At 41.7% G+C, this 144,179-nt stretch overlaps 1 protein-coding gene across 8 annotated transcripts; it reads right to left on the reverse strand.

The window, feature by feature from the left end:
• Positions 1–30,919: 30,919 nt before the first annotated feature.
• ELAVL2 (ELAV like RNA binding protein 2) lies at positions 30,920–111,384 on the reverse strand. 8 transcript variants are annotated; one of them, XM_054986747.1, is made up of 7 exons: positions 111,301–111,384; positions 108,425–108,668; positions 83,653–83,756; positions 54,796–54,949; positions 52,956–53,181; positions 33,322–33,360; positions 30,920–31,247 (listed from the first exon to the last, which is right to left on the reverse strand). In XM_054986747.1, exons 1-7 carry the CDS (start codon positions 111,370–111,372, stop codon positions 30,920–30,922), a joined length of 1,167 nt encoding a protein of 388 aa, XP_054842722.1. In that variant the 5' UTR covers positions 111,373–111,384. The 8 variants fall into 8 exon arrangements, with proteins under 8 accessions (XP_054842722.1, XP_054842718.1, XP_054842717.1 ...); XM_054986743.1 differs by having other exon boundaries at positions 108,425–108,665; positions 111,301–111,372; XM_054986742.1 differs by having other exon boundaries at positions 30,920–31,250; positions 108,425–108,665; positions 111,301–111,372.
• Positions 111,385–144,179: the final 32,795 nt, after the last annotated feature.

Genomic DNA, 144,179 nt, shown 5'->3' on the forward strand with positions numbered 1-144,179 from the left:
GGGTGCATGGTCTGTCAGCAGTACAAAGGGGTTGTTGGCCAGGTAGTACTGCAGGGCCCCAACCGCCCACTTGACCGCTAGGGCCTCCCGCTCCACCGTGGCGTAGCGCTTCTCGGCGGGCTGGAGCTTCCGGCTTAGGAATAGAATTGGGACATCCACGCCATCCCGCTCCTGGGTCAGCACGGCCCCGAGGCCGGTGTCCGAGGCGTCCGTGGCCAGTGTGAAGGGCCGGTCAAAGTCTGGGTTCCATAGGGCAGTGGCATTGGAGAGGGCTGACCGCAGGTCCTTAAAAGCTGCCTCTAGTTCTGGGGTCCACCGGACTTGGTTGGGCAGCCCCTTCCTCAAGCTGTCTGTCAGGGGCGCCGCTCGGGAGGCAAAGTGGGGGATGAACCGCCCGTAATACCCCAGCAGTCCTAGGAATCGCCGAACCTGCTTCTTGGTCTTGGGCTGTGGGGCGTCGGCTATTGAGGCCACCTTGTCCGGTGGTGGCCTGACTCGTCCTCCCCCGACCACAAAGCCCAGGTATTGGAGTTCCCGGAACCCCAGGTGGCTTTTCTTTGAGTTGGCCCGCAGTCCGGCCTGTTGAAGGGCTCTCAAGACTGACTCCAGGTGCTGGAGATGGGTGGGCCAGTCCGGGCTAAAGACAATGATGTCGTCAATGTAGGCCATAGCGTATGCCCGGCACTTGCCCAGCACCTGGTCCACTAGTCGCTGGAACGTGGCTGCTGCACCATGGAGCCCGAAAGGCATTTTCTTAAATTGAAAAAGACCTTGGGGAGTGGCGAAGGCTGTTTTCTCCCGATCTTCACATCGCACGGGCACCTGCCAGTACCCCTTGGTTAAATCGAGAGCTGACAGGTAGCGAGCGGACCCCAGGTGATCCACCAGCACATCTGCTCGGGGCATGGGATAGGCGTCGAACTTGGCCACCTTATTCAGCTCTCGGTAATCGACGCAGAAGCGGGTGGTCCCGTCCGGCTTGGGCACCAAGACTATTGGACTCCTCCAGGCACTCTGTGAGGGCTCAATCACCCCCAGCTGGAGCATCTCGTCCATCTCCTTTTCCACCGCCTCCCACCGCTTTCTAGGGATGGGTCGCCACGTAGCCCGAGCCGCCTGCCCTGGCTCGGTTGGGATGGCATGCTGTATCAGGCTGGTGCTACCTGGTCTGCGGGAGAAGACGCCTGGTACCCGGGCCCATAGAGCCTGTAGCTGGGCCCGCTGAGTTGGGTCGAGCTGGGGGTCCACCTTGGGCTCCTCGAATTCTGGGCCTTCTGTGGTCCACGGCAGCTCACTGGACGGGAGTTCCAGGGGGTCCTCTGCCAGCTGGCACTCCTCGCTGTCCCGCTCGTACCACCTCTTCAGTAGGTTCACGTGGAGTGTCTTCCTCTGGCGTCGACGAGGCCCACACTGGACCTCATAGGTGGTAGGTCCTACTACCTTTGTCACCACATAGGGGCCTCGCCAGGGGTCCCCCTCCTCCCTGGGAAAAACTGTGCGGTGGACGAGAACCTTCTCCCCCAGCTGGAAGGTTCTCTGTCGCGTACCCCGGTCGTACGCGGCCTTCTGGTGTGTCTGGGCGTGGGCCAGCCGTCGGCCTGCTTCTGCTTGGAACTGCTGCACCCGCTCGCGGAGTTGGCTCACGTACTCCTGGACTGGGGGGGCTGGGGGGCTGGCTTGGGGGCCCCATTGCTCCACCAGGCGGGAGAGCATTCCTCGTGGCTTTCGCCCATACAGCAGTTCAAATGGGCTAAAGCCAGTGGAGGCCTGGGGGGTCTCTCGGAGGGCAAACATCAGGGGGTCGATATACAGGTCCCACTGGTGAGGTTTGTCATGCGTCATCTTTTTCAGGGCCTCCTTAACAGTCTGATTCAGGCGCTCTGCCAATCCATCTGTTTGGGGGTGGTAGGCAGAGGTGAACACCTGCCGGATCCCCAAGTTCTGACAGAGCTGACGCATGGCCTTTGCTCGGAAGGGCCCTCCCCGGTCTGTCAAGATTTCGCTGGGCAGCCCCACCATTGCGAACAGCTTGGACAACGCCCGGACCACCCCCGGGGTCTGCATAGTTTTCAAAGGAATGACCTCCGGGAAACGTGTGGCGTAGTCCACGATCACCAGGGCAAAACGGTAACCCCGGGGTGTGCGTGGCAGTGGGCCGATAAAGTCCATCGCTATCCGCTGGAAGGGCACCCCCATCACTGGCAGCGGGGAAAGAGGGGCCTTTGGCGGGCGTCTCGCTGCCACCCTCTGGCAGGTGGGGCATGAGCGGCAGTATGCCTTCACGTCCGCATTCACCGAAGGCCAGAAGAAACGCTCGAGGATCTTCCTCAGGGTCTTGTGGTGCCCCAGGTGCCCGGCCCAAGCGTGCTCATGGGCGGTGCGGAGGACCTCCGGCCGATAGCCTGCTGGCACAAGTAGTTGGCGGACCTCTCCCTGGCCATTCGGGGCACGAGCTATGCGAACCCAAACCCCTCCTTGCTTCTCAATGCGAGGGAGCCGTTGGGACCTCCGTTCATCCCGCACCTGCTCCTCCTCACGAGCGGCTGTCTCTCGCAAGCGCTGCAAGGACTCATCTGCCCCTTGGGCATCACAGAATGGGCGATCTGCTGGGGGTCCAGCTGGGTCTTCAGTCCGTGGTTCTGCCCCTGGTCTGGTGGAGGGACCCTCTCCCGGGTCGTCGGCCTCCTCCACTTGCAGAGTGGTGGCAACTTGTGGGTCTGTCAATTCCCGTGCCGCCTCCCGCTGAGGCCTGGCGATCCCTGGGGCGTCTCTTCCCGATTTCTTCGCTGCCTGCTGGAGGAGCCTGAAGAACCCCGGGGCATCTCTTCCCAGCAGCATTGGCATGGGTAGGTGAGCTACCTGGGCAACTTCCATTTGGTGGCAGGCCCCTAGGTACTCTACCGTGATTAGGGCCGTAGGGTACGGCTGGGTGCGGCCCATCACATCCGTCACCGGGATCCAGCGGTGCACTGGGGTGGCAGCTGGGAGGAGTTGGGGCCGAATTGCTGAGACTGCACTCCCGGAGTCCAACAGGGCTTGTAGGATCAGCTGGCCTATCCTCACGGTGGCGCATAGACTCAGCACCTGCTTGCCAGGTGGTGGGTTACTTTCCCAAGCCAACGCACATACCACTGGCGAGGAGGCTGTGGGTGTGCAGGCTTGCATCCGCTGCTCCACGGCCTGCATTAGCTCTGCCTGAGCTGTTTGGAAGGCCGCCTCCAACTTCCTCCACATCCTGTCCAAGCATTCCTCCAGCCACAGTCTGAGGTCTGCTGGGGCTACGGCATTGGGATACATCCCTTCGACTGGCGCCTGCGTCGGAACGGCTTTCCCCGTACGGGCCACCAACTTGTCAGGGCTTGCCGCTGCTGCCGCTGGGCGTGGCATTGGGCGGTCTGCTCCTGACATCATAGGGGGGCCAGGGATGCTGCAGGACCCTGCTCTGTGAAAGGAGGGGTGGTATACCTCACCCAGACTCCCTCTCAGTCCACTCGCTGGCCTGCTCAACCTGGCCTGCTTGCCCCCTGTGTCCTTCTTCATCCCCTCCTTCCAGAACTCTCCTCCAAACCTCCACTCTTGCATTGCACCGCTCTCACTCCACATTATCACTCCTTACTCACATCCACCACCACAGGGCTCTTCCCAGCCAGCTTTTATAGGGCTTCCTTCTACTGCCCCACCCCTCTTCCAGCCCAGTCTTGGGCTGCACCAAGCAGTTGCAGCTAGGGTAGCTGATCTGGCCCCACTGACCAGCACCAGCTGTGCCTTGTTCCCTGGCCGCCCAGCCTCCCTGCCTTGGCTGATTGCTGAAGGCCTGTCCAGCTGCAGTCCCCTGGCTAGCAGCTCGGCCTCCCTGGCTGAGCTGATGGCTGAAGGTGGGTCCAGCTGCGGCTCCTTGGCTGGTTGCCCAGGGCTTCCTGCAGAGTGCCTCCAATAGCCCCACCTGGAGTGGCTTGGCTTCTGGCAACTCCTGGGCCAGGCTACTATTTTCTAGCTGGGGCGTGGCTTTGGGCTGTTGGGGCTGCTGCTGCTTCTCCTCCTTAGGTAAGGTCTTTGGGTGGGTGACTGCTGGGCCCCCAATCCCTCTGCCCTTGCCCCCTTCTGCCTTGCTTAGTCCCCTTTCCTTCCCCAGGGGAGTGGGACTCGCTGGCTTCTCTCTGTCTCCCCCTGACTCCTGAGGCCCTGGGCCTTTGCCTCTTGCCCCTGGCGCCGGCAGGTTCTGGCTCCATTTGCCCGTGGGAGGGGATGACCTGCTGTCCCCAGGCTGCCCCCTCTGCTTGCCAGTCAGACCGGTTGACCTACTGCTTGCTGGCTGACCGGTTGACCTGCTGGCTGCTGGCTGCCCCCTCTGTTTGCCCGTCAGCCCGGTTGACCTGCTGTTCCCTCTTGTCAAGTCTGGGGGCTGGGGCTCAGACCCCGGACACACCTCATAAAGAAAGCTATAAGCACTCATAGACCCATTCAAAGACTTTCTGAACAGAATCTCAAACCATGTAAATCTGTAGTTGAGAATTTGCTCCCCTGGACAGGTATTGACTGTGAGCTCAGTTCTATGAAGCCTCCTCAGGGTAGTAGCAACATAAGAGAGCCTGTTATAAGGTCCCAATGGTGAATTCCATTCTGCACATTAAAACCAACACAGAGTTTCTGTACTAGCTCTCTCTCTGATGGGATGGTTTACTATCTATGAGGAATCTGGGGTGGCATCGAAGAGACAAGGCTTCTCCACCCTGAAGTAGTACAGCCATGGCAGATTTGTCCTCTCAGTACTACCTGTTATTTTAAATACGTGCTCCTATGAGCTACCTGTGCTTCATGTTGTCTAATGTTAGCTCTAGAATTGCTTATGTTCTGTTTCAGCATTTCGTCAACTCTGTATTGGATTCTTACTAATGCTATGTCTTTGTAAAATCGTATTCACTCACCCTTTGGCATTGTTTAAAGAAAATGTCCTTGAAATGGATTGTGCTAATTTCACACTCTGTAATCCGCCTCGAGTCTCAGTGAGAAAGGCGGACTATAAATGACATAAATAAAATAAACTAGGCTGTAGTGCAGGGGGAGAACAGGGTATAGGAGAAAGTTAATAACAGCCACATACTGAAATCCAAGCAGAGTAGAAAGCTGAACCAGTTATCTTATCTCACATCACACGATCTGGATTGCTTTGCTACTCCACCAGGTTAAATTGTAGCACATCCCAGATCAGCCACCAGCGATGGTGCTTTGGACATCCATCTTGCCATTTCACTGAACATAGCAAAAGGTGACAGTTAGCAGGGGGGAAAAGGGGGTGGGTGGGAGGAAGACTTACTTAAAAAGCTGAGTCTAAACAGCGAGTTGCCAGGGACAGATGAAAAAATGTTCTCTGAACAAAGCCATACAGAATGATTTCTGCACAGCTGTGACACATGCACTCTGTTTTAGCAAATATAAAAGCAGTTTTCAAATGGACTACAACAGCACTACTACTGAGCCAATGGACCAAGCTGGCATCTACCAGTTGCCAAGTGCTTTCTACTTAATAACTTGAAGACTGCCTGTTTCAGAAAACTCCCTTTTCTTCGGGTATTACAGACATACATACTCAACAAGCTTGCATACCTGTTATGCTTACTGATGGCAAGCATGCCATCTACTAGCAGTGACGACAACTGCTCTAAGGGAACTGCTCTCAATAATTGCTAGATGCTTGAGAAGCAAAACCGACATGTGTCTTTCCACCACAGAAAACTTATTGTTTCATTCACCAACATTAAAGAAAATATGAGGTAAAAGGGCAGCCCTGCCTCTTCTAATGCTAATAATTATGAGGCTTAACTGATGACAGACGGAATGCCTACAGTAAAGGCAAGCACTCTCTTGGCTTGGATCTGTTGAAAATACAATGTCTTGTGTACAGAGAAGGCAGAAGACACAGAATACCTGCAGGGGGCAGCAAATCTCACAGTCAGACAGATAGCAAGGTAGGATCCTTCTTTCCTCCTCTCTTCTGTCCTTCTTGCATGTCTCCAGATTGGTATTCTTAGGCTACTTCCTGCTTCTTCCCAGAAGTCCCCTCTCTCCTAGTTTAGTAAGGTAGTTAATATCTATTCTATTTCTCTGCTTTCTATCAAAGTTGTAGTTCCTGAATAAACTCTCTTCATCCACTCCTTAATCAGACTCAAGATCATTCCTAAGATATACCAGAGCCTACAGGATCTTGGTTTTGGATCACCATTAACTAGGGTCAACTCCCCTGGTGGGAGCCTGGCACTTACCCTGTGGAGGCTTGGAGTCTTCATTCGCGTTCGCTCCCAGTGTGCGTGATGATGTCACTTCCGGGAGTGACGTCATCATGTGGGTCAAAGGCTGGCTCTGCAGGTGGAAAGGTGCTCCCTGCACAACACTTTGGCCTGAAACAAGCCCGCTGTGGGGTGCTGCATGGCACAATTCAGGCTGCTGAGGCTGCGGGAGCATGCTGCGCTGCTTGGGGGTGCCCTGGGAAGCGTGCCTCCCCGCTAGCCAAATAAGTGGGCATGGGGGAGGGAAGGGTGGGAACAGGGGATCCCCCGCCCCAGGCAGGGGAATGGCACCCCTAACATTAACAAGGACTTTTACTCATGAAAAATGCTCCCTGAAATCTTGTTCCTGGAGCTCCTTTCTTTTCCAGGAGCAGGAGTTTGGGGGCCTTTCAGGCTGCTGTGTGTGTATGTGTGTACGAACATAATTTTCTACAGGTGGAAGTCCACATGCTCATTAGAAGATTAGTCTGGAACCAACCTATTATTTCCAATTTCAGTGGAGCCGCAGTACTTAATCACAGATCTGCTGTAGTATAGTGATTAAGTGGTTGGGTTACAAATCAGCACTCAGATGGTTCAAATCCCATTACTGCCATGAGCTCAGTAGGTGCCCTGAGGTAAGGCATTCTCTCTTAGCCCCAGCTTCTAAGCTGTATTGAGGGGATAATAATACTGACTTTGTTCATCATTCTGATTGTGGTGCTAATCTGTCCAGAAGGGAGTATATAAGCACCTTGTTACACATTATTATTATTGTTGTTGTTGTTGTTGTTAACAACATAAGAGAACCCATGTTGGATCAGGCCAATGGCCCATCCATCCATTCATCCACTGTGTCACACAGTGGCCAAAAAACCAGGTGTTATCAGGAGGTCTGCCAGTGGGGGATGCTAGAAGCCCTCCCACTGATTGCCCCCCCCCCCCGCAAACACCAAGAATACAGAGCACCACTGCCCTAGACAGAGAGTTCCATCTATACCTTGTGGCTAATCACCACTGATGGACCTTTGCTCCATATGTTTATCCAATCCCCTCTTGAAGCTGCCACTACATCCTGTGGCAGTGAATTCCATGTGTTAACAACAACAATTTATGTAGTGGTAATGCTCAAAGCACTTCATATTCATTACCAGTAGACCTTAGAACTCAGTATTGTTCAGATTCATGTCAATGTTGTTCAGATTCAAAATATTTATTGCATGTGGCCAAAAGCCATCACAATCAAGACCATAAAACTAAATAAAACACATAAGCAAAACACCAGCCAATAAAATTATGATGTTAAAAATACATAAAAATTACTTAAAACACATAAGTACCTTTGTAATACATAGGTGAAGGAGTCTCAACCATTAAGCAAGCTTGAGCCCTGATTTTCTTAGCTTCCAGGGCAAACTGTGCTGCTCTATAAGAGATGTGTAGATCCAGGTTGGAAAGAAGGAGAGTTAATTTTTCCACCACAGGGCAAGAATTAATGTTTTTTAAGATTTCCCCGAGAAATTCATTTCTGGGCTCTGTATACAAAGGGCGGACCAAAAGATAAAGGGGAAGGTCTTTGAGGACTTAAAGCTCTACAAATACAGAAACAGGCATCAACTGGTAAATTGTGTGTAACAACAGTCTAGAATGGCTCAGGCCATGGTTTGAAAACTCAGAAGTTAAAGCCATTCTAAGACTAAGAAAAGATATTTTGGGTCAAATAGGTTCTGCCATGCTCCCTCTTGAACACCTGGAAGCAGGGAGAAAATTTAGACGAGAGAGTTGTACTTCTGTCCAATGCAGCGTCCGTCTTAAAATATCTTGTCTCGTATACTGAGATCGGGCAAGGAGACACCCTGAAAGTCACCCAACAGGAAATAATGATGGAGGATCTTGTTAAAGCCAGTGGAGCAAACAGCGTCTGAATGTAGCAGGTTAGTATTGTTGCCATATAACAGCTAAGGATAAGATATAACAGTGTGAATAGACTACATATTGAATTCACGTATGATTTGATTAATTTCAGTCAACCATGAACAGAAGGCAGACTGTGATCCATTGAGCAACCTCCAGTGGATCAACTTAATAGTTGTTAAGATTCTAACAAAAAACACTGGTCTTGGTCTGATCCAGAAAGCAAAATATGCTATTCAATAAAAATGTATGCTGAGGATCTGTTGACGTACATTAGGTATGACATAACTGTTAAATTTAATTTAATTCAATTTATTGTATTTATATTCCGCCCTCCCTGCTTCCGCAGGCTCAGGGCGGATAACAGAATACAATTATACACATCATTAAAACACATTAAAAAACATAATCATATCATCTACAGAGTTATCTATTACATATAAATAATTAAAAAGATTTTTAAAAGCAGCACATAGCAAAAGTTTAGTATATCACACAGCAATGTTACCAGAGCAAATCCATACCATAATAATAATAAGTGTGGTAGCAGCATCTGCGTTCACATGGGGGAATAGTTTAACCCCCCCCTCCGCGGGGGGGGGCACCACCCGGCATCAGCCATATGCCTGCCTGGCGGAATAGCTCTGTCTTACAGGCCCGGCGAAATGCAAGCAAATCTTGCCGGGCCCTAGTCTCGCAAGACAGAGCATTCCACCAGGCTGGGGCCAGGACCGAAAAGGCCCTGGCCCTGGTCGATGCCAGGTGGGCCTCCCTAGGGCCAGCAACATTTAGAAGATACTTTCCACTAGATCGAAGAGATCCTGAGAATGCATTCTGGCTTTGCAAATTTAATACACACCATTAGATCACAAAAATAGTAGTAAAAAATGGAGCACAGGTAAAGTTAGTCCACCCCATTGTAGCCATTATGACTAACACTCTTCAAAAACCTTAAGTTGTTATAAAAAAGGAATGTGGACATTCTAATGGTACAGTAAGTGCAGAGCTTCAACGAACTCTGTTGAACTCTTGTTATTTTACTAAAAACGGGGCACTTCGTAACATACTCTGTAATTAGTGTTCAAAAAAGAGATTCTTCAGAACAGTACGCAGAAGAAAGCAGAACAGAGAAAAAGTACCTATGCAATCATTTCTTTGTATGCTAGGTGCTCCATGAGCTGTTCATAGCTACAAAGCTTTTGTTCTCATCCAATCACCAAGGTAGCATTATCTTCTGAAAACCCTTGCTTCAAAGAAACTGTAAGCAGGCAGAGCTTTTCAGAGTGCCAATGTCTCAATACCCTATCAGTAAAGCCAAGTGTAATACCTCTAGTGCCCACTCTCACTTTGCCCATGTAAGCAGACAGGATTGCCGCTGGTCTCACAATGGAGCAATGCTCATGGAGAGGTGCTGCTTGTGTGAAGCTGTTGCGATTTACACAACAGTGGCACTTGGCGGGGGGGGGGGGGGAGTTACAGTTACGGAGAGTATTTTTGAGACCCGCTTGATTTCAAAAGGTCAGAAGTGATGGGAGACAGCAACACTGAACTGGCAATACCAGTTTGAAAAACGAACTGGAGGTGGCTCAAGCCAAAACTTTTCATGCTTAAAATACAAACAGTCTAAGAGTACAGATTGCTTAAATTAAAGGATGCAACACATACTGTTCCAGATCTATCAAGGTTAATCAGAGATTAACAAGCAGTAACCAACCTGCCTTCTTAAAAGCACATATTTTAGTTCAAACGGATTGAGCACCTGAAACTGCCTTATACTGAACGAGACCCACTGATTCATCAAGGTCCATTTGGTTTTAATTATTTGAGTTATTAAGCCTTTTTTCCATTCCATTCTATAATCTCCAATAAAAAACAGCAAAAGCAGTGATTAGAATTTTGGCAAGTCCTTCATTTCCAAAGAGGAAATGGAAAGGATAGCTCTCTATATTTCCCACTTATACGTTCTCTTATGTCTAATTCAGGTGCTAGGGAATCTCAAGATTTCCTATACCTCCTGTAGAAGAGAAGAGAACGCACCTGAGCACGGCACTATCCAACACCCAATTTTTCGTAACAGTTTTTGTGATCAGAAAACAGATCAGTGGCTATTCTACTATCTTTGCACTACGACAGTAATTCACAACCAAATTTTTCTGTGTGGACACGATGATTGTTTTAATGCAATAATAGCGCAATACCCATGGAGAGTGAATGCGCCTCAAACTGCAGTCCAGCAAAACGGAGCTTAAATTCATATGGATTTGGGGCGGCCCTCTTATTTGACAGACCTAGGCACTTGCTTAGGGCACCAGGGCCACTAAAGGTTGCTTGCCAGGGCAGGCAAAGCCCCAAGCAGTGACCTCAGCCCAGCACTGCAGTCTAGGCTGTCCCACTCACTCTGCCCACCTCCCACCCCAAAATGAGAGAGGAAGGAACTGCAGGTAGCTGCAAGCTCTGCTAAACTCCCTCCTAGCTTTGTAGTGGGTGCAGTGGCTCAGTTTGCCTGCGCTCCTTCTCCTCACCTGCAGAAGGGAGAGTTGAAGAGCAGGCAGCCTCCAACACCACTGATGCTAAGCTGTCCCCACTCAACCAGCCCTCAAGGCAGTGATAATGGCTCCTTGTTGCCCGTCCAGTTTGGGCCAGAGGCTCAGAGCTTGTCGTTTATTAAACATATTTCAAATATTTTAAGTTTGGTCTCTGGGAACACACATCTATTAAATGTCAACAAACCCTCTTGTACAAAAAGGCTGCTTTCACACACTGCACTCTCAATGCAGCATACTAATTGTTTGCAACTGGATCTTTCTGTGTAAAAACAGGGAAAGTTGCAAACAATTGCTTATATTGTACTGAGAGTGCATTATTCAACAAAGTGTGAAAGCAGCAGATGAATCGAATGCAACTACCGAAATACATACATAATTTGGCAATTTTGCTATTCCCTCCCCCCCTCCCCACTTCTTCTCTATGCTGACAAAAAAGGTTGCCATGCCAGCTGTCTCCTCCTCTTTGGCAAAACGTACATATACTTCTGTTTGCACGGACCAAGGACCATAGACCCAGTGTGCATAGGCATGAATTTTACATACCAATTTTAAAATGGGCACAGTGCAGTAATTTTAACCTAAGTACGTAAGTAACCTTACAAATGCCAGCATCAAATACATGATTCACCAACAGCATGAGGGAGATCACTCCCCCCACACACAACGTAAGCATAGATGAGAATGTGTACACAGCACTGTTTCAGAACATTACTCACTGCTACTCTAAATGAAACATTTTTTAAACTCCATAGAAAATAAAGCAGGCTTCTCAGCAAGAAATGTGCACATTGGAGTTTTTAGCTGTTTGCTTTTAAAAACACATGCAAGCAGGAGCTTGACCTTCTCAGGACTGCTGCTCACACAGCAAAGAGAGCAGAAGCTAAAGAAACATTTGTGTATAGTATAAACTAAAGACCGGAAAACACAAACACACACCCCTGGGAACACTTGCCATTTGAGATTATTCCACACCTTTAAAAAATCCTGAAAGCCAAAATCTAGCACATCAAGGAGTGAAGTTGCAACCCGCCTTACCATTTTTTAAATAAAAAACAGTGGCACATTCCACTAACTCATTCTATTGTACGTGCAAATACAGCCAGTTGGGTGTAGTGGTTAAGAGAGCAGGATGCTAATCTGGAGAGCCAGGTTTGATTCCCCACTCCTCTGCTTGAAGCCAGCTGGGTGACCTTGGGTCAGTCACAACTTCTTCTTGGAGTTCTCTCAGCCCCACCCACCTCACAGGCCAATTGTTGTGGAGATAATAATAACACAATGTATTGTCGAAGGCTTTCACGGCCGGAGAACGATGGTTGTTGGGGGTTTTCCGGGCTGTATTGCCGTGGTCTTGGCATTGTAGTTCCTGACGTTTCGCCAGCAGCTGTGGCTGGCATCTTCAGAGGTGTAGCACCTCTGAAGATGCCAGCCACAGCTGCTGGCGAAACGTCAGGAACTACAATGCCAAGACCACGGCAATACAGCCCGGAAAACCCCCAACAACCATCAATAATAACACACTTTGTAAACCGCTCTGAGTGGGCATTAAGTCGTCCCGAAGGGCAGTATGTAAATCAAATGTTGTTGTTGTTATTATTTTATATGGTCCAAGGCATGATATTTTGTACACAGGGATCTCTCCAGACTGAGATACAATTTGGAGTAGCTCGAACTGTGGTTAATAACTCACCTTTTCATATCAAGTTCTTACCTGGGCCCTCTTTCACTCTTCAAATAAGAAACAAGTTTTTTTCAAAAGTACTATTTTTAGCTAATAATTCAGCAGTTCCACCTAAAAAATTCTTTACAAACTTAGGCCCTTTTCACACTGCTTACCTGCTGCCGCAATGTCGCGAAATATCGTGCAAAACCCGCGGAAGATAGCGTCTTCTCGTGAGAGTTTTGAGTGACAGCGCTCAAAACTCTTGTGAGAAGACGCTATCTTCTGCGGTTTTTGCACGATATTCCGCGACGTTGCAGCAGCAGGTAAGCAGTGTGAAAAGGGCCTTAGTGCGGCAGTTAGGCTCAGTGTCTTGTTATTGTATTTGTTTGTTGTTACACTTGATCAAGTTCAATCCTGGCAAGTTCAATCCTGGCTTCAAATGAGTAACCACCTCATGACCCACACATTTTGAAATCAAGGGAAATTAAATATTCAAAGAACAGCCGTCAAAACTGAATTCAGAATTGAATTACAGGTAAAAATATCAAGGGAGGACTAATACAGGCATGCGTGTAAGATGCTTTGGCTTTAAGCATAAGAATTTTGGGAGGGCTGTGGCTGCCCTTCTAAGATCCAGAAAGCTGGAGGGGAACTAAACAGGTTCCAGGCCATGTCCGTGCTAGAAACAGGAAGTCTATCTGAAAGTTTTAAAGGAATATGCACCTCAGCTCTGCTGAGTCATATCTGCCAAGATATTGCACAGAGCTGGAAATTTTCTATTCTGTACTTCAAGAACATCATACACTCAAACACTTGTCTAGCTACTCTTAAATACCTCCAAATCAGGGACAGTACATCGCTAGACTACACACCCCTAACTAACATGGAAATCTTTTCAAGTAGCTGTCTGAGCCTATAATTTGTTGTCAACTTCATGCAGTATTATGAGTATTACAATTTATCCAAATGTTACAACTCAGACAGCTTGATTTTCACTTTCCCTTCATTTTATGATGAACTAGCAAACCTAGAGCCAAACTACAAGTGACGCCCGACACAGGTTGGACACTTGTCAGCTTCCCTCAAGTTTTGATGGGAAATGTAGGCATCCTGGTCTTGCAGCTGTAATGGAAAGCCAAGCTGGAGTAAACAAGCCACGGTCCAAAGAGTTTCATTTAAGTAAAAGTACAACGTTGTCAAAGTTCTCTCTGAAATTGACTACATCCCTTTTTTTAAAACAAGCTTTTTGTTGTTCTATGGAGCAGTTTGCCTCTTCAGACATCTGGGCTGCTGTGGGAGAGGAAAAGGGTAACTGCAATAAGGCAAATGGCTACACCACTCATGTACAGACGATGCTTGATGGGGCAACAGAGAGGGACAGAGCTACTTGTGATGTGTATGTATGTGTATGTATGTATGTATATCAAGTGGTCTTCAAGTGGCACAAAGGAGACTGCACATGCATAAGGCCAGCTGCAGTGATGTCTAGAGAACCTTCTAGCTTTGCTAGGAGCACTCCACCTCCCCCAGGCAAAAGTTGGCATTTTCCTGCCTAAACCGGCCCATGAGAGAAAGTGTGTTTCCCTCAGTCCTCCCTTTGCTGCTGTGGAGGACAATCTACAGCTGGCAGCCCACAGCAGAGAAAAAAGGGAAGGATGGGTGCTTGCACAGAATATTGCTTGATGAACAGTTACAGGTGCAACCCTGTTTTCATCTTCATGGTCTCTGTGCAGTCCCACATGAGAGCATAGCAAGCTCACTTACCATAAGGGTGTGGGTGTGGGCTGTTCTGCAGAAGATAGAGTGTAACTCTGCTTTTCCCACAGCCACATCTCTCCTGGAATCCCCATCAATGGAATAATGCTTCATGAACATGGATGATGTTGACTAGATTGCTGCTTTTCAAATATCCTGAAGCAGAATGTTGGAGAAGAGTTGCAGAAGAGGCTTGAGCCCTTGTGGAGTGAGCTCTGATAGGAAGTGGACAAGACAGCTTGGCAGGGGAGTATGCGATTCTAATAGCAGACACTGCTCACCTTGAGAGTGATTGAGAGGAGACAGGCTTACCCTTATTTGGTACGGAGAAGCAAATAGAGACATATCTTGAATGTCCTTCAGTTTATCCAAGTAAATTAAAAGCACCCTTCTAACATCTAGCGTGTTAAGCGTCTGTTCTTGGAGGAAGATTGAAAACTGGAGGGACAATGTCCTATGAAAGGTGGGATGCTGAAAACACCTTGGGTATGAACTGAAGCTTGGTCTGAGGGCTACCATGTATTGTGGAATCTTGTAATAGAGGGGGTCATGCCCGTAACTCCCCCACCTGCCTGGCCGAGGTGACTGTTACCAAGAAGGCTGCCTTGTATGAAAGAACATCCAAGTCAACCATTGCTACAGGTTCAAGGGTTTATACATCAGCGAAGGCAACATCAATTATAAATTCCATTGCAGGATGGGGTGAGAAACAGGTGGGTACAAGTTAACCAAACCTTTCAAGAACTTTTGGAAGGAAAATACCATGGACCTTTCGACTAGGTTGTGAAATGCAGAAATGGCTGCTAAGTGAACTTTGATAGATGTGACCAACATCTTTCAGGGACAACAGATACTGGAAAACAAACCCTAATCCACACAGGTTTTACACTACCTGTGGAGGCCCAATTAGAAAACCTCATCCATTTGGCAGCATAAGATTTCTTGGTGGCTGGCTTTCTGCAGGACAGGAGAACTTGGACAACTCTTCTTGATCAGGATTCTCTAGGGCAATCAACCATACAATCAAGGGAGGCATCCTGATATTATGGTGTAGAACTGGGTGTATATAAATAAGGTCACCTACAGCTGTTAGGGACATGAAATTCCCTTTGGAAAGCTGCCATAGGAGCAGGAACCATGGCTGCTTGGTGCAGAAAAGGGCTACTAAGAGACAATTTATCTGATCTGAATGAAGTTTGACACTGATCTTTGTCAGGAGGGGAAGTGGGGGGAAAGCAAAGGAAAAAAAACTCCCTACCATTTCAAAAGGAAAGCATCTCCTTCTATAGAGCAAAATCAGAAACATTTGTTGGAAGCAAAAGGTCCAAAGGGTGTCCCTCTATAGCTTGAAAACTGGCTGGAGGCATCAGTGCTAGAGGGACCATTCATAGTTCATGGAGAGTTGCTTGCTGACAGCGTCTGCACCTGTATTGGATTTGTCTGCAATGCGGACACAGTGAATGGGGACACTCTGTGTGCCATGGCCCAATACCATATACGGTAGGTCTTTATACAGAAGAATAGCGAACCTGTGCCTCCTGTTTATGTAGAACTTGGCTGTACTGTTGTCCATGGCTTTCAGTACTCTCTTTTCTTGAAGCAGAGCTGTAAAAGAAATTAAAGTCTATTTTATGACTCTTAATTTCTGCTAATTTAGGTTAAAGCTCTTGCATTTTGGGACCAAAAATCACTGGCATGAGTCCCTTGACAGTGAGCTCCCTAGACTTACAGGAAGGCATCTGAAACTATATCTATATCCTGGAGTGAGGAGCTGCACTCCACACATACAAGGAGGTTAGCACTCTTAGGCCCCCAGGCTAAGGAACGTAGGATGGATCTGGGAATAAATAAATTTAAGGCACTGATGGTCCTTCTGCGCATTGAACTTGCAAAGGAACCAGCCTCATATGAAGCCTGATCAGTGGTACCACAGACTTGGCTGACTGAGATCTGTGGCTGGAAAACTTATTAATCAAGGCACTGAACACCATAAACCTCTGATACTGTAGATGTCCAAGAGGAATCTAGCTCTGTTTCTATAAAGGAGATTGACTGAACAGGAATTAGCCAAGTCTTTTTCCAGCTGATGACTAAACCTAATTATATCAGGGTGGAGACTATCATCTATATCCGATTATGTAATTGGCATGCTGATGGGACAATGACGAGCCAATCATCAAGACAGGAAAAACAGAACATCTCCTCATCCTCAGGTAGGCAACCATGGCTGAAATACACTTAGTAAAACCTCTGGGTGCTGTGTAGACATGGGCATGAAATGGAAAAAAACTGAAATAAGAGGTTCGCGTTTCATCATGTTTCACAAATCGCGAACCACAAATTTTCACAAATCTGACTCGTTTCACAAAACAATTCATTAGTTTCATGATTCGTCAGAACCAGGGGCATTTCAGCGCTGACATAGAGCAGAACAGGAAGTCTGTGGTTGGCTGACAGACCTTCCTAACAGGATTTGGAAGGGTGAAATTGGTGTACCCATGGCTACAGAAGGCCCACCTCCTTGGTTGCCTAGGGGATTAACCCCCTGCTCCTCACTGTATAGGGCAGAATAGAAGCTCTCCAGATGGCTAGGAGAGTGGCCTATCAAGGGAAAGTGGCCTACGATTGGGGTTTCCAATGGCATCAAAAGGTCTGGGCCCTGGGCCCTAGGGAATCAATGAATCAGTATCAGCCTGAAATTACGAATCATTCATGAATCTAATGAAATGGGCCAAGTCGTGGATTTCGTGAAAACCACGGCCCCACAAAATGTGGTTTTGCAACACACGAAATGGCCCAATTCATCACGAAAATTGCTTCGTATTTCGATTTGTGCCCATGTCTAGTGCTGTGGCTAGCCCAAATGGTAATATTGTATACTGGAAGTGAAAGTCACCATACTGGGTCCTTGTGAATGGAATGGAAGTCATCATCATCTCTTACTTTATACACGTTCTCGAACTTTCTGGCTGAAGGTGCTGCAGAGGCTGGCTTTAACTAGATATTAATGGTGATCTCAATCAGTCCTTTGAGAATGGGAAAAGCTACTGGACTTGCATCAGGGTTGTAAAGCACTTTGAGTATCGGATCTGAGGGTGCCGAATCCAATGATACAATGTCGAGTCTGAGCCCCTTTGCCTTTCATATTTAATTGCTCTGTGTATAATTCAAGATCTTCCAAAGGAGATACAGGAAGCTGGTTGCCAACCATCTTGTCCGGGGATGGTTCATAAGTGACATCAGAGCTGTATTCTGAGAAAAGCAGTCACATTCTTTAAAGTGCAAGGAATTGGTGTGTCACAGAACCAAACTTCAGAGGCACTGGAACCCATGGTTAGGCCATCATTGAATGCTGACACCAGGTCCCACTGTGGGTAAAAACTGGGTAAGGAGCTGATGGGTATTGGTACAAGTGCTGCTGAAGCCCTCTACTGAACTGGAGTGGAGGGGCTGTGTTCACTGATGGAGCAGAGATGTGTTGCTCAGATCTCTTGGATTTCTGATTAGCAGGGGAGGGTTGGGCCAGCAATGCTGAATCATCATCAGAAGAAGGTGCACTGATTACAGTTCCAACAGCAGGGGAGGGATGCAAGGAGGTGAAACCCTGTGTGAACTTGGAGATGGCTCAGCTCCGTATCTCAGTATAGAGTGATGTTTGGAAGATTGCCTTTCTATGTGCTTGGTTTTCTTTTTTGCCTTTTTCAGAGGTGGTTTGGAGACACTCCTTGAAACCAAGAGTGCTCACTTGGAGGCATGTGTCATCAGATTTGAAGGAGAAATTGGAGACGCCTGTAGGTGGGAAATGCACCTGCTTACTGAGAGTCACAGGAGCTTTTGACACTGAGAGATTGGAGCCCCCAGAGCTTTTTCCCAGAGGGGAGCCTTTAATCTGAGTACTCTCTCATTGAGGGCCTTAGGCATGAATTGGTGGTATGTGTTACAGGCCCCACCACTGCTGCCCTCGCAGAGTCAGGTAAGACACTGGTTGTGTTCATTCAACTGGGTCATCTTCATGCAGCAGTTAGCTTATTTCTTGAACAGCACCATAACACTATATTAAAATGTAAAGAACCACCTCACCCTCTCAAAGAGAATAAAGTCTGAGGAGGCTAATGTTTTCCTGAGGGCGAAGTAAACAGCGGAAAGTTAGAAAATATGTCCTACCCCCATAGCAGTGAAGGAAGGACTAAGGGAGGAGTGCTCTCCTCCACTACCCTGGTCACATGCTCGTTTGGGCGGGAAAATGCAGGCTCATTCCTGGGGGAGAGGGAGTGCTCTAATTGACTAGGAATGCTAAAAAATTCTTTTGCAATCTCCTTTGCAGTTGGCCCAGACCATGCACAGTCCCATCTGGGACTGCACAGAGACCACAAAGATGAACTTTTAGTTCTCAACTGGATGTTCTTTGCCTGTTTTCCATTCTTGTCTGCCCAGAGTTTGAGTGTGGGCAGGAGATAGATTTAAAAATACTACCGAGTGTTCATATGTCTGGCACGATGAACCAACAGATGTGCATGCAGGCACTTCTAGTGTCTACTGAAATCAGAAAAAGCCTCCTTGCAAAGTGTTACCACTCACAGGCAGAGTATATCTTTTGGACATTAATGATCCCTGGTTCAGTCACTGGCAATTGTAGCTAAAAGAGCTGGGAAAACTGCCACTGGAGACTTTGAAAAGTTACAGGAGCACAACCTCTAGTCCAACTGTAAGCTATATTATTATTCCAATTGGTACAAAAATTTATTTACAACTACCTGCATCCTATCACTCTGAAGTCTTCCTCCAGCCTAAGAACCTATCCCTTAACTTAAAGCAGCTCTTTTAACTTATGCAACTCCTTGCTAGCAGAAAAGCTACTTAAGTTGGGGGGTGAGCTTCAGTTTTTGCTGAAAAGAGTGGTAGGATACACATCAGGTGTTTTAAAGCTTGCATTAAAAAAACCGAGAACAACATAAAAATTAAGAACAGCAATTACAAAAAAATGAAAAGTTCCAAATAAAACCCAGGTGAACTATCACTGACTGAGTCTACTGCTTATGTTCCATGCCTTGTTCAGTCTCCCTCCCCGAAAAAAACCCCTTGTTTAACCAGACCCAAATCCCTTCCTTAAAAAACTTGGTTTTGCAGACCATCCAAACGCCAGCAAAGCAGAAGCACCCTTCACCTTAGCGGCAACTGAAAATGCTCAACTAGACGGTGATGAGTCACACACTAAATATCTTGGTCCCAGATCATGAAGGGCTATTAAAACAGCACCTTGAATTGAACACCGAAAAAGATAGGCAGCCAGGGAAGAGATCTTAACATGGGCCAAAGAACAAAGAGGCTGTCACATATTTCACCCATTAAAATTTCCAGTCATCTCCAAGGGCATTGTACTGTATCGTAACACAGAGACTGTATATTACAATAGGCAAGTCTTGAGTGTACTTCGGCATGGATCAATGTGGCCATATCAGCTACCTTCAGAAAATTAAGAAATTCCTGAGCTTTTGTGTTTTTTGCCACCATATTCACCTGCTTCTTCAGGGTGCCTTAATATGCAAAAATACATTTCAAACCTGGATAGAAGAGGGAATTCTAAATACACAGGAATGTGAATGGGCTACTTTCTTCATTTCCCATGTGGATCGTTGTCAGCTGAGACTCAAAGCTGGTAGACAGTTTCAGGAAAAAAAGTCAGTTATCAACATCATCTCCCTTTCTGGGATAACTTGAGAAAGAAAAGTAAATATTTCATTTCGGATACGTCTATCAGTAACCGGCTTTGGAGTCTGTGTTCCTTCCTTCCCTCCCCCATGCAAATTTCCCTTTCCTGACCTTTGTTAGCCTTAGCCTTGATTATAACTGCAGTGATAGAAACTTATCACTAAACAAATAACCGAACTCCCATCTGAAAAAGGTGTTGAAGTCAAGGTTTGGTAAATAGAGGGGAAAAAACCCCTGGTTAACGTTATTCATGGCCTGCATGATCCAAGGGGATGGGCTGACAAGTAAAATATTGGGGAAGGCAGCACACCCCTCATTTGCATAGAGCCATCAACAAATACAGACGTAGACTACATGCTCAACAAATTCCATCTAAAATACATTCAGTGGAAAACATACTTGTTTTCTCTGGCAGAACCTGTTAATGAAAAACTAGTGGGGAATTACAAAAGTATATCATGGTAACCATGGCTTTTTTTCTGGGAAAAGAGGTGGTGGAACTCAGTGGGTTGCCCTTGGAGAAAATGGTCACATGGCCACCAAGCGGCGCAGAGGGCAATCTAAACTCCCCTCTGTCTGGAGATCAGGGGGCGGGGCCACCAGCCATGTGACCACTTTCAAGAGGTTCCGGAACTCCGTTCCACCGCGTTCCAGCTGAAAAAAAGCCCTGATGGTAACAGAATGTGGCCTGGAAGAGCCAGCATGGTGCATTGGTCAGAATGCTAGAACAGAACTGGGGACACCCAAGATCAAACAACTGATGTTAAGCAAAAATCAGTGGACATTTAAATTTTCACTTGCAGCCATACAAAATGGATAAACATGAGCACAAGAGACACGGTCTTTACAATTGTAGTACCTCTAAATACCAAACAAATTGTGATAATTTTACAGACATAGCTCAGTTATGTGTGATATAAAAAGGCCAGAATTTCACTTCACTCTGGTACGTTATTCACATGCAAATACAATAATGCCCCTGGTGTAATACTACCATGAAATGCTACTGGTACTGGCAAAAGTGTGTGATCTCATTTCTGTATCAATGTATTCGGTAAGACAAGGATCAGAATGTCTCCCATGTGTTGACTGCTGATAATTCTATTCAGCAATCTAGTGATTTATTTAAAATGTCTGTATACTAGCCTTCCTCCTGTGCATCCCAGGATTCAAAGCAGGCCATTAGGACTGCTGAGAATGGAAGATTTATATTAACTTACCGTGAAGCTTCCTTTCTCAGTGGTCCAGGAGTGGGGCAGTCCACTACTAGTGGGAAGTAGCTCCTCCTCTTGTGTAGCATCGGATGAAAATCAATCCCGAAGGGGAGGGGCTCTTCCCTGGTGTGCCAGTTCGTTTCTAAGCCCGTATCTCTCCAAAAGTTGTCTTATTTCTTTCCTGATGTGTTGTTGTCGTTCTGTCCTTTGTAACTGGAACCTTAACAGATTAACTATATACCTCAATAATAACAACCTACATACATATATGAATCAATATACCCACTTTAAGACAGAAAAAAACAACCGAGAATTTGCGTGAGTTTGGATTACCCCACTTCTGGACCACTGAGAAGGGAAGCTTCACGGTAAGTTAATATAAATCTTCCATTCTCCCACGGTCAGGAGTGGTGCAGTCCAGAACTAGTGGGATATATATATAGCAGCGCATCCCTGGGTGGGTTTTCTGTTTTCTATCTTTACAATACGTGATATAGCACTCTCCTCCCAAAGGCTGCTTCAGCTGATGCTATCTGATCTATCTTGTAGTGTTTCATGAATGTGTGTACAGATTTCCAAGTTGCTGCCTTACATACCTTATCTAGGGAAGGAAATACCCTGTATACTGCCAATATGACTGCTCCTCTAAGGGAGTGTGCTGTAATTCCCTTAGGGGGATCAATATGACTTGTTCTGTATGCCAAAACGATGCATTCCTTAATCCATCTGCTTATGGTAGAGGTTGATACATTTTCCCCTAGTGAGCAGTTTCTAAAAGAAATAAACTTGCTCTCTACCTTGCGTATTTGTTTTGTCCTTTCTATATAATAACTTAGAGCTCTCCTGACGTTTAATTTCTGCCATTCCTTCTCCTTTTTGTGTTTTGTGTTAGTACAAAAAGAGGGGAGAATGATGTCTTCCCCTCTATCCAAGTCTGACTGAGTCAACACTTCAACCTACCAGGACATCCCATCAAGGACTTAAAGGTCACCATAGTTCAACAGAAACCTTTCAAAAACAAAATCCAACAGGAAGCTGCTGAATTGGAATTCATATGTAAATTTGACTCCATCAGACTTGGATTGAATAGAGATTATGAATGGTTATCTCATCAGAAGTAACTGATTTCATTATCAGAAGCAAACTGATTTGCATCTACTTCCCCCTCCCATCACCACCTATATATATATCTGGCCAGTTTCTTCATACCCTCCATGCATCTGATGAAGAGAACTGCGTTTCTCGGAAGCTTATGCTACAGTAAAGTTGGTTAGTCTTAAAAGTGCTACTGGACTCTTTACTATATTGTTGAAATTACCTTCTGTGTATCCTAAGTCTTTCAATTGATTGTACTCAATTTCCAGGCTGCTAGATTTAGTGTTGTCGGGTCTGGATGTTGTACTTTCCCTGTCCTGTCTGTGTGGCAATTTCCATGGTTCCTCTATTGATATTCTCATCCATTCCTGGAACCACGGTCTCCTCAGCCAGAAAGGTTCAACCACTATCACCTCTACTTTCTGCTCCCATATCTTCTGTATCATTCTGTTCATTATTTTTATTGGAGGAAAAACATATAGAAGAGTCCGGGGCCATTGCTGGTTTAGTACATCTATGCCTAGAGCTGATTGTTCCCTCCTTTTGTAAAAGAACTTTCTCACTTGGTTGTTCTGTGCCATCGCAAACAGATCTACTTCCAGCTTCCCAAATTTCAGACATATCTGCTTCAATACTTGCTTGTTCAGTTTCCACTCTGTCTGGTCTACAGAGCTTCTGCTTAGCCAGTCTGACACCGTATTCCGCAAACCTGCAACATGTATTGCTTTTATTGATGTTATGTTTTCTTCCACCCAGGAAAAAATCTCTTCCACTTCTTTGTTCAGTATCTTGTAACCCCTTGTCTGTTTATATAAGCTTTTGCTGTCATGTTGTTGGTCTGTACCAAGACATGTTTTCCTGATAGACTGTCCTGGAATTTCCATAAACCGTTCTTGATGGCTCTTAACTCCAGAAGGTTTATGCTGGTTTTCTTTTCCTTGTTGAGCCACATCCCCTGGGCCATTCTGCCCTGTGTGTGAGCTCTCCATCCCAACATGCTCGCATCTGTTGTCATTACTACTCTTTTCAGTTCTCTGAGAGGGTTTCGTTCGATGAACCTGTTCGGTTCTATCCACCAGTTCATCTCTGTCTTTAGAGAATCTGGTATCTGAACTCTTTTTCGCCATTTGTTTGTTATGAACCTCTGAAATGGTCTGAGGAACCTTTGTAGCGGACGTGTGTGGAATCTCAACCACTGAATGATGTCCTGGCAGGATACCATCATCCCTAGAAGTTTGGCTGGTTGCGTCACCTCCGCTGTATCCTTTTTTTTGTACTGATGGTATCATAGAAATGATTTTCTACTGTCTGTCCTCTGACAAAAAGGCTTTGTCCTTGATCGTATCTATTACCACTCCTAGGTGTACAATCCTCTGTGTTGGAAAGAGGCTGATCTTTTCTCTGTTTACCACAAAGCCGTGTCTTTCCAGACAGTTTGTAGTTTGATTCACTGCTTCCATGTCCAAGTTCAGTGAGGAAGCCTTGATAAGTACGTTGTCTAAGTATGGAGACAGGGCTATTTCTTCCTTGGAGTCTTAGAAAAGCTATCAGGGTCACCATTACCTTCGTGAACACTCTCGTGGATGATTTTAAGCCGAATGGTAGTGCTTTGTACTGGTAGTGTTCCCTGTTGTACGCGAAGCATAGATATTTCCTTTGTCTCTCTCTTATGAGGAAGAGTAGATAGGCCTCTGGTAGATCTATGGAGACTAGGAATTCCCCTTTTTGTATGGCATCTATGGTGGATTTCATGGTTTCCATTTTGAATTTGTGAGATTTTATGTAATCGTTTATGTAATGGTTTAGCCATTTTAGGTCTCAGATGGCTCTGACATGCCCATTTTTCTTTGGTACGATGAAGAACACTGAGTAAACTCCCCGGTTCTTGTACTGCAGTAGTACTGGTTCTATCACTCTTATCCTTAACAGGTGATGTATTGCCTCCTTTATCCTTGTGTGTTTTGTCCGATTTCTTGGGATCTGAATGAAGCTATTTGGTGGTATTGTTTTGAATTCCAGTGAGTAGCCCTTGGATACTGTATCCAGTACCCATTTGTCCATTATCGTTTGTTGCCACTGAAATACAAACTCTTGTAGTTGTCCCCCTATTTGGGTGATCATGTGTTGCAGTTGACAGTCATGCCTGATTGCCTTTCTTTTGCCCTTTTGCTTGTTGTCCTGGTCTTCGAAAGGTGAAAGGTCTTGGTTGCCAGTGATGCTTGAATGGCCTGTCGCTTTCTGGTTTGGCGGTGCGCTTGGGAGTCTCAAAAGGAGTGTCTGCCCTGACTTCTCACATCTCTTCTTTGATGGAAGGACTTTCTTCTTTTCAGCGTCCTCCACTAAATATTTATCCAAGGCTTCTCCAAATAGTTTAGATCCTGAGAAAGATTGCTGCCACCTTATTACATGAAGGTGGGTCTACGTCCCAGTTTCTCAGCGATGTGTTACGTCTGGCTGTGATGTTCAATCCCATGGCTCTGGATGTCATTCGGAAGGAATCAAACGTGGCATCTGCAGCGCTTGCTCTATTTTCTTGTCCGATGTGTCTTTTGGCATTCCCTCTGCATCCATGGGTAAGACTAAGGTGGTAGCCAAGCTCGTGATTGGATCGTCCACTAAGGGTAATTTGATCTTCTTTGCCGCATCTGGTACCAGAGAGTAAAATTTGTTGAATACAGATTAGTAAAGTTTTGGTCTAGCTGGGTTCTCCCATTTTGTCTTAAGTGTGTTATGGAACATTGCTGGTAAAGGCACTCCTATTTGTGTAGATCCTATTTTTGGCAGAGCCTTTTCTAAGCCTTGTGGGTAGTTTGAGTCTGTATCTTCTTTGCCTGCATTTGTTTGGGCTATCTCTAGGGTTTGGTAACAGCTTGGAGTACAGCTCCTAGGAGAACAATCTGGTTTGTATTGGGCCAATCATTTCCTCTTCTTCCTCCGAAAGTTCCCCCTCCTCACTCTCTGACAAGGCATCTGACAGGCCTGATCCTGAATTGAGTTCCTCTGAGAGGCTAGATTTCCCTTCTAACTAGTTTTCCTCTCTTCTTCTTTTGAACTTTATATGAGAGTGGGGTTTCGCTGGTCTTTTTCCCTTACTAGAATCTGGCTTTTGTGGCTCTTGCCCCTTTATTTCCTTCACTGCCTCTCTGAGTTCTTTCCTCATTTCATTACACAGCCATGCCAATATATTTGCCTTGGCATCCTGGCCTAAGAGGCCTAAGTCATTGTCTCCACTAGGGCCTGCTAGAGACTGTGTGGACAGCAGGTGGCTCTAAATTGCTAAGAGCTCCCTCTGTCGCCTTGGCCATTACCAAGCCCTCCTTGTTCGCCATTCCCACCCTGGTAGATCTTTTCCTACCTGAAAGACAAGATGAGGAAGGGGGGGAGCGATGGTGGACTGTGTTTCGTCAATAGGTCTCTAACAAGGCTGTCCAAGGCTTCTAGGGTACTCCCGGGGAAGATTCCACACAGGTTCTCCCCTTACTCATATGTAAGCCTCCCTGGGAATGCAGCTCTGTCGGGGCTACTTACCGTGATTCAGCGAGCTGCGCGTTTCCCTGCTGAGGCCCTCGTCGCCTCCCGAAGCAAAGCTCCCAGGTCTGCTTGGCTCAGCTTTCCTCCTGTGTGCGCGACTTTGGAGGCTGCGCCCGTTTCTGCTTCTATCCCTCCTTCGTACGCTCTTCTTCGTGGCCTCGTCTGAGCTGGGTCCTAGACAGGCTAGGAGGAGTCGGCTTGGTTGCTCGTCCTGTCCCTCGTGCTTGCTGCTAGAAAGTGGGGAGAGTGGGAGGGAGGGGGGGTGGAGGGAGAGGCCTTTCCTTTTCCCCGACAAGCCTCACGTATTGTTGCTTTTTAAAATATATGCTGTCCAGGATCGCTTGCTCACTGGAGCAAGAAAGCGTCCGTGCCTGAGCAGGGCCAGAAAAAACTGACATGCCAGGGAAGAGCCCCTCCCCTCCAGGATTGATTTTCGTCCGACCCTGCCCAAGAGGAGGAGCTACTTCCCACTAGTACTGGACTGCCCCATACCTGACCACGGGAGAATTTACCAGATACTAGCCATATATGTTCAAGCGTGAGAGTCAGGAGAGCATTTGTGCTTTTAAAAAACAAGTTAGGTATTAGAAAGAAAAATTCAGCATCCCATTCTACTTTTTGCACTTTCCGGTCCTCTTTCTGAACTACTACTACTACTACTACTACTACTACTACTACTACAACAACACACACACATGCACACACGCACCGTAGCTTCTACTCACCAGAAGAAACACTTAGAATGAAAGGGTAGGATGGAATTACTCCCCATATGTGCGCGCGTATGCGGGGACGCGCCTTTTCCAAGGTCTATTTGACTGGGTTCAGTGACGCCAGTAGGGCTTTCACAAACACTTTTAGTAACAAGGTATTCCAGATCTAGTTTAGACGATTTCCCACCAGAAATACTAGTGGCTTAGGGCAAACAAGCATTTGCTACTTGATTTGTCTAACAAAATAATTTATTTCAACACTTTTGTGTGCAGATTCTGCTTGCAATGCTATCTAAGAACTTGTGACTCACTTGATGACTTTTGATTCTGAGATGGTGCTGCAAATCTGCACAATAATTATACACCTCACATCAACATTATCGTGATATTCCAGGTGGATCTTTAACAAAAAAAAATGTCTCTCTTTTCTACCCTTTAGGATTAACAAGGCAACCACTGCCACACAGACTAGTTAATCAAAGCATTAGCTTTGGCAGGATTTAGTTACTAATAACACGCATTATGGAATCTTCAGACCCAGGAAGGAAGGAATTTCGTATCTATGTTCCAAAACAGAGGTTGAGTCCAGGGTTCTACCTGTGGGAGTGATACATGAAGAGGACTTTTGAATGTTAAAAAGTCAAAATTTAGAGCTTACTGGGGAAAACCTAACAAAAAATTTTTTAGTTGGCACAAGGAGCTCCCAAGATATGGAGGCTGTGGTTTAACAGCCTCACTGACCCACACGCACTCCGTCTTGCCCTCCCTGAGGCATCTGGGTGCCAGCCACAGTCCAAGTCTCCACCTGGCAACTGTCCCCCCTCAGCTCCCCCAGCCTGCAGAAAGGGGCCTCTCTCTCCTGTCCCTGCCATCACTTGGCCTTCGTAGGAAATGCCTATGGGGAGGGCCAAGGCTCTTCACTTCCCACTGTCGGCTTACCACTCTAAGGCCCTGCCTCATGCATAAGCTTACTGCTACCCAGCTCCTAATTATCACTTGCTTCCCTTAGGCACCACTGCGGGGTCAGCAATTTGCCAACAGACCACCCCAGTTCCATGATGCCTGTAGTAAGATAGCATGTTTGACCAGTGCAAGTCTATGTGGTACAGAAAATATCTACCAGCATTCAAGCATTAAGAAAAAAAATGTTCACACTCACACTTCCCAGCACAGCAAGGGATCCAAAAAGTAATGTGTTAAAACAATTTCCTTATCCTACACATGCCCTAAATAGATCTTCTCCTAAGGCAGCCTCTTTAACTTAGAAGGTTACAGCTTATTAAGACGTTTCTATATCATGCAGACTTGATTTAGGCCTCCAGCCTCCACATGACCAATGGCCACCTACAACAGCCCAGTGTTCAAGCTCCTTTAACCTCCAGATGAAACCTGCAAGTGAGAGACCTTCCCCTTTGAGCCAGGGGATTTTATCATCTCTTTGCCCATCCCCTGGGCAAGAAAGAGTAGCTTCTTCTGAAGGCTACAGGAAGAATCCTTTACGGCACTTTAGACCACCATTTCTCTGCCCCCCCCCCCAACCTGGAAGGCTCAACTTTTCACAGAAAGTCTTAACTGACACTCCTTTGTCTGAAGCCCGGCAAGGGCATCTACATGTCTAAAGCTGTGAACGGGGTGAGGCTTGGAAAGCATTTCGTTCCCTTCCCTTCCTGTCAACTAAGAGAGGGGAGACATGTTTTAATGCTACAGTTTTGAAGACTTTGGAGCAGTCCCAACCACCAGGATAAAACTCGATTCTCCACAGAGGCATTAAACTGATGTCTGTATGCATGCATGCTTGCTATCTACTCAACATATACATTTGCAAACCATTTGCCCCCACAGACACAACTGCCTTCAGTTGTTTCTTCAAGCGGTAGGGAGATGTCTGCATTACAACCTCTGGAGCACTGGGGTGGTGGGACTCCAACCATTGTATTAATTGAGTGGTAGCTCCAACCATTGTACTAATTTCAGAGATTGAAATGGCACTAAAACCTGTAGAAGAAACCTCCCCTCTCCCCCCCCCCCCGGGAAAGCACATTTAAAACCAACAAAAAGGCTAAAGACCCGTGCAAGCACACTCTTTGTTCCCTTCAACTTTGTTTATTGATGTACTGAACATGAAAAAGTACAAAGGATCCAAACACAAAAGAAAACATGTACAGCCTCTTTTTAAATACTCAACAGAATATATTTTTTCTACTCCAACAGATGTGAATTAAGTCATACTGTACAACTTCAAATAAATACCAGCCTTACATTTTATTAAGTGCTCTGATAAACAGTGCAAAGTGAAGCCCGATACACATGCCTTCTCATCAATGCCCCCCATGGTTTGTTTGTTTGTTCTGCTACAGTAATATATAGTAGCAAATAATGTAGGTACTGTTCTCCCCCACCCCCAAAATGGAATTCGTTTTCAGAAAAAAATTGTTTAAATGCACAACAGTTTTTCACTGCACCTAAAACAAGCATGTCAGGAAGCCAATTGATTTTTAAGTAGCATTGAGTGGGTCCAGCATGAAACGTCGCTTGTCACTTTAGCACACTTTATTCTCCCACAGTATATGTACTGTACTATACTGAAATTTTATAACTACAATTTTTTTAAAAAATAAGAATCAAAAAAGCAACTGCAAAGATCATGTACAAGTATGTTAATGCATAGCACACTGCTTGTTCTAAGGGGAAGCGTATGAGCATCTCAAGTTTATACAAAAAGCAGGACGTAACTATATAGTTGTTTCAATGCATCCTGGGGAAGGCATAGCAGCCTTCAGCTTTTTAAAAATTTATTATAAGCTAGATGCTAATCAGAAAATATTTGTACTTTTTTGACCTTAAATTTCTTCCATACATGGTAAAGACTTTTATTATTTCCCCAAATAAGTGATTTAAGCGTCATACAAAGTTAAATTTCAATAGCATACAGGTATTTATGATTCTGGTATGAAAAATGTAAGGAATTTGTTCAAAACCTATGGTTATACTCATTTTTTTACCACAAACATATTTATAAACAAAAATGTAGCATCACCATAAACAGCTGAAGCTAGACTATCTACAGACAAAATTTGCAACGTATCTGATACACTGTAAATTCAAGTCCCCAGGACAACAAAAATGAATAAGCAGACCTCAAGTAACAATGTTAATGCCATTTACAAAGGAAAAAAAATACAAAAACATTCAAAATCTGAACATCACTTGGCATGTTAAGTAAAGGAAACAAAAACCAGAAGAAAAACCTAAAATATTAGCTGAAAAGAGGTTCATAAACGCAAGATCTTATTTACATTACACAAAGCTCAGGTGTTAGCCTTGAACGTAACTTTCAAAATACCTTCAAATATATCCAACGCAAGACTGCTTCTTCCTGGTTTGCCATTATGCAAACCATGTGCAAACGTCTTTTTTTCTTTAAGACAAAACAATTCTTCAAACAATACTGCAAGTACATCACTAAACACCATGAGCTCTATCTGAAGGGAATTCTATAGGAAGAACAGATTTTTTTCCCCCATCTCAGTTAATTTAAATTTCTTGCCTGCTCTTATATACTTTTAAATGTTTTTTTCTTTTGTTTCAAAATCACAAGTTAACGTGAGCCACTTATCACATAGTAACCAGGATGTTCAGAGACTGCACCAACGATTACAAAAGCAAAACCAGAGTGCTTTCCCAGTGATTCCACTTCTTGAATAACAAAGGTCTCTAAAGAATTTCTACATCATAAATCTCTCTAAAGTTTTTTCCCCCAACCACTGCAAATTTCCTGGTAAGTTTTAAAAGCTCACTAGGTGTCATATGAAGAGATTTCTCAAAGTATTCAAGTCAAAATATTTGTTCCAGGACCTGTAAAAAGTTTCTCCAAATTTTCTCTTTTTTATAAAAATAGATGCTTTGTTTTTTTTAAACCCACATCAAAGAGGCTCTTATCTCTTTGGCAAGGTACTGCTTTACGAAAAGTTCTCCAGTAATCTTACAATAAGCTTTTATAATGTACCACCCCCCTTCCCCAAACCCAAATTATAACTATAAAATAAATATTTTTAAACTTTATAAATAAAAATGTAAACTTCAAAAACACTTTTCTTGAACAGACTAAACAGCAAGGCAGTAAAGTAGAAACCAAAATAAACTCAAGACAACCAACTTAAAGATTGTAACACAAAGCCTCAATATCTACTCACAGGTTCAAGGCAGTCATGTAAAAGAAATTTCTTCCCTTAGCGCAAACATTTTAAAAGGTCCGCCTTCTTCAAAGAAGGCAATAGAATGCATTGTGACAGGTAAAAACCCTGTACCTCTTGTTCATATTCAAACATAAGATATTTAAGAAGTTTTAATTCAAATACTAGCAATAAAAAATCTCGCATATTTCTTAGGATGCTAGTCTTTTTTATCCCCTCCCCATCTCAACACTGACTTACAAAGACATTTACTAATGTATAAAGTTTCTTTTTAACTTGCCTTTGTTGAATAGTTTTCAAATATAAATTGGGCTGAGGGCAACTCATTAGGCTTTGTGCGTTTTGTTTGTTTTAAACGAGACCTGCAAAACTCTGTCTCCAAGGCGGTATCCATTCAGGCTGGCTATTGCCATGGCTGCCTCATCATAGTTTGTCATAGTCACAAATCCAAAACCTTTGCACTTGTTTGTGTTGAAGTCACGGATGACCTTGACGTTGGTAACAGCTCCGAAGGGTCCAAACATTTGCCACAGGATGCTTTCGTCCGCATCAGGTGCTAAATTGTATACAAAAATGCACCATCCTGTTCCTGCGTGTCCTGGGATATTGATCCCAGCCAAACTGGTCATTCCATCAATGGTCATTGGAGAAAACCTACTAACCAACGGGGGGCGGGGAGGGGGGGAGGGGAGAACACAAAAAAAAACCACAAAGCTGTTTTAGTTGCAAGAAGAGTTTAAGGATGCTGTCTAGTATCATGCAATAACAACATGCTGATTGTTAAACCAAGACCCTTTCTGCACAATCTTATTTTGCATGGTAAATGAGCACAGAGCTATGTCTTGCACTACCCCACCCCCAGGTATATCATTAAAAAGTTATATACACCTAAATTTTTTTGGAGACAGTATGCACCTACAAACCTAGCCAAATTTGTTTTGGAAAGCAGTTGCAATGATAAATCTAGCCAGTAAAAGCATCTGGTTAACAGCGTGCGCAAGTCAAATGATGAATAGGTGGCCTTAAAGAATTTACTGTTCTCCTAGCCTCAGGTTCCCATTTGCAATATGGAATTCATACATATTACCTACATGTAAGTGCATACCTGTTTGTAAGAAACAGCCAAGTCAAACAACAAGAAGGGCTCCTCTGAACTGAAGCAAAAGACAAAAAGGCAAAGCCCCTCGGCGGGAAAAAAGCAGAAGTATAGAGACTAAATTATTACTATTTCCTATTAAGTTTACTATGAAGTGCAAGAAGTGCAAAAGTGCTCAGTAGTACAAAAGTCACAGTACCAATGAATATACTAATTCAGCAGTGATTATAAATATTATACGCAATGCACAGAAGAGGTCATAGAATCAATCATATAGAACATACACCATAGGCACGGAACAATTACATGTACAATCCTAAATCTTCTAACCAAAAATATTTTCTCTTTTCGTCTTGTTCCTTTAGGTTTAGAAGGTTCCTCTATTGTCGGGTGTTCACAGGAAGACCAGCAGTTTCTTCCTTCTTGCCAAGACGTGCAAAAAGTCAACAAAGATTTAATTCACAAGCCGCTGTTGTTATTTCTTATCCATAAACTGGGTGGAGCTGACAGGCGTGTGCCAGCAACATATTCCCGTTTCGTGTGTGACACTTTTTCAGAGGCTCATAATGACCACGACAATTTAACAAGCAGAATCTCGGTTAATTAACCAAATGGTGTAGCCTTTGACCGTGGTATTGCCATCGACGGTGGTATAGCTGCTGAATTAGTATATTCATTGGTACTGTGACTGCTGAATTAGTATATTCATTGGTACTGTGACTTTTGTACTACTGAGCACTTTTGCACTTTATAGTAAACTTAATAGGAAATAGTAATAATTTAGTCTCTATACTTTTGTTTTTTTCCCTCCGAGGGGCTTTGCCTTTTTGTCTTTTGTAAGGAACAGCCACCAAGTGCTCACTTCACAACTGTGCCGACTGGGTTCTATCAAATGATACACAGAACCTTCTCGTTTGGTTGGAATGGCCACAACTTTCCTGATTACAGGCTTTTGGAGCACTGGCAAGGCATATGGGCAGCGGATCTCTTGACATCGAAAGGCCCCTCGTGGTTCACTGCATTGTTCCCCAGACTTGATGCTGGCTACTGCGGGATGGCAAGCGGTGTTCCGCCACCAACAGATGCTGGACAGCCCCTGCCTCCCTTTTTGACCGTAGGGGTGAGCCACCCGTTGTGCCCTGCTCACTCCCTAAGGATCTGACCCAATGCATCAGCACCACCACAGGAGATTGTATAGGATTCACATGTGTATGTGACTATTCTAAAGCACTAAGCAAATGTTACCATTTTCTCAGCAGGATCCCATTCCCCATCACCATCTCCTGCATATAGATGAGATACTGGAGAGGAAAGGAGCTTGTGGCATTATTTCAAACCCACTAAAATGCAGCAGCTGAACACTCTATTTCAATTGTGCAAAAAGGCTCCTAGTCTTCCAAAATGCTGGACTGAGAGAGAGGGCAAGAGGTCATTAAATTTTTAGCATAAAGAATGGTCAACAAACCAGCAGTGATCTGCTCACTGAAATGAAATGGCTTTGTTTAACATTCAAACATGCAAACAGAACTCAATGTAAAAAAATAATCTTTAAAAAAAATTCAAAGAGATTTTCAACTCAAGCACTCATTAAGGAAGATTAGGTGTTATGGACCTAACAGAAATCCTCATTACCTCTTTACTCCATAAGCCATATTGAGCAGATTGTCCAACCTGCAAAACACATTTAGTAAAGGGTTCAGATTTACCCTTCAGTGTCATATTGCCAGTAAGTCTCAGGTAAGTTTCACAGAACAAGTTTATAAGGCTATGGTTGCACAAATATACATTACCTGCGTTCTCTATCCTTTGCCACGAGGATCTGACATTCTGCCACAGAGCCAATCATAATTACTCTTCCATTAGTTATTTATGTGTAAGATCTCAGTTTTGATGGGACATAAAACAGTGTTGGACTTACCTGTAACTGTTGTTCGTATACTGTCTTCTGTGCAGGCACACATTGGGATTGTGCACACGCAGGTGTGCTGACTGGAAAAGATGATCTAACTCTAAAAGTTCACAAGGGGGCACTCTGCCCCTACTGCTCATGCACAGGGATTTCCTGCTGAAAGCAGGTAGAGGGCGGAGCACCCCTATTCCCCTCAGTTCTCCTGAGCCGCCAGATGTAGAATACAATAAAAACAAACACACTCACAGCAGGGCAGGAGGGAGAGAATGTGTGTCTGCACAGAAGACACTAGATGAACAAGTTACAGGTAAGTGCAACACTGTTTTCATTGTCGGTCTTCTGTGCAGTCCTGTGCAGTCCTGTGAGAATTTAGCAAACTACTCACCAATGGAGGAGGGTGTGAGCTGGTCAGCCAACCTAGGAATGCAGCACAGGTGTTCCCACTGCTGACACTTTTTTGGTATTTGTGTTGATAGCATTGTGCTTTACTAAACTTTATCAGCTGCAGACCCCATGGCAGCCTGACAGGTGTGTTGAAGAGGGGCCCTTTGTGAGAAAGCTGCCAACGAGGCTTGTATCATAGTTGTGTATATTCTGATTACCATGGTTCAAGTGATCTTAGCCTCATCAGAGCAGAGTTTAATAACTGACACTATCTGTCCACATAAGGTTTGGAAGGACTTGGGAGATCCTTAATGTGTCCAGAATAACGCACAAGAGGGTGTTCAGGTTTGTGAACCCTTTGGTTCTTTTAACTGATACAAAAATTCCTTCTTCATATTCAATTTGTGTAAGTTATGTTCTGCTACAGAAGCAGTATTAGGGAAAAAATAGGTAGCATGACCCTTTTTTTTGTAGGTGAAATTTGGCTCCACCTCTGGGTGGAATTTGAGGCTGATATGCCAAACTTCATTTGGAAGAACTGAGTAAATGGAGAATTGGCTGGAAGGGTTGTGAATTCCTGCCAACATTACAGCAACCATAAATGCCATCTTCTGAGATAAGAGGGGAAGGGGCAGGAAAGCATGGGTTCAAAAGGTGTTAATCTTAATTGAGAGAGAACCAGCAGGAGACTCCATAAAGGAACTAGAGGGTTTCTTGGAGGAAGGATATCAAAGATATTCCTGAGAAACACAAGAAATATGGCAGGAGAAGAAAATATGTTGTTGTCAACCCTGCCATGAAAGGCTGATATGGCAACTAATTGTACTTGAATAGAAGACACAAATTGGTCCTGGTTATGAAATCATAGCAAGTATTAAAATTAATTGCTAATGGTCATGGGAAGGGTGATAGTTCTTTAGGTTCTAACTCTATTAGGAATCATAAGTTACCAAAAATACCGTTTTGCAGGTATACAAAATGCCCTGGTTCACCTCTCTGGAAAAAGAGTCTTGTGGGTTCAGGAGCCACACGGTGGCTACTGACCTCTACACACGGGGTCTGGTAGTACCAGGGGAAGCAAAGGCATCAATATTAGGACAGAGTCCTGGTAGTGGGAAAACATTCCTGGCATGGCCAAAAAAAGGAAGACTGTAAATCTGTCACCGGGGCATTGACAAGTGGCACCTGTAAAAACTGGGTTGTGAAAGAGGGTAAGGAATACAACTTTCTGACCAGCCCTGGAGGAGATTTGTTAGACATGGGCATGGCTGATTCTGCCTTTAGCTGCTTCTCAAAAAATTCAGGGAAAGGGAAGACTTTCTGAGGTGTGAGATCAAGGGGGGAAATTCCTTATTCCCTTTGGGCCTGGACTTGGGCTTAGAGGGGGAAGCAGAGGGCTCATCCTTGGCCAAGGCCTCCTGTAGGTCAAGGGCGGCCATGGTTTTACACAGTAAGTAATGGTAATCTTCCATCTTGAAAAATCTCACAGATTGATCATTGGCCCGTTTCCTCCTGTTCCTCATCAGAGAGAAAATCCTCATCTTCTCTGTCTACAGAGTCACCATCATCGTAAGGGGGTGAGCCCCAAGCAGAATTGTCACCCTCATAATAAACAGGCTCTCCCATGACAGTGGCCTCCTGTTGGGGGAAGACTCAGCGAATAACTTTGTTACTGACCCTTCATCCTTGCTTACCTTACGCTGGAAGCCAGCAATCTCCTCCCTGACCACCTGCTTGAGGACTTCTATGATGTCATTGGGCAAGGCCAGGGAAGACGAGTTAGATACATTACTCACAGTTTGTTGGTCAGGAGATGCCTGTTGTGCCTCTGAGTGGTCATCCTTATACTTGGAGGTTCTGGGCCTGTTGGAGCGGGTAGTGGATCTGGCCTCACTTTCCCCTGTTTTCTGGCTGGATCCTGGAGGAGCGCTAGCTAGGCCCTGAGTGGCTGTTGCATAGATCTTAGAGGCTTTGGCACTGATGAGGCCTTTGGTGGCTGTTGTGCCACTCCTGCCCGTATGGTGCGCTTTGGGACGTGATTTAGGGCTTTTTGAGCTTCCGGGTAGCAAGGAGAGCATGAGGTGGAGGCTCTGGACTACTCCTCGTGAATAGGGCTGGAAGGCACCTCAATCAGGCCAGATAAAGTGCCGGATTCAGAGGGAACAGCAGTGAGAGGAGCTGCTAATTCCCCCTCTGAAAGAAAGCTATCCGCTGCTGTAGCTTCTATGCCCCTGCAATCTGCCAGTCAGGCTAAAGGGATTCCAAAAAGGCTGCTGCTGGCGCAACAAGAAAAACAGCAGGGAGGAACAAAGGCCAGCTGCAAAACGGGGGAAAAGTGCTGCCCTTAGTAGGCAGGAGAAAGAGGGTAAGGCAGAGAAAAGGAAGGGGAAAAGGGGGTTTTTAATGGAAAAGAAGGGGGGGAAATGGGGGGGAGAGCAAGAAGACTCAGAGAAGCTTTAGAGGTATAGAGAAACAGAAAAAGGAATAATAAGAAAAGTGAAAGTGAGGTGCCTGTGTAGCTTCTCTCCCTATCGAGGCAGGAACAAAACTGAGCAGCTGGGTGACCCCTACTGGAAGACAGGAAGTTCAGTTTTTAAGTTCCTGTCTCCCCGAACAGAGGTTGGGAATCATCCATCTCAAGATCTCCTCCGTCTCAGAGGGAGAACAGTCTTCTGTTCTAGAGAAGCATAAACAAGAGTGGTCACTCAGAAAACATACCAATAGCCCTGCTGTCTCTATAGGCAGGATCAAACAAAAAATAGTAGTAGAATCCAAAGAGAAAAATAAAGGGGTGTAATCTGTCTAAAAGAACAGAAGGGTGCTAGACCCAGCATTGGTTAGTCATTCTTATCTCATTATCCCCTGGTTGTGTGACACTGAGCTGTGATGAGATGTTTGACCCTAAGGTGGAAGGTAGGAATACCTTCCAAGTGCACTGCATACAGGCTTGGGCAGTACCAATGGGCCAGTAGCAATGACAGCAAGAGACTTTATGGTCTGATAATTTTCCTGTATCTGGCTTCAGGAATCATATATATATATATATGTATTGTTTTAAATTATTTATTTAGAAAAAGAGCTAAGTAACGATTGAAAGTACATAGAACCTTATACAAAATACATTAAGCTACATTGGAAAGAGTATATGGAGTATATAGTAATTGATTTAAGCTGCATAAAAGATGTAACCAGAATATATAACATAACCTAAACATTATACTTTTATTCCTCTCCCTCACTACTATTACATAAAAGGGAAAAAAAGAAAAGCTATAATACTTCAAAATGTATCTGAAAACCTGTTTTTAGATGTTTCTTGAGGGAAGATTCAGCACAGGTGGAACTTAGACATTTTGTATTCAACATTATATTCTATCTCCCAATATTTGTTATAGTAATTTATAAGATTCACTATTTAGCTTAGCTGTTAGTCTATTTCGATATTAACTGTACATTATAATTGTATATATAAACATTGATCCAAACAAGCAAAGTGAATACAGCAATAATAAAAACATTCTAAGAACATAAGAAGAGTAGTATTAAAAAAGAGAAAAAGAGCAGTTTCTGTGGCCTAGTTATATAAATCACATTAACTATAAGTAACAGAGTATATAAGCTTCAAAATAAATTTTCCCCTCCATCACTACTGTAATACATCTGAATAAGATATTTGGAAACATATCTCTAAAGTTTGTCACAAGGTGAAACCCCAAACATTTTGCTTTCAACATTAATAAGAGTGATATTAAAAGAGAGAGAAAGAGTTTCACAACATAGTTAAACATAGTTATATAGATCAAAATTAACTAAGAGCAAAGCTACAAGTGACTTTCTTCACGTGGAGAGCACTAGATTTTTCTCGCAAGTTTACCTGGGAAGTGAAGTCTGAGTGGTCCTTCCCCTCTCTGTTAGAATCGCTGTCTGAAGAGCCACAAGAGGGCTTCGTTTGGGGGCAGGCAACTGTTAATTTCTTCAAGGGTGTCATGCGGGCTGCCTGCTCCCAGGGAGCTACTCTGGAAGCGGCCGCATCGGTGAAGCTTAAGCCGCAGTGACAGCGGAAGAATCTGCAGCAGATCCTTCTGCTGTAGCTGCGGCTGAAGCTTCACCGACGCGGCTGCTTTCTCCAGAGCAGAGTACTCGGAGTTCACTTCCCAGGTAAACTTGCGAGAAAAATCTAGTGTTCTCCACGTGAAGAAAGTCACTTGTAGTCACACTCCACGTGAAGAAAGTCACTTGTAGTAACAGAATGTATAAGCTTAAAGTATATCTTTGCCTCAGTCTCCATTTGTGTTCGTTTTCATGCCTTCTTCTAACTTTGGTACCTCAAACAGAAATTTGGTCAGCCTCCCAAAGCCTTATGATCCTTAAGTCATCTCATTAAAGAGAGCCTCCTCGGTCAAAGTCACCTTGAATCTTCACGAAGTCTTGTACAGACCAAACCTTTTTTTTCTTTGTAGCTTTCTGAATCTCTTCTGCTGATTCTTGGATTGGTGAATAACTTAGTTCCTTCTTTGAGTTTCCTGGTTTGTTTTTTGAAATCCAGAAAGTAATTCAAAGTTTCTGGGAGTCTTCCCTTAATCCAGTGTAAAGTCCTTGCATGGTCTGGCCCCATAGCTGAGTTGATGGTTCCTTGTCTTCCAGGGCTAGTTCATGAATTTTGTCCAATTCCTGCATCTGGGTTAAAAGTATTTTCATACTCTCGCTTAAACTCTTTAAACAAAATTTCAATTTGACTGGAGAGGGATGAAATTATTTTTTCAGATATTATGTCTGTAACATCTGAAGTTAGTTCAACGTTGGCCTTTTTCATAACTGCAGCCATTTTCTTAAAAAAAATCAGTCTTCAGGCCAGTAGGTGGTGATTGAGTAATGAAAATACCATTCTCCGTCAGCCTGTGACATCAAAGTTTTGACTACAATATTACAAAAATATTCAATGTTTGGCCATGTTTTCTTTCCCTCTCTCAAAGCCACAGACTAGCTCAAAAAAAAAAAAGAAGGAAAAAAGAAAGAAAAGAAAATTATGAAGCAACAATTCTAATTCAGCAATTCGACAATGTTTATTCAGAAAATAAACTGATAAATAAATTTCAATTAAAAATGGTCTTTATAGCTAGAATTTTGGATCCTTTAGGTCTTTCCCTGTAGGTAATTTATAGTCCAAAATTAGTCCAATAATCGAAACTATTTAAAATCAGCGATCCTGTCTTTATTTCTTCTCAGGAAAGGAAAGCGGAATGAAACAGAGTATAAATTGACACCAAAAGAAAGGAGATAACGAACAAAACTGGCTGAGTTCCCAGATACAATTAGAATAGTTCCATATGCATTCTTCCAAGTAAATTAAACATGCTTTTAATGTCAGAGTCCTGGGCTGTTTTTGAGTCTCGAAGACTAAATATAAAAGATTGCCTCTTACTTTGTAAAAAGACGCAAAGTTTTTGAACAGGTGTCGGTCATCCAAAAAAAACCCCCAAATATAGAGCACAGTTCACATTTTCTTTTATAGAGAAGTGGAGAGTTTTTAAGCAAGGGTCCTTCCTCCAAACCGCAAAAATAAGTCACAGTTCAGAGTTTTAGAGAAGGGGAAAAAGTGAAAGAAAAAAGTAAAGAGGTCCTAGCACAGTCAGAAAGAGATCTTCATATTTACAAGCTGGCTTATCTGGCTACTAGCCACTTACAAGTCCACTTCTGAGAAGATATCTCTGCGTCTTCCTGGAGTCAGAGGAGTCTTCAGCTCTCTAGAAGAGCCAAATAATCCCCTGATCAATCCGGCACTGCACACTTGGGTGTGTCTCTTATCAGATAAAGAGACACGTTTCAGGTTGATTACTCCAACCTTGCCTGGCTGTAAGGCCCAGTAGCAGAACGAGAATGAGAGCCCACAAAAGTGAGTCACTCATTCAGCCGCCATGTTGGAAATCAAGGAATCATATGTTGTTGTTCCCCAAAAGGATGATATGCCCTTGAAGGGAACATTCTCAATCATCCTTTTCTTATCCCAAGAGAGTGCTGTTAAATATAACCAGATTCAACACCTGATAACCACGGCCGAAACTCTGGACCTGGCTAAAGATTCCGCAGCGCAACTTCCAACTGTCATCTGTTATTTGGCTGATTAATAGCCTTCCTTTGAAGGACCCACATAGGGACGCTGTATTCGTCAGGAAGAGGACCTTAATATAATTTGGGAGCTCTTCTTTGGAATGGAATTGCCTGAGCTTTGAGGGTTTGAGAATGGAAATCACAGACTAGTACAGTTGCAGTCAGCTGCATACAGTTTGTTTCCCTCTCTGTCAGTCTGAGCCGGCAAGAGGGCTTGACCAAAAAAAGACTTAAACCTCTTCAGCAAACAGGAAGGATGTGTAAAGGAGATAAAGATGACGGAGCAATCATGCTGTTTAAGATTGCAGTGTTTCTTGATCTTCTGAGAAATGGTAGAAGTGGAGGAGCAGTTTTTGCACCAGCTGTGAGCAAACTGCAACAGGTCTTCCATTGGTGGGAAGAGCTATGGGAGCAGAAGAGATGGAATAAAAGCATGCAAAGCTTTATTCCTAGGTCTTGATTAGAAGTTGAACAACATAGGATCACCTCCCCATTGTCACCTGAACTTAGAAAGTAGGCGATTGAGATCAAAAACTGACCAATGGGAATGGATGGGGCATAGGCAGCGCTAGGGCCAATGAGGAGGGAGCTGATGAATGGTTTGGAGCTGAAATCAACTGAAATCACTTCAACAGCGAGAATGCTGGGGCAGCTAATTTGCAAATCCTGCCAGTTATTTACAGGCACCAGGGTTGGGGCTGTAGACCAAGACGTACATTATTATGAGGTCTCTAAATTTGAGGCCCTTGAGAAAACTGTAGGAACCAGTTGGTTCCACAGTGAAGTTAGGTGCATCAAGTGGTGCGTGGTCCCCCTCATCTCTCCTGAAATGGGATGTGAAGTGGGGGGGGGGGGAATCTAGGCAGACTAGTGTCCTCTACCTGTACATCAAAGGGTTAAGTCAAGCAGGCAGAGCATTCTAGATGAGTCGGATCTGGTGAGTGCCAGTCCCTGCGCTCCAGAAAGCAGGCAGGTGGGGAATTGCTCGTCATCTGACAGGGATTAGTCAGAACCGGCGGTCAGCGACTCCTTTTCAGATTCGAAATGTGGCCCTCGGAACCGGGTCTGATGGTTCGAAGTGGACTGATTGGTCCAATGTAGTGGATATCTTTGCTGTCAGATGCAGCCCCTGAAACTGGAGTGATGTTTCAAATTGGCTGGCAGTTTTATTGTGGCAGATGACTTTGCTGCCAGATCTGGTCTCAGAACCGGAACTGATGGTTCAGGATGGACTGGTGGTTCCAGCAAGACAAATCACTTGCTGATGGATCTGGCCCTTGGAACCAGGGACAGTTCGGATTGGGCTAGTAGATCCATCATGGCAGGTAACTTTGCTGCCAGATCTAGCCCTTGGAACCAGAATTCACGGTTCGAGTGGGCTGGGGACTTCATCACAGCAGATATCTTTGCTGCCAGGATCTGGCCCTTGAAACTGGAGTTCATGGTTTGAGTGGGCTGGCAGCTTCATCATGGCAGATATCTTTGCTGCCGGTGTATATGAGCCAGGGAGAGCTTTCTCCCATAACGCTACTTGAGCCAAGAAGCTCCTTTACTTCTGGCTTAGGCGTGAACCTCTGGAAAAGTCTGCCTACTGAAATGTTGTGGGTTTCATCCAGACGCAGCAAACAATGATCATGTTCCATGGTGTGAGGTATCTTTATTTCACGTTGTAAATATTTCCTTAAAAATGAGTTTGAGTCATGACGAGATCACACAAGAAATTGCGGTAAGCGAGGAGTAGAGCTAAGGAGAATCTCTCCTAACAGCAGCAAAACTTAGGGGAATAGGGGTGCTCCACTCTGTATCTGCATTTGGCGGGAAACCCCTGCGCATGCATAGTAGGAGCAGAATGCCCCTTGTGGACTTTTAGAGGTGGAGAATCTTTTCTGGTCGGCAGGACTACGTGTGCACAGTCCCAAGGTGCACCTGCACAGAAGACCAACAACGAACAAGACTTTCAAGACAAACGTTGCAAATGATAAGACGCCCATATTAAAATTATTCAGAGAATTAATTTCACACACAAATCCTTGGTGACAGGCTAAGTTATTTTGGTAATGACAGAATATATTCATCTTTAAGGAGCTACTTAACAGATGCACTAAACGATTTTGTTTACATACCCACTTCCACACTTAAAAGTCCTCTGGGTTGAAAACAGGTGTATCTTTTCTAAAATCCAGGGTAGTGAATCTGATTTGCCAAAATTGCTGATAATTAGACATTTTCTTGCTGTCAATTACATGTTTCTGCATTGAGTCCCTTCAAGCATTTAAAAATATTTTAAAATACTGCTGATTTAGTATCAGCACAATACAGAGGCTCAAAAAATTTATACTGCATAACCTTTAAAATAGGAAAGCCAGTTTCACAAATTGTATTTTAATTTACTGTAAAACACAAATCTATGCAAAACAAGTGATTTTATTGTCAAATAGGATTCCCCTTATCCACCACTAAGAAATCAGAATCTGAATAAATATACTCACATTTCCCCATCACAGAGCAAGGTTTATGTGATTGTGCGTAAAGAGTGCAATTAATAGTTCTGTTTAAACAAATCTTTATTTTACTTAATTTTACCTTGCCTTTTCCCTCAGGGTGGACCCAAAGCATCTTACATCGTTCTCTCCTTTATTTTATCCTGACAACAACCTTGTGAGTTAATTAAGCTGAGAGTACATGACTTGCTCAAGATCACCACTAAGCTTCCAGAGCAGATGGAGGAAAATTCTGGGTTACTCAGATACTATCCCATCACTCTAGCTACTACACCATAATGGTTTTCTAGATAGAATTTAATGTTAAAAAATTGTGACTCTATGACTAAAGGTGAGGCAATTTTCCTCTCAAAGGGAAGTATATGTATGCCAGCATACATGCCATGACTGCATTCTGCATTTTGTACTGGTCACTGCTGTTTACCAAAGTTATATGCTGTATCCTGTGTAAATCACCCGAGAGAGTCTTAACTGCTAATATTAATTGCAGGAGAGCCGGGGGGCCTCTTCATTATCTACCGAAAATATGTACTTTCACTTCTTCCAGCAAGTGTCCTTGAAGGAGAGCTGCTAGCCGCACACATTGTATCTTTTCCCAGAGACTGGGATATTTTCCTTTGTACTTCATGTAGCCTAAACTAATCTGTTCCCATGTAACTTCTTTGGGGTTTTGCATCAGAATGTCAACGGACCTCGAAGGGTGGAAGTTTTCCTATAATTAGTAATGCCTTTGCTTGAATTGTCACTTATGCCAATTACTACCTTTGTGTTAACATCCTGAACTGTATGGATCTCAATAAAGCTACTTCAACTGGAACACCTGTGTGTTAACTGTGGAGGGCTTGAGGGACCTAACTGCCAGGGACTGACATTTTGGCAGAAGTCCTTTTCCCCTCTAGACCCAAAAAACCTCTGGAGTGCGGCTATCGGCATCATGCTGTATGAGTTAGACCCAGGGACAATGGAGCTGGAGGAATCACAACCCACCCTGAAGCCACAGCCGGTTCCAATGCTGGGAAATGTAACGGCTGGGGACCTTACTGCTGAACTGGTACCCAGACCCCATGATGAAGGGGACTTGGTGGACCAAGACCCCGTGGAAACGCGTGGGTTCGGAGCAGCGGATGCTCCCTCGATGCACGAGGAACGTGGAGCAAAGTGCAAAAAGGAGCACTACCCATCGGAGATGGACCCTAGCTACTCCCCGAGAGTGGGCACCGTGCCAGTCAGCTACCCAAAAGACGAGGGAAAGAAAGCTATGGCAGCATGGAGCAATCTTTCTCCATCATTCCCTCAATCTGGGAGAATACTTCACCCCTGAGGAAGCCAATAAAAAAGGAGCATCCACCAAGCAGAAGGGGCCCATGGAATATGGAATCCTACTACCCGTCGAGTCTGTTATCAAAGACCTCACAGGAGTGCGTGGGCCCGGCTCAGCGGTGGCTGGGCCGATACATCCAATGTGGAGTCTGACATTGGAGCATTATGTTAAGACTGTTAATGCAAGACGAGGTCACCCCACTGGGAGAGATTATGCAGACTCTCTACAACCCCAGCTAGGGGAAAATGATCACGTTGGGCTGGAGCTCCAAAAAGATCTCATGGGAGGAGGCCCGGAGACAACTGAGTCCCAAGAATTAAGGCTTATGTGAGCTGAAATGGATGAAATTTGGTGAGACATGGGACAGTTAATGCAAGGTTTGCAAGAGATGATGCGTGGGTCACCTGGAGTTGGGACCCAAGTTGGAGCGCTACCTGATGCAAGTAGACTAGTGTCAGGGCTGCAACAAGCCACACCCGCACAACCATCCCTGGGACTGACCGCTTCAACATGGGACAGGATGCCAAGGGGGTTGACCTCCCAGAACAGCTCTCAAGCATTGCCACAATATGGATTGGCAATGGGATTACAATTTATACGGGTTGGCCAACAACAGGCCACTCCGCAGCATTCAAGAGGATCGACTCCCCAGAGCGGTTAAGGGACATCGCAACAAGTTGGATCAGCAACGGGATTACAATTAGATCCTGCTACTTCGCAGCAGGCTGGATTACAGTTAATTCCTGCTACTTCGCAGCAGGCTACTTCACAACCCCAGCACAGGATGTTGCCGATGCAGGTACAGGCAACAAGATTACAAATTACTCCGGCCATTGCATAGCCAATTGCTCTGCAGTCCGAAGAGGCTGAGAGTGCCAGTACCCCGACAGCAGCAGCCAACAGGACTTGTGCACCTTGGGGCCACCGGGTTGCTGCAGCTGCCTTTGTCCACGAGGCCGCTCTAGGGAGTACCAATTGGAATACAAGTCAGCCCCACAGGACGAGGCGTACCGATGGGTGGACCCAAGATTTTGATGGGGGGGAATGCCAAGGACATGTATGGACCCAAGAGTGGGCCAAAATGCACCCCTCTCTTAGAAGCTGTGTTGCTGACTCAAGAACAAGTAAAGAAAATTCCCCCCAAATACCGGGATTTGAAACAGGTGTTTGAAGAAAAGGAAGGTGATGAACTTCCACCCCACAGAACTACCGAGTGGGCTATCGAATTAATCCCAGGGCAGAAGCTGCCAAAAGGAAAATTGTATTCTATGAGCCGGGAGGGACGGGAGAAGCTGAGGGAATTCATCAACAAAAACTTGGCATGAGGTTTCATTTTCCCTGCCAGCTCTCCCCATGCCGCACTGGTGTTGTTTCATAAGAAAAAGGACAGGGGGCTAAGACTTTGTACTGATTATCTAGGAATAAATGCTGTTTTGATGTCTAATACTTACCCCTCCCTCTCATTAAGGATTTGCTGAACGTGGTGGCTCAGGGAAAGATTTTTTCGAAACTGGATTTAAAAGATGCGTGCGTACTTCTGGGTACGAATAAGGGAGGGCGATGAATGGAAAACTGCTTTCAACACCCTGTTGGGACAGTTTGAATACAGAGTAATGCCTTTCAGATTACAAGGAGCTCCTGGGTTTTTTTATGAATTTAATTAATGAAATTTTGCATAATACCTGTACCAAGGTGTGGCGATTTACCTTGATGATGTGTTGAATTATGAATCACATGTGACATTAGTTAGAGAGCTGCTTAAAGCCCTAAGAGACAATCACTTCCAGTAAAACTGTCCAAATGTGAATTTCACAAGGAAGAGTTGGACTTCTTGGGCTACCATGTGTCTGGACAAGGTCTAAAAATGGATCCGGCTAAAATACAAGCCGTGGTGGGGTGGGATCCCCCCTAAAACTAGAAGACAATTGCAATCCTTCCTGGGTTTCGCTAACCTTTACAGTCCATTCATAAAAAACTTTGCTCAGATCTCCTTACCCTTAACTGATCTGTTGAAAACAAAAGGGAAGGAGCCTCAAGGAATGAAACCCAGTGCTAAGTTAACCTGGACTAAAGAATGCCTAGAGGCATTCGACCATTTAAAGAAACTGTTTACCTCAGAGCCAGTCCTGCAGCACCTGGACGAGGATCATAAATTCATTGTGCAAGTGGACGCTAGCGATGTTGTGATGGGGGGTGTACTCATTCAAGCAGATGATGAGGGAAAATTGTATGTGTCAAAGAAATTCTCTGAGGATGAACACCACTGGGCGATCTGGGATAAAGAAGCTTCAGCTGTTAAACTAGCACTAACTACTTGGAGACACTGGTTGGAGGGGGCTACGGTACAGTTCGAAGTATAAACTGATCATAAAACCTGGAAGCCCTGTGTATCTCCCGCAAATTAGGTGCCAAACACTTGCGGTGGGCGGAATTCTCCTCCAAGTTCAATTTTACTCTGAGGCACCTCCCTGGCAAATTTAACTTCCTGGCAGATGCGCTCTCGCGCATGCCCCAACATGAAAGCCAAAGGGAGGAGGTGATAGACACAATGTTCTCACCGGCCCAGTTAGGTTGGGCGGTGATCACCTGCAGCCAAATTAAGGCGCGCATGTCTGATCTCCCTGACTGGTAGAGAAAAGTTAAAGAGGAGATGGAAAAGGAGGGGAAAACTGACCAACGCTGACTTGAAAGAAGGAGAAAGTGGCAACTGGTACAGAAATGATAAATTGTACATTCCAACCAGCCTGAGAGGTGAAGTGTTAAAACAATGTCATGATTCTAAACTGGCTGGTCATTTTGGATATTTGAATACTTTGCATTTAGTGCAAAGACAGTTTTGGTGGCCGAACATGCAAAAAGACATTGCTCAGTATGTGTTTGCTTGTTAAGTGTGTATAATGGGGAAACTCAGAGGAAGGAACCCCCCCGGACTGTTACAACCACTAGAAACGCCCCCTAGACCATGGGCTGTTGTCTCAATGGACTTTATCACTGATTTTCCCCCCTCAAAGGGGAAAACTGTAATGCTAGTGGTGGTTGATTTGTTTTCTAAACAAGCCCATTTTGCTCCCTGCGTTACTATTCCCACAGCAAAGAAACTGGCCTCCCTCTTTATGCAACATGTGGTCAGGCTGCACTCTTTTCCAAATAAGGTAATTCCCGACAGAGGAGTCCTGTTTGTTGGCAACTTCTAGCAGGAGCTACTCAAAGTAGCAGGGATTGAACAAGGACTTAGCTCCGCCAATCATCCCAAGACTGATGGGCAAATGGAGAGAACTAACCAAGAGTTAGAACAGTTCCTAAGATGCTACATCAATTATCAACAGGATAATTGGACTGATTTCTTGGCTTTCGCTGAATATGCTTATAATAACTCAATCCACAGTTCCACAGGTGCTTCTCCTTTATGGTAGCACAAGGCTACGAGGACACAGCACTGCCTTTTACTCAAACCCCAAAATCTCACCAGCTAGGAGATCTGGGGGAGTGGTGGACTAATCTAACGACCCAATGAGAGGTCATAAAAAAAGACTCTAAAAAAAGCCAAAGAGGATTATAAAAAGTTTGCCAACAGAAAACGATCTGTTCAGTGGAAGCTGCAAGCAGGAGATTATGTGTACATCTCCACCAAACATTTACGGGGGGGGGGGGGGGGAACAACCTAGTAAAAAACTTGGATGGAAATTTTTGGGACCCTTCCCAGTGAAAAAAATAATAAATGAAGTAGCTGTAGAGGTGGATCTACCAAAGAACTTAAGAATCATCCACCCAGTATTCCACTACAGCCTCTTGAAAAAAGCTTTCCCCCCGCAGATAAATGCCACCCAGAGCAAGTGGATGGGCAAGTGCATCATGAAATAGAAGACATCCTGGACTCTAAAATAAAACATGGTAAACTTTATTTAGTTCGTTGTAAATATTTCGCTGAGAGTCACAGGGAATGGATAGAGAGTTCTAACATGAATGCTCCAAGACTTATAAAAAAATTTCATAAGCTCTCCCCTGACAAAGCTGGCCCAACGTGAGGTGGGGGCCAATCTTCAGGGGGGCAGTGTGTCATGTATGCCAGCATACATGCCATGACTGTATTCTGCATTTTGTACTGGTCACTGCTGTTTGCCAAAGTTATATGCTGTATCCTGTGTAAATCACCTGAGAGTGTCTTAACTGCTAATATTAACTGCAGGAGAGCCAGGGGGCCTCTTCATTATCTATTGAAAATATGTACTTTCACTTCTTCCAGCAAGTGTCCTTGAAGGAGAGCTGCTAGCCGCACACATTGTATCTTTTCCCAGAGACTGGGATATTTTCCTTTGTACTTTATGTAGCCTAAACTAATCTGTTCCCATGTAACTTCTTTGGGTTTCGCGCCAGAATGTCAATGGACCTCGAAGGGCAGAAGTTTTCCTATAATTAGTAATGCCTTTGTTTGAATTGTCACTTCTGCCAATTATCACCTTTGTGTGAATATCCTGAACTGTATGGATCTCAGTAAAGCTACTTCAACTGGAACACCTGCGTGTTAACTGTGGAGGGCTTGAGGGACCTAACTGCCAGGGACTGACAGTAAACTAATGAAGTATGGGTAGTAGTGTCAAGCAGTGGAGCTGTTATCGTATTACTGCTACCACGAGAGTTGCCTCTCCTGAAGTTTTCAGTGAGTCCCATGTTTATATGGGACAGAAAGATTCAAAGGCATCACTTCTGAGTGGCTATGTTGGTGGATGATTTAACCATGTTCAACGCCCTTCACCTTAGAACCAATGAGCTGAGGGCCTGACACAGTGAACTTTAATTGGTTGGGCAGAAAATAATATAACATCAATGAGAGGCTGTCAGGGTGAGTGAGAGAAGATTTAGTAGCTGCTGATGGAACCAACACAAATTGCTGATGAAGAGGACAGCAAAGGGAGCTGATATGAAGATGGAGACTGGAGCAAGAGGAGGCACAAAACCATTCTCCGCCTGGCTGAGGGATGAAATAAGTCTATATAATTTCAACAGCTGGTTTTTCTGTGTGTAATCCAAAATGTGAAGTTAATAAAAATATATATAGAAATTCAGCAAGCAAGAAAGGCATGGAAGATGCTACATTTGAAAACAATGATCTATTTACAGTCTGCAGTACACAGCTGCTTTCATACCTACTGGATAACTCACTTTCAATGCACTTTAGTGACCATTTGCAACTGGATTATCCTGTTCAACACACTTGCCAACAACAGCTAAAGTACACTGAAAGTACATTATCCAACCTATGCGAAAGCAGCCTTAGACACATTACTCTGATTCCTTGAATGGTCTATGTGCTGGCTGCTCCAAATTATTTAGTAGACAAAGCAGGAACAAGATACTATCACTGGTAAAGCATAAGTAGGAAGGGTGTAGGAATGTGTACTGTAATAATTTCAACAATGAAGGAGCTGAGAGAATGTAGATCTATTGCAGATATTTGATTTTTATCATACATATTCAAGTTAAACACAAGTATTTTCGTAAACTCTATATGACCTTTAATTAGTAGGTTGTGGGAAAATACAGGTGTCCTTTTATCTTTGATAACCAATTAAAAGTAGCTGGAAGAGGGTAGATAAATGATTTTTTAATTGCTAGAAAGAACTAAGTATAATCTGCTAATCTATCTTCAAAGCTATATAAGAATCTTATCTGTGCAGGTGTGCAATGATATCATAAGTTAGTTTTAGCAAAACATCACTTGATTAAAGATAAGAAACAGCTAAATTTAAGACTAATCACATTTATATTATCATTATTTGTAAAAGTTCTTAACCATATTTAATATATTTTAAGATCTTGGTTAATTACAAAGATTAGGGTTTATTTCAGTAAAGAATAAAGATTTAAATTCTAAAAATGTTTCTGTATACTTTGATGGGAAAGAGTTACTAGGAAAAACCCACACGAATAATTTGTACTCAAGAGATCCTTCTTAACAGACTTTATTTGTAGGTCTTTGATATTGTCCAATTTGGGGGGGAAATTTTGCAGACCAGACAATTCAGATGCTTTAATTAGGTACAGATATATTAGCCTATTAGACCAACACTGGGTTAACCTGTCTTTACCAAATAAAATCCAGGTAGCAATTCAGAGAATTCTCATTATCTCCTTCAGAAAGTCATCAGAAAGTTATAGAAGTGAATCGTTTTTAGCATGTGTTATTTAAGGCTGCAAGCGTATACTTACTTATTTACAAAATCTGAATTGCTGCCTTTCTGCTGAATGAGGGCCATAAAGTAAACTACATAGAAGCTAGATGCCAGGTTAGAATCAAAGTACTGTTTTGAGTACTATGAATGAATAGCTGTTGTGGATTGTCGACCTTTCCTGGGCAGAAAAGATCTGGCCATTGTGGTTCATACCCTGGTTACATCTAGATTAAATTACTGCAATGTGCTCTACATAGGGCTGCCCTTGAGAAAGGTTCAGAAACTTCTACCGGTACAGAATGCTGCCACCAGGATGTTGATTGGTGTGGGTTGTAGGGACCGTATAACTCATCTGGGGCAATCTTCACTGGCTCCCAATTTGTTTCTGGGCACATTTCAAGGTACTGGTGTTAACCTTTAAAATTCTGTATGGTTTGGGACCAACATTCCTGAAAGATGACCTACTTTCTCCAGAATCTGCCCAATGACTACAGTCATTTTCAGAGGCCCTGCTTCTGGTGCTCTCACCTTTTGAGATGAGGTTGAGGACAACCCGGGAGAGAGCCTTCTCAGTCAAAGCACCAAAACTCTGGAACTCTGTCCCCAGAGAAATTCATCTGTCCCCTTCTGTTGCCATCTTCCGCCAGCAGAAGACAACTTTTGTTTTGTTTGGCATGCCCACAATGGTCCCTCCTTTCTGCCCAATGTTTTAATTGTTGTTTTTGTGTCTTTGTATGTATTTTAGCTCGTTTTAAAGATGTGATCTTTGTACTTGGTTTTAAAATATGATTTTAAAATATGATTTTATTATAGATTCATGCATCTGACGAAGAGAACTGTGGCTCTCAAAAGCTTATGCTACAATAAATTTGGTTCGTCTTAAAGGTGCTACTGGACTCTTGATTCTATTGTGCGTTTTAACTTGTTAGCCACCTTGGTTGCCCTTATGAGGGCAGAAAGGCAGGATGGAATTTTAAAAAATAAGTATTTCTTTTAAGCATCTGGCCATAGGATATCACAATAAAAAGAGTGGTGCTTACTATCACTCAGACCCACCCCTGTACTGCTTCCTAATACAAAGAAAAACCTTCACATACTTCCCATGGGAGAACTTTAGAAGGTTGGAAAAAAAACAGTCACTACCACTAGATGACTTATGAAAGTTATTTCCTATGGTTTTTTATATTGGAAATGTGCCCAAATTCTACAAACTAATATTGAACGGAGGTAGTCCCCTTTGAGCAATTTAAGGCTACTCAACTGTGAGTCAGGATGGAATTGTTGAAGATTGTAAGATCCAGGTTGCCACTCTAAAGCCTGTTAGGCAAGAAGTAAGCCCCAATGAAACTGCAACGTGTTTCTAGGTAAACAGATTGGGCTGTAGTGACTTCTACAAGGGATTGGAACCAATTACAGAGACTTCCTCATTAAAGAGCTGGGAGGGGGGGGGGGAAATTGATGTTTAAAGTGCTCTCAAAGTCAAATCAACATTCAGGTTAAAAGCAAAATGACATACTAGCTACGCTAGATTTATGGCAGCACCTCCTTAAATTCATCCCACTTCATTTACTACCAAGTGCTCACAATCCAAGCTTGGACACTACCTCTCTCCTCTTTAGATTCAGCTGTCCTTATTCCAACCTTGATGAATATCAGATGATTATCATTCACAATCTACAAACTTGCAGATCATATAGGGGAGAGCTTGGCCAAAATTACTTGAGTAAAGACTACTCAAGGACATCAAAGGGCAAATGATATTGTGGGCCCCAAACCCTGGCATTTGTCATTTCCACAGGAGTTTATTTACCTCGTTCATGTCAGTACAGCAACCTTAATGTCAGGCAGGCACAGTGCATTCTGGGATACCTCTGCTATGGCACTGACTATTGGAGCAGGCAGTTTGCCTATACAGAAAGGGAAAGTCTACTTTTTATTCAATATTCAGGGCTTTGATAAGAGTAAAAAAAGACACTCAAGAAATCCACTGGATGCTGAATAAAATGACTCTCTCTTCCTGCTCACATAGGAAGCAAAGAAGCGAATGCTTTTCTACATTGGCTCTGAAGTTGCTTAGATTTAGTAAAGACTGCTATATTGCTGTTCATTAACTGCAACTGAAATCCTGGTGGAACAATTCTTAATTTTTTCACCTGAGAATGCCGATGTCTACCAAAGATGATCAGTCCTTCAAGGCCTTTCTACTCAGCATTTAAAAATATTAATTCTGAAGCTGGACAAATTAGAATCTGATGCAAACTAGCACCAAGTTTTTACTAGAAAATAGACACAAAGGTAGCATCTCATAAAAAGGCAAAATAAACCAATTCAAGAAGTACCTATCAGTTATTAAATGTGGATTAATGCAATATGTGTTTCAATTCACATAATCTGTCCTTTTCAACACAATGAAGTATCAGTTACATATAGGACTACATACACTATCACAGGAATATAGACCCACAAAAACTTAACTACCCCACCAATATTACCCAGAATAATTTGACACCACTAAGTAACAGACAATTTTTTAGATATGGCTTCACACACTTAAGAAAGTTATCCAAGAAAGTATAAACTGAGATACTATTTTTAGAGCATTAAAAGTCGCTGCAAACTGGAGGAAAGTTTCTCTTATTGTTCAGGTGTTACTAACCAGCTGCTTAAAACTTTGTCTGTTTACAGCTGCCAACAGATGGCAGTGCATTTAAATAAGTACTGACTGTTATGCCTTTTAGATGCTCAAACATTTAGAAAACCAAACATCTTCTCATATCAGGAAATACAGATCTCATCAAGAAAAGAACAAGCAGGCTCCAAGGAACTCTTCGACTAAATGGTCAACCCAAGAAATTTCATGTATCCCCACTTACCTAAAACGTTGAGCCTGCTGAGCGAGAGGTCCCGGATACCTTCTGTTTGGAGACTGGTACAGCTGGGAAAGGATGGCCTGGTTGGTTTTTTGGCTTGGATTGTTGGCAAACTTTACAGTGATTGGCTCTGTGGCACCTGGAGGTTTCTGCCCATTCAAACCTTTGATGGCTTCTTCTGCTTCAATCCGCTTGTCGAATCTTATGAAGCCTACACCCCTTGAAACGCCTGTATGAAAGTGCAAAGCACAGGATTTATTTCTCACTTTCAACACTTATAATATCAGGCCAAAATAGCAAATCTAGTTTTCAAGTAACTGCATGCCAACACTGCACGAGGTGGCAGAAGGTCCCCATTAGATGAAGTACCAGCCACGTTACCTACCTGATGTATTTACACTTCGCCTCAAGCGCTCGTTTGCTTAATTGTTTCAATATGAATAGTTTATTCCATTGCTAAAAATTCTCAAAAAACTCTTATCAACAGAACTTACATATAACCTCATTATATGCTTGTGTGGGGGCATGGCAGATGATCCATACAGAAGCCTCTGAATATACGCTTGCTTAAATCAGACTCGCTTGGCTCTCCTAATGATCCTAAAGCCCCAGAGGTATAGGACTCACTACAAAAGTGCCTAAGAGGCAACCGTCTTAAACTTAGCAAGCATTATTTTTGCACGTGCTTCCTTTGAAATGACTGCTTGACAAACTCAGGCAAAGTTTCAGATGTAGTTCAGAGGATTAATCATGAAAACAATTAAGGGAATCTCACCCAAAAATCTGGACAAGACTGCATTTTTTTCAATACAAGCAGTGTTAAAAATAAGTAATGGTTAATTTTTGAGCACCAATAGTATCAAGTCATACAAGTTTGACCTTCCTAGAATTCGTCATTTCCCATAACTATATACAATTCCTAACCAATAGGATTCCTGCACAGAAACCTGCTTCTGCATGTAGTTCAACCTTGCTTTACTAAGGCAAGAGCCCAGCAAATTTGCAGTATCAGTTCTGAAATTCTATTCATGTATTTAAAGCCAATGCTATTAAGTTTGCAATGCTTCAGGGAGAGAGAAATCAGGAAGAGAGCCAAATATGGAGGTATGATGGGAAATTCAAGGTTCCTAAATGTCTAGCAATGCTGTAAGATGCTTCAATGCTTAAAACATTTGTATACTACATTCAGATTATGTTGCATCACAAACAGAGAAGATACGAGCAATGCACTCACCAATTTTGCAATGCTTTAAGAGCTATGAATGAGCTTAATAAAAAATGAACTATTCAATCTCAATGTACCAAATCAATATGCCTTTCAGACTTGAAATTTCTGGGATTTGTTTTCCTCTGGATTTTACAGTTCATATTCTTTAGCAAGATAATATAACTTTTTTAAAGTCTTAGTAGCAATTACCAGCTTGGATTTTGTATAATCTTAGCCTGAGAGAACAGCTGAGCACTTCCGCATAACATTATGCATTTTTATTTGGGGGGTGGGAGAAGCTGTTTATTAGTATTTTATAAGGAGCACGGGAACTATTTTCACTCAGTAGCTTGGAAATGGAACATTATAGCAGCTGTAAATTTATTACAAGGCATGAAACAGGCTTCAAACCTGCACCTTCAAGGTGGAAATGACTCAAGCTGACTGACTACACAGCACAATCTATTTTCGACCATGCATATTTATGAACAATTCCAGCAGAAAATTGTATTTTCTGGCCCACATATACCTTTGATATGTTCTGGAGACAAGAATGCTGTATTGGAAGGTAGAATATTTCACACCCTACCAGACAGCGAAAGTGAGAGAGACAGTGCAAAGCACCTGTCAACTTACCGGTGACTTGGTCAACGAGAATACGGGAAGTAATAATACGTCCATATTGGGAGAATAGCTGCTCCAGTTCTTTCTGGGTCATAGTCTTTGGGAGACCGCTGACATACAAATTAGCATCTCTAATGGAAGCTGAACTTGGTCGTGCGTAGGAAACCTGGAGAAGGAGACGGAAGAAAAATGGGCGTTTCATGCAAGCTGACCACGTAACAGCAGGCTTCCACAAGCCATGGCCAGGTCTGGCAGCCAACGGATTTTCTACTACCCCCTTGAAATACAACAGCACAGTTTTATACTAAACAGTAAGATAATTGTTAGTTTAATAAAATGTTATATTGTAATAAAAGGAAAGATTTCCTAAAATTAAAAGAAATTATCTATATGAATACATGAAATGTTTTTTACTTTTAGACTGTGGTTACTTCTGAAATTCTAACTGGTCGGGTCTTCCAATTTTTTTTTATTTTTGACAAATGTAAAAAGTTCAAGATCAATGATCGAGAAGAGTCAATCCATAACTCCTTTACTTCTGGGGTTTTTTTATTGTCTGAAATATACATGCTATATAGTATCTGAGCTCAATGTAAACACAATCTACTGGCAATAACATGGGCCAATACCATGTTTCAATTCCTGTCCCAAAGAGTTACAAAGGATGACTGTCGAGTTTTCCCAAGAACAAGGAGTTCTGTGGAAACTTAAAGACTAAGAAACAGTTTGTAAAGCAGTCTACTTTTTTCAGATGGGGGCAAGAGGAATTATTATATCCTAGTGGCCAGATGCATACTTTGCACACAGAAGGCTCCCAAGTTCAGTGGCTGGCATCCAGGTAAAAGTATCTGTATCCTACCAATTAAGGCAAGCCGACTCGAATAACTTACAGTCTAGCTTTTGGGAAGACTGGCTACCAATCTGGGACTATATGATTACTCATGAGATAAATCCGTGTAAACCTTATCCATTAGATCCCTTCAGTATATAACAAACTAACTTAACTACGTAACTGTAATATATTCAGGGCTTTTTTTCAGCTGGAACGCAGTGGAACGGAGTTCTGGAACCTCTTGAAAATGGTCACAGCCATTGCGGAGGGCAATCTAAACCCCCCTCTGTCTGGAGATCAGGGGGCGGGGCCACCAGCCATGTGACCATTTTTCCCAAGAGCAACCCACTGAGTTTCACCACCTCTTTCCCCAGAAAAAAAGCCCTGAATATATTCATTGTTAATTATTTATGTTTAACCTGATTGGACTATATGTTGTATTTACATAAGCATTGTTAGCTCACTGTGGATTGTTGTGTTTAATTCTGTTACAAAAAAAAATCAAAAATAAAGAGGGTTTTTTTTAAGTATCTGTATCGGTAGTAGCACAGCAAGGAACAAACTAGATAAGACCCACAAGCCCACAGTTTAGCATAGACAAAACTGAGATGACTACACCAATGGCCTGACTCAGCATAAGACATCAGTTCTGTGTATAGTTATTTATACTTCATTAAACACAGAGGGGCTTAATTCTGAACAAATATACTGTTGCGTAAGAGAGAGATAAAATTGGCCTGTAATTGACCCACTAGGATATCAGACCATGGGAAGCCTCTCTTTCTCAGGAAGAGAAGGGCAATAAAGATCAAACTCTGCCACGGGTGGAGATGGGCTCTCACCATTTGGCTGAACTGGTCTAGAAAGATAATTGTTTGTGGAACCCTTCGTGGCCAATAATAAAGTCTTTGGCAACAGTCTGTATGTGCAACTCAAACTATTGGAGAGTTGCGCTCAGGATCCCATGAAGGTTTGCCCTTCCCAAAGCCAAGACTGATGGGAGGGGCAAACATCCACTATTAGAGAAGGAGTTTTTAAAAAGATCTCTAGCACTTTTGTCTTTGTGCTCATTCTGGACAGAGAGCAGGGAAGTGGGGGGGGGGAGCGCATTTGCCTCTATCTCTGTGCTTTGAGGAATAGGATCTCCATCCCATCAGTGTGGATTTGGGGATGTCAAGGCAACATCAGAATAAATCTCAAGTTAGACTACTTAGAATATTTATTTAGACTGTTCAGTCTTTTAGGTCATGATACAACCTTCCCAGCATTTCTGTACTCTGCAACGTATTTAGTTTAGTACAACAAAGATTCTTCTCAGTTTAAGAAGAAGGATCCCCTTCTTCCTCTCGGCCCTAGCCATTCCTTCATGCTTGGTAATCTGTATGCACTCAGAGACTCAACAGGGCCAAATTGCTGGTGAAAGGGAAGCTTGAAAAATCAGGTCTGGAGGAGGTACAATCAAGAGAGGAGTGGGGTTTCCCTTCTCTTCTCATGCAAGTACGTCCTGCGTCTTCCCTGGAGCTATAATATCATGCATACTGTCAGATTGAATATCACCGAAACATCTTGGCCAATGGATTGGAAATGGCTTCATACTAAGAAGCAGCAGCAATCTGTTTTAATTAAAAAAAAACAACCTCTTATCACAAAAGCAGGTGCAAAATAGGGTACTTTTCATAGTGGTTCTGTGCTTTCTGTCACCCCTCTCTTTCCACCCTCCTTCTGGCTGAGAAGACAGGTTGTTTTGAGGCATAAAACAGCACAGGGGCTGAAAATAAAAGTTAAAATGGCTGCCAGCTATTACACTGCTGAAAGCACAGTGTTGCAATCTCCATTGCCTTTAAGGGCAATTGCCAGGAGGAAAACATCTTTACCACTGGCAACCTGATGAGTGCTTTTTGCAGAACGCTGTGTAAGAGGAATGTGAGATTCAACTACACTAGGGTACCTTCCTTCGAATTCATTAATGGACAAATGAGATAAAGCATTTCCTTTCCAAGCGTACCTGGAAATGTGCTACCTTTGTGATGTAGTAGAACAGAATTTATGGTTTTCACTGTGAAAAAGGACACTTCTAGGAGAACATAGTTGGATTTGGAGGGGAAGAGGAGCTCATCTGTTCTATTGGGATGACATGTTTACAGGAAATGCAAATTTTGTGACATGCTTAAGGTATACAACAGGCCACGTGGCAGGTCGGAGCAATTCTGCTTCACAGCTTGCATGTTCACGTGACTCTGCTTCCACACATAGGATGACCACAGCCAGCTGTAAGCTTGTACAATGTATAAGATTTTTTTTCATTGTCCACACATGCAACTGGTTTTATGCAAAAGTCTACCTTCTCTTATCTTGTATTTGACTATTGTATTGATTTTTAGAATTTTATGCTTTGTTTTTAAAAACAAAGTCTAAGCAGCTGATGAAGACAGGCATTATTAATTATAAACTTTAAAAGGGGAGCTTAATAACAACCTCATTGTTCTGTGTTTAAAATATAACTGGTTTAGGTAAACCAATATTGCACTGCTTTGATCAACTACTAGTTGTCTCTTCTTCTTTCAGCCTTCAAATTTGCACTGGCAGACTTCAGTTAATAAAGCTTCCAGCTGAGGCGCTTGACGAAGCCTTGCATGTGAGGAGAACTCATTGAGGGTTGTCTGCATGGATTATTTGTTTTTGATCTGGGACTAGTGGCCAGCTGGGTGCAATCTTCTCCCCTAAACAAGATTATCATATTCACTACCCTTTTCTTTCATAGGTACTGCTCTGAGGGATAGGCATTTATCAGAGACCTTGTGCAAGAGGCATGAGCAAAAGGGTAAATACACAAGGGCTCTTGGCTCTTACAGTGCAATCCTAAGCAGAGTTACTCCAGCCTAAGCCCATTGAAATCAATGGGCTTAGACTGGAGTAACTCTGCTTAGGATTGCGCTGCCAGCCTTGGCCACAGACGTCAGCTGTACCAAGCGGAGGACACTAAAGGAGGAGAAGAGTTCCACCAACTACATACCTGGTTACCAGAAGCAGCTGGAATGGAAGCATCACTGGTCAGACAATGCTTACATCAATACACACTGACTGTATCCCTGCATTGTAGTTTGAGTTACTGGAACCACTATCATGTTAAATATACAAATGGTACAAATGGAAGTGGGACCTGTAAGGAACAAAGCAGCATGCCCTACTGGAATGTCGCCGAAAGAAGAAATAGGCATGGCTTGTGTTACAGAGCCGTGGCTGGAGAAAAATGACGTGGTGGATCGTCCCAACTAACTCTGCCAGGCTCTATGATACTACACCAACCCTGCAATGATGATTAGAGCAGAGGGGTTACTATTATCCTTCTTGAGTCCTTTTGCAGACTTCTGTTACAAACTATAGCTGGCATTGACTGTATGCTCCTTTCATTGGAAACTAAAGATAGATTAGGTATTCCGCTTGTTTACGGACCACTCAGCTCCCCAATAAGCACACCTTCTGAGCTGGCAGAGGGGCTCTCGGATGTGGTGTTGGAAACATCTAGACCGATTGTTTTGGGGGACTTCAACATCCACAATGAACACTCCATGTCAGATTCGGACCTTGAGCTGCTCTCAAATAGCAACAGGCCCCACCCACGAAAGAGGCTACAACTTGGGACTTAATATTTTGCACTGAGCCTTTGAGGGAAGTTTTTGTTTCAGGGTTGGAGATTCGGCCTGAACCATGGTCTGACCGTTATCTACTGAACTTGGTACAAATGAATATGGCCCTAATATCTTGCAAATAAAGGGGGGGCATTACAATAGTTCTCCCACAAAGGCTCATGGTTCCTTATAGATTCCAAAATGTCCTGGGGGATTTTACGATTCCAAAACCAAGTCCTATGAAGGATGCAGTACGAACTTGGAACGTGAGGCTCCTTGAAGCTATTAACATTGGTCTTCGTCAACCTCTCCGACCCTTGGGATGGAAGCCAGCCCTGAAGTTTAACATGAGCTGGGTTGGAAGCGTCTAGAAAGATGCTGGCAGAAAACTCGCACTGAAACTGATAGAGCATGCTACAGACCTCTCGGGAAGATCTATGAAGCAGCAATGACAGCAACAAAGCAACGTTATTTTTCTGAAACTATTGCAAAAGCCAGTTCATGACCATCCCAATTGTTCAAGGCATCTCAACATCTTCCTAACTCCTAAACCTGAATGTTTACTGGCTCAAGAACAGACAATTAGTTGTGATGCTTTTGCAAAGGTTGTTTTTTTGGCTGATAAAATAGCATTATTACACTCTGAACTGGAGGCCAGCTGTAATATAGGCGAAGTGGAAAAAATGCTTAAGATACCATCTGGTTTCTGTATGGACTGCTCTGATCCAGTTACAATGAACAATATTGACAAGATCCTAGCATTTGTGAAGGCCACTACTTGTGCACTGGACTGAATCCTTGACCATCCTAGCTGTTAAAATCATGTAAGGAGCACATAAATGAGCCCTTGAGGTCTACCATAAGTCAGTCACTAAATCAGTCACCTTCCTTTGGCCACTCAAACAGGTGATTATCGACCCACTATTCAAAAAACCATCCCTAGACAAAAAAGATGTGGCTGAAGGATGTGGGGTACTACTTTCTAGTAGCCCAAAACCCCCTCTCTTCACACACCATTGCTTTCCTTAACTGTATCTGAAGGTCTTCATAGAGTTTTCAAACACACCCAAACAGGGATCTATCTGTCATGTCTGTGCCCCATCGATGCCACTACTCAATGGTGACCTGTTGTTTGCTGACCTGTTGTTTCTGAACCAACGTTTCATGCTATAACTTGATGTCATATTGCCAGTGCCATAACTGTTTCCTTTCACAGGCTTATTGAAGCTGCAGGTGCCTTGTCTAACGGACTGTAGAAACTCTCAGTGCTTCTGACCTTGTATACTGCTCGCTCCCATGCACTGCTATGTCTCTTGCTTTCTCAGTGTCTCAACTTGACAGTACAAATATGTGAGACGTTCTCAGGATGAGTTCATGCCAAAAGTCCTGTTTTACTGTTGGGAGGGGGAAGGAGCAAACGTGTGTTAAGACAAAGGATTTTCCTACAGGTTACCATTCCTGTCAACCTGTTCTTACTGCTTAAATGCTTACCTTACTTCTGAGTAATTCTATGGACATATCTGTGGAAATGATCTGATTTCTGAATATCAGTTCTTGCTGCAATGGTACAGGCCTGTATCTGCCATAGCCTGTCATCCATAGCCTGACACGATCCACTTTCCAGAGCTATCTCCCTGTTTAGCTGGGAAGGGAATAGCTCCTTTCCTTAGAATATCTACTCCTCTCTTTTGGCCTGTTTGGAAGTCTGCACTTACTACCCAAACCTGCCAATTTTCCCAGTTCTCCTACCGCTGCTGAAACTGCTCTCAGTGAGGACTCCATCTCTCAGCTTCTTCACACTGGATTTTTCTCTCTGCTAGGACTGAAAAAGACACTCCTCTCTCAGCTCAGGCTACTCAAATCAGATGGCTTTGGAGTAACCTGTCACTCAAAGCTCTCTGACTCTGAGAGCGGTTAACTTTTAACAGTCCTGCAAATGTGTGCATATGCAGCCCTTTCAGGCTTCTCTAAAACATGCAGACTGTCACAGTATAAAAAGATGCACAAACATACAGAGTGAAAGTGACAGCATCACTGTTCTTATGTTTCATTCTTGTAGGATTGAGGAGGAAGAGGAGAACTTGGATGGAAATAATAGAGAAAAATCTATTACGTCCTGATAGTTTCAGCAGCGTCACAGACCTTTTATAATGATGCCACCCTAGTGGTGGAGCGTGGGTTCCCAGCACCTGGGGCAACTCCTGGGAAGAGGTAGTATCCCTGGTACTGAGTGTGTGCACACTTCTGGGACTGTGTGATGACATTACTTCTGGGAAGTGATGTCATTGCTCCTGCAATTCGGGCCCACTCACCTTCCCGCCCCTTACCTGGCAGTCCTCTGCCACCGCCTCCCGCGCTGCCACCGCCAGCTCAGCATGCTCCTTGGCCAGCAGCTGCTGCAGGAGGGTTCAGAATCCAGCAAGCTGGCTGCCCCGTCAGTGCAGCAGGCAACCAGGGCAGTATGGGCGGCCTCCTGGAGACACAATGCAGGGTCTCCCTGGTGCGGCACCCCCTAAAAATTTTGCGCCTGGGGCAACTGCCCCTCTGCCACCCCATGCTATGCCACTGTGCCATCCACAGAAGATTATACTTGCAATAAGGTACCCCCCCTCAAAACAGACACACACACACTCAGGAAAAGTCCTGCAGTTTCCCAAGTCTCTGCAAAGCATCTACTTAAAAAAGAAGTCAACCAAAAGCCTTTGATTTAAATACATTTAAGTTTACACATGCTAACAACCACTACTGCCATTTCAGAGTTGCCAATTTTAACAGCTTTCACACTATTTATATCTGACAAATCAAGTAAATAAAGACAACTGGTCAATTCTTTTTTTGAAGAGTTAAGAATTCCATAGAGTTAAATTTAGCATTTGAACACACAAACATGCAATACACATGCATCCTATAATACAGACTTCCTATAATACAGACTACATTAGGCCAAATTCTATGAAAGACAAAGTCGTGTGATGTAGAAACAATATGCAATAATATGTAAGCAGCCTGGGATAATGTCACTTATGACTATTTTTGTGCTGCCTTTTGTTCCACCAATATGGCTGAATCGAGCAGCATCATTTATTTGCTCTGCTGATTTGAGATTTACAAAGTGAACTACATGACTATCTTATCAGAGTCATTCCGTATGTCCCTGGATGGCAGCTTCGTTCTTACTGTGCCTCCTTTGTCCAGAGCGCGCTCTGCAGTGGCTGGGGCTCAGGCTTTTTCAGCAGCTGCCCTTGCCTCTGGAACGGCTTTCCAGAAAATGTAGCAGCGACTTCAACACTCCTAGGCTTCTGTCCAGGTTGTAAGACAGCATTATGCCAGAAAATTTGGGAGCAGTCCGAAAATATACTGCTGGTAGAGTATAAGGTGCATTTAATTTTTTTTAAAATCCTCTTTTAATATTTATCCTTTTATCAGATCATTTTTATACTGTTATTACTTGCCTTGGGTCCTGAGATACCTGGGAGAAAATAGAGTAGATTTAAAATCTTTACGAAGTAAAGATGACGTTGCTAATTCTGTTGTAAGTGGCTCACCTGCACTGTGATTGGATCATTAATTCTTTGGACTGAGTCTTATTTTTGTAGACTTCAATTTTTGAAAAATTATTTCATTTATACCACCTTTCTCCCCAGTGGGGATCCAAAGCAGCTTACATAGTTCTTTCCTTCAATGAATCATCACAACAACCCTGAGAGGTAGGTTAGGCTGAGAGTGTGTAACTGGCCAAAGGTCACTTAGCAAGCTTCCATGCTAAAGTGGGAATTTAAACCTGGGTCTCCCATATCCTTGTCTGACACTCTAACCACTACACCATGCTGGATCTCATGTAACACTATGTCCTGAGACACTAAATTTTCTGGTATTCTTTCTTGTAATACTCCCCCTCTCCCAAAACCCTCCATATGCTCTTCTGCTATTTGTAGCTTTGCACGTACGCATCTGACAAACGAATGCAACCATTTACGCATCTGACAAAGCGGGCCTTGGTGATGTCACGTAGTAACTTAAAGTACCATAAACAAGTTATGCACAAAAAGTGACAGCTAAGAAGCCAGCCAACACTTCTGGGTTCTAGAATCTATTGCAGTGGGGGCTTACCTATTGCTGCATATGTTAGGATCCCAGTTTGTCCCTATACAGCTTTCATTGCTATTCCTTCCGTGTTCCTTAGCCAGCACAAAGGAGAAGATTCAGGCCAACAAAATTATAATGAGGAGGTTACTTTATGCTGCTTTACTTAAGCTACTATTTTTTAAAAAACCAAGACTCTTATGTCAAGTTTCTGCTAGGACATGGGTCTAAGCTTAATACTACAGATCTCCCACAAGGCCAGAGGAAGAAGGAATTTTGCCTCCAACAATTATTCAATCCTCAGGCTCACACAGATGCTGACAAGCAGGTACTCGAAAATGTTGCCTCCCCAAGAGCGCTAGATAATCCAATCTAACCCTACTAATCAAAAGTTAACCCTTCAACTCCTCAGAAATAGATGCATAAAATGATGATGTAAACAATTTGAAAACATGCACCCCAGTATCCCACGCCTTAAGACCAATGGGCACTCCTGATCAATAGCTGGACAGAAGGTGCCTATAGGCCAAGCTAGAAGTGACTAATTACACTTGAATGGCAAGTGAACAGACTCACATGTATTACTCCCTCTCCAATTGCGCTCCACTTGATCATTTAAGAGTAGCAAGACAAGCAATACCAATGCTTCCCTCCCTGGCTTCCCTTACAAGCCTTTTCTATTCTCTTTTGTTTGCCTCTCACTTCACATGCATTTTAATTATCCCCCACTTTACAGATTCCTTCCTTCCTTCTCTCCATGTTTTTCCCTCCCACCCTTTCCTTCTTTTCTTCCATGTCTTTCCCTCCCTCCCTCCTTTCCCTTTTTCCCTTCTTTCCATGTCTTTCATATTTTCAATAAAAATGTTGGGGTTGCCAGGCCCAACTTGGAAAACACCTGGAGACCTTGGGGTGGAGTCAGGAGACTCTGGAGATGGTGCCTAGCAAAGATGTGACATCACTTTTGTGAAGTCACTTCCAGGTCAAAAGTCAGGTGATGGCATTTCCCCAAGCTCCACACCATTCTGATGATGTCACTTCCAGCATGCTGCACCAAAACCCCACCCCTTCCTGTGATGTCACTTTCAGGGCACTCCCTCAAACCCACCTCTTCCTCTGAAGTCATTTCAATGCATCATGTCTTCCAGCTCTCAAACATCTGGTTTATTCTATGTGGCTCTTACATTAAGCAAGTTTGGTCACACTTGCAATAGGACTTGTGTAGGAATATGTTCCATGAGTACTTATTTCACATCATTACAATAAAAGTGTAATCAAAGGTCTGCATTCCACATTTTTACTAACATGTTCCACAATGTTGCCTTTCACCTTAGAATGTACTTTTAACAAAGGAACTAGATCTCCCTACTCACCCGTGTGCCTCTCTCAAGCAGCGTACCATTCATTTGCTTACAACAGTTCACAGAATTCTCCACCTCAGCTCTACTTCCTCTCTGTCTAGGTGCAGAAAAAACTGAACACTTTTCATAAACAGCACAGACTGCCACACACAATAAAACTGTCACTTCACGGTAAGAGTATTTATATCTGAAGACTGAGTGACACAGTAGGTCAATAACAACCACTGCTACTTTTTGCAATGTTATTGTTTATACTAAGAGAATGTTTTAGCAAAACGAAGTAGGTAAGACAAGCCATATATTTAAAACTTTGCAATAGCCAAGACAGCAGACTTAAAACTCAGTGGAAAAAATGGTTTAAACATGCTGAGTCAGACCTTAGTCCAAAAGAGGTCTACTGAAAAATATCCAGACAATCTGATAGTTCCCTTCCAAGCACAGATGGGGAGAAACAGCCTTTACCCATGGTAGGCTTGGTGCAGATGCAACACAACTATGGTTAGCTAATCAAATTCAAACCAGTTTCATGTTCATGTTTAGGTTTACAAGCAAATGCATAATGCAAATGTATGAGGTATTCAGATTTAATACACACACAAGATTAAGGAAAACAAGCCACAGCAAGCCATGTCTGTCTTACTGAGAAGGTTTTATTGTGGGGATTTTAAAATGCGAAATTATGACAAATGATAAGAATCTATGCTTTATTTGCAGTTTGTAATTCTACGTATTTATCTTGTACTTTATAAAATGCTATGGATTTTGAATTTATCAGCTTAACATTTCCCATTAATCAGACAATCCCAATACGAAGCAGTGATTTCTTGTCATAATGAATACTACAGCATTCAATTTTTGACAGAAAAAAAATAATCTCTTTGGACTTCAAGCTTTCCTTGTTAAATTAGTTTTTATTGAATTGCCTCAGAATGGAACAGCAACTTGCACTATGATTTGTTTTAGCAGCACAGAATTTCAGAGGTGACACATCAGAATTCCTTCTACAAGGAATTCAACGTTTGACAAAAAAGCTAAGTGGTTTTAAATAGAACTGAATGTCCTTGATTGTGTGCACACAGCCAAAATGAATCCAAATTGCAAAATTTATTTTTGGTTTTGATCTCTAGTTTTAACTACTTATTTTTTTAAAAAAATATACCCCGATTCTCTAAAAGCACAGAAATACACAGATTAACACAGCAAAGAAGAATTTACAACTCTTATATTGCTTGCACTGTCTTCCAATAAAATACTTTTAGGGCAGACTCTCAGACTCAAGTGGTAGAGTGAATTCACTCCATGTTTTGATATTGTAGGCATTCAATGGAAAATACAAGTGTTTTGTGCCCACTTCCAGTTACCACAGTGTATCCTGCTCATTTTCCATGCAATTCAGATAGCTGTCTTGGCAGATAAACTCTTAAACTGGGTGAAAACCAAGACAGCTTCTTGTGACGAAAGGAGGACACTGTTTCTCCCATGGCTGGTATCACAAACAAGTAGGGACAGGTTTCAAACAAAATATTGCCAAACAAGGACCAAATGGTCTCTAGAAACCTGATAAATAACAATGCAGTTTTAATGAAAGTGACAATGCAATGAGCACAAAAAGTGCAAGGTAAATATTCCAATAAATATACTCCAAAAATACTAGGGACTATCCATCTGCACGCATGTAGCCCCAATGCATGGAATACAATCCATACAACACATGTATAATAACATGCATATAAATACAAAGTTAGTCTTTCCAAATGTACAGTTCCAACGGGTTGTTTCTTCTTTCTTGCAGGCAAACCTGCCAATGAAGGGCGAAGAGGGTCGGACGCGAGCCAGAAGGTCAATAGGGAAGCTCCCAGGCTGTTGGCAACGGGTGCGCTAGCAATTTAGACAGCCCGTTTCGCAGTGTATTGCTTTATCAAGCCATTCCTCTATTGCATCATCTTCTCCAAACAGCATTTTAACCAGTATTGGTAAGTTTCTTCCTGACCCTCTTCGCCCTTCATATGTAGATGGATAGTCCCTAGTATTTTTGGAGTATATATATTGGAATATTCTCCCATGGCTGGACCAGGTAAGCTCTACTTATAGTATGGTTGATGTTAAAACCATCTACTTGGAGTTAAAATGCACAGTCTGTGCTTCTAATCACTTGGACTCCAGTACCATATTCTTTGCTTCTTTGGCAACATGTTTTCAGAATTGAGCTCAAAACCCAGTCAGTCTCAGCTATGAAATTAAACCATTTCCTGAAAGAGCCTGTAGCTTCACTAGTGGTTTAAAGTAAGTGCATCAACAACAGAACTGTCATCACACTCAGATATTCAAACAATTGCACCTGAACCCCCCAGAAGAAAAAAGGAAAGAAGACAAGTTGACTTTGCAAAAGAATTAAGAGGCATTTACTGGAAATTAGCAGCACTTCAGTTTTCACACCTGTGCCACCTGTTTTACATCTGTGGGATCTGCCGCAGGACTATAGATACTCCTGTACAGGTGAGAGACTGCATGTTTTTCATGTGCTTTGTTTATTGCACATGATCTTATGTAATCTCCAACTGAATCATGAGCCTTGAATAACCATATGATGGCCTGGAAGAATTTACCTATGGGGAGTCATTGCCCAGTCCAAGGAGTAATCATGAAGGATTAGTTTCAGGTGGACAGCCATGTTGATCTGTAGTAGGAGAGTTTAAAGACCAAATCGATTTCTAGGGTACGGGCTTTTGAAAGTCAGAGCTCCCTTCATCAAATACAAGGAATGAAAAAAAGGAAGGAGTCCTTATAATCTAGAGAGTGGGGTGAGGTATTGTAAATTAGAGTGTCACGAAGCTAGCTGTAATACAAATCGTAATTAGCTAGATAGAGCAGAGGTCTCCCACATGAGCATGGCATACATGGGACTGTGCATGCACAGGCCGGCCAGCAGGTTCCATAGCTAAAAATTCCTCTAGAAGGTGTCTGCCCCTTCCCAGAGCACATGCACAGCTTGTTTCCCATGAAAACCACCTGTTCTCTGGGAGAAGCAACACCCTGACCTTCAATTCCTCCTTAGTCGCCCAACTCTTTAGGTAAGTAGTAAAGAGCATACAGCAGGAAACAAGGGAAGGTATATGAGCCTGAACAGAAGACCTCAATGAACAACAGTTACAGCAAGTCCAACTCCGTTTTCATTGTTGGTCTTTCTCTACAGTCCAACATGGGAGATAACAAGCCACTTACCATTGGAGGATGGGGGAAGCTCTTCACGAGACTAGTATTTGCAGGACCTCTTGACCCATTGCTGATTCCCTCCAATTATGTGCATCTAAAGCATAATGGAAGTGTTGGCAGACATCCATGTTGCGGTTCTACAGATGTCTTGAAGAGGAACACTTTTGAGCAGAGCTGCTGAAGACACCTGTGATCTAGTAGAATTGCTTCCCCCCCCCCCTTATTAGGGCCTGCATAACAAACAAAAAGTTGGACATCTGATCTGAATAATCCTATGTGATTTAAAAATAGAGCCCTCCTTATGTCCAGAGCATGTAAAGTCCTCTCTGTTTCAGATGACAGAGAAGGGAAAAATACAGGTAGCATTAATTCCTGTGAGTTATGGAATTTGGAGAGTACTTTGGGCAAAAATTCTTAGGTCTTAGTACCACTTTTCTGCATGTGTTTTCAGGAAGGGAGGGTCTATGAGAAGTGCTGCTAATTTGCTTACTCTCCTGGCAGAGGTGATGGCTACCAGGAAAAGATACCTTGATAGAAAGTTGTTTTAGGGAACAGATAGTCAGTGGCTCAAAGGGTTTTGTCATTATTCAAGGCAGTACTAGTTGCAGTGACCACTATTGGAGTTGTTGGAGGAAATACATTCTGAAGGCCTTTCTGAAACATCTTAGATGTGTAATGTATAAAGCCTGGTTTTTTTATCTACAGGCAAAGGCTGCTTTTGACCCAGAAGAGATTCTAGAATGGATGCTAAAGGGCACGTATATGGGATAAGGCCATTACTTCAAGACTATCCTATGAATCTATCCCATTTGTAAGTATAAGACTTTATGGTATTTGGCTTTCTGGCATTCAGTATTACTTCTTCTACTTCCTGAGGGAGACCACCTACTGCAGAATCAACCATGCTATTCGTCTGAGTCTGAGTATGTCATGATACCAAATCCCCTCATATGTCAGGACATCTGTTACTAACAGCAAATACTGAAAATTGTCCTTGGCTATTTGGAATAATCTATGAAACCAAACATGACTGGGCCAGAATGATGCTATTATTATGCAATCTTTTTCTCCATCTGGATCTTTCCCATAGTGCAAGCTATGAGAGGCATGGGTGAGAAGGCATAAAACAGGTGCTCTTGGTAAAGATTCCTTGGAAGAGCAGAAATTAACTAGTTATCTACATATGGGTAAGATTGAGCAAGCTCTAGTCATCAGGTGTGCCACTACCACTGACATGCATTTGGTAAAACCCTTGGGGCTGTAGCCAGTCCAAATGGTAGAACCTGATACTGATACATGGCCTCCCCAAATCATAATCTCAAGAATTTCCTATAAGAGTTATGGATAGAAAAAAGCAAGCATCTTTGAGATCTGATACTGCAAGCCGAGAATCGTTAGGTAACAGCTGCAACACCATACTGAGTGCAACCATTCTAAATTTTCCTATTTTAGCCAACTTGTTTAAATTTCTCAAGTCGAATATGGGCCTGAAACCCCCAACTTTCTTTTGAACTAAGAAGAAACGGTATTCATTGTACCACCCCTTTCTCAGTTCTTCCTCTAATCTAGGTAATGTTTCCCTAGTAGGTTTACGAGGAAGACTCAGACATGATAAATAGTTAAATTCAATTGTATAACCACTCTTGATAACTTCTAATATCCAAACATCTGTGCGGATGGGTGCCCAAGCCTGCATAAAAGTGGATCAGTCTATCATTGAAGGTATCGAGTTCCTCCTGTGCTGGTCAGAATTGCTTCTGTATTAGGCTAGACTCCGTGCTCCCTGACAGGGAGACACTTTGTCTTGGTTTACCAAGGCTTGCACCTTTGCTACTGCCCTTGGCCGGTAGGGACTGGGCCATTATGAGGATACTAGTGTCGGTAAGGATGCTATCTGGGGTAGCAACCACTATATTGCTGTTGCTTATAGAAAGGGCAAGAACTTGATTGCTGAGATGAAGGCAACACTGTAGGATCTCCCGGTCTGTCAATCCTTTTACTTTTCAGATAAATATTCATCTGTCTTTGTGAAGAATAATGTCTCCCCCTCAAATGGCAAATCTTCCACTTTGCTTCTCATCTCATTCGATAAGGCTGTGAATCAAAGCCATGCAAACCTCCAGAGTACTACTGCAGAAGCTAGAGCTCTAGTAGAAGAGTCAGCTATGGGCTCTCCAGCATTTATCTGCCGTTTGCACAGCCTGAGTGCCTCCTCTTGAATCACTTTGACTAGGACTGTTTGGTCCTCTGGAAGAAGCTCGTTGTATGCAGTCATCTTGTTTCAGAGGAAGATCTGGTAAGTTCCCATAATGGTGACACAGTTCGCAATTTTGATGTTGCGGTCTGCAGACATATAGACTTTATGATCCAGACTAACTTCTGTCCCTCTGTCAGCTTCCATTCTTTTTGGTTCAGCAAGCTGCAAGAATGCTTTAAATTCTACTTATGAGTTTCACAGATAATATTCGCCTCCATCCTGGTAAAAAAAATCCCTGCTTCCCTCTGAAGATCAGTGACAGCCTATGGGTTTTGGCCACGGTGCTATCCATTAGATTATGTACATGGAGATTCTGAATATCCTCCTGACAGCAAAGCAAGGCCCCTTCAGTTGCTTCTCTAGAAATATATGGTCCCTCTGATTCTGGATGGTGTTTGACATTTAGGACTGCTTTGTTCCTCAAGGAAGATATGATCAATCACTTACCCAGGGCAAATGAATCCCTTGCATCCTCAAATGTCACAATCACCACAATTAATTTGGTGACTATGCTTGGAATAGGCTAAGGAGACAGGCCTACTTGAGCTGGTATTGAAAATTACTGTACAAGAATGTCAGATAGCATCTGTAGACTAGGAGAACAAGGATGTGTAGAAATACCTCTGTTAGGTCACCCATCCAGTCCTGTTGAAAGAACTGGGACAGCCTCCCATGAGAATGTCCCCAGCATCACGTTCTCTGTTGGGCTTTGTTCTCTTAGGAGAATCGTCCTGAGCTTGATGACTGATCACTTGGACTAATGGTATCCCTGCTTCTCACCCCGGTGGAATTTCTGCCGTATCCTCAATAACTGGGGACTTTCCCTTACATACAAAAAGACTAGTAATGTCTTTTGAGGCTTCCCATGCCCCTTTTTTGAGCAATATACCACTGCTCAATTTTTATCTTTGGCCACCACTAAAATGTCATCTAGATATCTTTTGCCTCACAGGAAGGCAAAAGGAAGATAAAATAGATTTGGTTATCAACAACCCAAGCCCTTAACCACAGAGGTCTCCTTGCTACAGCAGCAGATGCAAAAATAGCTTATGAAAAGAAGTTCATGGCATCATGGCTACACCAAGGCTCAACACTTGACCTATTGACACAGGCTAATCTGACCGCCTAGCATTATGTTAGGAGAAAATATAATGAGTAGTCTTGGCAATCATGGAGTTTGCTGTCGTGCCTAAGATTGTAAAAACTCACACTTCGCAAGCTTGCTAAGAGCAAGTTCTCTTGTGTGATCTGTAGTTCCTTCCGAGAATCTTTTCCATTCATGGTCACTGCTGCAGCTGAAATGATAGCTGCCCACAGGGGCATCAATTAGCGGCATTTCTAAAATCTCATTTACTTTCTTGGTGAAGGGATATATATACTTTTAGCTTGAAGAGAGTGTAGCCTATGGGATGTGGAATCTCCTCCTAAAAGAAGTCTGGAAAAGCAAAGATACACTCAAGAGCAGGGGTCCCCAACCCTTTTGAGCCGGAGAGTACTTTTGGAAACCTGATTCACTGTGGTGGGGCACAACTATGAAATGTCTGTTGCAGTGTAAAACCAACCACAAAATATCAGAGAGTGAAGGTTTGCATAATTCTGATTGCAACCCTTCAACATTTCAGGTAGAAGCTCGGTTGAAAGGATGCTTTTAAAAACGGATATATTGTTTAGAAACATTTTCTTGCATATACACAATTATAAAATATTGAGCTAGCTAAGAAACATTCATCGGGTGAATGTCAAAGATGACAAGAAGGCACCCTGGTACCCACAGGCACCATGCTGGGGACCCCTGCTCAAGTGTTTTTAAACCTGTGAAACATTTACCTAAAGACCCATCCTTGGGAGGCTTCCCCTCTGGGATCTTGAGTACTAGTGTCTTAATTAGGAGTGAAGGAAGATCACTTGGATTAAAGAAGTATCTGCTTATCCTGAATAAGATGTCCCTATCAGTTTCTTAATCCAACCCAGATTCATTTAGAAAGCCAAGATCGAATCTATAAGCACTCAGATGATGCACATGACCATTAGAATTTTTGTTGTGCTGCTCTGGTTGACCAAGATCTAGGTTGGGATTGTCTGGCATCTTGATATCCATATCTCAAAGATATCAGAAACGCTTATTAACAAATTACACATTTCAGCCATCACTGAAATTATCTATAGATAACTATACCTGCGAGTCATTTACATATTTTGGGGATATCTTCTACAAACTATTCGGTAGTTCCTGGTAACATTGCTGCCTCCTCTTGAGAAATGAATGCTAGTACATTTTTCATGGGTACACGTCATGTTTCTTCTTTAGCAGTGTTCATGAGAAATGTGAAGTTTCTTTCCCTGGAGCAATTCTCCTGATTTCAAGATCTGGTCCTGTCATTCTATTTGTAATTCACCATGCTGCTCACTGAGAAATATTTTGCAACGATGCAAAGGATGGAATAAAGTTGTATTTGATATGGAAAGGGGAAGAAGACTGGCAGAAGCATCTTCGAAAAGAGGCTTCAAGTTTTTAGTTATAAGATACATTTCAAGATATGCTAGCAACTGGAACATGAGACAAGACCATGGGACAGTTCCAAAAGCAGTCTTCTTAAGTCCTTGCAGGAACCGTAAAAACAGGAATCTTAAACAAAGCAAGCAACGTTCTCAGCACATATGAGCAGATTCTCTTATTTTCTCTCATAAGCTAGTATACCTCTAGCACTCTTTCCCCCTCTGCCTCATGTTTTAACCTTGAGAACTTCACCACTAAACACAAAAGTATGCTGACAGCTTCTCAGCAATATAGAAGCAACAAGATATTTCTGTCACTTTTCAGAATGGTGCCCTTCAGTGACTATTCACTCGGGCAGGAAACATGTCAGTGCAGAGTTTGTAGTATGCAGTCACAAGAGGAGGCAAAACCCACAAGAAATCGACTCTCTGAAAAGCAAAAACATCTTAGACTGGTTCACACACTAAAGAAAACACAAAATAATTGAAATGGTCTAAAGCATGTTACGACATTGAAATCATCCTTGTAACACCAACTTTTTTTTACCATTCTGTTTCCTGTTTGGCAGGGATGGGTGGGAAAGAATGAAAGGTGATTTCCTTCACTAACTCAAGCAGGTGCAACATTGCATCAGTTACAGAAGAAAGGAAGCTCATTTTGTTCTACAAAGCACTTGGACACCGAATACTTAAATTGCTGTGCTTCAAAGAGCCTTTCCTTTTCAGAGAGGAAGGATCTAATACGAACAGGCCTCTCTCTTTCAAGGTAAGTACAACTTTTAAAATTGCCCAACACTGCCATAGCCATTCAAGCAGCTATGATTAGTGATGCAAATGCAGTCAAAGTAATACCTACCTGTCCTTCTTTGAGTGACGGATGCATAGAAGATTGTACTTGGGACCCCAACCAAGGTTTTGAATAGAGATTCTATACTTTTAAAATTCAGGCTGTCAAACAGCTTTACTGCATTCAAAATGATTAGGTGTGGTGTTTGCTTTTTCAAAATATAGCTTACAGGAAAAGGGCAAGATATTCATGAATTTTATATGAACCATGCTAAATAAGGGAAAAGGTACCGTCCAAATAATAGTATACTTAAAAGATCCGAACAAAATAGATAATCCGATTAATTTGTTTTTAAAACTCCGGCAGAAATTTTAGATCGGGAAAACACCTTTTCTTTTGTTCCAACACAAATTGTTATTCTGCCGCACATCTGCAGAATCATTTCACTTTATCTTGAGAGTACAGTCCTGTGGTATTTAATTACCCTGTCAAGAGCACTAAATGGTTTGGCACCAAGCCCTTTCCCTCAATCTCTGCTGATTGATAGCATCAATAAAATTCACTCACTTTAATTAAACCTCCAAATAGGATCTCCTTTTGCCACTCACTAGGATCAATGTTCTTTAATATGGAAAGAACAAAATGCAGAGGTTGAGGGGGTGCTTCTTCCTAACCTTCACAGTTCATTTCCTTCAGATGTTCTAAAGGGATTTTGTACAACGCATACATATTTCACAGTTCTCTTGACACATAGGTTAATGGAAAAGATCGCCATTAAAAACTGTCATCTACAGCAGATTATTTCCCAATGATATGTTTCTGCAAATATGTACATTACAAACACAGGTAGTGCTATTTGCTTTAAAAAAAATCCATCAGTATCAATTTCAGCATGGTTGCAGTTCAAGCTTGTATTCCATTCTAAGAAGCACATTTATCTGTTGAGAAGCTTGCAATGACTGTACAAGGCTCTAGAAGTTACTGTGCCTGTGAGTTCATTTTAAAGAAACTACTACATCAAGGAATCCAGTATTGATTAAGAACTTAAAACACAGAAGCCTATTTTATGTGGCAAGCCCTTAAATTGCCACAGCTTTTTAAATCAGACTGAGGAAAGAATTTTCCCCCCTCTTAACATGCATAGTGTCTGTCAAGAAACCATTTTTCATACTGGAAAAGTTCCTAGAAAAAATTAGTAGGTCAGTTTAGTAGAATGACCAGTGAATAAACTTTTCAGATTCTTTCTATCAGCTCATGTCTGTCGACAATTTAAGGTTTTTTAATAAGAAACGCAGAGTGGGAAGAAAACCCACAGATTTAATTTGAATTTTTTTAAAAAGAAACAATCTATATTCTGACAGGTGATAATTATTCATAAACACATTAATAGTCAACTCAGAAATGTCATATGAAAGAATATTCATGTGAGAAAGAAGAAACGTTTGGCCACCCTTAAACCTATGGGGAATTGTTAATTTGCACTATGAATTTAAAAACATGGAATCTGCAATGGCTGACAATATGATGAAGAAATTCTACTTTAAGTCCTCTCTATAGTCATCACATAAATGTCAGGCATGAAAATCCCTTTATCAGGGCTTTTTTCTGGGAAAAGAGGTAGTGGAACTCAGTGGTGGAACTCAGGACCACACAATGACATCACTTTGAGTCAGGTGAAACAAGGGGGTTGTTTTTAAATGTTTAAATCGCCCTTGGCAAAAATGGTCACATGGCCAGTGGCCCCACTCCCTGATCTCCAGACAGAGGGGAGTTTAGATTGCCCTCTACGCCAAGCGGCACACCAAGTGGTGCGGAGGGCAATCTAAACTCCCCTCTGTCTGGAGATCAGGGGGCGGGGCCACCAGCCACGTGACCATTTTCAAGAGGTGCCGGAACTCCGTTCCATGTCGTTCCTGCTGAAAAAAAGCCCTGCCCTTTGTACTCTTGAAGCATTCTGCAATTTTCCACCTAAAATTGCTTATCGTTAAATAGGCTAGTAATTTTACATAGGAGAGAAGAATCTAGTAGCCACAAGAAGCTACTTTGGTTGGAGTATGCACATCATGATCTACCAAGCAGCTTTCCTCTACCTTGACAGCAAGAATGCTTATTATTCCAATGTTTCAATGCTTGGAAGCCGGAGCAACATACTTACTGAATGCTCTGTGGATCAAAGGCACAGAGGGCCAGGAAAAAGACAACTATTACATTTTAGGATTCCCACAAAACATTAGTCCATCATGGAATGAAAGGTACTGTAGTACCACAACCTAAAGAACGGTGACCAGATTGTAACCTTCGCAAAAAAGCAACCTGTGACTTACATAGTGAGTTGAATGTAGCAGTCGAGAGTCTTACCTTTTATTAGCATAGTTACATTTGTATTGCTATTATTTGTTTTTATTTTTTCTACTGTGTTTAGATTGGGTTTACAGTTGTGAGTCAACTCAAGGAGGTCTGGAGAGGTGGCATATAAGTTTTCTAAGCAAAAAAGTGAATACTCAAACTTTAACGCCTCTAGAAGAGGAACTGTATACCTGACAAGTACACCCCTGTGGGTGACTACTGAGAAAAAGCTGTAGAGGGCAGTGCTTGGAAGCAAAAGATAAGGTGATGCTTACTAAAATTCACAATCTCCCATCAAAGCTCCCTTCAATTTCAACACCTTCCATTAGTCCTCATAAATCACATCAGCAACTGTTTCTAGGGAGTGTTCCTACAGAATACATTTCATTACAGAGAAAAGTAGGAGAAACAGTGGAGAAACAGTGACAGAGTAGACTTCCTTCACTATTATTTGCTGCTATTGTGATTGGGAAACAGCTGCTTCTAAACAGATAGGCATGGTTTAAGGTTTTGGAATTGAATTTACATTCAAAACCATCATTTTTTGAGCAACTGGACACATTCTTAGAATATTTAGAAACAAAGCAGACTCTGCTTGAAGTTCCTTCCCAGTAGCAGAACAGTGAATCTATAAATAAAAGATGAAAAGAAATACAGAAGGTGCTCGGAAAAGCAGTAGAGATATTGGGGTCACTAAGAGTCACCATCAGGTCAGTATGGTATGTAAACAGCAATCAGAAAAGTGCCTAGGAATCTTGCACCACATCGAGACTGTCCTAAGACAGAAAATGCTTAACAGTACTGAAATGGAAGATATAAACTAAGTTCTCATGAACACTGGTTTTGGATACAGCAACCAAGAATACAAATGAATTTTGCTGCAATAGCCTTCTTCTCTATGTTCTCACTATTCTTGTTAAAACGTGGAAAGAAAAAATGCCCCCACTACTCTGATCATTAAACAAAAACTCCCACAAGGAAGGATTGGAGTATCAACTGAGACAGGACGTGAATGGAACAGGGCTGTGGCTCACTGGAAGAGCTTCTGCTTTGCATACAGAGGCTCCCAGGTTCAATCCTTGGCATCGCAAGTTAAAGATCAGGTAGTAGGTGATGTGAAGGACCTATGCCTGAGACCCTGGAGAGCCACTGCTAGTCTCGAGTAGACAATGCTGACCTTGACAGACTGATGGTCTGATATAAAACAACTTCATGTGCGTTCATGGCATAGGAATACTAGGATGCAGAGATTATTCCTTACACTGATTATTTGTTCAATGAGATCTCTGAAGCAGTCTCTTTTCTTTATACTCTGACCAAACATCTGCCACATAGGGCTTCATCTTGTACCGGATCCTGCCACCCTCCCTTAGTTCAGATGTTTGTTTTATAATCTTCGTAATTTTCATCAAGGGAAAAAAACTGGTTAGACCTCAGCATTTCTTCCAGGGCAAAAGCTGCACCCACTCCCACACCCATTTTCATGCTCTTTTCTCCATCGGAGTTGGGAGTTCAAGAATATGTACTGCTTCTCTTGGGAGCTGCCAGGACTCTTTCAGGTCCTGACTTTACCTTAGAAGTAAGTGAAGTTTTAAACTGAGAGAGGCTTTCCACTTAATTGGAATGTTCCCGAGAGTCAATGTATATAGTAGAGTATCGAAGACTGTGTGTGCAAAGAGAGACCAAAGTATGTACAGGAAAAAATCAATTGAGAGCAGAAGGCTGAGCTGCTCTCTTTGGCCACGTGTATAGAAATCAGAGATGGGCAGCATGAACTGGGAAAATTCCGAACTGTGCGGTTCGTGGTCTGTCACGTTTCACAAACCACAAACTTTCGCAAACCAGTTTGTTCGGTTTGTGAAAATGTCACTGCTGAGTCAGCAGAAGGTCTGCAGAGAGCCCATCCCCCTCCATTGCCTAGGAAACTGATTAATCGGCACCAGGCTGTCTGCATTGATGAACCAAAATAGGAACCAAACGAACCAGGCCAAAATTTGTCATGGTTCGTGAGAAATGAGCTCCCACAAACCGCCGGTTCACAAACCACAAACCAGCCCGGTTCGTGATGAACTTTGATTCATATTTCGGTTCATTCACACCTCTGATAGAGATCCAGCACAAAGAACCAGCTAGAGGGCTTGAACTGACACACAGCCAAATCACACCACCTTCCCCAGATACCTCTAAAACAGCAGCAACGAGGGCGTTCACAAGAGGGAGACTGTTGGTGACCCCCTGTAATTCAAGTGCTGGTAGAGTATTCAAAATACCCAAAAGGGCATGGATTTTGAGGTCCACTGTGTGGAGAATCAGTAAACCACAAGATGAACAGCAACGATTCTGATGATGGCAGCAGTCAAAGAAAACACAAGGAGCTCATAGCTGTAAAATAAAAGACAGCATTGGACAAGATGCTGGTGGGGGGATGTTTCTGGCAAGGCTAACCTACCTACCCCTTCGCTGATTGTCCCTTTGTTTAGTCTTTTTTCTGGCTTGATTTCACCCAGTCCTATAACCTTCTTGATACATGACATGTTTCTAATTCTAAGCCTAACCACTGGGACCTTCCTGTCCAGCTCCATTTAAATTGCACTATCAGGCGATAGCACTTTGGGGAAACCAAGCTGAGAACTGACCTAGTATCTTTAAACAGCTGAAAAAGAAGGCCATCATTTTCCTCACACCCTCAGAGGGTTTTTAAAAAATTTTTATTTGTATACATACAAAATATATCTACCTTCTCAAGGCATTCAAATCCCTAGAAGTCTTAAGTTTGCAAAATGATGTTTACTTGGGATGGAACAAATAACCTGGGTAACTTCTTGTACACTGAAGTATTTTATGCACACATGGGCAATAAAGTAGCTCCAGAGAAACTTCTAGATAAAAAAGCAAAGACAAATCAATGGGTTTGGCATATACTATTAAAGGTAAAGGTAGTCCCCTGTGCAAGCACCAAGTCATTACTGAACCATGGGGGGATGTCGCATCACGACATTTTCTTGGCAGACTTTTTACAGGGAGGTTTGCCATTGCCTTCCCTAGTCATCTACACTTTACCCCCAGGAAACTGGGTACTCATTTTACCGACCTTGGAAGGATGGAAGGCTGAGTCGACCTTGAGCTGGCTACCTGAACCCAGCTTCCGCCGGGATCAAACTCAGGTCATGGGCAGAGCTTGCACTGCAGTACTGCAGTTTACCACTCTGTGCCACGGAACTCATTGGCATATACTATTATGAAAGAATAAAAACAGACATATGCCTATGGTTCAAAAAGCCCAACATTCCTAGTGGTGAAAATGCTACACTAATTAAAATGAATGGGATGCCAAAACAGATTCTTTTTCTTCTACTGCTATGATTGTGCATAGACAAACTCAAACACATAATCTGTTAAATACCCGTTTCCCTAGATATGCCTTATGATGAGTGACAAGAGTAGCACGTGCTCAACCTAGTATCACTATCACTATTTTACATCACAGTCCAATTCAAAGGAAAGAGCAAAGGCCACTAAAGAGGACTTTAGTGACATTACTTTGTTGCATCCACAAAATATATGTTAAGGACTTCAGAGCCTACCAGTTGTAGAAAAGACTAGTATTTTCATGCTGAGTATTTGGAATAAATCTAGGTTCTGTCTTTTACTTCACGAAAAGATAATGCACATGCAAATTTATAAAAATCGCAGGATGGATTTTGGAAATACAAAAAAAGTGTTTTTTTCCCATTTCCGGAATGATAGTGTCTAATTAGTTATGAATTCCTCAAGATGAGGACAGTGGAAGGTTACAAAATTTTCAGTTCTTCTGATATAAACACCCTGTGATGTCAAATGCCTGTATAAAAGAAATCGATGAGGAAAAAGCAATTGAGGGGTCACAGATAAGGAATGCTGGAATTTCCAATGGAATAAAGGACTGCTTATACAATACTGAGTGGCGCTTTCTATTCACTTGGTATTAGTACCATTATAAAAGACAAACTGCTCAAGTTAAGATAGACACTTGAAAGTTTGTTGGGAATAAGGGCACATACCCTCCTACAGTTAGAATGTCCCAAACAGGAGTCTCTTGGAAGGAACTTTAAATACAAACTGTGACCTGTTATAGTTTACTGGAATAAAGGACTATACTTTATTAGATGTTCCAGAAGTAATATTGATGAAGAACCAATTTATAGTTGAAAAGGACATTTTTCCTTCACTGACGCTCTGTGACTCTCACAACTCTGGAAAACACCTAGAGATTTTGAATATAGCAGTCAGTTAAAGAGAAGCTAGCTGTGTAAGGTTCAAGAGAAACAAAAACTTCTTCAAAGCAAGGTGACAAGTCTTGTTTTTTTTTCCTTCAAAGAACAAATACAGCAACACAGGGACCAATGTCCATGAAGCTACTGTAGACAGACACAAGATCTTTCGCAAGGCAAGTGAAATTTTCAATTTTCCTTTGAGAGGCAGTATCATTCATTATGAAATTGCTTTTAACCCCACCCCCCCTTTTCTGTTCCGAAATTATTTATCTTATGGCATGGGAGATAATTTCTACAAAAATATCTCTATAGCTCCTTCAGGTACATGGAGTTAGTTCTTTATATCCAAGCCAGTTTCTCCAAAGCACAATAAGGGAAACAAATGCTAGAAATACGGTACCTAGGTATCAAATTAATTGCACCCGTTTGTAAACGTTAATATAAAAACAGGTAGTAGTACATAATGAAATGGAAGTTTTCATTTAAGGCAACAATGCGAGCTTAGCTATTCTCCTATGAACAGGTAAACTTGAATTCTCCGTTTTTCACATTATGCAACTTCAAGCCTGCATTTGACAGTTTAAACATAACTGGAGGCTGCAGCTGATCCTGCCTTTCTGAGTACCCTTAAAAGACATGTCTGTTCCCACATTCCCCTCTTCCCAGCAATCCTTTCTGACTCCAGGAATATTTCTTTTAAGAGTCGTAGGACCTACATGAACTAATACCCCGCACAAGTCAGGGACTGTAGAGAAGAAGGGATAGAGCACAAAATCACCTTCTCTGCGCTCTTCTATCAGTAAAGCTGCACATATGGAGTTGGCAGAAAGAGCAATTTTATCTCCTTGCCCCCCACCCACCCACTGGAGCCTGCCACCACACTCAGCTATTAGTACACTGGAACATGCAACCATGAGGATTAATTGCCCAAGGTTAGAAACGACTGCTGCAGGAAGGACAAGTGAAAACAATCCCATGACCATCAACACCTGCTGCTGCCAGAATACTAGATCCAACCAAATGTACTAAGTAGAGATGGGCACGAACCGAAATATGAACCAAAGTTCATGATGAACCGGGCTGGTTTGTGGTTCACGAACCAGCAGTTCATCAGAGCCCATTTCTGATGAACCACCATGAACTTTAGGCTGGTTCATTTGGTACATTTTTTGGTTCGTCACTGCAGACAGCCTGGCACCAATCAATCAGTTTCCTAAGCAACAGGGGATGGACTTCCTGCAGACCTTCTGCTAAGCCGGAAGTGACCTTCTGCTGACCTGGATGTGATGTTTTCAAAACCAAATGAACTGGTTCGTGAATCAGGGCAGGTTCGTGAATGTTCGTGGTTCGTGAAATGCAACAAACCACAAACCTCATGGTTCTTTTTCCCCCCCAGTTCGTGCCCATCTCTAGTACTAAGTGTAAGAAGTTCTTCCTTTGATGCATTAAGCATATTGCAAAACAGAAATTGAGCTTTAAATAGACACAACTGAAAGCAAGAAACGCCTTCAGTCAATTGTTTCTTTGTATCTATTTCAAGCAAAATAAATTACTCTATTTTAAAAAATCATTCTACTTTGAAATACACGATTTATCCAATGGCAAGCATTTTTACTACTTATCAGTGTGCAAAATCTCAGCATCCTACCCAAAAATGTGCAACTGTAACTTCTGCAGAATCTCTTATGTAAGCCACATCCTTAAGTTAATCAATACACAGAGAACTTGCCCTAATACACTGTCTTGCTTGAAGAATTTTCAAGTCTAATTGTTACAAGCAACTAAAGGCCGTCACACAAGCCAGTATCAGAACTGTGCTAAATTTTGTCCAATTCAAAATTGGCAGATGCAGAATTTCAACAACAGTAGTTAACTACATGTCCTTGTAGATGCCAATCCTGCAATCATTGATCAGTATTGTTACAGCTTGACTGTTACAGAAAACTTGATTTAGAGTTCACCTGCCTGCACTGGCAAATACAGCTTTTACCCCAACTCTCAGAAACTAGTGAAGGGAGAGTATCTTTGGAGACAGGCCAGGTCTTGAAAGTGCTCTGAAAGTGGCAAGATTTCACACTGTTCTGACTGACTCTGCAGCAAGCCAGTGCAAGAGCACTAACCCTCCCACGCTATTTCTCAGCTTGAAGCCTGGATGAGGAATGAGGTCCCTCTCATCAGATGTCATTAGGACTAGCACCATTTTTTAAAAAAATGCCAGCTCAGAGTGGTTTACAAAGTGTGTTGTGATTATCCTCACAACCATCACTCTGTGAGGTGGGTGGAGCTGAGAGCCCAGCTACAAGTGACACCTGACACAGGTTGGACACTTGTCAGCTTCCCTCAAGTTTTGATGGGAAATGTAGGCATCCTGGTCTTGCAGCTTTAATGGAGAGCCAAGCTGTAAAACCAGGACGCCTACATCTCCCATCAAAACTTGAGGGAAGCTGACAAGTGTCCAACCTGTGTAAGGCGTCACTTGTAGCTTGGCTCTAAGAGAGCTCTAAGAGAGCTCTAAGAGAGCTGTGACTGACCCAAGGTCACCCAGCTGGCTTAAAGTGGAGGAGCAAGGAATCAAACTCAGCTCTCCAGATTCTAATTTATATACAAAGGTTGTAAATAGCCATGCTGTCTAAAGCAAAATTAAGATTCAAAAAAACATTTTAAATTTTTTATGAAGACTAACCTAGATGACATATAACACAGCATGCAAGCTTTTGAGTTTTCCACTGGGACTGCTCTACCCAGCAGCACATTAATTATGCAAACATGGTTGGTGTTCTACAAAGGGTGTATATTAAGCCTTAAGATCACGGCCTGAACAATCCAGTCCCCTTTAGACATTTGATCTGATGGAGATCTCTGATGAACCTGAAAGCTTGCAGACTTGTTTTGTATTAGTTATAATGTCATAATGAAAAGTATTAATGCAGCTTTTGTTTTTCAACATTATACCCAACTCTGTTTAACAATAGCCCAACCACCTATTTAGATGAGCAAAAACCATCTCCAGCTGACAAATCAGGAAGAGAGAATCAAGGCAAAGGAAATGCAGGAAATTAAGCATTCATCACCAATTTCAGAACTACCTAATTTCCTCATATTCCCCAGCTACATATGTTCACATTCCCATGAAGAGGACGGTGGGTGAGTACATTTTGGAAGGAGTTAAGCAAAAAATGGCATCTACATTTAAGTGGAGAATCAGGCTACCTTTGCACAGATTGGATACAGATCCTTTAGAACTCCTCCTTCAGTAGGGGGAAGACTTCAGGCACTACTAGAGCATATTCAAGCATGCACTTATGACTCCCTACAGTAAGATGAGAATAGCTCTCAAGGAAGCATCAAAAAAGAGAAACACATTCAAGAAGGACAAGGACCCACAATGTCAGCATGACATCAGGTAAACCACCAAGTATATGGATTTCATTTTAGCATATTTCCAATAGAGATAGTAAATTCGAAAGGTTTTTCCCCTCCATATGAAGAGTAGTGGTATACCTTAGCTTGTGAGTATAGAGAAAGCCTACCTGTACCAAAGATACAGAATATATTACCTTCAGTATTTATGTTTCATGTGTGTAATCATATTACTCAGCTTTAACTTCTACATACTTTTATTGTTTTGGTTTGAAGTCTCAATCCATTCAGAGTATTGATCGCTTTTTCAGCATCCTTGGGGTCAATATAGTTCACAAATCCATATCCCAAACTCTGGCCTGATGGATATAAAGCAGAAAAGAGAAATACGGGTTATTCACTCATATAAAACAAACAGATAAGTTATTTAAATATTGTATACGAGCATGAAACTCGTGCTTCACTACGGTATTTAACTGTCTGCAGTTTTCTTTACCTGATTTTTACCTCAGAACACAGAGTCCCACAGCTGACCAATCAGAGAGGGAGGTGCAAGCAAGCAGAAGCCTGCCAGCCACACTGGAAAACCAGCCCGCATGGGGAGATTGGCAACCCAAGTGAACCTTAAGGGGAAGACTGGGAGGTGCATTTTACCTCAGGACACGTTCAATGACTCCCAATAGCAACTGCAGACTGTTCAGAATGTGGGGGGTGAGCACCAATCAGGCCACATATGCAAATGAACTCTGTGTTCTGCCTTGGGGGAGGATGAGGTATGGAATGCTATGAACCCCAATCATCCCGCATATGCAAATGACCTTGAATGGCTGGCCCAATAAGGGAAGAGTGGCTGAGCTGGCAGTAGGCAGGGATGCAAGCAGGCAGCAGCCTGCCAGCCACACCAGGAAGTTGTATCCCTTTGGGAAAACACATTTTACCCTTTTTCACCCCCTTAGCGGGTGGATTTATTAAAATCCATTCTTAATGGGTGTTTACATCATGAAAGGCATGTTTCCCCCAAATTTCATGTTTCTAGGTCCAGGAGTTTGGGCTTGGTATTGATGAGTCAGTCAGGACATTTTGTCTTTATAGAGAGAGATTTGTATATTGGGCCAATTTCATTAAGAGATCATTTTTGGTAACTCGCTTATTTTATAAATAGATTTGAAACCAACTTCCAATTAACATTAAAGTTAAGTTTTATTATACTGTATCATACAACTCTGTTCAACTACAAGTAGTGCATCCTATTCATGCAGGCATTTTCCAAAGACGCAAGAGACTCTTTCACTAGTGTAATGAACCTTACATCAATGGAACCTGCTGCCTTTCAACAAAATTGTAAGGTGCAACCCATAGTCTCTTGAGAAAAGGAAGGGTCTGCTGGGGTAACTTGTATAAGGGAATCTGGCAAAATCACTCTCTATCAGTGTAACATCTACAGACTGAGAAGAGTCTGATATGATCTCTTCGGCCTAAAAGAAGCTGCTTTATTTTTCTCCCAGCTTTGCAAATAAAAAGCATTGTCACATTTTGAAATGACTAAACACTAGCTAAAAAAAAATAAAAGCCCCCAAACCCTTGTAAACTGGTAACCAAAGTTCTCCCCTTAGATAACATACACATGCTCTTGATAACTTTTTTAGATCATATAGAAAATGCTTTACTACTGTATGATAGCCAATACTGTGTTGGTGATCAATACGATCCCATGATCATATTGATCACCAATACGATCAATACGACCCCATTACGACCCCCATTAAGACACTTTGACAAACTCCCATGACATACTCCTCCTCCAATATCTATACCTGCCACCAACTATGTTATTTCTGTTGTTATAAACAAGTGTATACTTATCAATTTAGTGAATATGACTAATCATACTGTTTCAAAAAGCTAACAGAGACTATCAGTCTTTATTTTTCATCCTATAAGTGAGACATACAAGATTCTACAAGCAATACTTGTCTAATAAATAGCAGTACAAAATGCATGGTTGTAATGCCTCTAATTTAAACGGAATACATTTTGTTCTGAAACCTCTGCAGAGGCAACTGACTGCCAATAGAAAAACAGACGGAACTGGGACAGGTGCTGAGCAACTGGAAAGACATTTTATTTCATTCATATTTCTCACAAACCAAATACCAAACCAAGTTGGTTTGTAGCAGTTCCAGAAAAAGAGGTAATCCACTTTCATGCCCATCCAGCTGATTATTCTCTCCCTAGACTCCAACAAGTAATCAATCTTCAGAAGATAGTTAGAAATTCAAACCCTGCCAGAAATGGTTTTAAACCAGATTATCCAACGTCCTCCTATAGAGCACAAAGCACTAAGTAACACAGAATATTACATTCACACCGTAGACATGCAAACAAAGCCCAGGATTTGAACAGCTAAAATGACCTTCTACAACTCAGGAAGACCTAGTTTCAAATTCAAATGATGAAAAAGCTCTCCTTATAAAAGGACAAGGATAAAGTAGACAGGTAATCTTCCCTGATGGGAGTATTTTTAAGAGTTTTAGCCATGCGGCAAATCCAAATAAATTTACTGCTGTAATGGAGATGTGAATTCATATAATCTTTTAGAATACAATTCTGTCCAAAAAGTCACAGATAATATTGACCAGAAATGATCCATAGGGGAAAGAACATTGGAGTTACTTAAAAATTCTATAGTTATAGCTTTACAAGTTCATATATAGCAACTAACTGGAGTGCAGGACACATCTGTGCGTGAGCATGCTAGTTCTGAGAAGATCTGGAACTTCCTTGCTCTTTGCTTTCCCTGATATCACAAGCCATTTATCTTCCACAGCACCATGTTCCTTCAGCTCATCTTAACTTAAAGCAGTAATCAGTGAGCATTAAGTACAAAAACCCATTTCCTCCCTCCCACCCACAAAAGGACACCAGCAACATTTTGAAAGTTGCTAAAAAAGGAAAGCAACAGCAATATGGCTGACAAACAACCTTCAGCCATCAGACAATATTTCACATAGCAAGTTGAATGTTTAGAAACAGCAGTTGACAACGATGCTAGGAATTATCCATGGCTGCTTCTGCAAACAGAAAGCATTTTTGCTCTAGTCACGGAGACTGTGCAAGAATGAAGTGGGCAACTCTGTCAGACTTTACCCTCCAGCAGCAGCCCTCTCATGTGACATATTGTTCAGGTGGGTCTATTGATCCGCAGCAGTAGCCTTTTGTGGGAAAGGAGGTGCTGAAAGAAATCACTTCTACCAACTTGTTCCAATTGCTGAAGCCTGGATCCATCTCTATAACCAACATAATGCCTACACCATGGCATATTACACATACTGACTACACCAGTCAATTGCTGAACAGAAGCTAAACACGATTTTCAAGATTCAAAGAGATGATTCTTTAAAGAGTGTTGCCATAAAGAACATGTAGCAGGAGAGAAGCTAGTGAAAGCCTAGCTTTAAGAAGCTTTAGAAGAGATTAACTTCCATAGGACGGTAGTGTTGTAATGCTAAAAAAGAGATTTCAGGAACAAAACAGACATTAAAGTAGCAGCAAGAATCATAATTCATGACCATAATTCATGAACTCCAAGCACCTGGGGCTGGGGGGAGATGATGGAAGCTTTTGATTTTTTTTCCACTTTGAAAAATATACATTTGAGTAAAACCAGAACTAAAAATAATTATATTTTTCTGCTTTAAGAACAACATTTAATTGAATTCTGTATTACCATGAATGGAGGAAATGTATCTTCCCTTCTTCAACAGAATCCTTAAGGTCCCTAGAAAATCACTCCCAGGAATTAAGGAACTGCAGACATACTGGAAAATTTACCTGAATATCTCTGTGTCTCTCTCTCTCTTACATACAGGGCTCATTTTGAGGGGGAACGTGCAGGAACGCAGTTCTGGTAGTTCTCCAAAAAGGTCACATGTCACGTGGCCCCGCCCACCTGATTTTTGGTCATTTGGGGCCTGTTTTGCCCAATTTGGGCCCAAAACAGCCAGGATTGGTCCTGAAACAGCCAGGATTAGGTCTCTTGACAGGTGGTAAATCATTCTCCCGCTCAGCAGCGGCCCAATTCTGACCATTTTGGGCTCCTTTTTGGCCATTTTCAGCCCCCTTTTGCCATTTTGGGCTCAATTTTGGCCCTGAATGGCCAGGATTGGGTCCAAAACAGCCAGGATAGGTGATGTCAGAGGGTGGGGCATGTGCAAATCAGTTATGCTAATGACACACCTGGTGATGGCAAGGGGCATGGCATATGCAAATGAGTTCCTGCAGCTCTTTTTCTATGAAATGACCCCTGCTTTCACACAAGCTAGTTCCTTCTGGTCTGGAAGGTCGGGGGCAATTTTTGCTTATTTTACCCCTATGCTGCATCCCATTTGTTTAAAGGCCCTCCAAAACTCAGGAGCTACTTTTCAGAAGCCTTAGACCCAATTTAAATGTGCTGACAACAGGACACTTAAATTAAAAGGGGTTGTTAGCCACACAAAGCAATTACGCATACGATATTGGCATGCTGTAGACCTGCCACTCAGGCAAGCATTATGCTGGTGGGCTGAACACACACAGCTGCTTTACAGGGATAGCAGCCCAGTTTGAACAAGTCGCACAGGTAAGCACTCCTGCCTGCCTAACTAGCAACATTCTGATCAGACCTTAGAAGACTACAGTGGGAAACGAGGGTGCAGCCAAAATCTCATCCGTGATATGAGCTCATCTCACAATAGCCAAGGAACCAATTATATTTAATTTTAGTAACCTAAAAATGGTTTGCTGCATTTATGAAATTTAGAAAGCATAAACAACTTAATATTAAACAATGATTATCAATCCCCTCCCAACGTTTTTAAACACAGAGAAGCAATATATAGTCGAAGGCTTTCACAGCCGGAGAACGATGGTTGTTGTGGATTTTCCGGGCTGTATAGCCGTGGTCTTGACATTGTAGTTCCTGTCGTTTCGCCAGCAGCTGTGGCTGGCATCTTCAGAGGTGTAGCACCAAAAGACAGAGATCTCTCAGTGTCACAGTGTGGAGATGTTGGCAGGTAATTTATATCTACTCAGGAAAGTGGGTTTGGGCTGAGTCATCCTGTAGGAGTTTCCCAGGGTGTGGAATGCTAATGGAGGGAGGCGTCACAGTATCCTGAGGAGCTGCTGGCAAAATGTCAGGAACTACAATGCCAAGACCACAGCTATACAGCCCGGAAAATCCACAACAACCACAGAGAAGCAAGCTGTTGCACACTGAAGTACCAGGCTAAGCATCTTGGAAGAAATAGAAGAGAAAAATTAGGAGTAAAAAATAGAAACCATCAACACTGAGAAATGGCTTATTGTTTATTACTTAATCAGTCTCCTTTCCATACAGTAAGCATTACTGTAATGCAAAAACCCAAAATATTTGTTTACCATAGGTGCATGTGGGATGAGGGTACATATCAGAAGGAACTAATCGTCTTCCAAACTGCTTCCAGTTCTATGAAGAAGATGAAAACCCTACAAATGCCTCAAACTGAAAGCATTAACAAGGGAATAGTATATCAGGATGCAGAGTTAAACCGAAGCCTCAGTAGCGCATCTATCACACAAAGTAAAGGGAAGTGCAAAACAGTTAACCATATCATGCTATCTAGGCAACAAAGACATCTTTGAGAACACTCCATATCAAGATTATCTCTTTAAACAGAATCAGATCATGATTCTGAGTTTTCATTATCCTTTCCCATGAACTTGAGAGCTTGAAACAAGCTTGCTTACTTTTTTTTCACGTTCTTTGATTTGGTGTATGCATTTCTGAACAGATCATTTTCCATACAAGACGGAAGAATCCAAATGAGGCAAGAATATTTGAAATGCGTACATGTCTGTAATAAACAAATTGTGAAGGTGTATATACAATTATTAGAAAATATTTGAAAGATTTGCAATTTTTTAAAGCATTTCACGCATCATTCCAAAGACAGAATGTTTCATAAGAGGGCTTTCCTTCCCATTTTTTCCAAAAAAAAAAAATCCCATTTGTAAAAATTGATAAAAATCCTCAAAGAAAAAAGCCCCCCTACCCAAAATGTTTTCCATGAACTTTTCATTCCCACTCACCAGCTAATTTTTCTACAATGTACATTCTCAATGGAGAGATTATCTTTTGACAGGATGTAGTCCTGTGGAGAATGACTGATTTTATGCAACAAAAATGCAACTGTATAAAACTTTTCACCCCAGTTATATTTGGCAATTAGAACTGCCAGTATAGATGTCTGGTAATCTCTATCCTTTCCATATACTTTAAAGCACAATTTTTAAATTGAGAGATTTCACTTGGGTGCCGTTTTAGGATAGAGTTTAGATTGCTTAACCTTTTAAAAATTATTCCTAAAAAAACAATGAAGCACTCCAAATATTTGTACCACCTATGCATGAAATATCGATTGCTGGCATACATGTACTATTTCCTGCTTGAACATTATAATACAAAGTAGTATAAACCTCAGGAGATCCCATACCATCCCTAATTCTTGCCTCTTCTTTGCCCCCCCCTCAAGATTATCACTTTCTCTTCTCCCCGCCCCCTCCCCATCAATGCTTTGCTCTCCAGCTAGCCTTAAGTTTTTCTTAAAAAGATGTTATCTATATGAGGTTGTCAGGCAACCCTTTAATGACAACTGTGATCTCACAACCATCTATCTATAGCCTCCCTGTGATACAATTTTGGTCAACAGGAAACATAAATACATCTTCTCAAACACTGGGACAATCACCGTCCTAGGGAAATTCAAGTTCTTGACGGTATTTGTTAAAACACTAATACTATTTTGCTTGTATTCAATGATTCCTTAAGGTTTCTTTTGTAATGTCGATGTATTTCTTTTGTAACTTTCCCCTTTTCTGCAAGATTATTTTAATTGCCTACACAACACAACTGAAAACCTGATCAGAGAGTATCAAATATCCAGTTTAGTTCCATAGCAACTGTAGCATACCTTAATTTGTATCAGAACTACAGCACCCATAAATGGGGTTTCCTACTCCCATAACCTGCTGTTTCCCCAACCTCCAATATGTCCCTCTCCAGAAACTGATAATATATTCTGAAGACCACCAAGGAAGGCCAGGGTTGCAATGCAGAGGCGGGCAATAGCAAACTATCTCTGAATGTCTCTTGCCTTGAAAACCCTACAGGATCACCATAAATCAGCTGTGACTTGACAGCGCACACAAAAGAGTTTCAAAAAAGGGTAAATATGACCAGAGAGAGGGAGATTCTTACCAGATGGAAAAACTGTGGGCAAATTTAAATAGATGACTTACCCAATGCCATACTCTCAATCTGACATGCATTTGAGAGCCAGTCCTATCTCTTCCAGAGATTGTATCATGTTTGGCACTTAATCCTCAACTTTGCATAATTCACTTTTTTAAATAAAGCGGATTCTCAATATCGACCAATGGTGCAATTTTAGACAGCTGCTTGTATTTGCCATTGATAATTTTGCATGCAACAATTCCAGCAGCGCCCTAGACTCTGGCAGAGCTGCTCACAACTCTGTCTCATCTACCAGTTAAGATATGCTTATGGGTGATGTGTATGACTGTCCTAGCAAGGCTAAGGTTCTGTTTCTGTTAGTGCAAGAACCCAGCAACAGTATGGCAATTTAATGCTGAAGGTATGCGCTCAGCATTTGTACAACATCCAACAAGCCCCCCCCCCCTCCAAATTCCAACTAATTTTTTAGAGAGAAACATGTACAGAGATTTGTTAAGAGTTATGAAACAGGAAAAAAGCTACTGGAGATCAAGGAAGGAAGACCAGAGGAGTCAAATTAAACCAGAACTGCCCAAGCCACATGGAACCCCTTTTAGTATATTTATCCAGTTTGGGAATGAGAGTTGTTGATTGATAATCTCTCTTTTCCTACTCCTAATCTGGTTCTCTTTCCCAGTTTAGAAGTGCATGAATGCATGAAGGTCCCCATTAGGGAAAAAAGTAGGGTATAAATGAAGTAAATAAATAAGAGTCACATGAAAAATACATACCATAATTTTGCAAAGGCTCGGTAACTATAAAACTATTCACATACAGGCCACCATTCCAATCTCACCCAAAGTGGAAGATAAATTAAATCTAAGTCTGTACCTGCAGAAAAAACTTACGTCAACTTCCAAAGTTAACATTTGAGTTGTTAAACATTTGAGTCAATACAGTATTAAGCAGTGTACAGATACAGAACCAAGTAAACAATGGTATATTTCATTTCATTCTAGCCAAATACAGCAGATTTGGGATATAGCATACATTCTTGATGTGAATTTCCATAATTACATATTTATTAGTTAACAAAAAAGCCCCCAAGTAAAGCAGTGAACTCCAGAAGATGAAAACAAACAGCAGTTTGTGACCATTTTTTAAAAAAGGAAGTGTTCCAAATGCGGACTGTAGTTGAAGATTCTATTTCAAAATCTTTACACATCAAATAAGTAGTTCACATATTACTGAAGTCACCATTCCAAACACATTTAATTTTAAATAGCCGAAGAATAACCATAGCATACCTCGAGCATCCTTATGAAAGCCACTGGGACCAAGAAAGGTCACACAACACCAAGCAACTCTGCTGAAACACTGAAATCATATGCAGAGAGGTATTCTGATGTCTGAAATTCACCCCCTTCCCTCCATATTCCCATTATGAGAAGAGGTGAAATCATATATGAAACTCCACCTAAAATGACACTTGAGAACGAAACGCTGCAAGTCCAATGGTGCAATTTTTCCTCACAGCTTTAATCTAATTCTGCTTTTATCTCTTGCTGCTGGAGAGCAAAACCAAACCTTAATGCATAATAAAAGCCAAAGTACCCATGCTCCATTTTACAGAAGATTGGAACAAGGTATAAGACAAGCATTATGGTACCTGGTTTAATGATGCTCCCAGCACAGGAAAACAGCAGGAAGGGACAATGACAGAGCACGCACGATACCTTTCCTGGACTAATTTTTCAAATGCTGGAAGCAAGCTTTTCAAGTTATACAGAATGCCTTCAGGCACAGAGCTTTAAATAGCAAGAGGTCTATTTCCTATAGCCATTATTTTCATGTTTGAAACTGGAAGGAGCCCTTTTGACAGAACGGAGTACAGTGTTAGAAATGGGAACTCATATTTCAGAAAACTTTTGCACAGTCCAAACCCTAACAATTTAGTATGGTTTCAATTAACCATTTCAGGAACAGAATAGAAACTGATTGGAAAAAAATTACAGTGCGATACTATGCAATTGTACTGAAAGTACTAGAGAACAGCCTGGTTCCAAGACTCACCTACACTTCAGAATTAAATCCAGAGTCAAACAAAAGACTGAAAACTAAGAAAGTACATTTTCTTGTTCTAGCCACCTCAATTGTATTTCTAAAGTTCTGTAAGTAACTGTTCAATCTCCACATACATAATGCAAAATTTAAGCTACTGAAGCTCTGGTCCATGCTATTCCAGTGTCGTATGAACAGAGAAGCCATTTTTTAAATGCAGTTATGCAATACAAATATTACCTATCTGTAAAATTATCATTCACAAATGTTGAATGGTTCGCTAAGCTAACAGTAAGCATTACAAGTTGAATGTATCCCCTCCCTTCCTACTACAACCCATGGAGGTTGAAGTATCTTCCAAAGCAGCATTAAGTATAACAAAAGCAGAGGCAGCCACACATTATTGTTCCAAATATTTTAAACAAAGAAAAAACAAGTAAGATACTTAGTGCTTCTAAAGAAAGCACGGGTGGATAAAACACAGCATCATACTAAGAGGTTGCTCTATTACCCTGTTTCATACATTATATAGTCATCCAAAATAGTTCTCTATGGAAGAGTCTTCATATGGCTACAAGCTGGTAGGCTGTTAACAGACCACATTAAAAAATCGATTGCCAACATCACACCCTCCTGGTAGCCCCAATGGCCTTAAAGCAGTACTCTGTTAAAATGCTATTTCACCACAGTATTCTATGTTATACCTCTCCTGAATGCTTTGCAAATAGTAGTCTTCCATATTCAGCTGAATCCATACTTCTCAAAGTGGATCCCTCTTAAGGAAAGCCGAGGAGTTTTATAGGATGTATAACCTCCTCTCTGCTGCCACTCCCTCCCCAATCAGTTCAATGTTGTGTGCTCATTTTGAGCTGTCTTGTTTCTCTATAGTAGTGGCAAGAAGGTCACTCAGGAGTGACCAGTCCCTCTCCAAGCAATTAAAATTAGCTCTGCCCTTCTCCCGGTGCTGCTTTAATTGCCTCCTTATTCTTTCCTTTAAAGCTACTGCAGCAGATTTGGTATGAAATAGATGGAGAAATACACATGCATGCACCTTTGCTTGGGATAGAAAGATAGCACCAACAACCCACAAGCAACCTTTCTCATCCATCTCCTTTCCTCCTCCTTCATGTGTGCACACGCTCCCGCACCCAGGATGGGAACAGAGCATTCTACTGACTTTCCCCCTGCATCAACGCTAGTTATTTGCTTCTTCCAGGGAAAAGAGACTTAAGCATGTATTTTACTCTACAGGTGAAGTTACAACTGGGGGTGGGGGCTGCTTGGAGAAAACAGCAAATGAAAGGTTACTCCATATGGGCACTGCAGACCTACAATGAAATACTGTAATTCGTATAATAGCTGACATTTTGTGACTAGCTCCATTCACCCCATTCTGCGGGACCACCTCTCCCCATATGAACCCCAGAGGACTCTCCATTCTAGTGAGAAACATCTGTTAAAGGTCCCTGGCCCCAGGGAGGCCCGCCTGGCATCGACCAGGGCCAGGGCCTTTTCGGTCCTGGCCCCAGCCTGCTGGAATGCTCTGTCTGAAGAGACTAAGGCCCAACAAGATTTGTTATCCTTTTGCCGGGCCTGCAAGACGGAGCTGTTCCACCAGCCATATGAGTGGTGCTAGGCGGAGCCCCCCCCCTGGCCGGTTGATGAGGGACTGGGCCCTCCCCACCACCAATACCCCTATTTTTAAAAACTCATTAACGCAGAGGTGCTCTGAAGTTGTTTTAAATTTGATTTTTTTCCATTTTTTTTAAAAAATCAGTCTTTGCTCAGTAAAACAGTCCGTTGGGGGAGATAGTAATCTTTACTTAACACAAACTTCTTGGGTTGTACTCACTGCTTCAAATGTCCAATTCTGTCAAATTCCGTTCCCGAGGCTTGGGGAACAACGAGCCTATGTCAATTTAATGACTCCAGAAGCTGCTGCAGAGATTTTAGCTGCCCTTCTCCGAGGAGGATCTCAAGGCTTGGGAGGAAAGCCCTTTATTCAGAGCCTCCCACCCACTGAGACCCTTCACTCTCGGGGCTTCAAGAGTTCCAGCCCGATTTCTAGCTGAAATCAGGGGGCTGTGGGCGATCTATGCACCCCGCCAGCCACCTCGGATGATCCGGAGCTCCGGATCACGACGGTCTCGCCATTACCCCAAACCGGAAGGTTAAAAGGGGGTATATTTTACTATATTTTATTGGAGTAGTATAGGGTTATAGTATTATAAAGTTAAGAGTAAGATAGCATATCTATATGGGAAGTAGTAAGGTTGAATAATAAGGTTCTATAGGTAATGATATTTTAGTGATGTAATAGAAATAGCAGAAGTCTTTTAGTTAGTATATATACCTATTATACACTTATATATATTTTTATACTCTTAATTTAGATAAGTATTATATTAAGATAGTTAATACAATTATATAGATTGGATTAGTATATATTATATAGTTATATATTATATATACTATTATAGACTTTAAGAATTTATAGTATATATTCTTTAGGTTAAGTTGGGTATGGAAAACTGTTGGGAGTCACTAGAAAAGGGAGGGGGTATGTAATGGGATGGAAAATGATAATGATTATTATGTTTATGTTTGTAAACCCATCCAATAAAAATTCTTTAAAAAAAAATGAAGTTGTTTTAAATTTGATCAGTAGAATTTTGTGCCACTATGTTGATATTTATAATTGTATTTTAACTGTGTAAATTGGATGTTTTAGAATTGTTAACTATAATAACTGTTTTATATATTTTAACCTTTACGTATTTTGTAATCCTCCCTGAGCCTGCTGGAAATGTGGGGAGGGTGGAATAAAAACCTTAAATAAATAAGTAAATAAGTAAATAAGTAAATAAGTAAATAAGTAAATAAGTAAATAAGTAAATAAGTAAATAAGTAAGTAAATAAATAAATAAATAAATAAATAAATAAATAAATAAATAAATAAATAAATAAATAAATGCTGTGACTTTTAACTGGCAAGGCTCTTGAAAATAAATTAAGCAGGTCCCAAAAACGTATTGTCTGCCCCCCCCGCCCCACTCCATACAATGCAATGGCATTAGATATGGTTAACAGCAAAAAGAAAACATAGCCTGGTGATGTGTGTTTTGCACTTTTCTAATCACTGTCCCTAGAGTAAGCAGCAAAGCTGGGTGGGTATTCTTACCTCTCTCTCAGCTATCCCCTCTATTTATGTGTTTTAAACAGAAGTATCCCTTAGGAGAATAGACAATTTTTGCACTGGAACTGCCACAACAAACCACTGGGCTCTCCTACAAATCCACACCCAAGTCCAGGAAGATTTTGCCCTCCGTCCTTATCCAAGTACTAGGAATGGCAATGCTAGTTCTGTGATCCACTACCACAAAACTTCATACACACACCCCATTGCTCACAGCAATCAATGGTGACAGATGTCAGCAGGTCATTATTGATTCCCAACGTTTTTGTGCTAATTCAAATGTCAAAGGATATACAGAGCTCTCATTAGTATGCGCAAACCCTAGACATCACTATTCAAAGTGATCTGAATGCATATTATAATTACGGAGTGGAAGGCTCAGAGATCACTGGCAAAAAAAAAATTACTCTAGGGGGATTCTACTGAAACAGTGTGTTCAAACCAATACAGCATTTCCAGGAACAGATACCCTGGGAATAAAAACTATTCTTTAATTTTCGGATTTAATAGAGACTGCTGTTCATGGGTAGTGTGCCATTGCGATACCTCCTTTAGTTCATCTGAATTTTCTTTGCATTCCCAATGTGTACTCGCATACAGCTTTTTTGCAGTGGTTCATACATCCCATTTGCACACAGGATTGTTGCAAGATCCTTTTTGTTTGTTCTAGTTTAGTAGTATTCAGGTATCAATACATGAATCTGTAAACTACAGCACAAAACTTTGCATGATCATATACATGATTACATCCAGAATACTTCTTTGCAGTGGTTTATCAATGCACAAGGTATTCAAAGGGGAAAGAGACAGTTGATATTGTTAATCAACTACATGCTCCAAATCTGAAAATTTAAAAATCCTCAATCTAGCATTAAGGAGCGTAATACAGACAAAAATCTGGAACAATAAATCAAAGGAGTGAGGGCAATTTATAAATACAGTTTACATTTGGGACATTATACTTCTATGCCCCTGTTCATTATGCCAGCTCATAGCTCCCTCTGGTGGTGTATATAGTTAACCCTTTTGCAACAGACTATGGTTTCTGATTTCTGTCACTGAATGTACACTGGATACATGCAATCTTCTGTTTAACACAGGAAGGAACTCTATTAAAGAATTTGTCTAAGATGAGCCATTTTAAGCATCTAAGAATGCCTCCATGAACTAGCCTGTTTGCTTCCACAATTTTGATTTAATTTAAAGTGCTTGTTCACATCTAAAAGGACCATATTCCCCACTGTTAAATGTATACTTGAGTACAATCCTCTGATCACCACTTCCTTACTGTACCCTCTCACATACTATTTCTCTTCTGCCAGTTTTGGATCACTGGACAAGTTCTGTGGAACAGTCAGATGATGTCAAGAGCACAGAGTTATTCCCCCATTTTTAGGAAGGTTTATAAATTGATCCCGTTTCAGCAAGCTAGTGTTTAAGTTCGTAGGAATAGTTGTAGGTAGTCTGTAGTGGCATTTTACTGCATTGGTATGGCTTGTTGTTTGACTAATTTTATTGATTTTGTGCTTGTTGCATTCTGTTAGCTGCCTCGAACCCCTAGAAAAGGGGGGAGAGATATACATTTCAATACTACAGGTTAATTATCTTGAAATGAAAGATAACTAATTTCTGGGAGAAAGTAAAGGACCCCAAACATTACGAAACACCTTCATCGTGGATAATAGTAAGAGTTCTCTGCAACTTATATTTGAACCTTGAGCACCGTTCCTAGTTGTCTAAAGGTAGGACAGTGTTGTATAGTGGTTAGAATACTGGACTAGGATCTGGGAGACACAGGTTCAATTCCCCAACCTGCCATGGAAGCTTGTGGGGTGACTTTGGGCCAGTTACATACTCTCACCCTAACCTATCCCATATGGTTATTATGAGGATCAAATGGAGGAGAGAACAATGTAAGCTGTTTTAGTTCCCACAGGGGAGAAAGGGGAATGGGTATAAACGAAGCAAATGAAATAAATAAACCATATTCAAGGTTGACATGTCATGATATTGAATTATTGTATTTATTCAAAAGCACGAAGACCACCCCCTAAAAAGAGGTTATATGTAACAGCAGATGACTCTGAATTCAAAGTGTCCCCTCCTAAAACAGGTAGCAATATAAACAAAGTTTTGTTCAGAATTGTAATCAATACACAGTAAGCAATATAGACTAGAGAAGAAAATTACTTTCACTTTTCCCACTTTTTTGCATTATAACTCTTCACAAATAGCATTGGATCAAAATTTAAAAAGCAACACACTGACTTATTTACTCCTTACCCCCACCCCCTAAGCTAAACTACTAGTCAAAAACAGATAATGACTGACAAATGGCAGTGTATCCTAAAGAGAATTACATCCTTCTAAGTCATTTGAAATCAGTGGGTTTAGAAGAGTATAACTCTCCTTTGCAATGCACTGTTACACTGCCCGCTGCTTAGTCACACAATGCTTTCTGTAAGCCAGGAAGGCACGCTTTTCCAAGATAATGTTGTATCACCAGTCCGGCAGGGATGTCTCTATCCTTCCCTATCAGAAACGAACAACAGTTATAGCTAATGTTGTGCTACACTGCTGTAAACTCTGTGGGCTTTGGGGTTTCTCTCTCCTGGAAAAAAAAAAAGCTGAACTACTAGGCTGCTCTTGCCTGAAGCATAAGGGAAGTTGCAAAAGCTGGTGTGAAGAGTTCTGAGATAGCAATATGGATCAGTACTAGTAGAGAAACAAATCCACCCCTACTATACTTACCACTTTGTACCATTTGCAGGCAAGGAACTGCAGTTTCCAAAGCTAGCATATGTCCATCCCACCCTTCCCACCCCCTCTTTCATCCCCTTAAAGCAGTCCGTAAGGCAGTGTTTGCCAGACACTGTATCTTTGCAGTGATACTCCTCTCGGCTTGTAAATGTGTTTACATGCTTTCTCCAATGCTCTCTGTGTGCACAGTCAATCACCTTTCACATCAACCTCCCACTGTCTTTGCATGGCGCTGCTTGGCAGATTATACACACCAGAGTAGAAGTTGAGTCTCCCCCCCACCTCTTTTTAACAAAAGCCAAAAAAAGGTTAAAAACCTTGCCTTCCTTGTAAGTAAATACAATATGTGATATTTAAGTGGACAGAAATCCATTCAAGTCTAACTTGACAATCTTTTTTTAAAAGCAAAATTCAGTTTGAATTCACACTAGAAAGTTATCGTTACTGTCTATATTACTAACCTGCAGCCTACAAAAGATTCTGCCACAAAAAATGTTTTGATGCCACAAGACTTTTTGTTTCTGCAGCAACAAACTAACATGGCTCTCTCTTGTATTTTTATGAGAAGTTGTTATATATTATAGTCTATAATATGACATTGGTAAAATAAGATACGTTAAGTATAACACAGCCTCCGAGGCAAAAAAGGATAGAGGTTTTAGTTCCAGATGGGTGTTTTAATGCTTTGGATTCCTTTCCATTTTGTGGATATATACAAGACCGAGAGAAAGCTTGGAATTAAACTCAGTTACTCTAACCTGGGCATTTAAACAAGTCATACCATGTGTGCTAGTAACGTTCTTCTGTCACTGGGTTCTCTTATTTACCTCCTATTTCTGTTTTAGAATGTTTTTGGTCACTGGACCAGTTCTGTGGAACAATCTTCCCTGGCAAGGTGCAGAGAGCAGTTCTGTCTCCCATTTCCATCATGAAACACAAATCAGCACACACAGCGTTTCCCAGGATGTCTCCAACCAAGGCACTGACCAAACCCAGGCCTGTTTAATGTTCAGCAAGACTGTATTATCCACATTTCTTCTAATCATACCCTGGAACCGGTACGGAGAACACTTTACAACACCAAGGGTTCAAACCCACAATAAAGACAAACTTCCTCAATGCTCAGAGAACATACAAATCCTTCTGTCTTTTCAGACCCCACATATGACATTTTAGTAGCATACATAAAATATTGAAAGGAACATCTATATAACTATAACTTTGCAAGGTATTGTTGCTCTAATTTTGTTTGCAGTGTCAGGCTTTCAATATTATCTACAGTTGCTTAATATAGTAAATTGACCAGTTGACCAGAATTAGTATACATGATACAGGTGAATGTAAACATAGAGAATATCAGCTCACAGTATAATCCCTTTTGCTGGAGACCATAGTTAAATTCCATACAGGAACCATTTTCTTAAAAAAAAAAAAAAGCTGTAAAAGCTCAAACAGTACAGTACATGATGTGCATGTATGAAGTTCCAGATTCAAGCCTTGGCATCCCCTGTTAAAGGAACTAGGGGTGCACAATTCAGAATTCCAATTCAGAAACAAACCCAAACTGGGCTAAAATCAGGCCCAGCATTGCTGGCCCAATTCGGAAACACTGAATCAAAGCTTTCCAAAGTAATTTGTATCGCTTCGGGAAGCTTCAGGAAAAGTGGCAGCAGCTGCTCCCCACAGCAACTGCTCCCTGCTGCTGGTTTTACCTGATGCATCGGGTGAAGCCAGCACGGGACATTTGACAGCACAAGTGGCACGAGAAGGGTGGCTTTAAGCTTTGGTGTGTTCCAAATCTTTACGGAGCATACCGAAGCAATTCAAACACCTGAATCCCGAAGCAGCTTGCAGCTTCAGGATTTGGGTCATTCCAAATTGTTTCCCCACTTCGGGTAAACCTGAACATTTTTCAGGTGCACACCCCTGAAAGGAACTCAGTAAAAGGATTTAAAGAACTGTTGCTAGCCTAGATGGACCAGTGGACCTGGCTGCTCCAAGACTGCAATCCCAAATCTAACAGTATGCATTTATTGCAGGTGTTGAATTTCATCAATTTGTCTTAATGTGCTTTCCTTGAAAGAAAGTGTTAACAAAATATTTGAATACCTGAGAGTTTTCACAAGTGAAAAAAACTTACATTGGACAGGAATGAACATGTAACTCACACTTATTTCATGTATAAGTGATGGCTATCCACACTTCCTTCTCCCTGACTGTTCTCTACCACAGCACACCTCCTAAGGACATTTTTTTCTACTCACATTCCAATACAATAAGCCCAGCTAGAAGGAAAGCATCCAGGAAGTGGGAGTACAAGAGAGTGACTGTCAAGGAGAAGGTCATTTGCCAAACTCCACCTATGCACTTTTTTGCCTTTTTAAATCTCATCCTCCCGCACACATTTGATATGGGCAGACCACCTTTTGAAGACCATAGCACACCTTTTTAATTACCAAAAGACCTACCTAGTAACATTTCAGAACATCAGAGAACAAAGTTACTCTCAAATTGTATCAGGCTTCAGTTATGAAAACAAAAAGTTTCATACCAATTAGAAGAACTTTTCTACTTTTCTTCCAGCTAAAACAGTTGTTTTTTTTTTTTAAAGTAAACCAATTACTCCTTGAAGACCTGTCAACATTTTCTTGATTGAAGGTAGGTATTTTGATCCCCGGTGAATATTAATGTGATTTGCCATCAATCATGCACTATGTTTAGGCTGAGAAAGTTTTTAAATGAAGTACCAGGATGAGCTAAGAAGCTTGAGCCCAGTGGAAGTGTTCCATTTCTTCTAAAGCTTCCCACATCCCTAACACATCCCAGCCTAAATACAAACAGCAAGTTTAACAAGACTCTGAAGACAGTCCTAAATCACTTGAGCTTTCATTCAACACTTTGACCACTTATTAACACAGCCAAAAATATACACAGCTTCTCCTAAATAGAAGGAACACAGCTTAATTCATAACAGGAAGGCCGTAACCTTGACTATGGTTTATAGTAAAATACTGGCATAAATAGGAAAGGAATGGTTTAAATTTTACTCCTCGCCCAATTTTTACTGCTGAAACACAGAAAAACTACTTCTGTCTTAAGAGGCATAACCTTGTGTACATATACTTATAGAGAGCTGCTGTAGCACAGTGGTTAAGTGGTTTGGCTGTGAATCGACACTCTACTGGTTCGAATCCTATTTTTGCCATGAGCTCGGTAGGTGGCCTTGGGTAAGCCACTCCTCTCAGCCCCAGCTCCCCAGCTGAATTGTGGGGATAACACTAAATTTTTCACCGCTCTAGGTGAGGCAACAATCTGTCTAAAGAGCAGTATATAAGCATCATCATCATCATCATCATCATCATCATCATCATCATCATCATCATCATCATCTGTATTCCAAGAAGCAAAACAAAGTATTGGGGATAAGGGCTATTTTCAATGTGAAAATTGAACAGAAAACAGGTTTAATAAATCCCTACCGTCTCCCTATGCCCTGACCTGGATAGCCCAGATGAGCCTGACCTCATCAGATCTCAGAAGCTAAGCAGGGTCAGCCCTGGTTAGTAATTGGATGAGAGACCTCCAAGGAAGACCAAAGTTGCAGCGGCAGGCAATGGCAAACCACCTCTGTTAGTCTCTTGCCACGAAAACCCCACTAGGGGTCGCCATAAGTCAGCTATGATGTGAGGGCACTCTCCACCACCACCTTCTCCCTATACATGTCCATTTCCCCATCACGATGTATAATATAAAAGCTGAAAAACTTTAGTTTCATAAATATGTCACACAGTATAATTTGTCATGCCAAGTTATACCTAGTGAACTGGCAATTTCTACCAATTCCTCCTTCTCACTGCAGAACTCCTGCCTATCCCCCAGGAGTCGCATTTCATGGAGATCAGAGACAGAAAAGTTCCATCCTGCTACTGGAAAATTTAGTCTGGATCCAACTCAATCCATTTTATGGCATTAAAACAGCGAAATAAAGAGAGTCAGTATGGTTAAAGGGTCGTATCAGGATCTGGAAGACCCGAGTTTGAATCCCCACTCTGCCATGGAAGCTTAATGGGTGCTCCTTCACAGGGCTGTGGTGAGGACCAAATGGAAAAGAGGAGAGTGACATAAGCTGATTTGGGTCCCCGTTGGAGAGAAAGGTGAGATATAAACGAAGTAAATATAGTAAGTTTCAGTTTGACAAAAAAGTACTTCATGTATTTCAATTTTCCCAACATTTCAAGGGCTTTAACATTTCTGGAAATGTTATGTCTATTAGTGGCCTAGCAGAATTAGAGCCAAGCCTACCCTTCATTATCTTCTAGGAAGAGAGTGGGGGAAATAAGTGCCTAGCTCAAGTCACTGCAAGGGAAGTCAATGCATAAGTGCCTATTCCCTCCCCTCTTCTTCCACAAGCATCCAGTGCGGTCCTCTGGAATAAGCAGTTGGATTCTAACATAACATAAGGAGATCTGGGTTGGGACTGAGCAGGGCATAGAGATTTACCTAAATCCATCCCAGCTATTAGTCAGGCTGCCACTGGTTTTTACACAGTTATTTTTCCTTCCAATAAGCTCAACGTGTGTCAGTTTACTGCGTAATATAGTCTGTAATCCTGAATGTATGGACAGCGCACAGGAGGTTTTGAAAGCATTCCACGTTAAGTTCTCAATAATCTTCACAATCAGCTGTTATGCTTGCAGCCTTGGGGAGAGGGGCACACTGAGGCTGAGGGTGTCATGGATTAATTGAAGGCTACATAGTAAATCAATGACATGACCAGAATCATTCTACATCTCACTTGCCAGCCACACTCCATTTAAACCCTGCAACACATTAAAATTGAAGGGTGGTGGCTCAGTGGAAGAGCATTTGCTTGGCATGCAGAAAGCCCCACGTTCAATCTCTGGCATCTCAAATTAAGAGGACAAAGTAGGAGGTGATATAAAAGACCTCCGCCAAGACCCCGGAGAGCTGCTGCCAGTCTGAGTAGACCAAACTGGAACCTTTTTAATCCTGAGCAAGCAGGTTTTTGTAAGGGTCATTGCACAGTTGACTCTGAAAGCCCTGATCCAGAAATATACCAAAAATTATAAAGGTGCCTCTACGTGACTTTTGTTGCCCTGTCTCCTGCCTTTGACTCTATTGAGAGATCAAGATTATGGGACAAACTTGGTAAAACAAGCATCTCAGTATTTTGGGGTACTGAGAAAACTACATTCCAATCTCACAGTTTGGGTTAAGAGTGGGTTCTTGTGCTTCTCTTATGGATCCTATTCCTTTAAGGAAGGGTGTTAAACAGGGTTGCCTTTGGGTTTAATTTTCACATTAATCGTTTTGTGAAGCCATGGGCTTTCCGCTCTTTCATTTGCTGGTTGGCAATTATATCTTTCGCCAAAATTGGACTCAGCAGAATGCTAGTTAGGTTGGCTGATTATTGTGATAGAGAAGGACTAAAAATGAATTACAATACAACTAAAATTGTTGTTTGGGGCAAAAACAAATCCAAGCACAGATGGACTATCAATGCTCACAGAATAGAACAATGCCCCCTTTTTAAATACCTACAATCTACAGAGGACTGGGCAAACCTATTCTTACACAAGAAACATCATAGAGGCTACTGGAAATCATGGGAACTGTGAGAACCCACAGCATCTGATCCTTCAACCATATAAGATCTGTATGACAATCTGTAGCTACAGGGGGTCACTCCCAAACTGGGAGAGTAAGTTTCAGACTAAGAGACGACTCAGCGAATTACTGAAGATCAACCCTTCCGTAATTGATCTCAATGCAATAGAGCCTCTCAGCCATCAGAACCAGGCAAAGAGAATTCTACTATCATTTCCATCGTCTAAGGTCCCCTCGTTGCTCCACAGGCAAAAAATGAACTTGAGCCTAAAAGGGGTTTTTCCTGCATGGGTATTTAAAAACACTGTAATACGGAATTTATACCCTTGTGTTAAAATGCCAACAAACAGTGTCAACTGTGAGGATCAGAATATCTCTGTTTCCTCGAATACGGACTTGATAAGCTGGAAGGTACCTGTGGAAATCCCGAGGTCAGATCCTCAACACTCGGACTCTAAAAGGGCTTATGCAGAACAAAATCCTACTAACCCAATGCATAATTATCTAGAAAACCCTGTAGAGACTGAACTCTTGCACTCCTTTGGGAATCTGCCAACAGTGGAACAGGAAGCTATCATTGAAAGGCTGGAATACATGAAACAAAAACTACAGGTATCCAAGAACCTTGAGATAGTAACCCTCAGTCAGACTCACGAGACAATAACCCCTTGTTGGAATAATGCAGTGGAATCTCCCATGGATCTCATTTCTTCCAATCCAGAGACAAATAAACCAACTGACCCTGGCATTTGCAAGTTGATACAGCAGGACAAGTCCTCCACTAGCTTTCCAAACACTAAGAGGGCATTAAAAAATGGCTGTATCTTCCAAGATTTAAATGGGGACCTAGAGCAAATGGCCAAGGATGATTGACAATTAAATGTCTTATCTTGGAATGTGGGAGGGTGGGGGAACAAACTTTATGACCCCGAATTTTTAACCTTTTTATGCAATTTTGACATTCTTTGCTTACAGGAAACATGGGTGGAAGATTCCACCTCTCCATCTATTCAGGGTTACAGGACCTTTCCAGTCCCAGCTACTAAAGTTCATTCCAAAGGCCGGGCCTAGTGGGGGCCTAGTGGTTCTCATCACTGTTAATCTGAAAGCAGAAGTACAAATCCTGGAAAGTAAATGCTCAAAATATATCCAGGCCCTTTTAATATAGGGACGATAAATTGGTTCTATTTTGTTTATCAATGTATACTTAGGCATAGTATTTCATGGGTCTGTCTTGACAGACACACCTTAATGCTAATTTATCAACTATTCACCATACACTGGGAACTGTTTTAAAATTTTGCTGTTCAAAGGGTGGCCAGTTAATTGCCCCAGCCCTCAAAGTATTCTAGGACAAAGTTATCATGCAGCTCTTGTATGGGATTGAAATTTGGAGGACAAGAAAATACCTGATCAATTTGAAATCATTCAGAACAACTTCTTAACGAAGAAGCAAGAAAATCCTGCTGCACACTTAAGATGAGAAGTCAGATTACCTTCTATTACGTCAAAAGTCCACTTGAAATTATTAAAATACTACAAGAAACTTGATAGCATTACTGAAGTCCATCTGGTAAAATACTGTTTCTAGTACTATAAGGAAGGGAATCAATGGTCCAACTTGTTGTCCTCCATTTTGCAGTTATATTCCTTGCCCTTCTTAGAGGCTGTAATATCTTGGGAACCAAGCAAAATTTGTAGTTGGCTTCTTGAAAAAGGCGCCTTGTGGGACATAGGTCCCAACAATCTAAATTTTCTTTGTGGTATCCCTAGATCAAGAAAAACAAATTCTTCTCTCCCTATTTAGCTGACCTTTCTGATGCTCCATTAAGAAAGGCATTTACTAGTGCTCGCTTTATGCCATCCAAGTACTTGCAGGGCAGATATCTAAACGTCAGAACAGCATCTCCATCCTTGTGGTCTTAATCAGGCGGAAGACATAGTACACTATGTTTTACACTGTCTTCTTTATGGATTTGTAATAAACTGCTGAATCAATTTTGTGCAAGTTTTTCTGGCTCAGATAAGGAATGTATTAAATTTTTACTGGCTGATATTTTTCCTCTTGTTACTCTCAAAGTGGCTATTTTTATCCATAAGAAATTAATCTGTTAATCCTGTAAGAATTTTAGCTAAATTGTAATTCCATGTTATTTCATGGTTTTTGTGTTTATCCCTTTTATCATCTTAGTTTTAAACTTTTAAGTTTTATTCTTTTATGTAAATATGTTTTAATTTTTTGCTACGGTACACTGTTTTATGTTGCTGTGTATGCGGGGATGTTATGGCCTATGGCTACAACAATAAGCCTATTAACTAATAGTCTGAGTAGACAATACTGCCCACTATGAACCAAGGTTCTGCTTCAGTATAAAGCAGCTTCATGTATTCAAGATGTTTGCTGTCCATGGCATTCCCCCCACTAATGATCACTGGCCAAGTCCTAGAGGACAATAAACGTCTGCCATTTTGATTTTATGGGGTGAAGGTAAGATGCACCAGGACACTTAAATTATTTATTGCATTTTTATCCCAACCTTCCTCCACAGAGCTCAAGACTGCATACCTCCTCAATTTTACCCTTGCAACCATCCTGTGAGTAGTTTAGGCTAAGAAAGAGAAGTGTATGACTAGAGTGTATAACTGGTGAGCTTCCATGGCAGGGTAGAGATTTGAACCTGAGATGCTAGTCTTATAATTTAGCCACTACTCCTGAAATGATCAGGGCATTCTGAAGATTTGAAAGTACTTAAATTCTCTGATTATTACATACATTATTGAATTAGAGAGGCTCTGAGTTACCAGATCAAAGCAGCAATACAAACTATGCAGAAGATGGGAGGGGAGAGAGTGCAGAGAAAGAAAAAAAGAGTCAGCAAGGCATATGTGCTATCCATTTCTTGCCACAAGGAGCATTAAGCCAAATCACACATAAAAATCTCTAAGGCAGAGAAGCTGCTAATTGCTAATTATTCAAGCTGACTTGCAGTCATTAATGCAACCCTTCCAAAGCACTAGGTTTACAATGTTTAAGATTCCTTAATGCTTTTTAGATCTGAAAACACAGGGAGTTGCCAACACTTAAGTGTCAATATGACAGCCAACTTCTGAACAGGGTGATGAATGGGAACAACAAGAGAACAAGATGAGATGCTATCCTGGGAAACTGCCAAGAATACAAATACAGATGCTAAAAACAAAAGTCAGGAGACTGGAGGTGGGGGCTGTTCCTCTCAGGCTCTGGTAGCAGAAGAAAGGCAAAGCTCGAAGTGAAATGAACTTACCATCCATCTAAGCAATAATATGCTCTAAAGGACAGGTGATCTAGGCACAACTGGTAATCCACAAGAAGAATCCAACCAGCAACATGATTTTTGAAGGGTATGTATTTTGTTGCACTTGGTACCAAGATCTGACCTCCATTAAGTACAACTGTAGTCAGACACATGCCTCCCAACAGCATAAACTCTTCTCAGTCCTAAAATTCTCTTTAGCTATACAAATGAAATCTATTTTTGCTTACTATACATGAATGCCACCCACCCCACAGGCATTTCTTTATGAAAACAAAAGTTACTTTCATCACAACATCAGCATTCTTAGTTTTGGACTCCATCCTACTAGTAACGAGCCAATAGGGCTAATCGGGAGTTTCTACAGATGTTCCCACCTTCAATTCTTTTACTCAACAGCTTTAATGTGGATAGCAACATAGTGTCAACTAATATTATAGAAGCCTCACATTTTCAAGCTCTGTTTTTTTGTTCACATCTCTACTCCGATGAAGAAACAATGTTACAAAAAGGCAGCTTTAAAAATCTGTTGGTAATTGGGATTCCTTTGTAAAAGCAAAAGTATTCTTTCACGGGGAGTGTGGCCTTTTATACCATACTTACAATTAAACCTCGTTTTTTCCCCAAAAAGCCTTTGAAAGCTTCTCAGGTTATTCTTTGAAAGCCTGGTTAAGTCTTCTATTTAACACAGGACAGCCTGGATGAAATGCTAAGCCATCATTCCAGCCAATTCCCCCAAACTCTTTTTCTGTCATTCACAAGCAAGTAAAGCGATTCAAACTCCAGCATAGCAGTCACATCTGTGTTGCATGCACATACTAAGTCCCGCTATTTACATACCTGTTATTTTGTCTCTTACAAGTTTACAGGATTCTATCTCCCCAATGCTTCCAAAAAGACTTTTCAGCTCTTCTTGTGTCATGTTCTGAGGAAGATAGTTGACTATTAAATTGGTTTTGCTGTCCTCGGTGTTTCCAGAATCAACTGGTGATGAGCAGTTGTTGTTTATAGTAGTAGGACCATTGGATGTGTTATTGCAAGTTGGTCCATTAGACAGTTGTGTTTCCATGGCAGCAATTACCTGCTAAAAACAGAGAAAATGGGAACTGTCAGAATTCATATTTCAGAATCTATTAACGATTCCAGCCAAGAATTTAAAACTTCATCACTATGCAAGAGTAGCCAATTGTCAGGACTGCAATAATAGCTCTACAATAAAACAGTTTTCATTCCCTCTTCCCTTCCCTTGCATCCCAAAAGTTCTAAAAGCAATAGAAAAGACTTTACTAAAAAGATTTTCTATGTCAGGCCTTTTAAAAAAAAGTCTCAAGAGCTTTTGACAATACTAAGGAATTAGAAACATTTTTTTCTAGCCCATGCTAAATTATTTCAGTAAATCTTTTAAAAGAACATGACATGATATATACTAAATGCAGATGAAGCATCAGCAAAGTTAAGTGCAAAAGTCACATATGGGAGGCTTCCACAATTACTGGGAAAAGGTGAACAAAGACTTCATTGGGAGGCATTATTACAAACAATGTACTGTTTTGGTTACTTTTCCAATAGTGAAGAGGGTTGAATACATTGGTCCTACTACCAGCAAGTAATCTTCTGTTCCAAAAGCCTTTGCAATTAACAAGGTTTAAATGTTAATTGCTGGCAAGACCACTTTTGCTCTACGTTTGTGAAGCTTCTATGACATAGAAAGCTTTACCACCAATTAGAATATGACAATTTGGATCTCTACTGTTTATTCCAGTGCCCCTAAGAGTAGCACAAACAGATGTGCACCACTGGTTAAACTGAGCTAGTCTAGAAGTCTGTGAACAAAACTAGGATGGCTCACTTGAAACCGAGGATAAGACGTGGTCTACTCTAAATGCAAAAGACTGATTCCAATTTCAGGTGGACTGCTACAAAGCAGCAGTTAGCTTAGCAAATCTGTATTTTAGACAAGACCTTAAGGTTCTGTTTTGAGATTAGGTACCTGGTCTATTTCCAGGGAAGATTTCCACATATAAGAACCTACATTTTTATCCAATCTGCCAAGACAGAACATAACCCTAACACCAATGAATAGCTTAACGCACAACAATGGCCGTTTCCACACGGCTTACCTTCTTCCAGAAAACAGCATCTTCACGCGCAAAATCACGTGAGAAGACAATGTCTTCCACGATAACAGCGTCTTCTTGTGTGATTTTGCGTGTGAAGATGCTGTTTTCCAGAAGAAGGTAAGCCGTGTGGAAACGGCCAATATTGTGCTAATAAAATTATTCTGACCCAATTTCACTAAAGGACCTTAACTTCAAAAGGCAGCAATTAAAACAGGGTCTCAATGGGTTGGTTCTAGACTGCCAAAAGAGTAGCAGAGCTCACGGAAACTATTATTTCTGCTGCCTTCTTTATGGAGTCCCCTGAAAGGCTGTTCCCAAGTGTCTTGGACACAGCATGGAATGTAACAGAAGGCAATACAGAAGGAAGGAGAAGGAAGCAGAAGCCCCACACCCCGTGGCATCATGTACAAGCCCTTGGCTTCATTCATGCCAGAGCTTATGCAAGATTCAATAGCGGGATTCACAGTAGCACCTGCAGCACATCCAGACCGCTCCTACGGGCCCAACTTCAACCTTCAGAACTGAAAACAGGGGAAGGTGTCAAATAAGCAAACTCTGCTCAGAGCAGACTCAATATTCAGGAATCTTGCCAATAGTTAAGCTGCTAGTATCTTTATGAAAAAAGGCTACATCAGTACTGGCATTTTTGTTAGCTTATACCTCTATTTAAGATAGGAAGGGAAGAGGGAGATTACGGATCACCCAGGAAATGACTGGGTTCTAGAAAAGTGAGGAAACTCCAAAAAGAAAATCACATGATTACTGATAAATTCACTAATATATGCTTACAGGTTAACTTCTAAACTCCCACGAAACTTAGCTGGCTATGCAAAAACCACTAAGAAAAATTTAAAACAGATTTCTAGTCAGATATTCCTATTTCTGGAACGAGTGATGGGCTGCAACAATAAATTCAGATCGAAGTTTCCTAGAAATGTCTGGCTGCAAGGTGTTGATTGACAGACCGATCAGCACACAATATGGAAGGGCAGTGTTTATTTTCACATTTCTATGGCAGGAATGAAATCCTAAAACAAGGTTCAAATATGTAAGTGCAGCAGTTTTGTGATGAAATCACAGCGCTACTGGCACAGAACCATTTCCTTCTGAATAAAGCATTATTAATATCCTATTTTTAACAAATTGGTTCCTTATTAAAAGATAAACCTGATCTGCATCTCTCCTGAGCTTTAGTCTTTCTGACCAAGCAGTTTAATAAGTGAAATTCTACTTTTTCATTAGTAACCAAAAAAATACACAATATAAATTATTTTCAAAAGTGACTTATTCAGCATTCAGACCATACCAAAACATCTTCAATAGTAAAACTATTTGTAAAAAATTAGACTAAAGAAAACAGATAATTCAAGTTACAATCAAGAAGGAGGCAGATGGCATTCAAGGAAATCTTATGGGTGTATTAGAGGTTTAAAAGGTGCCCTGCCCAAGACCAGGGATACAGCCTAATTCCTACCCAAGACTTAGAAAAAGTCTATCAAATTATTCCAAATATAATTTGAAGTGTTTGGTATGGCCTCAGCACCACTGTAACATGTTAAAAATAAGCCTACTGAATTTAAGAAAAGTCCCACAGACCCCAGTCCAAGGCTCTGCTGCCCACGAACCACTTCTAAGCAGAGAAGCCACATCACACAGTCTGACTGCCATGTTAGTTTGGAGTTGCCGTCTGCAATATGGACACAAAAAGTACCATATGTTAGATTAGCAAGGTAATGCAACAAATCAGTTTGTACAAATTTACAGTAATTGTATTTATATTCCCAGCACGTCCATGCAGTGTGGCTTAATAGAATTTCAGGCAATTCCAATCTAATCTTCTCAAATTCATTTAACGTGTTTTTCTTGCAAGAATTAAGATAGTTTAAGAAGCCTGATTTAAAGGTAGCATGAGCTAGTTACTTTGCATCCAATCTTAACCCTACCTTAGAACATTCACACCACCTAGGTATAAGAGAACCACTATATAGGGGAAAAAATAGATGCTAAGCCAATTGGAGATGGTAGTAGAGGTGGAAAAGAAAACATAGTTAAGCCGTTCTAATTTAGAGACTGAATCCATGGACTACTTTATATAAGAAGTTCGCCTTCACAAAGCCTTCTAAAATTACCTAATAATGGTTGCCTCTTTCTGCTAAACTAACCTTTAAATATTGTCGGTAAAATATTTGTGATGCCATGCTAGTAAACTAGTTCATTGTATGTTAATAAGGATTATTAGAATCATGAAACTTTGTAGAGATGCAAGTAAGCCAATCAATAGAAATGTGTTCCATAATATGTTCACCTCCAGGTGCACAGAAAAATTAAAGATCCATGCAAAGGGTAAACCAGGTGAGATTTAAATTTAGCAAAGCTGGGCAGTCATGAATATAGCTGATATGCCATTTATAATTTATTACAACTTGCCCAGGGATTAGCATGAGGGTGATAGGAAAAGGTTTTGTGCCACAAACATGAATGTGCCAAGCAAAGCTAATCAAACTTTCCTTCTAGTCTTTTAACAATCCAGCAACACATGTACTCTGGCCACACTAAACTGCATACTGTTGTATGCGCATATATACTCACAAATAAGAGTAACGACCTTACTATCAAAGTAGGTAGTTCTTCCGAAGGACAACTTACTTTTGCTTTTAATCACAAATGTGGTTTCATTGTAAAAGTTACACAATCTCCAAAGCTCCTAGCTAATCAAACAAGTATATTTTTCCACCAACCCATATAACCTTCATTAGGCAACTGTGGTTTATTAACAGCCTGAAAGAACCAATTAATCTTCCATTTTACAAGAAAAGTTCCCAGCCTAATCCTGAGAGGAGATGGTTGGTCACCTAGGGTGAACAAACAGGTGGTCATTTCCAACAGGGGCTTAGACTGTTACAGCAAACATTCTTCAGTCAAAATCATAATGACAACTTGGTATTTTAGAGTACATTAATAGTGTTCCTAATTTGCAAGCACATCAACACAATGTACAGTCTCAATTAAGTGAGTTTACCCACCTAGCTGCTGAGTTCTGTCTCTTCTTACTACAAACACATGATCTCTATTATAAAATAGTGAATCCTCCAAGGGCAGAATTATCAAGTTAAGTTGAATATCAATGAAATAAGCAGGGAAAAATTCAACAAGAGGTGGAACACATACTAAACAGGACTGACATTTATTAGCTGTTCGTGTAATACCTTGACAAACCTGATAAAAGCAATAGTACAGGATACATTTAGTGTTATGTCATTGTACATATTCACTAGACACATTGCTTTTCACCGTATCATCAAAGCCCTGTACTCTTTCACAGAAGTACGATCCTCAAGCAACTCCAACAGCTGCTGCTATTATAAGCCAAATTCAAAGAAAGTACTCTCTCTAGATTCTGGTACAGTATGATAGTTGCTAGGTTGAAGGATAATAATGAGCTAACAAGTACAGCCAATCTCAGCTTGTTTAGAGCCACCAGCAGATAGTGGCACACTTATGCAAGGACGGCAGTATGTGGGTTCCAGGAGAAAACAGACACATTGTTCTTACGGTCTGCCAGTATACAGAGATGATTTTCAGTTTTGGAAATAGCTGAAAATAATCATAATTATGGAGGCTAATTTGGGTCCAGCGTCATAGTTATGGAGACTGATTTGGGTCTACCAATGCCTGCCTGTGCTTCCTTCTGTGCTCCTGCTGTCCAACTTATGTATGAACAAACTGTCTGTAATACAAACCTCTAGCAAGTTCTCTTTCCAAGAAAACAGAACCTCTAAAAACTTCCATAAATTTCCCACATAAAGTTATTAAAAAGAGACCCTCTTGGTTTTCACGCTACTTACCACCCAACTGGCCAGCAACCAATGAGAGTTATGATTTGATACCAAGTATAGGAGATATAAAAATTACAAGCAATGCTTTGGAGCAGAGCTACAGATAAACAATTTGGAATTATATTCTTCTGGTCAATGTCCTATAGAATCTCTTCACCCAGCATTGGGTGTCCTATAGACTCCCTTCACAAATATCTGTCTAGCATGCATTAGAGCCCATTTGTTTTCAACAGAGACCTCTGTTTTTGCAACAAAAAAAAAGGCTTCCTGGAAAAGTGAGGGGGGCATTGTCTTTGGAGGTTTTTAGATAGCAATGCAAGGCTGCAGTGTTAGACAGCATTTAGTGGGACCTGAGCTGTAGGCAAAGGTTTTTCTGTGGAGTGTTTTATGAATCATTTATTTTATGTTTATGGAATAAATCAAGCCCCCTTGAGCTGCAAAGGCAGCATATATTGTTTTAATAAAAAATAAAATATAAGCCACCCTTCAGCCCTTTTTTATTTAAAATATTTATAACCTTGCAGTTATGTGTGGAAGCCCAACAGGGGAAAACTTACTGTTTTTGAAATGAACAGACAAAAGGAATAAGAGGAGGAATGCTATAATACTGTAATAAGTGTTTATATATCCAAAGCATAGAAGAAACTGTGCCATGAAAAATTTTCTTCTGTTTTGACGTTTGATAAATTTAACAGTTTCAGTGACAAGGAATGGGCTGTGCAGATTTATAATATTACCAAACTTATGGTAGAAGAACATATGACGTCCAGTACAAGGTTGGCATCTCGTGACATTACACCCACAGATCAGTTTCAGAAATAAAAGGATCAAACAGGTAAGCTGACTAAAGTGGATATTTGGAGAGGTTATATCATTTTTTCTAAATAAATATAATGCAAATTATCTCCAAAAAAAACCCCTCAAGACTTGCTGTATCCTAATATAAACCTCAATTCCAGAATCAGAGGTATGTGAATTAGAATAGTCAATGGCACACACATGTCCAATTAAAAAACTTGCAAAGTTAACAACTAGGATCTTGTAGGAAGTCTTGTAGGAGATATGATTTTTGCCAATAAACCATGTCTGAAGCATTTCTATATCCTATGGAGAATTCTGAACAAATACAGAATTTAAGAATGGTGCTATGTTAGGCTGCAATTTTTTAAAAACAACTTTTATAGCTAACGAAAGACTGTTTGTTTTGTATACTATAGTCAACAAAAGATGCTCTCCCTTTAATCCACTTCAGTTCATTGAATGAATTTGGAACAGCAGTAGTTGCATATGGATGCCAACACAGACGTTTATGTGTTACTTGGAAGCCAAAGCAGCACTTTTTGACTTAGTTCATTATATACCTCTTCACACTTTTGCCTTTTGAATTTCATAAACTTAAGATAGTCTGCTTCTTCCTAAATTGTGCTACATCACTGTAAGAAGTTACTTTACAACAAAACCCACAGGTGGGCTGAGGTCTACAGAAGGCAAATTCAGAAGCACTCCAATACACTCCAAGGCCATACATTAATAATGAGACAGCGTTAAATGAATTTTCATCAAGAAAACCACATTACAGTAATCTCATCAATGTTACATTAAATTACAAGATGGCGCCAGGAAAGGGAGATAACTTTAAGTGAGCAGTCATGTTAGTCTAGACTCACAGACCAAGATTCAAGTTCAGTAGTTCCTTAAAAGACCAACGAAGTTTTCCAAGGTATATGCTTTCTTGAGTCAAAGCTCACTTCATCAGAAACGGAGGGGGGATTAATGGTGTCCAGCAACTACCAAAGCCAGACAGAAATTGGGGACACGTTGACAACAATACCGTATTTCCCAATGAGGCAATGAACTATCCAACTGTCTGTACCACTTCAGAAAAGATCACAGCTAGCTTATCTGACCCTCAGTTACAACTTGGAACTCAGCAGAACTGCAACTGAGCAAACAGTAGCTGTGCCAATTTCGACTTAGGCGGTCAAACCTTCATTACAACTACTGCATCAGCATACAGACCAGGGCAAATCTGATGTGGATCTAGAACCCACCTACAAAATTTAGGAGTCGAGATCAAACTCTCACTGTATTGTTATAAAATGTCTCAACACGAATACGTACTGATTTTTATGCTGCCTGGATGATTAACTTAAGGTCTATCAGACACCTTTTTAAAAAAGTAACCATCTCACTCACACACATGTTGTGTAGGTATTTCTGCTGGGTGAGTTCCCAAGTGTTGGAAGAAGGTTCCTCTACACCAGCACTAGAATTCTTCACACACATGTTCATACCATAAGTGTGAGAAGGAGAACACGACTGCTATTATATGCACGCTTACTCAGGAATAAATCCCACTGAAGTCAATGAATCTTATGTTGAAGAACTGACACATGGAATTCGGCAGTGAGAAGTTTCTAAGCAGTCAGAGGACACGAACATAGATGTGGGATAGGTTCAAAAACACTTAAATTCTCCACTGGGAAAGGGGAGGAAGGAAGATGGCAGGACCTGAGATTAGAATATCTTCCAGCCATATTGTAATTCCTATTTTCAAAATGCTGTACATTTTGAAAACTCCCTCTTAATGATTTCTTAATGTTACATTTAGAAAGGTTAGCACAGCACTAAAGAAGCAGTAGAGTGCTGTGAAGTCAAAGAGTATAAGCACTAAAATACAAAAACAGTGTGTTCTGGGATTTGTGATGCTAATATATCCAAGTAAAACATGCAATCTGCTAGAGGAAAAATTATACTCTTATGAGCTCTATCAATTCTTCTGTGCCAATCTTCTCCGAAGAGATGTTGCAGAGTAGGTGGCATTCTGAAGTATATTTGGAACTGTAGGTTGTGACTGATATGGCTAATAAGTGATATAAATATTAAAATAAGAGATTCTTGCCTACGAAGTACTCCTTCCTTGCTAGAAACATATCCCACAATACCAGGTAAGTAGAACTGGTATTGCCATACCAGGTAAGTAGAATTGGTATTGCGACTGCCATAAAAAAAGCTAATGCTATGCTAGGGGTTATTAGGAAAGGGATTGAAAACAAATCAGCCGGTATCATAATGCCTCTGTATAAATCGATGGTGAGGCCTCATTTGGAGTACTGTGTACAGTTCTGGTCGCCACACCTTAAAAAAGATATCATAGCACTGGAAAAAGTACAGAGAAGGGCAACTAAAATGATTAAAGGGTTGGAACACTTTCCCTATGAGGAAAGATTGAGGCGCTTGGGGCTCTTTAGCCTGGAGAAAAGACGACTGAGGGGAGACATGATAGAGGGTTACAAGATAATGCACGGGTTAGAGAAGGTAGAGAAAGATGTGTTTTTCTCCCTTTCTCACAATACAAGAACTCGTGGGCACTCTATGAAATTATTGAGCAGTCGGGTTAGAACAGATAGAAGAAAATACTACTTTACACAAAGGGTGATAAACACATGGAATTCGTTGCCACAGGAGGTGGTGGCAGCTACAAGCATTGCCAGCTTCAAGAGGGGACTGGACAAATATATGGAGCAGAGGTCCATCAGTGGCTATTAGCCACAGGAGATGGATGGTATTCTCTTTGTGGGGAGGTGGTGCTCTGTTGTCTTGGTGCTGGAAGGAAGGCAGTGGGAGGGCTTCTGGTGTCCTGGCCTCACTGACAGTCCTTTAGATGGCACTGGATTTCTAGCCACTGTGTGTGACAGAATGTTGGACTGGATGGGCCACTGGCCTGATCCAACATGGCTTTGCTTATGTTCTTATGTTCTTAACTGTTTACTGTTGAGGAAAAGATCCAGAGGAGTTAGCCGTGTTAGTCTGTAGTAGCAAAATAGAAAAGAGTCCAGTAGCACCTTTAAGACTAACCAACTTTACTGTAGCATAATCACAGTTCGCTTTGCATGCATCTGACAAAGAACTGTGGTTCTCGAAAGCTTATGCTACAGTGAAGTTGGTTAGTCTTAAAGGTGCTACTGGACTCTTTTCTGTTGAGGAAAAGGCACTCTGCCCATAATAGTCTCTTCACCTGTTTGCAGCCTGATGTGACTTCTGGACAAATATAATGCGTGGTTTGGCCCTTCGCTCTCTATTCTGCTGCAAAGTCCCGGAGAGACTCTTTATCTTCTGCCCATGCTTATGAACAGTTCCTGCTTCTCGTCAGTGATCTTTCCAACCAGTTCCTGCTTCTCGTCCAGTGATCTTTCCAATGCCCAAAACAGAATGATCAGATCTAGCATATCTATTATGACCCATAATTAATTTTATGCCCCAACAGCAACGAATAGTTGAACTGAAATATTAATTAAAGAAAAATAAATAAAAATGTGGTTTAAACATGCCATTTAAAAAAAATGAAAAGTGTTAGTGGAGCCAAAAAAACTAAAGACAATTCAGCATGTACTTCCCCTACATTTTTTTTAAATTAAAAAACACCAAGGCACTGAAAATTGTCAATGCACTAATTTTAGCACACCGAAGAACTGTCCTACATTCCATAGATGTGGCCTTATCTATTTCAACAGGTAGTTCTCTTCCCAGGAGGACACCGGGGCACCTCAGTTTCACTGTTACTTCAATGCATTACTTATTAGCTCCATACCTAGTCATCAATTATAATATCCCTTCTATTATGTGAGAGGAGACACAGAAAAACTTATTTTAGCACCGGTTTTGATTTGAGCTACAAAACCAATTAGGCACATTCATACTTTAAAAAAATTACTTAGCAAATGGAGTAAACTGCAAATGCATATAATCAATCAAATATTCACGTATTCTCTCACACAATTCCTAAGGATAAGCACCTAAAAACATTATAACTTTGAAGCTGCCAAGCTTGTCTAATATTGTATTTGCAACATCCCTTCACTTATCAGTGTCATAAAACCATGAAACTTTAGAAATGGACTATTTTTCTCAAAAAATAAGGCACTGGAAATTTTTGTACACTGGAACATTTTCCTCCCCATATTTCCCTTTGGTGAGTGGGCAAATTAACTCGTCCACCTCAACACAATATATTTTATTTTTGTTGCTCTTTTTAATGAAGGACCATATGATTTGAACCAAGTACAATTTACCTGTATTAAAATATCTTGGAAGCATTAAAGCAGGTTGAAAGCCACATTAAGAGAGGAAAAGGTTAAGTAGTTCTCACTTTCCATTCTCCCCCTGGAAAATTACAGCCCAAGTGTCTGCAGTGAGTCCATTCTGCCTGAAATAATAAAATGTCATGGCTAGTCCAGAGAGAACACTACTACAGTTCAGATTAAAAGACAAATGAGTGTGAGCAGAAAAGTTCAGAAAATGGGAGGGTAGCACAAAAAAAATTTCTACAAAAAAAGGTGCCACAAACAGCATTTACGCACACACAGGTTTTGTCTCTACTGGTGCGACATACAAGGACAGCATCAACATGTTCGTTTTCTCCTTTGTACATAGCACATTACCACTATGCGCCTTTTAAAATTTAAGGCCCTTAAAAATGCATGTTTAAAGAAATCAGACAGCAGGCGTCTCGCAACAGAATCCTAAACTCTTCAGTCCAATTAGGGGAAAGGGACATTCTTTGAAGTACACCTTCCTAACATACTCGCCCTCTAGCAGAACAACCACAGATTGGAAGCCCAGTACTGCTTCATGTGTTATAATTTCTTACATCTGCCGTACCTTTGGTCTTTCATATTTCAGTTATGAAGAGTCATCTTTATCAGCCTTTCCTCTTAACAGAGGGATCAATAACATACAAAGAATCCTTTAAATTGGTACAGACTGCGATGCTCAACGTTCTGTCATAAATAGAAATTGACAGGGAACTACATTAACAAGGCATTCTGATTTAGAATTTCAGAAAGGTTTCTGCACTCCGCACAGAATTGGATTTGCACCCAAAAAGTTTTAAAGCATTCATTGACTATATGGCAATAAGATTATCTGCTTTGTTGACAAAACTTACATTTTATTAATTACTAAAAGTTAGAGCATTTTATGGCAAGAATTAACTAACATCACACCACCCAAAGGCAAGCTCTATTGTTTTGTTGTTTGGCTTAGGCAGAGAACTTCAACGGCAATGTCTTAAGTTTCTTCCTCTGGCATTCCACTTTCCAGATGAGTATGCCATGCAAGCAAGCAGTTCAATTCACAAGACCACCAGCCAAAAACATCAACGCATAAGCTGAATCACAAAGTCAAGAGTCAAGCCAGAAAAGGTAGCTTGCTTGGAATGCAATAGGAAAAACAGTGCAGGCCCCTTCCCATTTTACCAATTTGGAGTACATAGCAATATTAAATATCTTCCTAAAATATGGCATGGAAGTTCATGCTTACAAAGATGTCACAACAGCTTTCTTCTACTACTTTTCCCCCCAACAAGGGCTGAGAGTGGCTTCCAACATCATTCTCCCCTCTACCATTTTTTTCATGAAAAAAATAACCTTGTATGTTTATTTTTATTTGAAATATTTATTAGCTATACTTCTCCCAAAAAGGATCGCAAGGCAGCTTACTGTATAAGTAGTTCAGGCTGAGAGTGATTTGCCCAAGTCACCCAACTGGCTTTCATGAGAACTAGAACCTGGCTCTCCCAGATCCTAGGTGAACAGTAACCACTAAATTATGCTGCTATATAGACTTTAGGAAACTTTATGGTTCACTGTGAAGTGTGCACCCAGTGGCCAATCCAGAATTCTCCCTTCCTGAACAGATTTTTAATTATTATTATTACTTTATTTGCTCCCTAAAAGAGGCTGCAGCCTCTAATTTTGTTTCAGTTCTTTGCACAGAGAATTACACTTGAAAAATTTCTCTCTGCCTCAACTCCTCTTTTCCTCCCCTTCTGTAATTTTCCCTGTCAGTAGTCACCAAACATATCTAAAGAAGTGAGCTCAGACTCGCAAAAGCTCATACTGAAATAAAGGTCATAAGCCCTTAAAGTTGCCATTTGGACTTTTGTTTTAGTCAACCCAAGTTTGTGACTATGCAATGTGTGAAAGAGCGAGGAGATGCTAAGCGACTGCAAAGATTTTTTGCTAAAATGAAAAGTGAATGAAAAGGAACAGCTAAGAATATCTGATATTTGCGTTTATCAATACTTGATCACAAAAACTAACTTCCAAAAACTAACTTCCAGGTTTACTTGTATTACAACGTATCTATCTAAAATTAGGCTACAGTATCAACCAAGCCAATCTTCATCATGCTGAAGATACTGTAAATCATATTATATGAATTATATCGAGAAGTGTACTTGGGAAATTACCCAACCCATGAATTCCATCCAAGGGTGAATACAGAAGTCCCATCACTAGTACTCTAGTAGATGGATGCTCACAAAAGAAATGGCTTATATTACTCAACTAGGCTATTCCACTGGATTGGGGGGGGGGGGTCATTACGGTCTAGAACCTCAGAACACAAAAACTCCCTTGCATACTTTGATTTACTTTGCAAGTCTCTTGCACAAATTCTGAAATCTCTGCTAGGTTTTCAACACATAGTGTGGTGTAAAATAAGTTCTTCATAGATCTTTGAGGTGGCAATTCACCAAGCTAGGAAGAACAGCACTTTATAAAAACATTTTGGTTGCCTGAGAATTTGGAGAAGCTCCATACACAAAAGTATGATATGCTATCCATAAAAGACACAGAAGAATGTACTTATACTAAAAGGTACTCACAGATATCCTAATGATTTCCATGGAATACACCTCTACATAAGTATACTTAAGACTGCAGTCCCAGGGAAAATTCAAATCAGAACTCACTAAGACATGTGATGGTATCTTTATGGGCTTGCAACATATTGCAGTAACATGAGACATTTACTTAAGAGAATTTGGAAGCAACTAAAGTGGAAGTCTACTTTAGGGCAAACCAGACTTGCAAAAAGCACTTGTCAATTTCAGACAAGCATCACACCGCCAAGGCAAGTAGGGACTGACACACAGCCTTAGATGATTTGCAATGTCTCTTCCACAAGCCTCTCTTTAAAAGACCAGTCAGGTCGGATATGCACGCACTCACATGGATTTCCTAGCGACTACCTTCTCATCGCAAGCAAAAGTCTGCACAAGGAAGGAAAAAGCTATTGTTTGGCTATCGTTTGGTAAAACAGCCGCATCCCTTGCAATGTTTGAGACTGGAAAGCGCTCATCTTTCCATTACATTTTCAGACCCTGCCTGCTGTGAGCCACTGACAAAGGTAATTTAGTTACCAGGATACTTACACATGGGTGTTTGCCCCAGCTTGGGTGCTACTGGGAAGTAGTTTTTTCCCCCTCAGCACCTACTAGGCTTGTCCTGTCTTTCCTATAATCCTTCCCAAACTTGCTTTGATGCAAATTCTTAGGAAGGACAGCAGAAAAGCCTAGGTGGCACCCATGTGGATAATAAAATATGAATCTTTCTGGTCCCACCCACGCTATAGCTATTTTCCTTTCCCCAGATGTTCCACGATCAAGTCCTCCACCTCCCCACCACTACCATGGGAGGGCTGCTTTGCTTATAACTGGCAGATGGCATATCATTACAGCACTGTAACACTGAAATGATTTGTTGGTCGGGTTCTCTGAATTCCAAGCTTTCAGTTTTAAAAAGTCTCTAGCTCTTTTCGTTGCAGAGATGTGTCATTCCCCTTTTATCTCCACATCAAAAGGGACTAAGTTCCTTTAAATGAAAGCTGGGGATTTGGAAAATCCAGAGAGATTGTTATAAAATTATAACAATATGTTCCTTGCCAATTTAAAAAAAATCCTGAATATGATGGGTGACCAGCACAGGGGACTGGGGTGGTAAAGGTCCCATTGCTACTGCGTTACTGGCAGTCACAGCAGCAACAAGGGAAAAACACACACAGGCCAGTTCCTGTACGAACTACAAGTAAATGCATGACACTGTGTATAACAAATAGGATGAAGGCAGAATGGAGACTATTTTCTGTCCTCATAGATGCATGGGAACTAGTTGTGGTTAATCCGTATTAAGAAAAGGCTCTTTGCACATATTCAGATGCTACATAATTTTACAAGTTCTTGAGCAAAGCCTTTCAAAATAGGTGCTATTGCTGAACATAGCAAGGCCAAATTAAGCTGTGATGGGGAGGATGGGCTCGGGAAAAATCTACCCTCAACTGCAACACTGTGTTGTCAACAGTTTTGTTATAAAATATAACAAGCTGTCGAGTTGGGAAAAACATATTTGTGTCTATGCAATAGAAACATGGAGAGGGGATCGGCCAGAAAAGCAACCAAACGATTCCAGGGGTTTTGTTTAGACCTTTTCAGATGCATGTGGCTCCTCAACAGGAAACATTTATGCTCAGAGGCTCTGATCTGTTACTCTGGATGTTCCATGATCAAGTCATAGCTGAAAACATATTCAGTCATATTGCAAATTTTTAAAAATGGATAGTGAGTATGTGAAAAGTAGAAACATCAATTTTTAGCTGCACAGATCTGCTATAAATTATTTTTCTTGTTAGTGTGGACAATAAGAACACGTGGAGAGATGGTGCAAGCCATGGAAGTAAAGCCCTCTGAATGTGTAAGCTGCTCATACACAAGTACTGTTGTGGTTCACAATTGTTGAAATGGTCTGACTGAGGAGGTCAGGAAGGCTCCGAACATTTTAATCATTCTGTAGAGAAAGTAAAACAAAATTGTTCAGAAGAGCAAGAGTCCATTAGCACCTGTAAGACTAACAAAATTTGTGGTAGGGTACGAGCTGGGCTCTTGCTCTTTTTTACTGCTACAGACAGATTAACACGGCTACCTATCTTGAAATTTCTTCAGGAAGGAACTTATATAAAGAACAGGGTTCAATTTAGAGGGAGGGCACAGAAAGAATCCCTGTCCCTGGAGGTCTCCCCTCCACAAGCTGTGCCAATTTCCCAGACTCCCTACCTGTCCCCGACCCCCAGTCATAAGGCCTTCTGCTGCACATGCTTCTAGACACACACCATCCACATGCCCGTTCCTTGACATCGCTGGGAAACACATGCAGCTGAGAGAGTAAGCGGTAGGACAGCACACAAGCAGGTGAAGAGGGGGGGCATGCTGACAAGTGTCAGCATGCCCACCAGAAGCCAGAGCCTTGGCAGCTGCCCTATCTCAGAGTACACTGATGCTGGCCTTAACATAGGGACTCAGAGCAGAACCACAAGTGACAAAAGGCACAGACTGGACACTTGTCAGCTCCCCTCAAGTTTTGGCGGGAAATGTAGGCAGCTTGGCGGAATGTTGGACAAGTGACAGTTGAAAAGTCCATTGGACAGCAGTCAGAGAGCGAAGCTGCGAGACCAGGATGCCTACATTTCCCATCAAAACTTGAGGGAAGCAGACAAGTGTCCAATCTGTGCCTTTTGTCACTTGTGGTTCTGCTCTCATTTACAAAATTCTTCTTACACATAACTACATTGTCTCATACTATAGAACAATTCCTACTCCTTGACATTGTACTTTTATTAAAACTGAAAATGAATTTTAACAAATCCGATTTTTTTTTTAAAAAAACTGGATTTTCCTCCAACCGTTTTTTTTTTTACTTTTGTAATCCAACTTGAGTATCAATTGTAGATGGTGATGAGGAAGAAAAATGTTCTATGCTGCTAGATCTACCCAGAACTGCTGCAAGATTAGAAGCAGCAACCCACAATGCTATAATGAACATTTACAAAGGAAAGCTGTCACTTACACCAGAACACTCCTTATTTCATCTTGTAATTTATAATATTTGATTATGTTGAGACAGTCAACAGAAATATTTGTAAGGTAGAGAAAAGAGATAAGTATGTTTCCCGTCCAAGCCCCCCACTCCTTCTATAATCCCATACTAGATCCCTAAAATGGCCACAGAAGCTAACAAAGATGCAGCTATCACAATACAGAATAAATTCTAGCCTCTGCATCCTGGAAGCTAAAGCAACCAATCTGTTAAAGGACACAACAGAGCATTTTGTGGTAAAGATGATCAGATGGCAGCAAGATTCCTATTCTACAAAGGGGCATACTGACCAATCAATGGATGCACTCAGCCATAGGGGCCACTGATGTCTCATGCAGCCAAGAAGTATAATTTGCTCTATCAGATTAATCCATCAACAAAATGCCGTGGGGCGTTTACAAATTCCCCAGATTGGGGTCCTGAATGATCAGAGCAGCACCAAATGTTAGAACTGGCCAATCTTGCAGATTTGTATTTCTAGAACTTGCAAAGCAATGGCTTGAAACAGGAAGGTAATTGTATAAAACTAAGCCCAAGGCTTATGCAGAAAAAAAAATCAAAAGAAGAAATTTCTTTTCTGTAGTCTTTTCATAGACTTTTTTTTTTGCGGAAACACTGACAGAAAGGCAGATAAAAACATACAGACGAAAATTTATTTTTGTAGAAAAGCAAGTTGGTTGTTGTGGGTTTTCCAGGCTGTATTGCCGTGGTCTTGGCATTGTAGTTCCTGATGTTTCACCAGCAGCTGTGGCTGGCATCTTCAGAGGTGTAGCACCAAAAGACAGAGATCTCTCAGTGCTACACCTTGGTGCTACACCTCTGAAGATGCCAGCCACAGCTGCTGGCGAAACGTCAGGAACTACAATGCCAAGACCACGGCAATACAGCCCGGAAAACCCACAACAACCATCGTTCTCCGGCCGTGAAAGCCTTCGACAATACAAAAGCAAGTTGCTTTAATTTTGCTTTTTAACTCCATGCTGGCATGGCTCCTGCAGAAAGGCCAAAAAAAAAAAAAAAAGATTAATCATTCAAAAGGAAAAAAACATACAGTGAGCAAAGTAGGAAGGTGCAAGCCAAGAATTATTTTAACATTTGGTAATTTTTTTCTTGTTGTTGTTGGAAGATACCTAGACAGGGTGGATTTGATTTAAATCACTAGTTAATAAAACTCTAGGTTTAGTTTTAGCTTAGGTTAGTTTTACGGTTATTCCAGAAAATGATTAATTAGTTGGTTACTTACCATTTGAAAGAGAAAATAATTTTTTACTAACAAAAATATCCCCAGAGTCTCTTCTACGGCCTGCTTCCTTTACAGGTTTTCTCTTCTAGGGAGAAAATACGATAAAGCGCAGGCTACACTTAAAGATTTCAAGACTTGTATTCCACTTAAAAAGTTTCACTTTCATTTGTACTTCTTGCCACTCCCTCCTCACGCTTAGTTCTTAACATCTTCTTAGCCAGATCTATTCAACCCCAATCTTCTATCCATTGAATTTCTCAAAACATAGCACTTAAAGAGGTAAGCGGATTTCTGTGTACAGAATTGCAGAGGAACAATAGGACTGAGGTCTCTTTCTCAACTCTACATATTTATTTTAAAACAGTTTTGCCATTAAAGAGTGGCATGCTATCTCCGCAGACGTAAGTTCACAGTTTCGAGCAAAACCAAGCATCTGTGATGGTATCTTCTAGACAGAAGAATTACCAAAAATAATGATGCGGGAACTTCTGAGAGAGCCTGATATTGAGGCCCTAATGAATGAATTAATAGGATTCATTTACAAAAAAAATTCAACAAGTGCATGAATATATAGTCTCATACTACAAAATTACAAATTCTTATTTCATTATGAAAAATCTTTAGGCTATAACGTATCTTAAATCGAAAACTTTATCTTCAGATTTTTTTTTCTCAAAAAGCATTTTATCAAACAAAAACCCAATTTAAGTTAAAAAATCCTATTTTTAAAAAATCATCCATTTTTATCCATTCTGCACCTAGAAGAGAATTGCAAAATACGGGAGGGGAATACTGGGGGGAATCTGCTCATCAGTTATGCAAACTTGCCTCTCTAAAAGCATCTGGATTTTTAGACAGCATCAGCTCCATCTTGTCTGAATTCAGTTTTCATGTGATAATCCTACTCCATCATGGGCCCCCAAACATTCATTCTGAGTTCCTGGATGCTTAGCTACAAAAGCAGAGTTGGAGATTACCAGCATATTAATAGCATCAAACAACGGATATAATTAGTCTTTGACAAGAAATAAAACACTGCACCACTTACTCTTGCTTATTACCACAAACTAGCTTCTATGCTGCTATACAGGTATCCTCCAAGCCACCTTCTGGCTATGTGCTCTCTCTCTCTCTCTCGGTCTCTCACTCACACACATCCCACCTTCCTAGGGCTGTCCTAGTGACAGTAACTGGATTGTCTGATGACACAAGAGAACTTTTTACAATACCAAGCTAAAACATTTCTGGCAGATGGAGATATTCCCTTGCCAGTAACTAAATGGAGATTCTCCACAAAGGTTACTGACACCGCCTCCCTCATGGGCAAATTTTCAACAAGTTGAAGACAGCTGTGTCATGGATGAATACCTTGAGTTCCCCTGCCACATGTTCTATCAACTTCCCACATAATGGGACCTCAGCCAGGATACCATGCCACAAAGATTGTTGTTAAGCAAAAATTTTGGTTAATACTTCCTTAAAAAGAATATACCCTCAGAGAAACCAGATCTAGCTGTCCTCGACTAACCAGTGTTAGGGAGTCAAAAATCCATTCACTGCCGGACCTTTCTCCAATGTCCATTAAGACAAAGCATTGTTGACAATACTGTTCTACTTAGGAAGATATTCTTTTACAGACTGAGCATGCTTCAACACTAACAACCAGCACACTTTGCAACAAGAACATTGAAAATGTAACAATATAACCAGAAACACACACAGAGATCTGGAAATGCAGAAAGCTTCATGCCTAAAATACCCATAAAAGTATTTTGATTTTACTAAGCCAGTTTTCTGTGTAATATTATTTGGAAGAAAAATGTACCCGTGCTACTCAGCTTGCCATTTTGTTTGCCATTCATCAGTTGAGAAACAAACTTACATCCCTGATTCAATTCTCAGGAGTTGTCATTTTTTCCAGGACGATTCACTACAAAACTTCTTAAATATCAACAGAAAAAAAAACATGTTTTGGCAAAAAACTGAAAATGCTGTAATATGAATCCCCCAAATTTAAACCCATCTACTATTTCCTACTTTATGTAGCTACCATGTGAATGTTAGTGCTTCCCTTCAGCTCTTCGTGTTAAACCATTATAAAGCATTTTGAAAGTATTTAAGAAACTACAGTACCTACCAAACAATTACATGTATTATTTTATGTTGCGCTATATGCAGTTTCAAATCTATTTATGAATATATATTTGGGAATGAATGCTATTAGGCTTGGAAATGCATCAAATGTGACTCAAACCCAACCATATGAGCGGAGATGACTACCCATCTTTGCCACAGGATCAGTACCAGGTCACACCCATACAAATGGCCAAGTTGTTTACATGCAGCCCCAAATTTTATCAGTTCTGCTCATAGATAAGCAGCTTCCATACAGCCAAGAGCGCATTTTAGAAAACCTCAACATCTAGCTAGTTCTACTAAACAGGAATGAAATTCACAGCAATCAAGTAAGAGATAAACTTCTCCAATGTAATGCACTTCCACGTTGCTGAAGAGGGACCTTGTTTGCATTGTGTTCTTAAAGCAGCTAAAGCGGGTAACAGTTTTGTCACAGAGACACATTCTTGCTGGAATTCAAGAGGACTGCTTCGATACACGTAAGTTTCTTATAGGAATATTCTATTTAGGTACCACATGCACACAGTCACACATACAAACAGTGGAACAGATAGACATTTCCTCACACATGGTGGCAGACATAGGATGAATGCAACTTTCTATAAAAAGGTAAAGGTGTGCAAGCAGTGAGTCATTACTGATCCATGGGGGGACATTACATCACAACGTTTTCTTGGCAGACTTTTTGTTATGGGGTGGTTTGCCATTGCCTTCCCCAGTCATCTATACTTTACCCCCAGGAAACTAGGTACTCATTTTACCGACCTCGGAAGAATGGAAGGCTGAGTCAACTTTGAGCCGGTTATTTGAACCCGGCTTTCACCAGGATCAAACTCAGGTCATGAACAGAGCTTGGGCTGCAGTACTGCAGCTTACCACTCTGCGCCACAAGGCTCTTTCTATACTGAACTAATATTCAGGTAGTTTCATTTGGATCTGAAAAAAACTTCTCAAAATAATTTTTAGCATTTATTTTTTCATGGAATGTTTCTAAAGGTTCATTGTTTCATTAAAAAGGATGACACCAAGGCTTGGCAGTATCCTAGGTGTAAGTAATTATTTTTTCATGAGACTGAATCTAGGACTTGTTAGTAAATAGGGATGAAACCACACATACGTATAATAATCCCAACAAAAAATGAAGTTATGAATTCAACAGGCGGTTCAGCTTAAAAAAAAATCAATGCTAACATCTCTATCTAAATGCTTTCTCTCTTCTGTAATCACCAATCCAATACAGAAGTGGTATAAGTGATGCAATGGAGAGTGACAGTGAAACTGAGATGTCTCAGTAACTTCTGTGGGAAAGTTATATTTTTATTTTATTAGACAAATGGAAAAACCATGTCCCCAGCATATCATACACAGTTCTTTGGGCCTGCTAAACTTAATGTGCCAACAGTGTTTTGTTTACTGGCTTTGGGCTTTCCTTAAGTTTAAATAGCATAAGGGAAGTATATTCAAATATCACAGGAATGTCAGAATAGGTATTTCGGTCAAGGAGGCCACCAGCTCAGCCTACACAAGTTCCGACGAAGTCCACTCATCCATTTTTTACAAAGCAAGGAAATGCCATTCAGTTTTCAAGCCATGCCTGCTCAGGCCTTCAAGCTTATCCAGATCTCTTTAGAACCAAGCACCAAGAAATATGTAACCGAGAGCTGGTCAAAATAATTATCATATATAATGGCCAATTTCTATATGTGCCCTTCCGATCAACAAACGTGAACAATTTCATCTGTTAATTTTTGATCCAAAGTAATACAAAGCAATGCAATACAAGTTATAATAGTTATGCATAATCAGACTTCACCCAAAATATAATCAGACTCTAGGGCCATGTATTTCAAGAATTCAGAATAGAACACAAGATACCACTGAAGACTCCTAGCTAGTTTGAAGTACAGTGGGACTGATCATGTCAAACGAAACAGATTTCAAAGTATTCTCAAACTTTTCAAACGTTCCTGCAAATAGATGGGGGCTGCAACTGGATGACCTAGCTACCTGAGCAAGGCTAATCATATTTGGCATGTCTTCTGCATTGTGCAAGGCTAACTCAACAGTTATAGGCTCATCCTACAAAATGACACCCACAAGGTGGTCAGATCACTAAAATGCAGCCACGACAACTGCAGATGAATAAGTAGCTCAGAAAACATTTCTCAGCGCAGTTTCAACAAGTAGCTAGTTACAAAAGGTTGATGTAGCACAATGGGTATGTTGAAACACAATCCTGTATGTTATGCAGTTCTACATTTTAATGGAATAAAAAGAGACAGAGCTGTTGGCTACGGTTATGGAAACGGCTCTATATTTTCAGCACCCCCATCCTCTTTTTTATAAAGAACGTGGTGATATGTCACACGTTAGTTCGCAGGGCTGGACAATACTCTACAATCAGGATCAATCAACAAGGTTCCCGACCTTGATGTTAATCTTTAAATGAATTGCCTAACGATGCATGACTGAAAAAGTTCCCAAGTTCCTCTGGAAGAAGTGAAGCAAACTTTGCCTTGACCTGGATAGCCCAGGCTAGCCTGATTTCATCAGATCATGGAAGCTAAGGAGGGTCAGTCCTGGTTAGAACTTTGGCAGGGGACAACCAAGGAAATCTAGAGTTGCTATGCAGAGGCAGGTAATATAGCAAACCACCTCGGAATGACTGATTTGAAAACCCTACAGGGTTGCCATAAGTCGGCTGCAACTTGACAGCAAAGGGGGGAATGGATTTCATTAAGATAGTGCTCCTGAAATCAAATACTGCCTAGCATAACAGCCAAAAGGAGAAGCATTACATGTATCCAAGGGCTTTTTTTTTTTTTGCCAAAAGAGCATTTATGAAAGAGATGAGTGGGGTTTTTTTCAGCCTCCACCCACTCACTGCAGAACCTTCACTTTCTGCCCTATATATACTACTTGCCAGTTCCCTTGAATCCCACAAGCAGAATTTCAGGTACCTTCATGAGTTGCAGGGAAAAGGGAAAGACAGGAAAGCCCCATTCCACAAAATAGTAAAAAGTCCAGTAGTGCCTTTAAGACTAAACAACTTTATTTCAGCATAAGCTTTCGAGAACTGTGGTTCTCGAAATAAAGTTGGTTAGTCTTAAAGGTGCTAATGGACCCTTTAAATAAAGTTGGTTAGTCTTAAAGGTGCTAATGGACCCTTTACTATTTTGTGACTACAGACTAACACAGCTAACTCCTCTGGATCTACGCCCATTCCACAAACTGTACTCTGCTTGAAGTTCTTGGAGAAACCCTATCCATTATTTTCAAGATACCTTTCAGAGTTAAGTCACTCAGGATGACCTGCGCTGTTGGGTTACAGCAGAAAAGAGCAAGAGTCCAGTAGCACCTATAAGACTAACAAAATTTGTGTTAGGGTATGATCCTTCGTGAGCCACACCTCACTTCTTCAAATACCCATTCTGAAGAAGGAGCTGTGGCTCATGAAAGCTCATACCCTAACACAAATTTTGTTAGTCTTAAAGGTGCTACTGGACTCTTGCTCTTAACTACTACAGAGAGCTACCGATCTTGCTCTATCTTCATTAGAGACGGGCATGAACCAGAAAAAAAGCAAACCATTCGGTTCGTGGTTCGTCACGTTTCAAGAACCACAAACTTTCACAAAACTGCCCCGGTTCACAAATCAACTTGTTTTGGTTTGTGAAAATGCTACTTCCGGGCCAGCAAATCATCACTTCCGGGTCAGCAGAAGGTCTACAGGAAGTCCATTCCCTGTTGCCTTGGAAACTGATTGATCGGCACCAGGCTGTCTGCAGTGATGAACTGAAAAACGAACTAAACGAACCAGCCTAAAGTTCATGGCAGTTCATCAGAAATGGGATCTGATGAAAAGCTGTTTCACGAACCACGAACCGGCCTGGTTCGTCACGAATTTTGGTTCATATTTTGGTTCATGCGCATCTCTAATCTCCATGTTGGGTTACAAGAAACTGAAGACACAGCTTATGGTGCTGTAAGATAAGAGGTAACTCGCTTGCAAAATACAAGTCTGGATGATCCCTATGTCCTTTCACGGCTGGTATTGCCAAACATCAGAACTTCAGGCAAGATGAGTTGTTTATAACAATTATCTTCAAAACAACCTGGACTGCCGGTTTCAGGGAGGCAAACGAGACCAGTATGAATTGCCCTGAACTAACTGCTATTTGTAGGAAATACCTGGTTCGAGTCAATCCAAAAGATCTTGCAGTGTTCCTCTGCTCATTCAGCAGTGGAGTTTAATAGTGGCATCGCTTTACCTGCTTGTCCAAAGGGAGAAATATTGAGAACGTGTGTGAATTGCGATGATGAGAGTATCAGCTATTGCTATAATATTTGAATTAAAAAGTTGAGCTGGCTAGAAGAGCTTTTATATACAGAGTCCCACCCCCCACCCCCCTCTAAAGTGAAATTTGCTTATGATTATTCAATGAGTCATGGTCTTGGGAGATTCGAGTGCTGTTCAAAGGGGTGGTGGAACACACAGACATATGTTCACTTTCAGCAAAATCCTGCTTATTTCTTCATTATAAATGGGTATCCATTTGGGCCAAAAAACAAAAAAGTGCGCTCTCATCTGGTTCCTGTGTGGCAAGGAAAATACAATCACAATTATCTTTCCTGGGTATAATCTAAATAGTAATTGGCTTTTCCATATGTGCAGATGAGCTAGTCTCTTTATCAGCAACAGCTAGCACAACTTAACAGACACACTCATGCTAAACTTAAAAAGAAGTTTGAGTTCAGAAGAAATTCTCATTTGACATTTTCCAATGCAGATTTGGAGGATCCTGTAAAGGAATTTAGGAGAAATCAATGCAGTATGGGCCTGATCCAATGAAAGGCCCGTGCTTGGGGTGAAAGTGACAGACCTGCCACTAAGAAGTGGTTTTACCCAGACTTAGGCCTCTTCCACATGGTGAATTTTACCTCGGGTTTCCCACATATTCAACCCGTGAGGATTGGATTCATTTTATTCATCAGTTCTGGCCTCATACTGCTTCGATTCCTTAATTCTCCACTTTGGGGGAGTCAAACTAAAGTGTTCATTTCTTCACTAGAAAAATGCCCTGTTCCTGCTGCAGGCTTTGAGGACTGGTCAGTTTCCTCAGTTGATTGCTAAGGAGTAGTCAGTTTCCTCAGTTGATTGCTGAGAAAACTTAAAAGGGTTTTTTAAAAAAATGGCACCAAGCTTGCCAGGTTGTGGTTTAATTTAAAAAAAAAAAAAGCCAAAAAGAATGGACTAAAAAGTACAGAAAAATATTAAGTAGGGTCCAGCACTATCTACAGAGTTTTTGTATTAGCCTTATTGCAGCATTCTCCTCACCCCTGGCAACTGCAAGGTTTTTTTTGTCTTTCTTTAAGGCACCAAGGTTGCAATGTTCCTAGTCACTTTTTTAAAAGAAATTCCGGGGGGGGGGGGGACTTGACTGGTAGATGCAAGGGAATAAAAGCGAAAGGCAGGGCCAGGCCTCACACCAAAGAAAGCATTCTGTTCTTCAAGGAGCCTTGGTTTGACATTGCTGGGGGGAAAAGAACATTGGGGTATGTGCACAGGGAGAAAAGCTGCACAAAAGCTGGGGAAAGACTGATTTTGCAGCAGATGCAGCCTTTCCCTGTGCGGAACTCAAAAAAAGTCTGGGAAGCAGTTTGGAGACTGTATTGGGGTATTTTGACACTGAGTGCAGAGGTCTGGAGAGAAATCAATGCAGTATGGGGCCTGATTCAATGAAAAGCCTATGTGGAAAGACTTTAGAGAGGCTATCAAATCCTGCCGCAAGAGCCTGAGCAGCTAGATATCAGATGCTGCCCCTTGAAAATTAGAAATGTTTCCCCCAGTCCAGCTAGTAACCATGGTTAGCATCCCTCCCACCACTCTTCATCTGCAGAATATGGCTTAACTGAATTGAGTCATCTGGAGCCATCTGCTCCTGATCATTTAGCATACTTGCTTGTTCCCCCATCTCCAATTGTAAAATAATATTTCAAGGTGACAAATAAGACTAGATTTCCTAATGGTCCAGGCCATCTCTTATTCTACTACAGATCACTTGAGGACTTTTAATCCATTATTAACAGGCTCCCACCTGCTAAGAAAGTTCTGCAACAGGTTAGGCTAACTCAGCGACTACGGGCTAAGCTACAAGTGACGAATTACACTTGCCTGGCAAGTGAACAGACTCACGTGTATTGTAATTCGTCACTTGTAGCTTGGCTCTACATCTCAGAGGAAGCTGCATCTATTAAGTCCGCTGCAGCCACTAGTAGAGTCAGCAATAGGACCCTATGGAAGCTGGGGTGAGGACTTTAGCAAATTTTGTTCCACTGGTCCTATTACTACGCCAAAGCCATCTGGGCTCACTGTCCCACAATTTTCTTGTCTCATAAGTTTCAATTTTTAAAATGAAAAGTTTATACGGATTTCTTGTTATGAACTCTTTAAAGCTTCGTGAATCTCCTTCCCATTTTGTGAAGAAATTGAAGAGCATATATGCTCTAAAAAATATAGGACAAGCAGGGACAGCTCCCTAAGTTTTTTTAATACTTGTTTTTAAAGTACAGGCCTAGACGAGAAAAGATAGCAACTATTCCTCATAATTCAATTCAAAAATTCAAAATAGTGTTTATTTGGAAATGACAACTTGCTTTGGGCACTGAATTCAGATGCAGAACTTGAAACAGACATACATGTTCACCAACTACCAAGAGTCAAGAGGCACTAATCCCCTCCTTCACAGTATTTCTTCAAAGTACTAGCAGCTACTATTAAAAGTCAGAGTTACACAGGAAAGGATAACACACCAATCTGACTACTGGTCTACATTCACCTATCTGCAAGTGAATCTCACACATTACATCTCTTTGGCACAATATTTCATTTACAGACTCTCTCTAGTCGCTGCATCATCAGGATACAGTGAAATTAGGGATCGTATTTTCCCCATTACTAAATCACAAGGTAATGTGTGAGATTCACTTGCAGAGAGGTGAATGTAGACCAGTAGTCGGATTGGTGTGTTATCCCTTCCTGTGTAACTCTGACTTTTAATAGTAGCTGCTAGTACTTTGAAGAAGCAAGATTGTCTGGAAGTGGATAGGCAAATTCAGACAAGCCACAGGCAAGAAGATCTTTCTGAATGAAAGCCCATTATGAATGCAAAATCGAAGATTCAGAACTGCAGTCTTTACAGGGGGTGAGTTTAAATGCCAGTGAAGGACTCAAAACACTTCTCAGTACACATTCCTAGAATCAGAGTTGTAAATTTAGTATTTTTTTTATTTTTTATTTTTCAAAATTTTTGATATAAATTTATCAACAGTAAACAGTAAACAATAGTCAACAAGTTTTAACAGTACAGGTGAGTTGGTAAAACAGAAACAAAACAAAACAAAACAAAACACACACACACACAGATTCGAAGTGCATACATGTAGCCTACAATAAAACGTACATATCTGGAGAACCAAAAGTATCACACTTTTAAGGTTACGATAAGAAAGGATCTATTGGGTATTTTTTGCTGGAACCAATGTCTTCTGTAGTCAAATAATCTAGTACTGGAAGCCAGTCTTCCCAAAAGTCTGATTGTATTGTTGGCAATCCAGAACAATAGATTTGATATGTTACCTTCTCCATGTAATACTGGTCCCAAACCAAACAAATGAGGTCACCACTACTATGATCAACATGACTAGCAGCATTGAAACAATAGACTTTAATGTAAAACATATTATTCAAAGTCTTAGGAAAATGTAAACAGGATTCTGATTAATGATAAACACAAAACAGGAGGAAAGTTCTCAATCACCATCAAATCTTGCTAGGAACATTAAATATCATACTGCATTAAGATATTTGCATATACAGACAGGTGGCAGGAATGCGTTTATTAAGACTGATCAGGGTTTTTTAATGGAGTGCTTTTGTTTTATAAATAATTCATGCTGTTTATGTCTAAGAGTTTGGTTTTTTAACAGCTTATTTTTTCGTATTTTTGTTTTTTAATTGTAGACCACATCAAGCAGGACTCTGAAGAGGTAGCATAGAAATATTCTAATTGAAGAAATGCAATAAATGACAAAATGGGTCATCAACCACTAGCAATTATTGCTTTGTTTCACCCCTAAGGTTGTCGTAGTTGAGCATCATATCAGGTTTAGAATACTTTATACTCTAAAGCTAGTTTTAATTTCGTAAGACAAATAAGCTAGGCTGTAAGTAGGGTTGGGATCACTGACACTATTCTCTGGGGGAAACTATGTCTACAATTCAGCGGTGCAGTAGATACTTTGCATGCAGAAGGCCCCAGATTCAGATTCCAGCATCAGCAGTTAAAAGATCCGGTATCAGATTTGTGCTGTTCCTGAGACTCTGGATAGTTGCTGCGAGCCAGAGCAACCAATACTTAGCTTGGCCAGACTCAACATAATACAGCTTCATATGTTCAAATTCACTAGTAGAGGAAATTTAAGAATAACCAGGTAGCACGTGCGGGAAAGGAATACTTTCTCTATCTGAAACCAGGCAGCAGATATGTTAAAGATCTTCACATGAAACCACGAAGAGCTACTGCCTCAAAGCAGACAACAAACACTAAGCTAGACAAACCAATTATCTAATTCAGTATAAAACAGCACACATTCACGTGCAATAACAGCATTCCTACAAATAAGCAACGCGAATGCTCGTTCCATCACCATCATAGGGTCTTGTACAACCAGTGTCTATCACTACATCTCCACACACATAACCAGACAAGCTCATTGAAAGATTTGTACAAACAGTAAGCAAACTGTTAAAGAACTAGAAGAATCATACTATGATACACAACTTACCATTAGCATCCTATGACAGACGCCTCCCCCCCCCTCCCCATTGGGAGGCAGATTTTCCAGACAAAATTCAATCTCCCCGCTTTCACTGAGCTGCCCCTAGCAGCGTGTTAATATTTGTGGTTCAGAAAGTCTGTTCGTCCCACCCTGACACGCAGATATAATTTTTGCTTTCAGTCCAGCGCAGGAACTTGATGGGGAAAAACTGCAGCCCTTTCTGCTTGGAAACGGCACTAGAGACTGTTTAACATTCAAAAAGAAGTAACTTTAATTAACAGGCAGGGAGAGAGTAAGTGTAATCAGGGGATGGAAGTGCAGAGATAAAATTTGGTTGGTATTACAGAATACACTTTGTGTAACAGGCAAAATAGTATCTTTGAAGCTTATTATCATATATTCTTGGTTCTTAACAGTGAGGAGTTTTACTTAAGAATTTAGTTACAGCAACAATGTTTCTTCAGGACGTTTTCTACAATAGTTCAGGTTTTCTAGTGTTAGACACTTTCTTTATGCACCTAACTCACTCTTTTCTTGAAACTAGAGGGCATTTCTATCGCCTGAGTAGTCTAAAACCATTTTCCCTTCACAACAGACGCAGGGTACTCCTCAGAGCCAAACCCCCTTCGAAACTGGGCAGGAATTAATCTTTTTCCTCAGAAGATATAACCCCTCTTCTTTTTGGCTTGAAAGGGAGTTTCAACCCACTACCCTACCACTCTCACCCAAAAGACACTCCCAGTTCTCTGGTGTCTATGTTAAGCGTACTTCAGCTTAAGCTGACAGACTTTGAATTCTTAGAAGTCTTCCTCAGGACAGTAATACTACAGTTAAGACAAAGGAATTTTCTCCCTTCACTCGAAAGGTGAACCTGTCTGACTTTTCTTGTCAGACTCCCCAACTCCAAAACTTGTCAAAATCAACTGACTGCCTTCAGACTCATACTGACATATGGAATAAAAATAACTCTGACCAATCAGAGAAGAGGGAGCAGCCTGTCACTCAAGCTCTCCATTCTAGGGAATTGTTAACACAGCTCTCCGATTTTGCTGCACTGCAGAAACCTGCTTTTAAGTTCAGTCCATCACAAATCCATCTCAGCCAGATGCTATGGCTAAACTGAAGAGTGTCTGCACTACTCAGACAAGTTGTTACTGGACTAACCACTGAAAACTGAACTTTGGTATACAAAATCCAGAACAAATGTATGCACAGCTAAGAAAACACAGACAGTTTGGTTCACCTTCTGGAGTATCTCCAGTTTTGTAATATATCAGGACTTTCTGAACCAATTGTGGAATTTACACTTCTCAAGCCCAATATCTTCTTCCACCATCTGGCTTCCTGCCATCCTTCTAAGCTCTATATCAATAGAGTTTCAGGATCAGGCAGCTGGTATGGAAAGAGAAGCATCAGAAGCATTATCAGAGGCCCAAAATTCAACTTGCCACCACCTTAGCAGAATTGCTAACTACTGAGATATTGAGAATCAGCAAAGAACATTGGCACTCTAATACAACATCAAGTTAGCTATACACTGAACCAGAAATATGGAAACTAACACCTTCAGTCAATGCAATGACTCATACACATGAGCTGACTGCTGGGACAAACCTCTCCTCTCCTCAGGGTTTTGTTTGTTTCCCTGAGCCCATTGCTCCCTCCCTGCAAGGAATCTGACATTCAGCCACAGTCAATACAAATCCTTTCCCTCAGCTTACTGGGAAGATGCTCTGATTAAGTTAAAGAATGGCTGTGCAGTATTCTGATCAAAAGATTTTTTTCCCTCTATGTGCCATCTTCTTCCTTGAGGCTGTTCTTCTGTGACAGTTTCCTTATCAGAAGGAGGCAGACATGATAGATCATGTCTCCTGTAGAATCAGAGGCAGATTCATCATTACAGGAAATTGCTAAAGGATTAGGGAAGTGAATTTGAAAGAATGTTCCAATAACAAAATCTACTTTGCTAGACGGCACACATGGGGCGAGGAGCATTCTGAGGTCCCTCTCCAAGTACACGCCTGGTATCAGCGCTCTTAAAGTGCCATTGTGAGTAGTGGAAACCAAGGAGGGGGAAACTCTAGTAAGGAGGACTTTGGAGGCCCAGCAGAGTCACAAACAAGTCTGCCGATCATTAAACAGATGTCCAATTGATTATTTCTACCACATTACAAGAACAGTGCCTATGTATGAAACACTATTTGGGGTACTGAACAGTTAAACATTCTGCTTTCTATCCAAGCCAGAACAAGAAATGAACCAGAAGTCTGATAAAAATTTGCCTTTCCTGTAAAATTGAGGGTGTTTCCCTTTCTCTTGCCAGCGTACTTAAGGCCAGGGCATGGCTGGGGGCTCATGACGAAGGACTCCTCGCTTTTATCTTGGCAGATACCAGCCCAGATTGTTTTCTGAATGTATTGTTTTACAGATTTTTTCAAGTTTTAAATTGCACTGAATTTTTGAAAGTCACTTTGGGGGGCACAATGGAAAGGGGGTCAGAAACGGAATAAAAAGACAAGGAATACATTCCTTAGCAGTTGGCACATTAAGCAACTGACTGACAACACTTGACAGTAGTCAAACAGTCATTAAAGCAAAAATGCTAGTCTGTAGATGGAAAGTTAAACAGGGTTGCACCTACCTGTAACTGTTGCTCATCTAGGTCTTTGAGCAGGCACACATTGGGACTGCGCTTGCATAGGCCAGCTGCTCAGAACAGCACTTTTCCCAGCTTAAAAGCTATTAAGGGGGGACGACCTCCCCCACAACCGCTCTGAGCCGTTTTTTCCCGCCGAAGCAGTCATGTGGTCAGGAAGGTTACCCCCTTCTTCCCCCAGTTCTCCTGTGCCGCCACAATCTCCCCAAGACTGTCAGAGTTCACAGCGGGACGGGGGGTAACATGTGACTGCACAAAGACCTAGATGAATAACAGTTAAAGGTTGGTGCAACCCTGTTTTCATCTACGGTCTTTGGTGCAGTCCCACACTGGGAGAACAACAAGCTACTCACCCGCTGGTGGGAAAGAACTCTGAGACAAAGAGATTGTAGGACTGCCTGTCCCACTGTGGCTTCTCTCCTGGAATGGACATCCACAGCATAGTGTTTCACGAAGGTCTCTCCAGACAACCATGTAGCAGCAAGCCAGATGTCAGCAATAGGAATTCCTCACAGGAAAGCAGCCAACACTGCCTGGGCCCTTGTCGAATGGGCCCGAAGAACAAAGGAGCAAGGGACATTGGCCAGTTTATAACAATATTTAATCAATGACACTACTCATCTAGAGATCATCTGAGATGACGCAGCCTTGCCTTATTAGGACCTGAAAGATGAAGAATGTTGAATCCTTACAGAAAGATTGAGTCCTATCCTTGTAAAATAAAATAGCCCTTCTAATGTCCAATGCGTGTAGTGTCCGTTCCTAGTGTGTGGTCGGGTCAGGGGAAAATACTGGCAGAGTAATAACTTGTGACACATGGAATTACATACTAGTTTAGGTAAAAATTGTAGGCTAGTACACATTACTGCCCTATCCAGATAAATCTGTAGGAAAGGAGGATCTACGCTGAGTGCTCTAGATCCAGAGGAGTTAGCCATGTTAGTCTGTAGTAGCAAAATGGCAAAGAGTCCAGTAGCACCTTTAAGACTAACCAACTTTACTGTAGCATAAGCTTTCGAGAACCACAGTTCTCTTCATCAGATGCATGGAGGGTACGAAGAATCTGGCCATATATATATAGGTGGTGAGGGAAGGGGGGAGTAGATGCAAATCAGTTGCTTCTGATAATGAAATCAGTAACTTCTGTGACCTTTAAGTCCTTCTCACTAACAACCATGAATCGGCTAGCAGAGTCATGAACAGAAGTACCAGACCCAGATGCCAGCTCTGCCCCTATATCTACCCAGGAAATATGATTACAGGACCCAATGGCATCAACGACACTCTCTCTGTCTCTTACAGCAGCTCATCCTCCAATCTGATATATGCCCTCATGTGCCAACAATGTCCATCTGCTCTGTAAATTGGACAAACAAGCCAACCTCTGCGCAAAAGAATAAATGGACACAAATGTGACATTAAAAATGAAAACATCCAGAAACCAGTGGGAAAATACTTCAATCTACCAGGACATTCCATCAAGGACTTAAAGGTCACCATAGTTCAACAGAAACCTTTCAAAAACAAAATTCATTAGATAGGTATTATTATTTTATATATAGTTTAGCTTGGTTAAGGTTTTATTTAAGAGGTAATAAAGGGAATGGAAAACTGTCGGAAGTCAACGGAAAAGGGGGGGAAGGGTGGGGGGGTATTACAATATGATGGAAAGTTAACTGTGCATGTTTTTATATTTGTATAATGACCCATCCAATAAAAATTTATAAAACAAAAACAAAAACAAAATTCAATGGGAAGCTGCTGAATTGGAATTCATATGTAAATTCGACTCAGTCAGACTTGGATTGAATAGAAACTATGAATGGTTCTCTCATTATCAGAAGTAACTGACCTCATTATCAGAAGCAACTGATTTGCATCTACTCACCACCTATATATATCTGGCCAGTTTCTTCATACCCTCCATGCATTTGACAAAGAGAATTGTGGTTCTTGAAAGCTTATGCTGAGTGCTCTAAGCTCCCCAAATATCCTGGCTGATGTAATCGCTAGTAGAAATGCCATCTTTGCAGACAGAAGAGGCAGAGGACAAGTTGCCATAGGTTCAAATGGTTTCAGCATCAATTTAGCCCAAACAAATGATAAAAAACACTGAGAAACCAAGGAGGGCCCTGGAGGGTAAAGCTTGTATAATCCCTTCAGAAACAGTTTCGATAAATTGTGTGAAAAAACTGTTTTTCCATCAATTCCTTTATGAAACGTTAATATAGCCGCTAAATGAATTTTTACTGACTAAGATGCCAGACGTGATGACTTTTGGGATTAGACATGGACATAAACAGAAAAAAAATCCAAACATGGTGTTTGTTGTTCGTTGCCATCCACAAACAACGAACACTGACTAACATGATCCTGTCACGAACATGTTCGTTGTTCGTGGGGGCCAGCAGGCTCTCCTACAGCCATCAAGACCCCTACTGCACCACTTCCAGAAACCCTACCTGAGCAGGCAGCAGGAAATGTACCAATAATAAATAATAGCTTGGCCCCAGAGCCTGGCAGCAGCCCTGGAACCTGAAGGGGTAGATCCCTACCCCAACACACACAAAGAAAATTCAAGCTCCAATGCACTCACCCTGTCTCTCTAACAGCAGCTGTCTCCCCCTGAAAGCCAGAGTTGGGAGCCCCCCTGGTCTTTTCCTCTTGTAACAAATTTGGAGCTCCAGTCCACACTTGGAAGGAAGACCTGCCTATCAAGCTAAATTGGGTTTAGATTGGAGTTTCCAGGGCAACAGCAGGAGTTCAGACAATCCCTGCCTGAGTTGCCATGGGAATTGATTGCAGGTGCCAGGCTGTCTGGCTTGACGAACAGCAACAAACGAGGCTTGCAACGACCACCTGTGTGTTTAGACTGGGGCATCACGAACAGCTTGTTCGCAAACAGCTGATTGGGCTGTTCGTGGTTTTTTTTTTTAGTTCGTCTTGCTGTTCGTGCCCATGCCTAGTAGGGATACCAAATAGTCAAATATGTTAGACAGGGGGCAAGTCCGGATCCAGTGGCAGGTGAACTTAACACCCTTTGGCCATCTGTTTCAGAATATGGAAACAGTGCTGCAACAGCCAAAATGGGGCTATCAGTATGCAAGTAGTCTGGTCCGCTTGCACCTTGCAAATCACCTTGGGAATTATCAGAATGGGAGAGAACGCATAAAACAGCCCTCCCGTCCATTCAATCTGAAAAGCATTTCCCAGAGAATTCCTGTCTCTCCCTCCCCTGGAGTAAAACCTGGAGGCCTTCGTGTTGTCCTGGAACAGATTGACTTGCGGAAAGCCCCACTGAAGAAACACTTGGTGTACATACGTGTCTGTCAAAACCCACTTGTGATGTGACTTTCCTATTCTGCTGAGGAAGTCTGCTCTTATGTCGTCAACTCCTGCCATATGCAAGGCCGAAAGCATAATGCCATGGGCAATGGTCCAGTCCCATAGATGAATAGCTTCTTCTCAAAGATTCCTTGAGGCAGTTCCACCTTGCTTGTTTAAATAATATACTGTAGTTGTATTGTCCGATAAGACTTGAACCTTCTTGTCTGAAAGCATATCTGACACTGAGTTAGGAGTATAGTAAACTGCTCGCAATTCCAAGAAATTAATACGCTTCCTTTTCTCAGACTCAGACCAAACCCCATTTACTCACAAATCCTCTCAGTGGCCTCCCCATCCTTCTAGGGAGACATCTGTGGTAATAGTGGTTTCATGACTATATATACCAAAATCCACTCCTCTAGACAAGTTATCACCGTCTAATTGCCACACTAAGGATCACAGGACCTGCCTAGGAATTGAGAATTTAGTAAGGGGGGACTGATCCCTTGGGTGGAACCATTTAATAAACCACAGTTGTAGGGTTTGCATTTTTAAGCACGCCAAAGGAACCATCTCAGTGGTAAAAGCCACCAACCCTAATAAGACCTGTATGGACTGTGCAGACTGGAATCTATTGGATAAAACAAACTTTATTGTAGCATAAGTGTTTGAGAGCCACAGCTCTTTGTCAGATTGGATTGAAAACGCTGGACCAGGCTTGACAAGCAGGTAAGTCTATCAGAAGGTAAGTACACCTTGTTAGACAGGGAAACTAGCACCACACTTATAAATCTTACGGTTAGTTTAGGTACCAGCTCAGATTTCTTTCTATTGACTATCAGCCCTAAGGACTGGCATGTGTTTAGGAGTTCCTCCAACTCCCCAGGTGAACTAGCAGTAATTAGCCAGTCATCAAGGTAGGGGTAAACAGAACACCCTAATTGTCTTAAGTGAGCAACAACCACTGCTACGCACTTCGTAAATATGCGAGGTGCCATGGCCAGGCCAAATGGAAGTGCTAAGTATTGGAAAACTTCACCTATGAACACAAACCTTAGATATTTCCTGTGCTTTTGGTATATTGAGATGAGGAAATATACATCTTGCAGATCTAAGACTGAATTGGCTGAAATCATGTTTATAACTCACAGAAGTGTCACCATCCTAAACTTTGAGACTTTCAAATGGGTGTTTAAACCTCAGAGGTCTAATATAGGTCGTTTTCCTCCGTCCTCCTTCTCTACTAGGAAGAAATGGGAAAAGAAACCAAAGGGTGTCTCCGACTCAGGGTACCTTTGGAGGGCTCCTTTATGTAACAAAGTGTGGATCTCCTCCCGTATAGTATTGTTAGGGGCCCATGATGGCAAAGAAGCAGGAATAGAATTCTAACCTGTAACTTATTTTAATTATTGACAAAACTCAACAATCAGACATAATGCCTGGAAGAACTTAAAGAGCCTGTCTTTAAATGGGGTTGAAGCCAGTGGTTCCTGCATCTCTAGTAAGAACTGGCTCTTTTGGTTATGCTCTTGCTCTTTATTAGCTTGGCTTTGGTGCAAAGCCTTGGGATGCCCAGACTGCTTCCTTTTGAATGATTTTGGCCCATATATTGCTCTCTATAGGGATACTGCAGATGATATGGTTGGAACCAATAGGAGTGGATATCCTGCCTCTGGTTGTAATTTCACCTTCTCGAGCGCCTAAATGTCAGACTTCCAGCTACT

The sequence above is a fragment of the Eublepharis macularius genome, chromosome 8 (assembly GCF_028583425.1).
Source record: "Eublepharis macularius isolate TG4126 chromosome 8, MPM_Emac_v1.0, whole genome shotgun sequence".
In the NCBI taxonomy this organism is placed as follows: Eukaryota; Metazoa; Chordata; class Lepidosauria; order Squamata; family Eublepharidae; genus Eublepharis; species Eublepharis macularius.

Bases quoted from the DNA above. Each gene is read 5' to 3' on its own strand.
- ELAVL2 (XM_054986741.1), bottom strand. From the start codon at position 111,372: ATGGCAGTCAGACTGTGTGATGTGGCTTCTCTGCTTAGAAGTGGTTCG. The intron at 83,757-108,424 runs GTATGTAAATAG...TATATCCATCAG, and splicing joins TGTAAGAGACAAAATAACAG to GCCAGAGTTTGGGATATGGA. The intron at 31,251-33,321 runs GTAATGAGGATT...CCCGTTGGTTAG, and splicing joins ATGGCTTATGGAGTAAAGAG to TAGGTTTTCTCCAATGACCA.